Raw genomic sequence first — 144179 nt, 5'->3', positions numbered from 1 at the left:
GCTTAAAATACTCCCTGGTAGCCGAATCCGAAGGGCAGGAGAGCTGCAAGCACCTGGCCCATAAACAGCCCGAAGGTACAGCTGCAGCATCAGGGCCCGGTGTGAACTCCAGCAGAGAAGCACCAGAGAGGGCCTGCGCAGCCTACTACAGAGGGAAAGGGACGTACCATCGGTCCCAGCAGCAAAGAGGGCCATTGCTGGATTCAGAGAAGCAGGGTCCTATCATAACAAAGAAAAGCACAGGAGTAGGCCTCATACTCAGCTGGCCAGAAAGATCACCCCAAGTACTTCCAGGCCGACCGGATCCCCATCACCACCTGTGACGGTCTCCCAGGACTGGACTGTTCCTAAAGTAAAAGAGGAAAAGGTAAAGAGACTGTTGTTTGTGCCTGGTTCTTTCCTTGCCTGTCGGCCCTGCACCGTGTTAGCCACACAACACCATAGACTTTCACGAGCACTAACAGTGTTCCCGGGGTTCCGCTCCACCTGTGGAGAGCAGTACCACCATTGCTGCCATAACATCACCCCGGAGGCCTCACACAGCAGCGGCGGCTTAATAGCCGCAGACCATAGGTGGCGTCACGAACACAAACTTTATTCATCAAGCCACATATTCTACTGACACCCACCAGGGCCACGGAGCCGGGCTCAGCCACCACTGACTACCACCGGACTAGTCCGGCCCGGCACCGGGTGTCCCATAGCCCTGGGGTGGGCGAGTCATTTAGGGGGGAGCAGAACCTAAGGGCCACACACTTTTTCCCAGACCTCCCAAGAAAGGAACCCGTGAGGGTACCACATCCTGACGAACTCCAAGTGATGGACAGACATGTAAAGTGGACACATAAAACAGTGAGGAATGATTAAGAAATAAATAGTGAAGGTATCCTCAGTCCGGACTTTACACAGCCTGATAAAACTGATAGCGTATTCTATAGAGGTCCAGCTCTCAGCAGCTACTAATCAGATGTGTGAGGGGCTACACGACTCGGCCAGAGCTTTAGTCTCCACATCTTCATAGGCTGTCAGACTGGTAAACTCCATACTCTTCATGCATGTGACAATCTGTTATACCTTGTACCAAGCCAGTAATCAACCGAGGTGCCAAGAGCTGGACCCTCACTGACCTTATCCAGACGGCCTATCCTGAAAATAGGTTACCAATTTTAAAAAGCTGAATAATCCCCTTTTTATGCCACACGTTGTACCACTCTCCCCACTTTAAGTAAAGAGTGATTACAAGCCATCAGCCTGTAAATATAGAAAGCATTTATGGCCATCTCTAAAAATAAATGTAGTAGTTTTACAATTACAAACTTTACACAGAAAAATAATCCTCAGTTCTGATGTCAGAAAGCCTAAACTAATGACTGGCTCTACCACAGCAGACTGTCAAGGGGTTGTCCGGTCTAAATCCACAATCTACAGTCGCTCTATGCCACGTGGCTGTGAGGATGCAATATATAGACCCCGGCCAGAATCTGACTACAGGGGCTCGGCCTCACTCAATACACACGTATTTATCAGGGCCGCACCCATCTAGTCAGATTATGGTTTGGAGTCTGCATATCGCTTACTCGTGGCCACGTGACCACCGTTCCCGGCTCTGAAACAAGATATCCTCAGCGCACAGAGCACGCGATGTGAGGATTCATAAGTCTGCAGTCACATACAGTGACACAGAGGGACTGCATACTTATGGATTTCTAACTAGACACAAAGTATCACTGCACCCCCAGAGGAAACCCCGAGGAAACCCCAGAGGAGACCCCAGGGACAATGTAACTATTAGGAGTTAGCTGGAAATACAGAAGTACAGACACAACAATTTGGCCATAATTCATCAAAGTGCTCACACCAGAAATCTGGCATAAAACACTTTGAAAAGTCACAAAATATTTCTGTAACGGGAGAATGGTGTCTTTGGCAGCTGCACCAAAATGACTGACGTGACAGCGCCGGTCTTTTTTTTTTTTTAAATCAGGTTCATTTTTTATTTAACAGTAAAATTACACAACACATACAAAAAACTTTTTCCCCACAAAGACAACACAGAAAGGGAAAAAACCTTCAGTCAGTAACAAAAACCGCACAAAAGTTACATAGTAAACAATGCGCCTGTAGTCCACGCCTCACCTCAGTATAAGTCACAAAGTGCATATTATTTCCTATACGACTCATAATATAATTTACCCAATATCTTTAGCGACCATATGTGTCCAGCAATACTTATTTCCCCCGATTCCAGTAGGGAATCGGTTACGATAAGAAGGACCTGGTCCCCGCACTGTCCTGCAGCAACGCAGAGGAGGGAAGGCCCGGGATATCCAACCGCCCCCCAGATCTTAGCCAACTTTTTTAAGGTAAGCTCCCCTCTCCAGTCGAAGTATAGCGTTAACTAACAACGCCAGTCTTGACAAATCAAGGCCTTTGAGTATTAGACAACGCTGCCCCTCACAAGGATTATCTCATTTCTTTCTTTTTTCTCAAACTGTCCACATTCCCATCAATTTTATTTATAATTAAACCCCATTAGAGAAGGAATGAAATATGGGAACCACTGCAAATTCAGATATAAAAGCCATAAAATATCAACTTCCATCTTGTTTTTTTTTTTCCTTAATATCACATCAACCAAAAACCCACCCATGAATTTCTATATGTATCTGCACCCTAGATGCCACTCATGATGTCTACAATACAGTGGGCACCTGCCAAGCTCCACCATGGCCGGTGCCCACTGAGAATTCCATCCTGAGGTCATGTGACTGGCATGCGCTCAACTGCCGCTCACTTTCTAACTGTCGACGGCCTTGTGCAGAAGATAGTTCGGATTGCTCTGCGAGAGAATTTCAAAATGACGTCCAGTGGACAAGAAAACGAAGAGAGAATGAGAGAAGAAGGAGAGAAGATGAGAGAAGAGGAGAGAGGAAAAGCGAAGAGGAAGAGAGAAGACAGCCCCGAGGAAGACATCAAGAAGAAGAAGAGGATTATTGGACCCAACGCCAGAGAGTTGGAGGATGAAGAGCCAAGAGCAGGTAGGGGACACATTCACGTTTCATCTACAATGTGGTGGTAGTTCTAGATTTATAAATAATATGAGGAGGATTAGACAAGTCCCATGTGTCAGATGTTACTACAAGTATATGTGACTATAGATATGAATGCATTGCCCGGGTCATACATTGCAGTGAGGGCGAGGATTTCCTAGTGTGCTCCTTATACGTTTTATAGCTTTGTTAGTAACAGGATTGTACAAAGTGACAGTTTCCCCATCAGAACATTAACCTTCTACCTAATGTCTGAAATGCAGGAAAAATACAAAAAAAGTTTCTTGTTTTATTAATGAAGCTCGGACTCTATTCCATGGAATACTCCAATGAGGTTTTGATGCAAATTTGAAAAATGTTATAAAAATGTGTCAGCACTGTCTGATTATTTGGTGAAAGGGAAGGTGGTAATATATGTGACTGCTACTCAGCATGGTGCACTACATGTAACAGTGTGACCTGCACCTTATAAGTCTTACCTGTGTACAATTATAACACCACAATATTGTAACCTGCCCTGGTATCAGTAACTTCCCCCTTTCTTAAAGGCATTATGTCTATACAGGCCCTATGATAATATAGATGGAGCTAGAAGTGTAACATGTTCAGTGGTGCATTGAAACGTGTGTCAGGGGGTTACCAGTGGCACATTAAGTATAGCAACGTTTATTTATATGTATATTTGCCTGAGAATTTTTGTCCATTGTTCACTATGGAGCAGCATTATATGGCACTGGGGATAGGGTTTTTGTACTTACCTGTGACTTTTACCTTCCCGATTACTATTTACAGTTAGGTCCAGAAATATTTGGACAGTGACACAATTTTCCCGAGTTGGGCTCTGCATGCCACCACATTGGATTTGAAATGAAACCTCTACAACAGAATTCAAGTGCAGATTGTAACGTTTAATTTGAAGGTTTGAATAAAAATATCTGATAGAAATTGTAGGAATTGTACACATTTCTTTACAAACACTCCACATTTTAGGAGGTCAAAAGTAATTGGACAAATAAACCAAACCCAAAAAATTTTTTTTTATTTTCAATATTTTGTTGCAAATCCTTTGGAGGCAATCACTGCCTTAAGTCTGGAACCCATGGACATCACCAAACGCTGGGTTTCCTCCTTCTTAATGCTTTGCCAGGCCCTTACAGCCGCAGCCTTCAGGTCTTGCTTGTTTGTGGGTCTTTCCGTCTTAAGTCTGGATTTGAGCAAGTGAAATGCATGCTCAATTGGGTTAAGATCTGGTGATTGACTTGGCCATTGCAGAATGTTCCACTTTTTTGCACTCATGAACTCCTGGGTAGCTTTGGCTGTATGCTTGGGGTCATTGTCCATCTGTACTATGAAGCGCCGTCCGATCAACTTTGCGGCATTTGGCTGAATCTGGGCTGAAAGTATATCCCGGTACACTTCAGAATTCATCCGGCTACTCTTGTCTGCTGTTATGTCATCAATAAACACAAGTGACCCAGTGCCATTGAAAGCCATGCATGCCCATGCCATCACGTTGCCTCCACCATGTTTTACAGAGGATGTGGTGTGCCTTGGATCATGTGCCGTTCCCTTTCTTCACCAAACTTTTTTCTTCCCATCATTCTGGTACAGGTTGATCTTGGTCTCATCTGTCCATAGAATACTTTTCCAGAACTGAGCTGGCTTCATGAGGTGTTTTTCAGCAAATTTAACTCTGGCCTGTCTATTTTTGGAATTGATGAATGGTTTGCATCTAGATGTGAACCCTTTGTATTTACTTTCATGGAGTCTTCTCTTTACTGTTGACTTAGAGACAGATACACCTACTTCACTGAGAGTGTTCTGGACTTCAGTTGATGTTGTGAACGGGTTCTTCTTCACCAAAGAAAGTATGCGGCGATCATCCACCACTGTTGTCATCTGTGGACGCCCAGGTCTTTTTGAGTTCCCAAGCTCACCAGTCAATTCCTTTTTTCTCAGAATGTACCTGACTGTTGATTTTGCTACTCCAAGCATGTCTGCTATCTCTCTGATGGATTTTTTCTTTTTTTTCAGCCTCAGGATGTTCTGCTTCACCTCAATTGAGAGTTCCTTAGACCGCATGTTGTCTGGTCACAGCAACAGCTTCCAAATGCAAAACCACACACCTGTAATCAACCCCAGACCTTTTAACTACTTCATTGATTACAGGTTAATGAGGGAGACGCCTTCAGAGTTAATTGCAGCCCTTAGAGTCCCTTGTCCAATTACTTTTGGTCCCTTGAAAAAGAGGAGGCTATGCATTACACAGCTATGATTCCTAAACCCTTTCTCCAATTTGGATGTGAAAACTCTCATATTGCAGCTGGGAGTGTGCACTTTCAGCCCATATTATATATATAATTGTATTTCTGAACATGTTTTTGTAAACAGCTAAAATAACAAAACTTGTGTCACTGTCCAAATATTTCTGGACCTAACTGTAAGTATTGTTACACCCCTTCTTTCTATTGAGTGGCCCATTGAATGCTGCGGCCATGCGAACAGTAGCTACTTTACATTGTTATCAAACAGTTGGCATTTTATATTGCCATTTATTAGTCTTGCAATATATATCTTTTGAATGTTTCTGCACCTTGCTCTACTTTGCAGAGTTTGGAGGCTTTCTTTTTTTTACCACTGCTGTTTAGTGCATCTATCAAAGTGAAGTTGGGAATGTTAAATTTAGTTCTCCTTAATTCTGGAAAATACATTGGTGTACTATTACCGGGTCCATAGTATCCTGATTTCTATAACTGCTCTCCTATGTGTAGTCACATATGTAACAATTCTTGCAATATTCCTACTTGACATGCACATGTTTTGCATTATAAGCACTTGCACTTTAATTAAATATTTATACAGTGATTAAAACTAAATGATTAGTTTTTTAAATTTGCCTTTACACATAATTTGATTTTATACTAATGTGAGAGCAGTTGGCATTTGTACATTTTTTATATATATCATATATATCATATTATATATATATACACACACACAACCACACACACATATTTAATATTGTTGAATTGAGCATCAAAAAGTCCTATATTTATAAGTTTCAATTAAGTATTTTATTGGATTATTCTACATATACATAGTAAGTTTCATAACCTGATTTTCAGTGACATATTTGTAATACTTTTTTTCTTCTCAAATATTTGGTAAAAACCTCTGAAGTAAGATTATTCTACATATGTATTATATCACATTCATGCCATTGTCATATTGTTTTAATGGTTTTCTGGCAATTTTGTCACTTGCCCTGGTATTGTGTATCCTCATCCTTGTCTCCATGTAATTTTATTGTCAATTTGTGTGTTTGTCATCTAAATAAAGCTATTGTTTTATTCTCATTTTTGTGTGGAATCATACATTTTTGGATCGTGGTATTGGAATCCCTGTAGGTGTTTTTGAGAATTCAGTGAAGTTTCAAAGTTTGTGATCACTTCATAATTTTCCAGATTTCTGCAGAAATTTCACCTAAAGCTACATGAGATTTTCACACAAGTCCTTAAAGTAAATAAAAAGAACCAAAATAATATTAAAAAAATAATCGTTTTTGTAATTCTTAAAAAGAGCAAAATGATCCAATTATTAAATATGTGAGAGACGGGTGTATAATCCTCTACAGGTTTATTGATGATCTACAGCTTTTCTTGTGAGGGTCTCACACATCCCCTAATTCCCGCCATGATAAACTCCCACAGACGTGTGTTGTGATGATCAGGTTTTATCAGATCTCTTCTCCTTACATAAAACAGGCGCCCACTCACACCCGATTGTCGTCCCATTGACTAAAAACAACAAACTAACTTCATCTTCACATTATTTGCTATTTCTGAAGGTTCACATACTTTTGCCTCTCACAGACAAGTGAATTACATTATTAAAAATTACAATGTCCTATTATTTTTCACTCCTTTGTTTTTCTATCTACTTTTAGAACTTTTCAGAAATCTGATGTAATTTTAGATCAAATTTATGTAGAAATATGGAAAATTCTGAATGGTTCACAAACATGCAAACACCACTGTATAATGGCCATGATACAAGGGGCTGCTGATAAGTCTTTGGCTTTGTGATTTTTTTCTTTCTATGGTAACAAATGTTACATCACATAAAAGCCTTATGTGTCTAATATATGTTTTCAAAATTTTGTGCTTGTTGCTTATGGCAACAGTGTTCTACACACGCAGGAAAACAAAATGCCAGAATCTAATGTGATATTCACAGCAACTGAGAGCAGAGGAGTGATCGACGCATTTCAGCTAAAGTAATAGCAGACAACATGGGGATTTCCTCTGAACGTGTTTGTGTCATTATCCATGAACATTTAAATATGAGGAATCTATCTGCAAAGTGGGTCCCCAAATGTTTGACAACAGATCAGAGAAGCAAGTGAGTGACAACTTCCCGCTCCATTTGTCAGCATTTCCGGACTAATAAGAACTTCTTGGATCGACTGGTCACTATGGATGAGACCTGGATTTATTTGTATGACCCTGAAAACAAGCAGCAGTCAAAAGAGTGGAGGCACAGTGGTTCTCCTCATCCAAAAAAGTTCAGGGTGCAAAAATCAGTCACTAAGGTGATGGCGTCTGTGTTCTGGGATAAGGAGACCATGCTGTTAGTGGACTACCTTCAAAAGGGTTCCACCATCAATGCAAGGTATTACATTTTGGACCAAATGAAGACAGCTCTGAAGGCCAAAAGGCGTGGCAAGCTGTCCAAAGGAATCTTGTTCATGCAAGACAACGCCTCCGCTCACACTGCACAAGGAACCATGGCAAAACTGGCAGAGCTGGGCTTCCAGCTGGTTGACCAACCATCTTATTCACCAGGTCAAGGTACCTCTGACTATCATTTGTTTTGCTACTTCCAATAGGTGGCGCTGTGCTAGAGTTTGTCTCCTTTACTGGAGAGACAATTTGAATATCATTTGTTTTCAAACTTGAAGAAGTACCTCAAAGATACCAAATTTCACACCATTTCTGATGCCACTGCTGCTATTGATGTATGGTTTGAGGCACAACTGAAATCCTTTTTGCTAGGCTTACAGAACTTGGAATACCGATGTAAGAAATGTGTTGACATCAGTGGAGAGTATGTGGAATAAATGTAAAGTTTCATCATCCTATCTCGCTTCTTTTTGGGTAAAGCCAAAGACTCATCAGCAGCCCCTTGTATACTTTTCTTATACATTTATATGTGCTGCACTTCAGGTAAACATGAGTTCTGCAGCTTTCTATTCTCACAATCTCTACATGCTTCATTACAATTCTTCCAAACAAACTAATGTTATAGTCCTTATTTTATTCCTTTAGGACCCAGCACCGCTATAACACCAATATCTGACACCCAGCCTGACATCAATGATTACAAGTACCATCAGGTGCTGGGTGAAGGCAGCTTCGGCCAAGTAAGTATTACTCGAGGTAGATGCCAGCTATATTATAGCACAGGTATGATAGTGCGGGGTCAGCCAATGACAACTGACGCAGCCATGACTCTCTTCCTGTGAGAGCCGACACACAGGAGATATGCATTTCTGCTGATCAAAGCAATGCTGCTCTGATCAGTAGAAATGCACAGGCAAAAAATCCCCTAGGGAAACTAGTAAAACAAATTAAAAAAAGAAAAAAAAAAAAAGTTTAAAAAAAATATGAACAAAAACCTCTAAAAGTTCAAATTAGCCTCTTGTCGCCCCTTTGAAAATAAAAGTTACCGTATTTTTTGCTTTATAAGACGCACCTGATTATAAGACGCACCCCCAAATTTGGTGAAGGAAAAGAGAATTTTTTTTTTTAATGTTAAATGGGGTACATCTTATACTGCCAGTGTCCGTCTAACAAATCATATAGGGTATATGTCCCTCATAGCCCCCCATCCTAAAATTAGCCCCCTTAATCTGGATATGGCCCCCTTATATTGAATATAGCCCCCTTGTGATGGCACACGTTCCCCTGTGCTGCCTATGGCCCCCTTGTGATGGCACACGTTCACCTGTGCTGCCTATGGCCCCCTTGTGATGGCACACGTTCCCCTGTGCTGCCTACGGCCCCCTATGGATTGCACACATTCCCCTCTGTTAGATATCGCCCCCATGCTGCTGCCCATAGTAAAATAAAACACTCTTTCCTTACCTCCGCCAGCGCTGATCTCCCTCCTGTCTCCCTCCGTGCTTCTGTTCCTCCACTTCCTGGTTTTTGGTGCCCGTCATATGATCGGCACAGCAGAGTAAGATCATCGCTGCGTGCCTGCCTGATCACAGTGGAAGCAGGGACACCGGGAGACACGCTGGAGGGGGTAAGTAAAGCTTTTTTATTTTAGAATGAGCAGCAGCATGGGGGCCATGTCTAACACAGGGGGGGCATGTGCAATCACAGGGGGGCGCAGGCTCATATAATATGCACCGCTGCCCCAGCCTCTCACTGTGGTGTTGTTTCAGCACCACCGTGTACTGGACAGCGGCAGTGCATATTATATGAGCGGGAGCAGGAGATCAAAGGCTCCAGCCGCAGCGTTCACCTGCCCCCAGTAGCGCTCCAGAGCTGCTGCCCCCACCTCCCCTGGACCCTGCAGTGTATATATATATGTATATATATATATATATACACAGCCCCGTATATTCGGCTTATAAGACGCACCCCCTACTTTGGGGGAACAAAAGTGCATCTTATAAAGCGAAAAATACGGTAATTTAAAAAAAAACCAACACATATTTGGTACCACCGCATTCAGAAATGCCCGATCTTGTAAAAAATAAAATCAATTAATCTGATCAGTACAAGGCGTGGCGCCAAAAGATTCCAAACTCCAAAATTATGATTTTTGCTCGCCACATTTCTTTCAAATGTAAAAACAGGCGCTCAAAAAGGAACATCTGCACAAAACTGAGAACGCTACGAGTCTTGGAAAATGGTGACAAAAACCACTATTTATTGGGGGTACAAATGTCTGAATTTTTTCTCACTACTTAGGTTAAAGTATACATGCTTGGCATCTACGAACCCGTACCGACATGAGGCATCATACAGACACATCAGTTTTACCATATAGTGAATGTGGTAAATAAAACACCCCAAAAACAATCATGCAATTGCACTTTATTTGCAATTTCACCACACTTGGAATTTTTTTTCCTATTTTCCAGTACACTATATGGTAACACTAATGCTTTAATTCAAAAGTACAACTCGTCCGGCAAAAAATAAGCCACAAAAGGAAAGATAGAAAGAAAAATTAAAAAAGGGTTATGGCTCTCAGAAGAAGGGGGAGGAAAAAACGAAAATGAAAAATGGGAAAATCCCCTGAGGGTCAAGGAGCTACATCATCTAAAAGGTTTACAAAGGAGGTAAAAAAAAGTAAAAAAAAAAAAAATAAAAAAAAATTAAATAATTTTTAAAAATCCACATATTTGGTGTCGCTGTGATTATATTCAAGTTAAACTAGGCACTCATCAGGGTTTATTTTGAATGAAATTTTATTTCCAAAAAAATTATTTGTTGTGAACATGTGACGTTTCGGTCACGTGATGGCCTTCATCAGACAGCTCACATAAATGTAAATACTGGAGCAAATACACAAGCAGCAACGTCTGAGACTCTGCATAGCGGTGGATACCGCTACTCTATACCGCCATTCCATGCTGACACTGGCTCCTGTTACAAGGTGCATCTTTTTTTTGGCATAATATTGTCTAAACTGCTGATATTGCTATCTTCCTACTGACCCTGGTTTTTATATAAGTTGCAGACGCTGCTTTGATTTACTGTACCATACACGTTGCTTCTTGTGTATTTGCTCCAGTATTTACATTTATGTGAGTTGTCTGATGAAGGCCATGATGTGGCCGAAACGTCACATGTTTACAACATATAATTGTTTCGGAAATACATTTTTCATTGAAAATAAACCCTGAAGCGTGCCTTGTTTAACTTGAATGTATATGGTTTGGAAACCGACAAGTGCACCTCCGTTTCTAGTTTTGTGGCTGTGCCTTATCCTGCTACAACAGCTGTGATTCTATTGACCTGGAGACTTAGGATTCCATACAACAAACACAGAACAAACAAATCCAAAAGAATCAAGGGCAGAATATTTTAATTTTCTTTTACACAAATTTTACCCCATTTTAGAATTTATTTCCTTTTTTCAGTACATTGGATGGTAAAATGGATGGTGTCATTCAAAACGACAAATTATCCAGCAAAAAACAACTTCCTCGTACGGTCATGTCAGCGGAGAAATAAGAAGTTATACCTCTTGGAAGAAGGGGAGCGAAAAAAATGTGACTTCTTTAATGACCTTTTTCCCTGTGTTTCCTCAGGTGGTGCTGGCATCAGTCCGTGGCCAAAACATCTACAAGGCCATTAAGATCATTGACAAACAGGACAATGCCAAAGCCCTACGGCGAGAGGCGCGCATACTCCGGGCGGCCAGAGACTGCCCATTCGTGAGTCATCTGGATGCCGCTTTGCAGTCTCAGGTACAGAGGGGTCTCCGGGCTCCAGACATCTTTACCATGAAATCTATGTACTACATGCAGCTAGTGATAATATCTATATATTGTGCTTTATTTCCAGAGCGAAGCCTATTTCATCATGGAGTATTTGTCCGGTGGCAGCCTTGAGTCACTTATTGAAATGAGCGGCAAACTGAACATCGAGACCACACGGTGAGTATCTAACAATGAAAAATGGCAAAATATAGGGAACTATGGAAACATTCAGACAATGGCCGTCATTAGGGTATATTAGAGATTGTAATACGTTTTATCCTCAGGATGATTTCATGTCATTGATACTAAACAGTCTATTCTCTCATCAGGTTTATCACAGCAGAGTTAATTTGTGGCCTCCAGTTCCTCCACGGCCATGGCATCGCCCATCGGTAAGAGATGCATTTTTTACCATTCTCTTGTATCACCTTTCAGATGTGTCCTGTGGTTATAAAGACAAAGTAATACATTTTCTTTTTTCTTTGCAGAGACATCAAACCAGCCAACATCATGCTGGATAAAGATGGTCACGCCCGAATTATAGATCTTGGGGTGGCAAAAGACGGACTGACCGCGTCCAAAAAGATCTATGGACGGACGGGAACTTTCCGCTACATGGCCCCAGAAGTGCTCCTGGAGAAATCCTACACTGCAGCAGTAGACTGGTGGAGCCTGGGGATAGTGGTGTCCAAAATGTCATCTGGACGTTCCCCATTTTACAACGGCCCCCAGAAGCAAGCCGTCTACAAGTCAATTACCACCGAAAAGCCAAAATTTCCAACATGGCTAGACGTAGACGTGAAACATCTAATAAAGAAGCTGCTACGGAAGGATCCAGAGACGCGCCTGGGAGTGTCAGGGAACATCAGAGACCACCCATTTTTCGGCACCATCTGTTGGGAGGAACTGGAGCAGAGGAGAGCACGGCCCCCCTTTATACCTTTCCATGTAAGTGAAAACATATTACAAAAAGATTTTAGGATTTCCATGCTATGATGATCACAGCAGTTAGAAATGTGTAAATATTACCAGGAACTGCTGTTATTATATCTCTGTACATTTCTTTCTCTTGCAGCATGTTCTGGAGTGAACCATCTGGATTGGCCGGAAGATAAACCACCTCTTCACCCTGTGTCCGACTAGTCATTTTATCCACCCAGCTGGACACAGTAGGATGAACCCGAGCCACCTGCCCAGAACCCTGTGCCTCCTCCGCCCGCTGCTTGTGTGCCTGACCTTGGCTCGCTCCGGACAACGACCCTCTCTGCTGATTCAGTGCCGTGAATAACGTCATATTTCTACCTGTGTCTCTTGGCTCTGAATCCTCTGACCTCTGGCCCGACCTCGACATCTCAAGACATCGATTCCTTTGGCTGTGAAGAACGGATTCTACCCAGGACCAGCAATTCCAGGATGAAGACCAGCATGTTGTCTTGGAGCCAGATTTACATCTTCATTTGGTGGGAATGAGGTGAGTATCCGTCTGGGCATTTGATCCAGGAAGGATTGTTTTTCCCCTTATATTAGGACAAATTGGCAGATGTCATAAAGGGGTTTTTTCTCTCCTTCCTCTGGATCAACACCTCTGCCCCCACCATTCATCCACCTCCCGAATCAATAATACAATTATTTAGTGATCGATTCAGGGACTAGTCTGACTGCCATGCGTGGAGTCGGGAAGGAATTTTTCCTCAATTGAAGCTGAATTGGCCGATGGCTCAATGAGGTTTTTTCGCCTTCCCCTGGATTAATAAAATGTGTTTAATCGTTAATCCAGGGAACTAGTCTGACTTTCCTCAGTGAAGTTGGGAATGAGTTTTTTCCGTTCCCCTGAATCAACTGAAGTCATTGGATCTAATATATCCTTGACATTTATCAAAATTACCTGCTCCCCCGCCTCCCCCCATTAATAAAATTCTCTGATTTTCACCCCTATATCTTTGTCGGCTGCTTTATTTCCATTGAGTCTCCATCCTCTGTTGTATTTCTCAGGTTTTTTGGTCCCATAATAGAATTATAGTTAAGTTCTAGAAGTAAAAAGTCAAAATGAGACTTTATCATTAACCCCCTACCGACATTCAATGTACAAGTCGGTAGCGGGTTCATGGAGAGGGATCATGGGGTGAAGTCACCCCATGCCAGGGAAGTGACGGCTGTGTGTTACAGGCAGGAACAACCTCAGGTGGTGTGAAGCTCTGCCCCTGATTGTCAACCTGTTACATGCCACTGTCGAACTCTGACAGCGGCTTTAACAGCCGGACAATATGGGGACACATCAATATATGAGACAATTGGCGCACCACTGACATGATTGTAGGTCACTGATGGATTCTTATGACAGCTGGGAGACTATTAAAGACCCCATGCTTTTAACTATGAAGCTCATTTGAAGCCCTGCCTTTAGCCGAGCGTCAAAGCAGACTGTGATTCTTACTACATAGAGCAATGGTGTGTTACGGCTTTATATAGTACTAGGGATCAGACGATCACAGGTTCAAATCCTCTAAGGGAGTAATACAACAAAAAAGATAAAAAGGGTCCAAAATCACCCCCTCCCCCTTTTTCCCCATTAAAAATAAAGAATTTTTAAAAAAATAAACATCTGGCATTGCGGCTTTCAGAAAAGTCTGATAGATCAAAGTATAAAAATAATTAACCGGATTTGTGAACATAGTAACAAATTAAAAAACACCAATTTTTTTTTTTTTGTTCGCTGCCAGACTACACAAAATGCTGTAATAAGCGATCAAAACAGTATATCTATCCCAAAATAGTATCAATACAAGCGTCACCTTGCAAAGAAATAAGCCATCACGCGGCTACATTGACCGAAAAATTAAAATGTTACAAATCTCAAAAAATGGCAACACTCCAATATTATTTTTTTGTTAAAACTTCAGAGTTTTTTCCCAGAATAATAATAGTAATAATTAAAAAATGGCCATGTTTGCTGTTGTAATAGCACTGAGCAGGAGAATCCTATTGGAAGGTCATATTTTTTTACCACAGAGTATGTTGTAAAAGTAATTCACAAAAAACAAAAATGTCAGCGTTGCAGGATTTTTGTTTTTTTCACAATTTCACCATACATGAAAATGGGGGGGGGGAAATCTAGTACATTATGATTGGTGTCATTCAAAAGTGCAAGTCGCCCCGCAAAAAAACCAAACCCTCATATGTACAAGTAGAGAGAAAAATAGAAAAGAAAGAAAGAAGAGGAGGAAAATACAGCACAAAAATGGAAGTTGGCCCCGTCATGAAGGGAATAAGAAGATCAATATCCAATCCTTCTCTGTATTCAGGAAATTTAGATCTGAGGACGCAGCTCGACTAGGGGATCAGTAATTACATCCCAATTCCATGTCACATATGATATTGTTATAGCGCCCCTGAATACATCAGGGTGCTACAGGGAACTGCATCCCTACCCAGGGTGCAGGGCCTACCCCCCATGGTTCCAGGAACCTAGGAAACCAGTGTCACTTCCATCAGCACCACAAACCCCAACCAACACCTCACATCACGACCTGTCAGGCACACCAGTGGATTGCAATAGGATAAAGAGCTGCACACAAGTCACATTGTATATGGGAATGATGAAAAGCAGAACTGCTCTGGGAATACTAGACTGAGAAATACAATGAACTATCTGAAAAAGTGAAAAACATGAAAAAATGAAACATGCATAACTGCTATGAATAATAGGAATATAAGAGATGTTTAGCCATTGTATTGATCAATGCAAAAGAGCCCCAAACCAACGCCAAGGTAATCTCTATTTTTGGGGTCCCTAGCCTATATGTAACCTCACCTGCAGTTAATAAACTTTCTCTGTATGGGAAGCAAAGGACCAAGCTATATATGTGAATTGAAACAAGGGCCACCCACCTAGGGGGTCAGGCAGACTGGTGCGAGTGACCAAGTCAAACTAGTGACAGCTCTCAAAGTGAGAGGAGCTGAAGTGTAAGCCACCGGGGAGCTAGAAAGACCGAAGTTGGGTCGCAGACAATGGTCCGGGACCGGAGGAGTCAGTGACCGGGTTCAGGGACATTGGTCTGGGGTGCGACGGACGCAGTCTAGGAGGGACCGCAGGCACCAGAGAGGGACCAACACAGCTGATCGGTACCGAGCACGACTGGGTACAGGACCCTAGGTCAGGAGCTGATTCATCATCCTGGCAATTAACCTGCAGAGGAAGGGGGCCTTCAGGGACCTTCCCGGAGCTCAGAGACTGAGGGCATCAGCACAACGTGGGGGAGAGGGTTTTCCAGACAAAGCGATCCACTGAGGTCCCAAGTGCCAGCCCTTAGGAGCAAGACTTCACTTAAAAAACTGAAGAACTGGACCTTACAGCTTCAAGTTATAGAAACCCACACAGACACAAAACAGTGCACGGAGGCAGGCTCCGAATCACTAAGTGACACTGGTGGGACCGGGTACTTGGACGGGCTCCCCGCAGCGGCAGTGGCACTCAGAGACTTTGGTTTACCTACAGTGTGTGTGTCTACTTTCTAAACCTTATCCAACACCACCGCTACCTGCAGTGAGCACCCTGATCCCTGATCCTGATCGAGTACCCAAGTATAATGGAAGTCAATGGAGAACTCGAGCATTTTTCCATTAGATTTTCCAGACAAATGCTTGAATCTCCATTGACTTCCATTACACTCGGTACATGAGTTGAGCGCATCCGAGCGTCCGACTGCTGGTTATGAGCACCCGAGCATGGCAGTGCCCGCTCATCACTAATTGTGGTGGCTGCAGTTCCCTGTATAGTGGGAAACACACACACTCCTGTGCAAGGAAAACACTGAAGGAGACCAGATATTCAGGATCCAGAGGAAAAACAAGCTTTAGCCCCAATAATCCCAGTGACTGCAGATTCCTGTGATATACAGTCATGTAATGAGATGGGAAAACTCATTTGTACAGAGGAACCAATTCAGGATTTCTGGAAAAGAGGAGCCGCACATTGTATATTATAGTATTTGTGATCACACAGGGGCCACATTCATGGATAACCAAGACCTTATCATTTACCTACAATATCAATGTCAATGTCTATTACACTCTTCATAATGGAGACGTAAAGTACAAACTGGAAGGGAATAAATCTGCTGCCAGTCCTGAGCTGATGGCACTGCTGGACATCTCCAATGTCAGAGGGAAGTGTGATGTGTCTCATCTGCTGCACTAATTTTCTCTGGCTAATCTATTTGTCTATGGTTCTTCACTTTGTCCATTTCTAGGTGTCGGGTTCATGTGTGGCGCCCCTGAGGCTTCAGTCGCTACAGAGTATTGCACCTCATTTAAGGGTAATGCTGCACCCGGATCAAGAGGAGGTCGGTACCGGTTTCCCCACTTACACACTCAAATACACAACCAGGTTGCCCTCCATAATGGGGACCGGGCTATGGTGGGGTCTTAAGGTTGCCTTCAAACATGGGGGGCACCATCCACTAGTGACAGGAACCCAGGGAGGGACGGACACTTAGGGGGAGTTAGGAGCCAACACAACAGTTGAAGAGAGTTCTCCGGCAGGAGAGGAAAGGAGCAGACATGTCTCACAGGTGCTCTGGTGGGACACAGGAGTTCACGTGGTTGCCGAGGGGAGAGCTTCATTGCTTCCTCAGAACCGGCACCACGCAGGGTGCTGGACCCTAGTCAAGATCAGTCCTCAAATTGTTTTTTCAGAATCTGCCGGGACGGGGAGGTTTCACGCTTCCCCGGCCACAAAGGGCCCGAAAGCACAGTGCCAAGATAGGATCCGGGACCTTGGAAAACACCAGGCCCCAGTGTGAAGCCTAGGCACCTGCAAATAGGGAAAAGACTACTACTAAAGACAAACTGGGGTCCCCAAGTAGCTTTAAGCCACGGGGATCCAACACACACGGCGCTAGGAGGAAGGAACTCACTGACCACCACACCGGACTGACCTTTGAAAGCATTTGGGTTCGACGGCGCCAATCACAGCAGGTGACCAGTATTACCCAGGTGAGCGGCACTAAAGACTGAGTAAACCACCTGGAACCGCAGCAACTGGTTTGGACTCTTTCTTACCAGTGCCGCTGCCCCATGCACAACGCCATCAATAATTCTCTCATCATCCTCCCCGGGGCCCGCTCCACCTGTGGGGAGCGATATCATCTCTGGCTGCTACTATCATCTGCCCCGGAAGACAGCGACAGCAGCGGCGGCTAAATCACTGGACGCATACCACACGACATTTATCCTACTACTACCCCCCATCATCTACCTTCCTTATTGGGGTACACCTCGGGGCACGAAGCCGAGAAGGCCACCGTGACATCCTAGATCATCACACAGGCCCGGTGACAAGTAACGCAGGTACGTGACACTACCGTGCCCTTATGACTCCTGACCCCTGGGTGCCACACATGTTCTAATTTCTTGCCATAAATTTAGTAGGGAATTAATTCATCTGGTACGGTCACCTGCCAATTGTCTGTGCCTCCTCTTACCGGTATTGCTTTCAATAGCCACCTGGCATTGGAAACCATTGGGAGGTATTTGCCCTCAGTCCGTGTAACAAGGCTTTATTCTCCAGGTCAGTGGTCTCCTCAGGGGGGACATCATCAGTAGCGGCCACGTGTCTCCAATGTCAATGAGTCCTGGTAAAATCATACAGAATGCCACACATTAACAAAGAAAACAAACCATAGTGCACACCTAGACCCTGACATCTGAGCGCAGCATAATGTAGGAGGAGAGACCCTGATTCCAGTGGTGACAATTACTGGGCTGCTTCCTGTAGTTTTAATAAAATCACAATTTTATCAGCAGCAGATTATCAGTAGAGGACTAGTAAACCTGTAGCCACGTAGTCCTCCATATTCATGATCTCTGTGTAACCCCGCCCCCACCACTAATTGGCAGTTTTCTGCCTATGCACAGTGCACACAGAAACCTGTAAATCAGTGGTGTGGGCTAGGCAGGGCCGGCTCCTGGTTTTTGTGGGCCCCGGGCGGAAGAATCTCAGTGGGCCCCATCTACACGCAGACACACACATACACAGATACATACAGGCATATGTACATATAAATATATTTGAAGACAAACTCACAAAAATACTTATAAACAGACAAATCTATACAGAGTCATATCCAGTGACATACAGAGATACACATCGTACATACATACAGACACATTCCTGCTAGTCTCCATCCAGCTCCTCCTGGGCATGTGGCTGTGCTGCATGATGGTCGTCACTATCAGACATGGCCGCCTACAGTGCACACTGACACTGCTGTATATACACATCACAAGTGGGGCTGGGGGCTACAATATATACATCACAGGAGGGGCAGGGGGGCATAGACATTACTGGAGGGCATAGATGTTACTGGAGTAGCAAATAGCTCAGGGGGTATACACATTACTGGGGTGGGTTGCATAGTGCTCTCGGGGGCTGCACATACGGCTCGGGGGGGGGGGGCGCACAGATGGCTATGGGGTGCCACACTCTCACCTCTGCTCCATACATACACACTCACACAGCTCTGCTACACAGCCTGATAGCACTGTTGCACACATCTCTGCTGCATATGTACAGATACAAACACACACACACACACAGCTCTGCTGCATATATATATATATATATATATATATATATATATATATATATATATATTGTGAGACAGGGAATATAGCTCAGCTGGGATCTTTGCTTTGGTCCAAGCGAGTGGCTATGGATTCACAGATGACAGCGGTAAACTGGCAGGTTCCAAACAGATACGGCCACTGCCGTGTTTATTGTGTACACTTATCCCTCAGTGTTACACATGCAAAAACAGGAAAATAAACGTCTTAGGGCGGCTTTGCACACTACGACATCGCAGGTGCGATGTCGGTGGGGTCAAATCGAAAGTGACGCACATCCGGTGTCACTTGCGATGTCGTAGTGTGTAAATCCTAGATGATACGATGAACGAGCGCAAAAGCGGCATTATCGTATCATCGTTGCAGGCTCCGACATTTCCATAATGCCGGTGCCGCGACAGGTACGATGTTGTTCCTCGTTCCTGCGGCAGCGCACATCGCTGTGTGCAAAGCTGCAGGAGCGAGGAAAATCACCTTACCTGCCGCCGGCGGCTATGGAAGGAAGGAGGTGGGCGGGATGTTTACATCATGCTCATCTCCGCCCCTCCGCCGCTATTGGCCGCCTGCCGTGTGACGTCGCTATGACGCCGCACGACCCGCCCCCTTAGGAAGGAGGTGGGTCTCCGGCCAGAGCGACGGTCGCAGGGCAGGTGAGTGCATGTGAAGCTGGCGTAGCGATAATTTTCGCTACGCCAGCTATCACAAGATATCGTACCTGCGACGGGGGCGGGGACTGTCGCGTGCGACATCGCAGCATCGGCTTGCGATGTCGCAACGTGCAAAGCCTGCCTAAGGCCGTCTGGCCACTAACTAACAACATAATGCTAACTACAAAATAAACCTATGTAACAAACAAAACAGTATTCTCTTAGGCTAGTTTCACACTTGCGCTATTTTGACGCAAACGGAATCCGTCAGTAATGTCGTACAGTTCATTTATTTACATTGGAAGCGCGACACCATGTGGACACAAGCGGGTACTGCATGACACACACGCGCGGCATAGTAACGCGTTTCCACTGTAAATAAATTAACTGTACTACATTACTGACGGATTCCGTTTGCGTCAAAATAGCGCAAGTGTGAAACTAGCCTTACTGTGTGGGTTCCTCAGTACAGCCAGTGGAGGTATGGAGTCTCAGCCCCAGCAGCCATGAGCCTGCACCTCTCCTCAGCAGCCTCCCTGTTCTGAATGCCTCCTGATTATTTCAGCTGATCCAGTGAGGAATCAAAACCCTGGATTGAATGTGGAGAAGGGAGCAACCAGTCCTACTGCCATTCCTACTGATTGCTCCAGGAAAAACCGAGCCCAAAATTACAATGAAATAAACAGGCTTCAGTGACTAACTTATTGCTGAGCCAGATATAACTTTCCCAACTTTTCCCAGCCCATTTGCATGGGCCGACCGCTCCACAATCAATACATGGAGACATATGAAATGAACCGAGGGGAAACATACCTGTTCTCTAGTACTTCTCCCCTCGGCATCTCACAATATTATATATATATATATATATACACACACACACACACACACACATCTCTGCTGCACACATACACATCTCTGCTGCACACATACACATCTCTGCTGCACACATACACATCTCTGCTGCACACATACACATCTCTGCTGTCCAAAGACTATATATACACACAGCTTTGCTGCACACACATCTCTGCTGCACTGCCCTAACAGCACATATTTACAAAGCTCTGCTGTCCAGAGTCTATAACACACATCTCTGCTGCACACATACACACAGCTCTGCTGCAGACACACAAAGCTCTGCTGCACCCAGACACGCACTGGGCTCTGCTGCACCCAGACACGCACTCGACTCTCCTGCACCCAGACACGCACTCGGCTCTGCTGCAGACACACAAAGCTCTGCTGCACCCAGACACGCACTGGGCTCTGCTGCACCCAGACACGCACTCGGCTCTGCTGCACCCAGACACGAACTCGGCTCTGCTCCACACAGACTCGCACTCGGCTCTGCTCCACACAGACACGCACTCGGCTCTCCTGCACCCAGACACGCACTCGGCTCGGCTCCACACAGACTCACACTCGGCTCTGCTCCACACAGACATGCACTCGGCACTGCTCCACACAGACACGCACTCGGCTCTGCTCCACACAGACACGCACTCGGCTCTGCTCCACACAGACACGCACTCGGCTCTGCTCCACACAGACACGCACTTGGCTCTCCTGAACCCAGACACGCACTCGGCTCTGCTCCACACAGACTCGCACTCGGCTCTGCTCCACACAGACTCGCACTCGGCTCTGCTCCACACAGACTCGCACTCGGCTCTGCTCCACACAGACTCGCACTCGGCTCTGCTCCACACAGACTCGCACTCGGCTCTGCTCCACACAGACACGCACTCGGCTCTGCTCCACCCAGACACACACACACACACACACACACAGTTGTAGTTATCTCCATACAATGCAGGGGGTTGTAGCTTATGATGGGACATCTGAGAAATGTACACACGCAGCTCTGGGGGGCCCGAACACACAGCCACACAGCTCTGGGGCCCCCACACACGCGGCTCTGGGGGGCCCGAACACACAGCCACACAGCTCTGGGGCCCCCACACACGCGGCTATGGTGGCCCCGAACACACAGCCACACAGCTCTGGGGCCCCCACACACGCGGCTATGGGGGGCCCGAACACACAGCCACACAGCTCTGGGGCCCCCACACACGTGGCTCATGGGGGCCCGAACACACAGCCACACAGCTCTAGGGCCCCCACACACGTGGTTCTGGGGGGCCCAAACACACAGCAACACAGCTCTGGGGCCCCCACACACGTGGCTCAGGGGGGCCCGAACACACAGCCACACAGCTCTGGGGCCCCCACACACGTGGCTCAGGGGGGCCCGAACACACAGCCACACGGCTCTAGGGCCCCCACACACGCGGCTCTGGGGGGCCCGAACACACAGCCACACAGCTCTGGGGCCCCCATACACGTGGTTCTGGGGGGCCCAAACACACAGCAACACAGCTCTGGGGCCCCCACACACGTGGCTCAGGGGGGCCCGAACACACAGCCACACAGCTCTGGGGCCCCCACACACGTGGCTCAGGGGGGCCCGAACACACAGCCACACGGCTCTAGGGCCCCCACACACGCGGCTCTGGGGGGCCCGAACACACAGCCACACAGCTCTGGGGCCCCCACACACGCGGCTATGGTGGCCCCGATCACACAGCCACACAGCTCTGGGGCCCCCATACACGCGGCTATGGGGGGCCCGAACACACAGCCACACAGCTCTGGGGGCCAGGACATACCTCTCGGAGGGGGAGAAACCCATACAACTCACTGGGGTCCATAAAGTAGGGCGCGGGGACTCAGGGCACATACAGATCAGGTGGGGCGGAGGGGTGTAGAACATAGCGCTCAAAATTACTGGTGGAGAGGGGGCCCACACAGCGCCGGTGGGCAGTGCTGTGCTGGGGGTCGCTGGCTTGCACTGCACCTCCTTCATCTGTGCTGTGGGACTGGAGCAGGACGTTGCGCTGAAGCTACGCCCACACATGAAGTTCACACCAGGAGGATGCATCACCTTAGGCTGCTTTCACACATCCGTTTTTGCCTGTGCGGCACACTCCGGCGCTTTGCAGAAGAAACGCAACCTTTTTTTGCCGCCGGTTGCGTTTTTTTTGCATAGACTTACATTAGTGCCGTATTGTGCCGCATGGGCTTGCGTTCCGTCCGTTTTTTGCCGCATGCGGCAGATTTAGCCGATGCGGTGGCTGGATGGAATGTTGCCTGGCACGTTTTTTTTGGCAAAAAAAAACGCATCGCGCCGCGGCGTGATTTGCAATGCATGCCTATGGACGCTGCATGCGGTGTCCTGCGGCAAACACCACATCCGGCCGCCGCATGCGTTTTTTTCCACTGCGCATGCTCAGTAGCCTGCCGCAAGCGGCAAAAACCGGATGGGCCGCATGTAAAAAACGTATGCAAAGGATGCGGTTTAGTCGCCGCATCCGTTGCATAGGTTTTAGAGCCGGCTCTCCTAAAACCAGAGGTGTGAAAGCAGCCTTAAAGGGACAGCAGCCTCAGTTTCCTGCGGAGGACTGCGGTCCCCAGCACTCGCGAGTAGGTCCCCCCGGCTGTCCAGGGCCCCAGCATTTGCCCGGGTTTGCCGCGTGCTGACGCCGGCCCTGGGGCTAGGGGCATATACACATATCAGCAATCAGAGAACTGTTGGATTTGCAGCAGATAAAACTGTGATTTTATCAAACCTACAGCAAGCAGCCAGGAATCATACATCACTGGAATCAGGGTCTCTGCCCCTGCATAATGCTGCAGCAAAAAGTCTGATGCCAGATTCCCTTTAAAGGGCGTCTCTCACCAAAATGAAAATTAACCGCTTCAGGACCGCCGACAATAGATAAGATAGTCCGCTTCTGCTGAGCTTTGTGCAGATCCGACGTTTATCTACGGTCTGCAGTCAGGAGGGGATCGCGCCCCCTGCATGCTGCTGTCACCGGGTTTCCGGTGAAGAACTGTATTTGATCTGATTGGATCAGGTCCTGGTGATGTTAACCCTTTGCGATCATCTATCTGCTGTGATAAATAGTGATCACGGCACATAGAGGTTTCAGAGGTACAGCGAGCGGCTTCTCTTACCTCTCCCGGGTCTCCTGTGTCACCATCACGCAGGACCTAGAGTTGTCATGGCAACCGGAGGTCGCATGACTCCAAGTCTGCCATCTATGGTGGCCTGTGAGATCTGATGGGTGATCTGCCCCCTGACACTGCCAGTATAATGCATTATACCCGCGATCAGACTAGGAAAAGTGAAAGTCCCATATAGGGACCAGGTAAAAAAGTAAAGACGAGTAAAAAAAAACTTGCACTAAGACAAAAAAAAACAACAATATTTATTTATATAAAAATAAACAAAAAAAGTGCACATATTTAGTATCACCACGTCCGGCCCGGCCTGATCTATAAAACTGTCACACTATTTAACCCATTCAGTGAATTAGTTTTAAAAAAAACAAATAGCATCAAAAAATTATTTTTCATTATACTGCAGAAAAAAAGTGGAATAAAACGCAATAAAAAAAATTAACATAAACAATAATGGCATTACTGAAAACTACATTTTGTCCCGCAAAAAACGAGGCGCCACCCAGCTCCATCAGCGGAAAAAGAAAAAAGTTACAGCTCTGAGGATTCAGCAATGCAAAAATATCCTATTTTATAAAGAAATGTTTTTATTGCGTAAAAGCAGCAAAACATAAAAAAATTATATAAATGTGGTATCGGTGTAACCGTACTGACCCGAAGAAAAAAGCTGTGCTGTTACTTTTACCAAACAGTGAACGGCATAAATTAAAAAAAAAAAAAATCCTGAATTACTGTTTCATGTTAATTCTACATACTAAAAATGAGAATAAAAAACAATCCAAAAATGTTATGTGGTCGAAAATGGAACCAATAGAAACGTCAACTAGTCCCGCAAAAAACAAGACCTCACATGGATGGCTCCTCTCTGGTGCCCCTGAGGCCTCACTCGCCATAGGGGACTACATGTGTTAAGGTGTGGTACTGATCCAGGTAAGAAGAGGTTAACCACTGGTGTTTGGAGCTCACACAATCCCCAGCCCATGAGTCAGCTACGGTAGATATACAACACAGGAAGTCAGACCGCCTGGGGAATTCCCGCCACTAAGGGCTCATGCGCACGTACCTGCTGAATATTCTGCAGCGATTTGACAGCACATGTGCGCTTCAAATTGCTGCAGAAACACTGCATAATAGATGCAGTTTCTCTGTGGAAAAAAAGCCGAATTCATGCGCTATGGCTGCTGCCCCCACCATAGACAGAGCGGGAGCTGCATCCAGAACGCACAAATTAATTGCCATGCTGCTTTTATGAAAGCACGGATTTGGGTCAAAATTTTAGCACCTAAATCGCTGCGTTCATAAAAGCAACGTGCGCACGTATCATGCACAATCTTCATAGATTGTGCAGGGGACGCAGGACGCATGCATTTACGCTGCAGTGATAAACGCAGCGTAAATGCATGTAATTACGCAGCGTGCACACAGCCTAAAGGTCCCGTCACACACAACGAGATCGCTAACGAGAGTCACAGTTTCTGTGATGCAGCAACGATCTCGCCAGCGATCTCGTTATGTGTGTCGTTGCCGAATGGTCCGGACCATTTTTTTCAAAGGTGATGTTCTGCTGGGCAGGACGCATCGCTGTGTTTGACACCTACCAACAACTCCTAACACGGTCCCAACGCCCACCGAGATCGTTATACAGGTCGCTGATCGCTACTGCGTCGTTGGTAAGGTCTGACTGTGTGACATCTCACCAGCGACCTCCCAACGACTTACCAGCGATCCTTATCAGGTCGTATCATTGTCGGGATCGCTGGTAAGTCGTTGTGTGTGACTGGGCATTAACAGTCATTCCAAGAGTGGGGGCGTCAGACTAAATGAGCAAACACAAACAGTTTCTAATCAGATCAGTCTGACACGGAAAAGGAACAACAGGTCCCTGTGGGGTGTTCTGATCCAGTGCTTTAGAGCTATTCCGGGGGAAGGAGAGAGAGTACCAGAACAATATGGACTCGTAGTACCATGGCCACGGAAAGGAGTGCTTCAGAGCGCCTTCCGTGATAACCGGGCAGACTAGAAGAGACCGGGAGAACATGGAGAAGTAGGAGAACAACCTGGTGATGCTGCTGAGACAGAGGAGACATGGTAGCTGAGGTTAAACCTCACCGTTCCCACAGTGACAGCGCAGTCGGGGTGCAGAGCCCTCGGTTAGGGAAACCTTCACAGACCCTATCAATACTGCAGGGGAAGGGGATTCCAAGTCCCATCGTCCACTACCCATTTACCCGGAGCACAGTGACATATAGGATCCAAGACCCGCGTCACCTGCATACGGACACTTAACACAGTCGGCGGAGTCCCCAAATTGCTTCAGGCTACGGGGAACCCACATGTCAGCACAGAGGAGGAAGGTCTCACATGCTCCACAACAGCGGTGGTGACTTCTGGTTCATCCTGGGGACCAGTACGGCAGTGACCGCCGATACCCTGAGGGCAGCATCATGAGAACTGTGAGTAAAAAACCTAGACCCACAACTGTTGCCTCAGTCCCTTATTATCATCGCCATCGCTCTGTGCTCCGGCGCCAACTGCCCTTCTCCTCCGGTCGCCACCATTTCCTCCTGTGGCTTGCTCTGCCTGTGGGGAGCTGGGCTACCTGAGCTGCATCAACATCAGCCCCGGGGAAGAGCCACATCTCGCAGCGGTGGCTGAATTCCTGGCCGTGCACCACGGGTGGTGCTGAAAAAGCATCCCCCATTCCCATCCAACACCGCTCCTGGAAGAGGAAAATTCGTAGGAAGGGACCGCAGTGGAGAAGGCCAAGACCCCAGTCACCGTTGCAACCGGTGACGCTTTCCAGTGACCCTTCACCCTCCTTCCATCCCCCCTACACTGGACACCTTGCACTCGCCTGTTTGTCTTCATTATAGCCGACGGGGCCACGGAGCTGGGTCAGGCCAGTCACAGCAACCCCACATACCACTGGCCTGGTGACGAGTAACCCCTGAGGGCCGTGGGGCGCTGCACCCCAAACACAACATGGCGTCTGCTCTCTATTCTAGACAACTGTGCGCTCTAAAATTCAAATGGCGCTCCTTCCCTTCCGAGACCTGCTGTGTGCCCAAACAGTTGGTTTCCACCACATATGGGGTATTGACGTACTCAGGATAAATTGCACAATAAATTTTATTGTGCAATTTTTTCTGATACCCTTCTGAAAAAGAAAGCTACATGGTTAAAGTAACAATTTTGTGGTAAAAAATATTTTTTATATTTTCATGGTTCAATGTTCTAAACTTCTGTGAAGCCCCTGTGTGATAAAGGGGCTCACCAAACATCAATATAAATCCCTTGAGGGGTCTAGTTTCCAAAATGGGGCTCAAGCGATCTCGTTGGAGTCACGGAATTTGTGACGCTCATCCGGCCGCTTTTGTGATGTCGTTGCGTGTGACACCTATGAGCGATTTTGAATCGTAACAAAAACGTTAAAAATCGCTCATCAGTGACATGCCCATGTATTCTCGATTATCGCTGCTGCTGCTTGTACGATGTAGTTAGTCGCTCCTACGGCAGCATACATCGCTATGTGTGACACCGCAGGAACGAGGAACCTCACCTTACAAGCGTCCGCCCGCAATGAGGAAGGAAGGAGGTGGGCGGGATGTTACGTCTCGCACATCTCCGCCCCTCCACTTCTAATGGGCGATCGCTTAGTGACGTCGCTGTGACGCCGAACGAACCACCCCTTAATAAGGAGGAGGTTTGCCGGTCACAGCTACGTCGGTAGGCAGGTAAGTAGTGTGACGGGTCCGCGCGATGTTGTGCGCCACGGGCAGCGATTTGCCCATGTAGCACAACCGATGGGGGCGGGTACGCACGCTAGCGATATCGGTACCGATATCGCAGCGTGTAAAGCGGCCTTTAGCCTCACAAAGTCACTTCAAATGTGATGTGGTCCTAAAAAAGATAGTTTTGTAAATTTTGTTGGAAAAATGAGAAATTGTTGATGACCTTTGACCCCTTCTAACAGAAAAAAAAAAAATATGTTTAAGAATATGCGCTGATGTAAAGTAGACATGTGGGAAATGTTATTTAGTAACTATTTTTTGTAGCATAACTTTCTGGTTTAATGTCGTAAAAATTAAAAGTTTCAAATTTGCAAAATTTTTGCCAAATTTCCGATATTTTTTACAAATAAACGCAAAAGATATTGTCTTAATTTTATGCCTATCCTAAAGTACAACATTAGATGCATATCGAGAAAAATACTTTTACTTTCCCACCATAATACTTGTGGTGTCTTAACTTTAGATTATAAAATAAAAAAAAAAAACAGGAAACAGAGTATATTGTACCAATTATTTATTTTTTATTTTACAAAACTCAATAAAATGTATTTATTCAATACCCATTAAAAAGACCAAAAGAAAATCACTTGAAAAAACAAACAAACCAACCAACCAATAATGGAGGAATTTTGACCATTAACCTATTGATCAGACAGGTGAGGGGATACACTGCTCAAAATTATTAGATTTATAAAATATATTAAAATGTATAAATCGAGCAATACCCAAACACCCTCCCGTTGTGAATGTCAGTTATGCTTTTGCTGCTGTGAGGCTCCCTTTTGTGGCCAGGAATGATTTGGACAGAGACCAGGTGTGCTGGAGCAATGGGCATTTCCATTGCTAACTCTCTGCCTATTTAAGCTTTTGCTTCATGGCTGTCTGGGCTGGTTATCATTTGTTCTGCAGTTCCCCAGCCTTTTTATCTTGCTCCAGACCACAGCTACCGCAGATAAATGCTTGGTTCTTTCTTAAGTTGTTTTGTTCTTTTGTTCTTATCTGGGTTGTCAATTATTGTGGTTATTGTCAGCTTATTTGTATGCAGGAATCTTTCTTTCATCTCTGTTGCTTTGCTGGGTAGCTCCCTGCAGCTATGTTTGGAGTTTTTGCTCCTATGAGTCCATGTGTTTGTTGCTTCTCGAATTTTTAATTGTTCCTGTTTTCTGTTCATTGGTTTGACAAGGGCGCCCGATATAGGACGGAGTAAAGATCGTGCGATCTGAGGACCTTTTTGTACTATCAGGTATTTGGGTTTTTGTAGGGTTTTTCTCTGGCCACCATTAGCCTCTTTCCTATTTTTTCCTATTTAGTTAGTGGGGGCTCACCTTTGCTAATCCTATCATCCATCTGAGTATTGTATTTTCCTATATCACCGTAGTCTTTGAATGTGGGGGGCTTGCTATATCTTTTGCGGTCTATTTCTGAGGCAGAGAGTTATTCATCCTTCCTTCCTTCCTTCCTTTAGGATAGCTAGTTCTCCGGCTGGGTTTGCGGTGCATACGATGTTAGTTCATCCCTCAGCTACTTCTAGTGTTGATGGTTAGGAAGGGGATGGCGGCCAGATTAGTTGCCAATGCTCTTGTCACCTTTTTGCCAATGGTCTATTGTGATCTTCCATGGTTCCGGATCATAACACCCTCCCCAATAATTAAATAATTAAATAATTGAATCATAGGCCAGTCACAGTCCAAAGTGACTCCATCTGCCTAATTTCAGTGAATCTTCTATCAGTGGTAATGTCTGAATTACGTATTTACAGAGATTTTTACACTGGAACCCCAGTGTAAGTGCTCAGCATAGAGCGCAGGATAAATGTGAGCCGCACCTTACTGCAATCTTTGGAAGGCAGAATAGACAAACCAGCAGATTAAGAATTTATTTTTTACGCTGTTTATTTTTTGACACATTTTTTTTATATATATATATATATACAAATATTTTCATATTGCACATTATCCGTTAATTTAAAAGAGTACATTTTTTTATGGTGTTCACTGAAGGAGATAACTAGTGTGACATATCTATAGATCAGGTCATTTTGGAAGCGGCGATACCAAATATGTGATTTATATAAGCCTGGAACCCCTGAGGTCTATAATGCCAGGTAGAAAACTCGCTTGACTGCATTGTCCTTGGACACGTTCTTCACATTTATAAAGTCCACATCGAGGTATAAAATAATTTATTGTATATTTTTCTTCTTCTCTGCAGCATCACTTCTCAGGAGCAGAATCGTGTATGAATGTGTCCCGGATTGTGGGGAGCTGATGACAGACATTGGTGGAGTCGAAATAAAAGTTTAAATCATCATCTGAGAAATGTTTTATTTTCCAGGGTTAAAAGTCTAGTTTCATGAACAATTTTATAGTTTCAAGGTTAAAAGAAGACAAAACATTTAACCTGTAAAATAAGGGATTGATTCCGAGAGGCCCAAATGTAGCGCCCCTGAACCCATCAGGAGCTACAAGGTACTGCATCCTGTCAAAGATGCAGGGCCTGCCCCCAGGAACCCAGAAGACCAGTGCTGGTAACACCAAAACACATATATAATCCCTGTTTTTCCCTTCCCCAAGGACTGGTGACAGACTATAGTTGGACCCAATGGATGGCCATCTACTAATGGAGCCAATCCAGTCCAGTAGACGACAACCAGGGAGGAGGGGTCGGACAGTCAGTAAGTGGAAGTGAAAGGAGAAGGACGTAACCGCACTGACAGGAGTGAAACGGTGACCTGAGGGCCCAGGCGTGTGGTTGCCGGTGGAGTACTCCCGGAACCATAGCACCAACGGGGTACAGAATCCTAGGCCAGGCAAACGCTCCAGGCAGACCTGATAAAATCTGCACAGTGAGGGGACCATCCAGGACCTCATTGACCGTAAAGTCTGGGGGCATCAGCAGTGACGGTAGAACCAGAGACCGGAACAGAACACAGACAACCCTACAGGGTTCAAACTGCTGTCGTACAGACTAAAGACTGGGAGACTACCAGGAGGGGACCCCCAGACGCTCCAAGCCACGGGGACCCACCAACTAGAGAAAGGTGCAGGGGAAAGAAGCCACCAGGTTACCACACAAGCACTGGGACTAAGGGGACCAGTGGTTAGGACCAGTCTTCCTCGGCATAATAACGCTGTGAGTAAAGAAACCAGTTACACTGCAATCCCTTATGTGGCCTACCTTCTTTCCGCGCCTAACTCCATCACCTATCCCCTAAGTGTAAAGGCCGCTTTACACGCTGCGATATCGGGACTGATATCGCTAGTGTGGGTACCCGCCCCCATCTGTTGTGCGACACGGGCAAATCGCTGCCCGTGGCGCACAACATCGCCCAGACCTGTCACACTACTTACCTGCCCGGCGACGTCGCTGTGACCGGCGAACCGCCTCCTTTCTAAGGGGGCGGTTCGTTCAGTGTCACAGCGACGTCACAGCAGCGTCACTGAACCGCCGCCGAATAGAAGCGGAGGGGCGGAGATGAGCGGGACGTAACATCCCGCCCAACTCCTTCCTTCGCATTGTGGCCGGGAGGCAGGTAAGGAGAGGTTCCTCGTTCCTGCGGCGTCACACAGAGCGATGTGTGCTGCCGCAGGAACGAGGAACAACTTCGTTACTGCTGCAGTAATGATATTTGAGAATGGACCCCCATGTCACCAATGAGCGATTTTGCACGTTTCTGCGACGATGTAAAATCGCTCATAGGTGTCACACGCAACGGCATCGCTAATGCGGCCGGATGTGCGTCACAAAATCCGTGACCCCAACGACTTCGCATTAACGATATCGTAGCGTGTAAAGCACTCTTTAGCCTAAAGACTGCTTTACACGCAGCGACATCGCTAGCGAGGACGCTCTTGAAAGCACCCGCTCCCGTCGTTTGTGCGTCACGAGCAAATTGCTGCCTGTGGGGCACAATATCGCTAACACCCATCACACGTACTTATCTTCCTAGCGATGTCGCTGTGGGCGGCGAACAACCTCTTTGTTAAGGGGGAGGTTCGTGCGCCGTCACAGCGACGGGTGACCAATAGAAACGGAGGGGCGGAGACCAGCTGCATTACGTCACACCCACCTCGTTGCCGGAGGACTCAGGTAAGCTGTTGTTCATCGTTCCCGGGGTGTCACACAAAGCGATGTGTGCTGCCTCAGGAACGACGAACAACCTGCGTCTACAACAACCTATGAGATTTTGAAAATGAACGACGTGTCAACGATCAACGATTAGGTGAGTATTTTTGATCGTTAACACTCGCTCGGAGCTGTTACACGCAATGACGTCGCTAACGACGCCGGATATGCGTCACGAATTCCGTGACCCCGACGACATATCGTTAGATATGTCATTGCGTGTAAAGCCCCCCTTTACTTGCGGAGGGACTCGACACCCAGGCTGCCACTAACATCAGCCCCAGCGGTGAGAGACTGTGTAGCGGTGGTTCCATCTCCATAACCGCAATCCGCAAGTGGCGTCACAATACAAACTGTATAACTATTCAACTGTACATAACCCCCTTCAAGCGACCCCCAGGGTCACAGACCCAGGCAACGGCCACCCAGTGAACTGTCCCCGTAAAGATATAGCCCGGGACAGAGTACTCCATAGCCCTGGGGTGAGTCACAAACCTCATCAGGCAGATATTAAATGCCCCATACATTTCTCCCCAACTCCACATTTAGCAATCATTCTCGTTCCGCTCGATCAACGTCGTATCTCCAAAATCTAGTTCTCATAATCTATAATATTATATATATATATATTTTTTTTTTTAAAAAGACACCCAGTCCTCCGTCAACATTTTTAAGTCACTCGACCATTTCTACATCACGTGGCAGAGTCCCATAGTGTCACTGCTCATACAGCATAGAGCATGTACATAGATCTCCGTCCTCTGATATATTTGTACATTGTAATAATATCCCCCCTCAGCTGAATAACCCCCAAGTCTAATAACCTGTCTTGTATTGCAGCCCACCCATTCCCTTAATAACTCTGGTTGCTCTTCTCTGCACCCGCTCTAGTTCAGCTTTGTGCTTCTCATACACCAAAGCCAACAACTGTACCCAGTATTCTAAGGGGTACTTTACACGTTGCGACATCGCTACTGCGATCTCGTCGGGGTCAAATCGAAAGTGACACACATCCGGCGCCGGTAACGACATCGCAACGTGTAAAGTCTAGATACACCGATAAACGATCGCAAAAGCGTCAGAAATCGGTGATCTGTGTAGTGTCGGTCATTTCCATAATTTAGCTGCAGCGACAGGTACGATGTTGTTCCTCGTTCCTGCGGTAGCACACATCGCTGTGTATGAAGCCGCAGGAGCGAGGAACATCTCCTTACCTGCGTCCCGCCTGCAATGAGGAAATAAGGAGGTAGGTGCAATGTTTACGTCCCGCTCATCTCCACCCCTCCGCTTCTATTGGCCGCCTGCTGTGTGACGTCGCTGTGACGCCGCACGACCCGCCCCCTTAGGAAGGAGGCGGGTGGCCGGCCAGAGCAACGTCGCAGGGCAGGTAAGTGCATGTAAAGCTGCCGTAGCGATAATGTTCGCTACGGTAGCTATCACAAGAGATCGCATGTGCGACGGGGGCGGGGACTATCGCGCTCGGCATCGCTATCATCGGCTAGCGATGTCGCAGCATGCAAAGTACCCCTAAGTGTAGTCACAGTAGTGACTGTATAGAGGCTAAATTATATTCTCGTTAGGAGCATCTATGCTTTTTTATACGTAGTTCAATGATTTTTACTAGCACTGGTCACTAAAGTTGAGTTTTCTGTCCACCCACACACCCAAGTCTTTTCCATCCAGTAATTTACAATTTACTACATAATTATATATTTTATTGGCTCTAGTGCAGGATCTTACATTTACGGTATCTATGTTAAACTTTGCCATTTCTTGACCCAATACACACATTTTTAAAATCCATCTGTAGTATTAGATTATCCTCCTCTGTGCTGATTAGCTTGCAGAGCTTAGTATTGAATTTCTACTCTGCTTGCCTGAGGTTAATAAAAAATGTATTAAAAAAAGAGACCCCAGTACTGACCCCTGTGATATCATATCAATAAAAAGGAATATGTCAGCAGGTTTTTGTTATCTAATCTGTAAGCAGCATGGTGTATGGGGAAGAGATCCTGATTCCAGCTATGTGTCACTTCCTAGGCTGCATGTTGTTGTTTCAATAAAATCACTGTTTAATCAGCAGGAGATTATCACTAGAGGACTATTTGCCTTGTGCCATGTAGTCCTTCTGTTCTGTGTAACTATCCGATCACTGATTAGCAGCTTTCTGGCAATGTACAGTGTACAGAAAGCTGGTAGTCAGTGATGTGGGCGGGTTATACAGGGCTCAGCATACCGAAAACTGCTTGATCTACAGCAGACATAAAAACAGTGATTTCATCAAAACTTTAGCACAGTAAGGGACACATGGCTGAAATCTGGGTTTCCGCCCCTGCATTGTGCTGCTGTAAGATAAAATAAGAAATACCTGGTGACAGATTCCCGCTACCTGTGACCCCATCGGGTGTATTCCATGAATTACCATCCTTTGTTTCCTATCACTATGCCAGTTGGTAACTATATTGCACATATTTTCTCCTCGTCTCATTGTTCTCATGTTATACACCAATCTTTTATGTGACACAGTATCGAATGGCTTTGAAATATCCAAAAACATAACATCCATGACATTCCCCTAGTCCAGTCTGTAACGTAACTCATGCTGAGAAAATATTGAGGCTCTGACACATTCCAGCCGCTTCATCAGACGCTGTGTTACAGGCAATGCTTCCAAGATTCTATTGGGTCTAACCAGTAAGATGTAACAGGGTTCTGCACAGTACACTATATGGCGGTACTTTAGGCTCTGTAGTACAGTACCAGAGAGATGCCCAGGTACAGCCTACTGTGTACATAGAAACTGAGGGGGACTCTTAGAATACTGGAGGGAGGAGGCCAGACCATTGTTCACTTCCCCAAATTTCCAATGTCCAAGATTTCTTGAGAAGATAGAAGCCAGAGTGACAGGAGGCGAGGTAGATAAATACATGAAGAGTTCATCATCTGCCATAAAGAGGGTTTCCACCAATAATATTGATTAGATACTCCATCATTGTCTGATCTGTGGAGGGTACAACTCCGGAGATCCCCCCCAATCCCAAGAATGAGGGGACTTCATGGACAACCAAGCACTGTGATATACAACACAACACTCCCAGCCTGTGCATTCCCTACACAGTGCAAGATCAGGAGTGGGGAACCCGGACCACAAGCCGGACATTAGAGAATAAAGATCCCCCACTTCTTGAGAACAGAGAGGATTTAGAACCCCTTCATGACGGGGCCAATTGCATTTTCAATTTTTCCTCCCCTTCTTCCCAGAACCATAACTTTTTTATTTTTCGGTCCACATGGACATATGAGGGCTTATTTTCTGTAGAACGAGTTGTACTTTTGAATGACCAATTCATTCTACCACATAAAAAAATTCAAATGGGCAGAAATCGTGAAAGAAAGCTTCTGGGAACTGTTTTACGGTGTAGATTTTGCGGTAAAGCTCACCTCGCAGTAACATTCTCCTCATCAGTAGGATTACGGCATTACCAAATATGTCCAGGGTTTTTATTATTTAACTGGTAAAAAAAGTTAAAAGATTGCGAATAAAAAATTGTGGAGGGGGGGCCGTGTTGCCATTCTTATTTTTCGATTGATGGAGCCGCGTGATGACTTATTTTTTACAACATTTTTTGTTACAGCATTTTCTCACTTTGCAACAACCCCCCAAAAATGTAAAAAATGAAATTTTACCGTTATAGAATTTTTTTGTTTACTGTTGTAGTTAATTATTTTACCATCTCTATTTATGAAATGGGGCAAAAGGGGGATGATTTGGACCTTTTTTAAATAAAATGTAGGGCCGCCACTAGGAATTTCAGGGCCCCATACTGGCAAACTTTTCGGGGCCCCATGGGACTCCACCCAGCTCTACCCCAGCTCCGCCTCCACCCCCCAAACCTTCCACACTCTCTCTGTCACTCTTGGAAAAACGTGTGTGTGTATATGTATAATATACACATCTATATATATAATTGCCTTATTCTGTCTGTCTGTCTGTCTGTCTGTCTATCTGTCTGTCTATCTGTCTGTCTGTCATGCTCCGAAATTGTGTCCTTACGGTGACACAAAGCTGATTGGCCGCTGGGCTCGCCATGGCCCCGCCCCCCCACACGGATTGGCCTCTCGCCCCGGCTCTCTGCAGGCCCCGCCCCCCTCACGCAATGCACGCTCGCTCTGGCCCAACTGACAGGGAGCTCCGATTCCCAGGTGAGTACACACACATCAGATCACACTCACTCTCACACTCACTCTCACACACACCTCACACATCACAACATGCTGGGATATCGCTTGCTTCTACACCGGCTCCGTCAGGATCCCGGCAGCGCCAGACATAACCTTGCGATGCTGGGATCTTGACGGAGGCCGTGAAAGCTGGTAACCATTATAAACATCGGGTAACTAAGGTCCCTTAGTTACCCGATGTGTATCATAGTTACCAGTGTACACCGGCTCACACTCACTCTCACACACACCTCACACACACATCACATCGCATCCACACATCAAGGTCCTGCAGCTGCGGAACATACACACACATAACAGCACACACACACACACACACAAATCAGATCACACTCACACACACCTCACACATCACATCGCATCCACATACTCACAACATCCTGGGATATCGCTTGCTTCTCGGCGGCGATACTGTGCAGTTGTGAGCTTCCAGGACCTGCCGGGGGATCACATGGCCAGAAGCATGTGATATCCCCGGATGTTGTGAGTATCAGCGCGTATGTGCAATATCGTCAGTGTGTGTGTCTTTGTGTGTGAGTGTATGCGATCGGGTGTGTGTGAGTGGATGCGATCGGGTGTGTGTGAGTGGATGCGATCGGGTGTGTGTGAGTGGATGCGATCGGGTGTGTGTGAGTGGATGCGATCGGGTGGGTGTGTGTGGGTGTGTGTGAGTGGATGCGATCGGATCTGTGAGTGTCGGCAGAGGAGCACGGCGTGCTGGAGGAGGCTGAGAGGACAGAGGCTGATCCTGGGGAAGGCTGGGATGGGGAGGCTGATGCTGGAGACGGAGAGGCTGATGCTGGGGACAGAGAAGCTGATGCTGAGGACAGAGAGGCTGATGCTGGGGACAGAGAAGCTGATGCTGGGGACAGAGAGGCTGATGCTGCGGGAGGCTGATGCTGGGGACAGAGAGGCTGATGCTGGAGACAGAGAGGCTGATGCTGGGGACAGAGAAGCTGATGCTGGGGACAGAGAGGCTGATGCTGGGGACAGAGAGGCTGATGCTGGGGACAGAGAGGCTGATGCTGGAGACAGAGAGGCTGATGCTGGGGACAGAGAGGCTGATGCTGGGGACAGAGGCTGATGCTGGGGACAGAGAGGCTGATGCTGGGGACAGAGAGGCTGATGCTGGGGACAGAGAGGCTGATGCTAGGGACAGAGAGGCTGATGCTGGGGACAGAGAGGCTGATGCTGGGGACAGAGAGGCTGATGCTGGGGACAGAGAGGCTGATGCTGGGGACAGAGAGGCTGATGCTGGGGACAGAGAAGCTGATGCTGGGGACAGAGAAGCTGATGCTGGGGACAGAGAGGCTGATGCTGCGGGAGGCTAATGCTGGGGACAGAGAGGCTGATGCTGGAGACAGAGAGGCTGATGCTGGGGACAGAGAAGCTGATGCTGGGGACAGAGAGGCTGATGCTGGGGACAGAGAGGCTGATGCTGGGGACAGAGAGGCTGATGCTGGAGACAGAGAGGCTGATGCTGGGGACAGAGAGGCTGATGCTGGGGACAGAGGCTGATGCTGGGGACAGAGAGGCTGATGCTGGGGACAGAGAGGCTGATGCTGGGGACAGAGAGGCTGATGCTAGGGACAGAGAGGCTGATGCTGGGGACAGAGAGGCTGATGCTGGGGACAGAGAGGCTGATGCTGGGGACAGAGAGGCTGATGCTGGCGACAGAGAGGCTGATGCTGGGGACAGAGAGGCTGATGCTGGAGACAGAGAGGCTGATGCTGGAGACAGAGAGGCTGATGCTGGAGACAGAGAGGCTGATGCTGGAGACAGAGAGGCTGATGCTGGAGACAGAGAGGCTGATGCTGGAGACAGAGAGGCTGATGCTGGAGACAGAGAGGCTGATGCTGGGGACAGAGAGGCTGATGCTGGGAGGAGAGAGGCTGATGCTGCAGGTAGAGAGGCTGATGCTGGCGCAGCATGGCGGATGGAGCACCTTTGGGAGTGCGCAGCATGGCGGATGGAGCACGTTTGGGAGTGCGCAGCATGGCGGATGGAGCACGTTTGGGAGTGCGCAGCATGGCGGATGGAGCACGTTTGGGAGTGCGCAGCATGGCGGATGGAGCACGTTTGGGAGTGCGCAGCATGGCGGATGGAGCACGATTGGAAATGCGCAGCATGGCGGATGGAGCACGTTTGGGAGTGCGCAGCATGGGGGATGCAGCACGATGGGGAGTGCGGAGTATGGCGGATGGAGCACGTTTGGGAGTGCGCAGCATGGAGGATGCAGCACGATGGAGAGTGCGGAGTATGGCGGATGGAGCACGTTTGGGAGTGCGCAGCATGGCGGATGGACCACGTTTGGGAGTGCGCAGCATGGCGGATGGAGCACGTTTGGGAGTGCGCAGCATGGGAGATGGAGCACGATGGGGAGTGCGCAGCATGGCGGATGGAGCACGTTTGGGAGTGCGCAGCATGGGGGATGGAGCACGATGGGGAGTGCGCAGCATGGCAGATGGAGCACGTTTGGGAGTGCGCAGCATGGCGGATGGAGCACGTTTGGGAGTGCGCAGCATGGCGAATGGAGCACGTTTGGGAGTGCGCAGGATGGGAGATGGAGCACGATGGGGGGTGCGCAGCATAGGGGATGGAGCACGTTTGGGAGTGCGCAGCATGGCGGATGGAGCACGTTTGGGAGTGCGCAGCATGGGGGATAGAGCACGTTTGGGAGTGCGCAGCATGGCGGATGGAGCACGTTTGGGAGTGCGCAGCATGGGAGATGGAGCACGATGGGGAGTGCGCAGCATGGCGGATGGAGCACGTTTGGGAGTGCGCAGCATGGGGGATGGAGCACGATGGGGAGTGCGCTGCATGGCGGATGGAGCACGTTTGGGAGTGCGCAGCATGGCGGATGGAGCACGTTTGGGAGTGCGCAGGATGGGAGATGGAGCACGATGGGGGGTGCGCAGCATACGGGATGGAGCACGATGGGGAGTGCGCTGCATGGGGGATGGAGCACGATGGGAAGTGCACACCTCCCCCCAACACACACACATGCGCGCGCGCGCGCACTGCACAACACACCACACCACACACACACACTGGGAACCACAAACAACTGCCCTACACAGACACCCACACACACAGACAACGCTGCACACACAAATATACGCACATACCGCACAACACGCACATTGCACAAAACATACCTCCCCCCAAAACACACCACACACACACAAACTGCACAACACACACACAACGCTACAGACACACAGCGCTCCACAAACAACGCAACACACAAACAACACCGCTCTCACCCCCCATCACACCCAGACAACATCCAGAACATGTACAGCCCCTACACAAACACTTGGTAACTACACACAACAACATCTATATATATATATATATATATATATATATATATATATATATATATATATATGTATATATATATATATATATATATATATATATATATAACAAAAATCATACATGAACTACACAATACGTAAATTCTAGAATACCCGATGCGTAGAATCGGGCCACCCTCTAGTATATATATATATATATATATATATATATATATATATATACACACACACACATTGTATATTGCAATTATTATTTTTATTATTTATCCCTTTCCTGGACACATGTGGGTATGTATGCTACCAGCCTGGTTTCTGCCCCTCCTGGTGAATATGTCCTTCTTCCGGCATATATGTCCCATCCTGGGAGCTTTCTGGTATATGTATGTGTATACAGTCAGGGCCAGAAATATTTGGACAGTGACACAAGTTTTGTTATTTTAGCTGTTTACAAAAACATGTTCAGAAATACAATTATATATATAATATGAGCTGAAAGTGCACACTCCCAGCTGCAATATGAGAGTTTTCACATCCAAATCGGAGAAAGGGTTTAGGAATCATAGCTCTGTAATGCATAGCCTCCTCTTTTTAAAAGGGACCAAAAGTAATTGGACAAGGGACTCTAAGGGCTGCAATTAACCCTGAAGGCGTCTCCCTCGTTAACCTGTAATCAATGAAGTAGTTAAAAGGTCTGGGGTTGATTACAGGTGTGTGGTTTTGCATTTGGAAGCTGTTGCTGTGACCAGACAACATGCGGTCTAAGGAACTCTCAATTGAGGTGAAGCAGAACATCCTGAGGCTGAAAAAAAAGAAAAAATCCATCAGAGAGATAGCAGACATGCTTGGAGTAGCAAAATCAACAGTCGGGTACATTCTGAGAAAAAAGGAATTGACTGGTGAGCTTGGGAACTCAAAAAGGCCTGGGCGTCCACGGATGACAACAGTGGTGGATGATCGCCGCATACTTTCTTTGGTGAAGAAGAACCCGTTCACAACATCAACTGAAGTCCAGAACACTCTCAGTGAAGTAGGTGTATCTGTCTCTAAGTCAACAGTAAAGAGAAGACTCCATGAAAGTAAATACAAAGGGTTCACATCTAGATGCAAACCATTCATCAATTCCAAAAATAGACAGGCCAGAGTTAAATTTGCTGGAAAACACCTCATGAAGCCAGCTCAGTTCTGGAAAAGTATTCTATGGACAGATGAGACCAAGATCAACCTGTACCAGAATGATGGGAAGAAAAAAGTTTGGAGAAGAAAGGGAACGGCACATGATCCAAGGCACACCACATCCTCTGTAAAACATGGTGGAGGCAACGTGATGGCATGGGCATGCATGGCTTTCAATGGCACTGGGTCACTTGTGTTTATTGATGACATAACAGCAGACAAGAGTAGCCGGATGAATTCTGAAGTGTACCGGGATATACTTTCAGCCCAGATTCAGCCAAATGCCGCAAAGTTGATCGGACGGCGCTTCATAGTACAGATGGACAATGACCCCAAGCATACAGCCAAAGCTACCCAGGAGTTCATGAGTGCAAAAAAGTGGAACATTCTGCAATGGCCAAGTCAATCACCAGATCTTAACCCAATTGAGCATGCATTTCACTTGCTCAAATCCAGACTTAAGACGGAAAGACCCACAAACAAGCAAGACCTGAAGGCTGCGGCTGTAAAGGCCTGGCAAAGCATTAAGAAGGAGGAAACCCAGCGTTTGGTGATGTCCATGGGTTCCAGACTTAAGGCAGTGATTGCCTCCAAAGGATTCGCAACAAAATATTGAAAATAAAAATATTTTGTTTGGGTTTGGTTTATTTGTCCAATTTCTTTTGACCTCCTAAAATGTGGAGTGTTTGTAAAGAAATGTGTACAATTCCTACAATTTCTATCAGATATTTTTGTTCAAACCTTCAAATTAAACGTTACAATCTGCACTTGAATTCTGTTGTAGAGGTTTCATTTCAAATCCAATGTGGTGGCATGCAGAGCCCAACTCGCGAAAATTGTGTCACTGTCCAAATATTTCTGGACCTAACTGTATATATATATATATATATATATATATATATATATATATATATATATATATATATATACACACACACACCCCTGGGCACATGCGGGTATATATGTTCCCAGCCGGATTTCTGACCCTTTCCGGTATATATGTCAACAGATTGGTAAATCATATACATCATGTAGGAGACGCTGAAGGCACGTACATCACAGGAGGTACTGGGGGCATATATACACACATCACAGGAGGGGATTGGGGCATATATATACATCACAGGAGGTGCTGGGGACATATATATACACATCACAGGAGGGGCTCTGGACATATACACACATCACAGGAGGGGCTGTGGACATACACACACATCACAGGAGGGGCTGTGGACATACACACACATCACAGCAGGAGGGGCTGGGGACATGTATATACATCACAGGAGGGGCTGGGAACATATACACACATCACAGCAGAAGTGGCTGGGGACATGTATATACATCACAGGAGGGGCTGGGGACATGTATATACATCACAGGAGGGACTGGGGACATATACACACATCACAAACAGGACTGGAGGACATGAACAGGACTGGGGGGTGTGGCACACAGCACTGGAGGGAGGGTGGCTAACAGCAGCGGGAGGCAGGAGGCTCACAGCACCGGGAGGCAGGAGGCTCACAGCAGAGAGGCAGGAGGCTCACAGCAGAGAGGCAGGAGGCTCACAGCAGAGAGGCAGGAGGCTCACAGCAGAGAGGCAGGAGGCTCACAGCAGAGAGGCAGGAGGCTCACAGCAGGAGGGCATGAGACCACGAGCTGGAGGTTTCCCACCCCTGATCTAGCTGAAACAAGACAGGGGCAGGGGTCGGCAGGACTGCGGTCAGAGGGGTGGGGCCTGTGGTCGGCGGGTCTGCGGTCAGAGGGCCGGCGGGTCTACAGGCTTGCGGCCGGCGGGTCTGTGGTCGGCGGACCTGCGGTCGGCGGGCTTGCAGTCTGCGATCGGAGGGTCTGCAGTCGGCGGGTCTGCGGTCGGGGGGGCCTGTGGTCGGTGGGTCTGCGGGCTTGCGGGCGGCGGGTCTGTGGTCGGCGGGCTTGCAGCCGGCGGCTCTGCGGTCGGTGGGTCTGTGGTCGGCGGGTCTGCGGGCTTGCGACCGGCGGGTCTGCGGGTCTGCGGTCCAGCAGTCGGCGGGTCTGCGGTTGGCGGGTCTGTGGGCGGCCCCAGGCAGAGCTTAGCGGGCCCCCCTCGGGCTGTGAGCAGCGGGCGAGCCACCTCACCCCCCCGACGATCGTCTTCAGCTTACAGCGCTTACCTGTCCCCACCAGATGCCATGTTCTTGCCACCTCCATGTTGTTCGCAGCACTGTGATGAGGTGAAAAGTGATGACCTCATCACAGTGCTGTGTGATGACGCGCCGCCTCCCTGCTCTACTCGCTTCAGGCCACATGGCTAATTTGCATGCGATGTCCTAGAAGGGCTTCGCCTGCAATTTAGCCATGTGTACAGTGGCAGAAACGACACGACCGGGCCCCTCTGCTGCGCCTGTGACTGGGGCCCGGTGAAGAGAAGAGAGAACAAACCCAAGTAATTACCCCGAATCTGACCAGGCCCCCTCTCTTCATGGCACAGTAGTAATGCCCTGATGGCGACCCTGATAAAATGTAACACTTTTTTTTTTAATTTTTACTATTTTTAGTAGTTAGCTTAGGGGAATGGACGCTGCCATCGACTGTTTACTTGTGCCCTGTACATCAAAGCCGCAGCATTGCTATATATAGCAGAAATCACAGTCTCCTTTGAAGCCACAAGCAGAGTTTCAAAGAATCACTGCTATGACAAGCAGGGAGGTCTTCAGCGGACCCCTGCTGTCATTGCAGCACAATGATTGGCGCCCTGCGATCACGTCACCAATGAGAGCTTAAAATGACGCAACCCTATATCGGCACGTGTTAACTCCCACTGTCAGTGTTTGACAGCGAGATTTAACAGGTGAACAATTGTGGGCGGAGTCCTGCTGCACTCGCAATTGTTAGCGGCAGATCCTGTAACACACAGCCATTAATGCCGGGTATGGAGGGAGATCACCCCATGAGCCCCCCCGCTCCATACACCCACTCTCCACTTGCACCGCACATGTATGGCAGATGCCGTGAAAGGGTTGATAAGAGTACAGGCTGCTTTACACGCAGAGACATCGCTAGCGATGTCGCTCGTGAAAGCCCACGCCGCCGTCATTTGTGCGTCACGGGCAAATCTCTGCCCATGGCGCACAATATCGCTAACACCCGTCACACGTACTTACCTTCCTAGCGACGTCGCTGTGGGCTACGAACAACCTCTTCGTTAAGGGGGAGGTTTGTTCACCGTCACAGCAACGTCACACAGCAGCCGACCAATAGAAGCGGAGGGGCGGAGACCAGCCGCATTTACGACACGCCCACCTCGTTGCCGGAGGACGCAGGTACGGTATTGTTCGTCGTTCCCGGGGTGTCACACGTAGCGATGTGTGCTGCCTCAGGAACGACGAACAACCTGCGTCCACAACGACCAACGAGATTTTGAAAATGAACGACGTGTCAACGATCAACGATTAGGTGAGTATTTTTGATACGTAACACTCGCTCGTCGCTAACGAGGTCTGATGTGCGTCACGAATTCTGTGACCCCGACGACATTACGTTAGATATGTCGTTGTGGTTTTATGAGCATTTACAATTTTACACATTTTAGAAGATAAGACAACCCCACTAATCATTATATGAAAGGTTATTCCAGTTTTTAATAAACTACATTTTGAGGGGTTTTTTATTAAAAAAAAACCCCTCTTTTTCAGGTTTTTATTTAATGCAAGTAAAAGGAAAACATTTGGTTGTTAAAAGTCCTGATATAAAACAGCAGCACAAATCTCTTCTATCCTGGACGCCCCAAACGATTGCTTTAAGGGATTGTCCATTACTTTATAACCACTATTTAATCAATCCAGGAAATGAATAAAAACAAAAAAAAAAATACTTTTCTCCTCCTGCAGCAGCGTCGTTCCATTGATGTTGGCTCCGCTGTTCCTGTGGAGTGACGTGACCTGTGACTTGTGTGAATTGCAGCCTGTACACAATGAGAGGACGTCCAAGGTACAGTTCCTCCAAAGTGAGGAGCCCAAACCTATACTTCACAACACAGACACCTGCAGAGACATTTTGTCATGAAGACCTCTTTTTCTGCTGTGAACACTTCACTGTGGCGGTGGTTTGGACTTCTTTGCTAATCCTATTGTATAGCTAGTTTGGTGGAGCTTAATCCAAAGCAAGCAAACCATTCACTGCTCTGGTGGAAGATACGTCTACTCAATGTAAAGAGATTTGGGGGGGGGTTTAATGCCCGAGATCGTGCTCATGCTCTCCAGCCTAGTGCACTAAAAAAGTGACTAAAGGTGTCACAAAAAGTGCACTTTGATGCTGGTCTACTTGAAACCCTCTCCAACAGAAGGGTTCCTAAAACCATTCCCCATCCCTCCGAGCCAGAAGGTCACAGCGAGGGTCAGGGACTAGTAGCCTTCCCTAGCCGTAGCCATGGAAAGGCCAAATCTTAGGGGTACTTCTCACATAGCGAGATCGCTGCTAAGTCACAGATTTTGTAACGTACCAGTAACCTCATCAGCGATCTCGCTGTGTGTGACACTAAGCAGCGACCTGGCCCCTGCTGTGAAATCGCTGATCGTTACACACTGCTCTGGTTCATTTTTTGGTCTTTGCTCTCCCGCTGTGAAGCACACATCGCTGTGTTTGACAGCGAGAGAACAACGATCTGAATGTGCAGGGAGCAGGGAGCCGGCTTCTGCGGATGCTGGTAACCAAGGTACTCATCGGGTAACCAAGCAAAGGCTTTGCTTGGTTACCCGATATTTACCTTGGTTACCAGCATCCGCAGCTTCTAACAGCCGGCTCCCTGCTCCCTGCACACGTAGCCAAGGTACACATCGGGTAACTATAAGCAAAGTGCTATGCTTAGTAACCCGATGTGTACTATGGTTACCAAGCACAGCGTCATTACACGGGTCGCTGGTGGCTGATCTCTGATCGCTGTGGAGATCTTCCCGATTGAAAGCTTACCAGCGACCATGTAGCGACGCTCCAGTGATCCCTGCCAGGTCAGATCGCTGGTGGGATCGCTGGAGCGTCGCTTAAATGTGACAGTACCCTTACTCCCAACATCTGCCCTGGCTGTTACCCAAGGTGAGAACTGGGAGCCTCCAACTGTCGACTCCCCTCCCGAGAGAGGAGTCTGATGTTTACATGGGAGTGGAACCTAAGGGCCACATACTTTCTCCTAGACCTGCCATGAGAGGAACCCGTGAGGGGACCACATCCTGACAAACACATAAAACAGGGAGGAATGATTAAGAAATAAGTAGTGAAGGTTTCCTCAGGATAATGCTGTCCGGACTTTACACAGCCTGATATAACTGATAGCGTATTCTATAGAGGTCCAGCTCTCAGCAGCCCCTAATCAGATGTGTGAGGGGGCTACACGGCTCGGCCAGAGCTTCAGTCTCCACATCTTCATAGGCTGTCAGACTGGCAAACTCCATACTTTTCATGCATGTGACAATCTGTTATACCTTGTACCAAATCACTAATCAACCAAAGTGCCAAGAGATGGACCCTGATCTTATCCAGACGGCCTATCCTAAAAATAGGTTACCAGTTTTAAAAATCTGAATAATCCCCTTTTTACGCCACACGTTGTAACACTCTCCCCACTATAAGGGGTGCTTTACACACAGCGAGCTCGCTGCCGAGATCGCTGCTGAGTCACGCTTTTTGTGACGCAGCAGTGACCTCATTAGCGATCTCGCTGTGTGTGACACTGAGCAGCGATCTGGCCCCTGCTGTGAGATCGCTGCTCGTTACACACAGCCCTGGTTCGTTTTCTTCAAAGGCGCTCTCCCACTGTGACACACAGATCGCTGTGTGTGACAGCGAGAGAGCGACAAATGAAGCGAGCAGGGAGCAGGAGGCGGCGTCTGGCAGCTGCGGTAAGCTGTAACCAAGATAAACATCGGGTAACCAAGGTGGTTACCCGATATTTACCTTAGTTACCAGCCTCCGCAGCTCTCACGCTGCCTGTGCTGCCGGCTCCGGCTCTCTGCACATGTAGCTGCTGTACACATCGGGTTAATTAAACCGATGTGTACTGTAGCTAGGAGAGCAAGGAGCCAGCGCTAAGCAGTGTGCGCGGCTCCCTGCACATGTAGCTGCATTACACATCGGGTTAATTAACCCGATGTGTACTGTAGCTAGGAGAGCAAGGAGCCAGCGCTCATTGTGCGCGGCTCCCTGCACACACAGCTAAGCGGTGTGCGCTGGTAACTAATGTAAACATCGGGTAACCATACCCGATGTTTACCTTAGTTACCAGTGTCCGCAGCTTCGAGACGCCGGCTCCGTGCAAGCGCAGCGTCGCTTGCACGTCGCTGCTGGCTGGGGGCTGGTCACTGGTCGCTGGTGAGATCTGCCTGTTTGACAGCTCACCAGCGACCATGTAACGATGCAGCAGTGATCCTGACTAGGTCAGATCGCTGGTCGGATCGCTGCTGCATCGCTAAAGTGTGAAGGTACCCTAAGTAATGAGTGATTACAAGCCATCAGTCTGTAAATATAGAAAGCATTTATGGCCATCTCTAAAAGGAAATGTAGTAGTTTTAGTTTTACAATTACAAACTTTCCACAGAAAAATAATCCCCAGTTCTGATGCAGGAAAGCCTAAACTAATGACTGGCTATACCCCAGCAGACTGTCAAGGGGTTGCCCGGTCTAAATCTACAAGTCTACAGTGGCTCTATGCCACGTGGCTGTGAGCAGCGTCGGACTGGGGTGTCTGGGACCCACCAGAGGAATTGACTCCAGGGGCCCACCCTACAGCGATATGCAGATACCTGTTAGCCATTATCCCCGTTATTGTGCAGCGCTGACTTTAAAACACAGGCGGCTCCTGCACATCTCCTGTGCACACAATAACTGATGTACTGTTAAGGTAGTTTGCAGTAAGGGGGATCTTTGGTGAAAACAAGTGATCACCGATCCACAGGTTAGGTAGGTGATCACTTATTGAATGAATGGATCCGGGGACGAGTCGGACATCAGCTCCACTTTCAAGGGGCTAAAAGTTGCAGGATCGGTGCAAGTCTCAGCAATCGGTCCCCACAGATGAACATCTTATCACTTATACTTAGGCCACGTTCACACGGTCAGTATTTGGTCAGTTTGTTACATCAGTATTTCTAAGCCAAAACTAGGAGTGGGATAAAAATGCAGAGGTGTTTCTATTATACTCTTCCTCTGATTTTACCACTCCTGGTTTTGGCTACAAATACTGAGGTAAAATACTGACCAAATACCCAACATGGGCACATGGCCTTAGAATAGGCGATTACTTAGCATATTTGCTACAGTGTAATAGTCACAGGACAAGGAGGGGTTAAACGTTCACGTATTTCATCTCTACTGGAAATAATCTTCCCTTTATTGATAGAGAAAAAAAAAATGTCCTCCAGACACAACAAAATCCACTCTACCAAGACTAATAGTACCACATACAAGGGAGAAATACCGCAACACCGTGACCAATAACATATTACCACCACATAGTAACCAAATACAACAACATAAAAGAGAGTAATACTGCCACACCATAATCAGAGCACAAAGTAAACGAAGATTATCACATACAAGGGAGAAATACCTCAACACTATGACCAGATCACTTAAATGACCAAATAATACCACATACAACAAAGAAATACCACCACACTGTGACCAGACCACATATTAACACCACACAATGCCCGAATAATACTACAATAATGATCATGAAGAAAAACCACAATACTAATAACACCAATATTACCATCAGTGCCATTATACACAGGAACTCTGTATATAGTGTCAGTGTACAGGTAATACAGTGATCACCAGTGACATAAATTAGTGACATTATACACAGGAGCTGTGTATACAGTATATAGTGTGTGTGAGCTGTGTATACAGTACAGTACAGTGTGTGTGTACATGTAATACACTGACTTACCAGTGATGTCTCTAGCTGAGGTTATTCATCTTCGCTTTTCCTCTTCATCCGGCAATGCCTGCCATCACTTTTTCCTGCCATGAAGCGACTCTGCATAAACAGTTACCTATAGCTGATCACTCCCAGAGCACATTCCACACTTTTCCCCCAATTTCTACACCATGGGTGGCACAGCACTGGGTTGGTGGCACACAGTACTAGGGGCGTACACAGCGGCAGGAGGATCACAGCAGCGGGAGCCTCACAGCAGCGGGAGACAGGAGGGTAACAGCAGCGGGAGGCAGGAGGCTAACAGCAGCGGGAGGCAGGAGGCTAACAGCAGCGGGAGGCAGGAGGCTCACAGCAGCAGGAGGCAGGAGGCTCACAGCAGCGGGAGGCAGGAGGCTCACAGCAGCAGGAGGCTCACTGCAGGGGGAGGCTCACTGCAAGGGGAGGCAGGAGGCTCTCTGCAGTGGGAGGCTCCCTGCAGCAGGAGGTTCACAGCAGCGGGAGACAGTAGTCTCACAGCAGGGGGTGGCTCACTGCAGGGGAGGCTGACAGCAAAAGGAGGCCCTCAGCAAGATGAGGCTCACTGCAAGGGGAGGCAGAAGGCTCACAGTAGGGGGAGGCTCACTGCAGGGCACTCCAGTCTGCCCGCTAAACACCCCTGCCCAGCCCGCAGTAACAAGTCTGCGACACCCCGCACAATATAAAGCATGGGGGCCCACTGGGGCCCCGGGGTCCACCTGAGGATTCTCCGGTGCTCCACTTGCCAGTCCGACGCTGGCTGTGAGGATGCAATATATAGACTCCGGGCCAGAATCTGACTACAGGGGCTCGGCCTCACTCAATACACTTGCATTTATCAGGGCCGCACCCATCTAGTCAGATTATGGTTGGGAGTTTGCATATCGCTTACTCGCAGCTACGTGCCCACCATTCCCGCCTCTGAAACAAGCAAATCCTCAGCGCACGTAGCACGCGATGTGAGGAGTCATAAGTCTGCAGTCACATACAGTGACACAGAGGGACTGTAGACTTATGGATTTCTAACTAGACGCAAAGTATCACTGCACCCCCAGAGGAAACCCCCGAGGAAATCCCAGAGGAGACCCAAGTGACAATGTAACTATTAGAGGTTAGCTGGAAATACAGAAGTACAGACACAACAATTTGGCTATAATTCATCACAGTGCTCTCACCAGAAATCTGATGTAAAAAACACTTTGAAAAGTCAAAAATATTTCTTTAACGGGAGAATTTAACAGGAAAATTACACAACACATATAAAAATTTGTTTCCCCACAAAAACATCACAGAAAGGGGAAAAACCTTTAGTCAGTAACAAAAACAGTACACAAGTTACATAGTAAACAATGCGCCTGTAGTCCACGCCTCACCTCAGTATGGGTCACAAAGTACATATTATTTCCCAATATAATACCCATAATATAATTTACCCAACATCTTTAGCGACCATATGTGTCCAGCAATACTCATTACACCCGATTCCAGTAGATTTATCAACCAGTTACAAGAAGAAGGACCTGGTCCCCGCACTGTCCTGCAGTAACGCCGAGGAGGGAAGGCCCGGGGTACCCAACCGCCCCCCAGATCTTATACAACTTCTTTTAGTTATACTACCCTCTCCAATCGAAGTATAGAGTTAACTAACAACCCTGTTCTTTATAAATCAAGGCCTTTGAGTATTAGACAACGCTGCCCCTCACAAGGATTATCTCATTTCTGTTTTTTCTCAAACTGTCCACATTCCCATCAGTTTTATCTATAATTAAACCCCATTAGAGAAGGAATGAAATATGGGAACCACTGAAAATTCAGATATAAAAGCCATAAAATATCAACTTCCATCTTGGTTTTTGTTTTTTCTTAATATCACATCAACCAAAAACCCACCCATGAATTTCTATATGTATCTGCACCCTAGATGCCACTCATGATGTCTACAATACAGTGGGCACTTGCCAAGCTCTAACATGGCCGGTGCCCACTGAGAATTCCATCCTGAGGTCATGTGACTGGCATGCGCACAACTGCCGCTCACTTTCTAACTGTCGATGGCCTTGTGCAGAAGATAGTTCGGATTGCTCTGCGAGAGAATTTCAAAATGACGTCCAATGGACAAGAAAGCGATGAGAAAATGAGAGAAGAGAAGATGAGAGAAGAGGAGAGAGGACAAGAGAAGAGGAAGAGAGAAGACAGCCCCGAGGAAGACATCAAGAAGAAGAAGAGGATTATTGGACCCAACGCCAGAGAGTTGGAGGATGAAGAGCCAAGAGCAGGTAGGAGACACATTCACGTCTCATCTACAATGTGGTGGTAGTTCTAGATTTATAACCAATATGAGGAGGATTAGACAAGTCCCATGTGTCAGATGTTACTACAAGTATATGTGACTATAGATATTAATGCATTGCCCGGGTCATACATTGCAGTGAGGATGAGGATTTCCTAGTGCAGTCCTTATATGTTTTATTGTGTTGTTAGTAACAGGATTGTACAAAGTGACACTTTCCGGTCAGAACTTTAGGTAGAAGGTTAATGTCTGAAATGTGGGAAAAATGAATAAAAGTTTCTTGTTTTATTAATGAAGCTCGGACTCTATTCCATGGAATACTCCAATGTGGTTTTGATGTAAATTTGATAAATGTTATAAAATGTGTCAGTGCTGTCTGATTATTTGGTAAAAGGGCAGGTCATAATATATCTGACTGTTACTTAGTATGGTGCATTACATGTACCAGTGTGACCTGCACCTTATAAGTCTTAACTGTGTACAATTATGATACCACAATATTGTAACCTGCCCTTGTATCAGTAGGTCCAGCCTTTCTCCATGATATTATGTGTGTACAAGCCCTATGATAATATAGATGGAGCTAGAGGTGTAACATGTTCAGTGGTGCAACGAAACATGCGTCAGGGGGTTCCCAGTGGCAGACTAACTATAGCAATGTTTATTTCCATGAATATTTGCCTGTGAATATTTATCCATTATTCACTATGGAGCAGCATTTTATGGCACGGGGGATAGGGTTTTTGTACTTGTGACTTTTACCTTCCCCATTACTATTTAAGTATGGTTACACCCCTTCTTTCTATTGAGTGGCCCATTGAATGCTGTGGCCATGCGAGCAGTAGTTACTTTACATTGTTATCAAACAGTTGGCATTTTATATTGGCATTTATTAGTCTTGCGATATATATCTTTTGAATTGGTATGCACATTGCTCTACTTTGCAGAATAGAATTTGGAGGTTTTCTTTTTTTACCACTGCTGTTTAGTGCATCTATCAAAGTGAAGTTGGGACTATTAAATTTAGTTCTCCTTAAGGCCCCTTTCACACGTCAGTGATTCTGGTACGTTTGTGCTTTTTTTAAAACGTACCAGAATCACTGACATACGCAGACCCATTATAATGAATGGGTCTGCTCACACGTCAGTGATTTTTCACTGCACGTGTCTCCGTGCGGCGTACCCGCGTGTGCGTGATTGCCGCACGGAGACATGTCCATTTTTTTCTGGCATCACTGATGTTCCACGGACCATACAGTGGTGTGGTCCGTGAAACACGTGCCAGAAAAAAACGTGCTTTTAAAATAAAAATAATTTTTACTCACCCAGCGTCCAGCGATGTCCTCTGCAGCCCGTTCTCCCTGCTGCTTCTGAGCCGGCTCATTATTGTCGCGCATATTCATTATGCGCGACACAGCCGACCCGGAAGCAGCTGCTGCGGGGGTCACCGCCGGCCGGATGCTGCACCGCGGGAGCGATCAGCACCATGGACAGCGGGAGCGGGCGCAGGTGAGTTGTTTTCTAAGTGCAATCACGGGCCACGGAGAACGGAGCCCGGATTGCACTTAGACAACCCACGTGTGCCGTGAATCACGGCACACGCAGGGACATGTGCATGTTTTACACGCCAGTGAAAAACGTCACTGTTTTTCACTGACTTGTGAAACGGGCCTAATTCTGGAAAAAACATTGGTGTACGATTACCGGGTCCATAGGATCCTGATTTCTATAACTGCTCTCCTATGTGTAGTCACATATGTAAAAATTCTTGCAATATTCCTACTTGACATGCACATGTTTTGCATTATAAGCACTTGCACTTTAATTAAATATTTATACAGTGATTTATGATTCATTATTTTTTAAAATTTGCCTTTACAAATAATTTGATTTTATACGAGTTGGCGATTGTACATTTTTATATATATATATATACTGTATATACACATAATTAATATTGTTGAATTGAGCATCAAAAAGTCCTACATTTATAAATTTCAATTAAGTATTTCATTTTATTATTCTACATATACATAGTAAGTTTCATGACTTGATTTTCAGTGATATATGTGTAATACTTTTTTTCTTCTCAAATATTTGGTAAAAACCTCTGAAGTAATATTATTCTACATATGTATTATATCACATTCATGCCATTGTCATATTGTTTTAATGGTTTTCTGGCAATTTTGTCACTTGCTCTGGTATTGTGTATCCTCATCCTTGTCTCAAAGTAATTTTATTGTCAATTTGTGTGTTTGTCATCTAAATAAAGCTATTGTTTTATTCTCATTTTTGTGTGGAATCATACATTTTTGGATCGTGGTATTGGAATCCCTGAGAATTTTGTAGGTGTTTCTGAGAATTCAGTGCTGTTTCAAAGTTTGTGATCCCTTCATAATTTTCCATATTTCTGCATAAATGTGACCTAAAGTTACATCAGATTTTCACACAAGTCCTTAAAGTAAATAAAAAGAACCAAAATAATATTAAAAAAATAATAGTTTTTGTAATTTTTAAAAAGAGCAAAATGATCCAATTATTAAATATGTGAGAGACGGGTGTATAATCCTCTACAGGTTTATTGATGATCTACAGCTTTTCTTGTGAGGGTCTCACACATCCCCTAATTCCCGCCATGATAAACTCCCACAGACGTGTGTTGTGATGATTAGGTTTTATTAGATCTCTTCTCCTTACATAAAACAGGCGCCCACTCACACCCGATTGTCGTCCCATTGACTGAAAACACCAAACTAATTTCACCTTCACATTATTTGCTATTTCTGAAGGTTCACATACTTTTGCCTCTCACAGACAAGTGAATTACGTTATTAAAAATTACAATGTCCTATTATTTTTCACTCCTTTGTTTTTCTATCTAGTTTTAGAACTTTTCAGAAATCTGATGTAATTTTAGATCAAATTTATGTAGAAATACGGAAAATTCTGAATGGTTCACAAACATGCAAACACCACTGTATAATGGCCATGATACAACGGGCTGCTGATAAGTCTTTGGCTTTGTGATTTTTTTCTTTCTATGGTAACGAATGTTACATCACATAAAAGCCTTATGTGTCTAATATGTTTTCAAAATTTTGTATTTGTTGCTTATGGCAACAGTGTTCTACGCTCGCGAGAAAACAAAATGCCAGAGTCTAATGCGATATTCACAGCAACTGAGAGCAGAGGAGTGATCGACGCATTTCAGCTAAAGTAATAGCAGACAACATGGGGATTTCCTCTGAACGTGTTTGTGTCATTATCCATGAACATTTGAATATGAAGAATCTATCTGCAAAGTGGGTCCCCAAATGTTTGACAACAGATCAGAGGAGCAAGTGAGTGACAACTTCCCGCTCCAGTTGTCAGCATTTCCGGACTAATAGGAACTTCTTGGATTGACTAGTCACTATGGATGAGACCTGGATTTATTTGTATGACCCTGAAAACAAGCAGCAGTCAAAAGAGTGGAGGCATAGTGATTCTCCTCGTCCAAAGAAGTTCAGGGTGCAAAAATCAGTCACTAAGGTGATGGCGTCTGTGTTCTGGGATAAGGAGGCCATGCTGTTAGTGGACTACCTTCAAAAGGGTTCCACCATCAATGCAAGGTATTACATTTTGGACCAAATGAAGACAGCTCTGAAGGCCAAAAGGCGTGGCAAGCTGTCCAAAGGAATCTTGTTCCTGCAAGACAACACCTCCGCTCACACTGCACAAGCAACCACGGCAAAACTGGCAGAGCTGGGCTTCCAGCTGGTTGACCAACCATCTTATTCACCAGATCAAGGTACCTCTGACTATCATTTGTTTTCAAACTTGAAGAAGCACCTCAAAGATACCAAATTTCACACCATTTTTGATGCCACTGCTGCTATTGATGTATGGTTTGAGGCCCAACTGAAATCCTTTTTGCTAGGCTTACAGAACTTGGAATAACGATGTAAGAAATGTGTTGACATCAGTGGAGAGTATGTGGAATAAATGTAAAGTTTCATCATCCTATCTCGCTTGTTTTTGGGTAAAGCCAAAAACTCATCAGCAGCCCATCATATACTTTTCATATACATTTATATGTGCTGCACTTCAGGTAAACATGAGTTCTGCAGCTTTCTATTCTCACAATCTCTACATGCTTCATTACAATTCTTCCAAACAAACTAATGTTATAGTCCTTATTTTATTCCTTTAGGACCCAGCACCGCTATAACACCAATATCTGACACCCAGCCTGACATCAATGATTACAAGTACCATCAGGTGCTGGGTGAAGGCAGCTTCGGCCAAGTAAGTATTACTCGAGGTAGATGCCAGCTATATTATAGCACCGGTATGATAGTGCGGGGTCAGCCAATGACAACTGACGCAGCCACGACTCTCTTCATGTGAGAACCGACACACACAGGAGATATGCATTTCTGCTGATCAGAGCAATGCTGCTCTGATCAGTAGAAATGCACAGGCATAAAATCCCCTAGGGAAACTAGTAAAACAAATTAAAAAAAGAAAAAAAAAGTTTCAAAGAAATAAGAATAAAAACCCCTAAAAGTTCAAATTAGCCTCTTGTCGCCCCTTTGAAAATAATAGTTACCGCATTTTTCGCTTTATAAGACGCACCTGATTATAAGACGCACCCCCAAATTTGGTGAAGGAAAAGAGAATTTTTTTTATTATTGTTAAATGGGGTCCATCTTATAATGCCAATGTCCGTCTAACAAATCATATAGGGTATATGTCCCTCATAGCCCCCCCATCCTAAAATTAGCCCCCTTAATCTGGATATGGCCCCCTTATGATGGCACACGTTCCCCTGTGCTGCCTATGGCCCCCTATTGGTTGCATACGTTCCCCTGTGCTGCCTATGGCCCCCTATGGATTGCACACATTCCCCTGTGCTGCCTATGGCCCACTATGGATTGCATACGTTCCCATGTGCTGCCTATGGCCCCCTATGGATTGCATACGTTCCCTGTGCTGCCTATGGCCCCCTATGGATTGCATACGTATCCCTGTGCTGCCTATGGCCCCCTATGGATTGCATACGTATCCCTGTGCTGCCTTTGGCCCCCTATGGATTGCACACATTCCCCTCTGTTAGATATCGCCCCCATGCTGCTGCTCATAGTAAAATAAAAAACTCTTTCCTTACCTCCTCCAGCGCTGATCTCCCTCCTGTCTCCCTCCGTGCTTCTGTTCCTCCACTTCCTGGTTCTTGGTGCCAGTCATGTGATCGGCACAGCAGAGTAAGATCATCGCTGCGTACCTGCCTGATCACAGTGGAAGCAGGGACACCGGGAGACACGCTGGAGGGGGTAAGTAAAGCTTTTTTATTTTAGAATGAGCAGCAGCATGGGGGCCATATCTAACACAGGGGGGTCATGTGCGATCACAGGGGGGCGCAGGCTCATATAATATGCACCGCTGCCCCAGCCCCTCACTGCGGTGCTGTTTCAGGACCACCGTGTTGCTGGACAGCGGCAGTGCATATTATATGAGCGGGAGCAGGAGATCAAAGGCTGCAGCCGCAGCATTCACCTGCCCCCAGCAGCGCTCCAGAGCTGCTGCCCCCACCTCCCCTGGACCCTGCAGTGGATATATATATGTATATATATATACATCCCCCCCCGTATATTCGGCTTATAAGACGCACCCTCTACTTTGCCCCAAAATTTGGTGGAACAAAAGTGCGTCTTATAAAGCGAAAAATACAGTAATTTAAAAAAAAAAAAACAATACATATTTGGTACCACCGCATTCAGAAATGCCCGATCTTGTAAAAAATAAAATCAATTAATTTGATCAGTACAAGGCGTGGCGACAAAAGATTCCAAACTCCAAAATTATGATTTTTGCTCGCCAGATTTCTTTCAAATGTAAAAACAGGCGCTCAAAAAGGAACATCTGCACAAAACTGAGAACTCTACGAGTCTTGGAAAATGGTTACAAAAATCACTATTTATTGGGGGGACAAATGTCTGAATTTTTTCTCACTACTTAGGTAAAAGTATACATGCTTGGCATCTACGAACCCGTACCGACATGAGGCATCATACAGACACATCAGTTTTACCATATAGTGAATGTGTTAAAGAAAACACCCCAAAAACAATCATGCAATTGCACTTTAGTTGCAATTTCACCACACTTGGAATTTTTTTTCTTATTTTCCAGTACACTATATGGTAACACTAATGCTTTAATTCAAAAGTAGAACTCGTCCCGCAAAAAATAAGCCACAAAAGGAAAGATAGAAAGAAAAATTAAAAAAAGGTTATGGCTCTCAGAAGAAGGGGGAGGAAAAAACGAAAATGAAAAATGGGAAAATCCCCTGAGGGTCAAGGAGCTACATCATCTAAGAGGTTTACAAAGGAGGTAAAAAAATAAAAAAAAATAAAATAAAAAAAATTTAAATAATTTTTAAAAATCCACACATCTGATGTTGCTGTGATTATATTCAAGTTAAACTAGGCACTCATCAGGGTTTATTTTGAATGAAATTTTATTTCCAAAAAAATTATTTGTTGTGAACATGTGACGTATCGGCCATGTGATGGCCTTCATTAGATAACTCACATAAATGTAAATACTGGAGCAAATACACAAACAGCAGCGTCTGAGACACTGCATAGCGGTGGATACCGCTGCTCTATACCGCCATTCCATGCTGACACTGGCTCCTGTTACAAGGTGCATCTCTTTTTTGGCATAATATTGTCTAAACTGCTGATATTGCTATCTTCCTACTGACCCTGGTTTTTATATAAGTTGCAGACGCTGCTTTGATTTACTGTACCATACACGTTGCTTCTTGTGTATTTGCTCCAGTATTTACATTTATGTGAGTTGTCTGATGAAGGCCATCACGTGGCCGAAACGTTACATGTTCACAACATATAATTGTTTCAGAAATACAGTTTTCATTGAAAATAAACCCTGAAGCGTGCCTTGTTTAACTTGAATGTATATGGTTTGGAAACCGACAAGTGCACCTCCGTTTCTAGTTTTGTGGCTGTGCCTTATCCTGCTACAACAGCTGTGATTATATTGACCTGGAGACTTAGGTTTCCATACAACAAACACAGAACAAACAAATCCAAAAGAATTAAGGGCAGAATATTTTAATTTTCTTTTAAGCAAATTTTACCCCATTTTAGAATTTATTTCCTTTTTTCAGTACATTGGATGGTAAAATGGATGGTGTCATTCAAAACGACAAATTATCCAGCAAAAAACAACTTCCTCGTACGGTTATGTCAATGGAGAAATAAGAAGTTATACCTCTTGGAAGAAGGGGAGGGAAAAAAATGTGACCTCTTTAATGGCTTTTTTCCCTGTGTTTTCCTCAGGTGGTGCTGGCATCAGTCCGTGGCCAAAACATCTACAAGGCCATTAAGATCATTGAGAAACAGGACAATGCCAAAGCCCTACGGCGAGAGGCGCGCATACTCCGGGCGGCCAGAGACTGCCCATTCGTGAGTCATCTGGATGCCGCTTTGCAATCTCAGGTACAGAGGGGTCTCCGGGCTCCAGACATCTTTACCATGAAATCTATGTACTACATGCAGCTAGTGATAATATCTATATATTGTGCTTTATTTCCAGAGCGAAGCCTATTTCATCATGGAGTATTTGTCCGGTGGCAGCCTTGGGTCACTTATTGAAATGAGCGGCAAACTGAACATCGAGACCACACGGTGAGTATCTAACAATGAAAAATAGCAAAATATAGGGAAATATGGAAACATTCGGACAATGGCCGTCATTAGGGTATATTAGAGATTGTAATAAGTTTTATCCTCAGGATGATTTCATGTCATTGATACTAAACAGTCTATTCTCTCGTCAGGTTTATCACAGCAGAGTTAATTTGTGGCCTCCAGTTCCTCCACGGCCATGGCATCGCCCATCGGTAAGAGATGCATTTTTTACCATTCTCTTGTATCACCTTTCAGATGTGTCCTGTGGTTATAAAGACAAAGTAATACATTTTCTTTTTTCTTTGCAGAGACATCAAACCAGCCAACATCATGCTGGATAAAGATGGTCACGCCCGAATTATAGATCTTGGGGTGGCAAAAGACGGACTGACCGCGTCCAAAAAGATCTATGGACGGACGGGAACTTTCCGCTACATGGCCCCAGAAGTGCTCCTGGAGAAATCCTACACTGCAGCAGTAGACTGGTGGAGCCTGGGGATAGTGGTGTCCAAAATGTCATCTGGACGTTCCCCATTTTACAACGGCCCCCAGAAGCAAGCCGTCTACAAGTCAATTACCACCGAAAAGCCAAAATTTCCAACATGGCTAGACGTAGACGTGAAACATCTAATAAAGAAGCTGCTACGGAAGGATCCAGAGACGCGCCTGGGAGTGTCAGGGAACATCAGAGACCACCCATTTTTCGGCACCATCTGTTGGGAGGAACTGGAGCAGAGGAGAGCACGGCCCCCCTTTATACCTTTCCATGTAAGTGAAAACATATTACAAAAAGATTTTAGGATTCCCATGCTTTGATGATAACAGCAGTTAGAAATGTGAGAATATTACCAGGAACTGCTGTTATTATATCTCTGTACATTTCTTTCTCTTGCAGCATGTTCTGGAGTGAACCATCTGGATTGGCCGGAAGATAAACCACCTCTTCACCCTGTGTCCGACTAGTCATTTTATCCACCCAGCTGGACACAGTAGGATGAACCCGAGCCACCTGCCCAGAACCCTGTGCCTCCTCCGCCCGCTGCTTGTGTGCCTGACCTTGGCTCGCTCCGGACAACGACCCTCTCTGCTGATTCAGTGCCGTGAATAACATCATTTCTACCTGTGTCTCTTGGCTCTGAATCCTCTGACCTCTGGCCCGACCTCGACATCTCAAGACATCGATTCCTTTGGCTGTGAAGAACGGATTCTACCCAAGACCAGCAATTCCAGGATGAAGACCAGCATGTTGTCTTGGAGCCAGATTTACATCTTCATTTGGTGGGAATGAGGTGAGTATCCGTCTGGGCACTTGATCCAGGAAGGATTGTTTTTCCCCTTATATTAGGACAAATTGGCAGATGTCATAAAGGGGTTTTTTCTCTCCTTCCTCTGGATCAACACCTCTGCCCCCACCATTCATCCACCTCCCGAATCAATAATACAATTATTTAGTGATTGATTCAGGGACTAGTCTGACTGCCATGCGTGGAGTCGGGAAGGAATTTTTCCTCAATTGAAGCTGAATTGGCCGATGGCTCAATGAGGTTTTTTCGCCTTCCCCTGGATTAATAAAATGTGTTTAATCATTAATCCAGGGAACTAGTCTGACTTTCCTAAGTGGAGTTGGGAATGAGTTTTTTCCGTTCCCCTGAATCAACTGAAGTCATTGGATCTAATATATCCTTGACATTTATCAAAATTACCTGCTCCCCCGCCTCCTCCCATTAATAAAATTATTTGATTTTCACCCCTATATCTTTGTCGGCTGCTTTATTTCCATTGAGTCTCCATCCTCTGTTGTATTTCTCGGGTTTTTTGGTCCCATAATAGAATTACAGTTAAGTTCTAGAAGTAAAAAGTCAAAATGAGACTTTATCATTAACCCCTTACCAACATTCAATGTACAAATCGGTAGCGGGTTCATGGAGAGGGATCATGGGGTGAAGTCACCCATGCCAGGGAAGTGACGGCTGTGTGTTACAGGCAGGAACAACCTCAGGTGGTGTGAAGCTCTGCCCCTGATTGTCAACCTGTTACATGCCACTGTCGAACTCTGACAGCGGCTTTAACAGCCGGACAATATGGGGACACGTCAATATATGAGACAATTGGCGCACCCCTGACATGATTGTAGGTCACTGATGGATTCTTATGAAAGCTGGGAGACTATTAAAGACCTCATGCTTTTAACTATGAAGCTCATTTGAAGCCCTGCCTTTAGCCGAGCGTCAAAGCAGACTGTGATTCTTACTACATAGAGCAATGGTGTGTTACGGCTTTATATAGTACTAGGGATCAGACGATCACAGGTTCAAATCCTCTAAGGGAGTAATACAACAAAAAAGATAAAAAGGGTCCTAAATCACCCCCTCCCCCTTTTTCCCCATTAAAAATAAAGAATTTTTAAAAAAATAAACATCTGGCATTGCGGCTTTCAGAAAAGTCTGATAGATCAAAGTATAAAAATAATTAACCGGATTTGTGAACATAGTAACAAATTAAAAAACACCAATTTTATTTTCTTTTGTTCGCTGCCAGACTACACAAAATGCTGTAATAAGCGATCAAAACAGTATATCTATCCCAAAATAGTATCAATACAAGCGTCACCTTGCAAAAAAATAAGCCATCACACGGCTACATTGACCGAAAAATTTAAATGTTACAAATCTCATAAAATGGAACACCCCAATATTTTTTTTTTTTGTTAAAACTTCAGAGTTTTTTCCCAGAATAATAATAGTAATAATTAAAAAATGGCCATGTTTGCTGTTGTTGTAATAGCACTGAGCAGGAGAATCCTATTGGGAGGTCATATTTTTTACCAAAGAGTATGTTGTTAAAGTAATTCCCAAAAAACAAAAATGTCAGCGTTGCAGGATTTTCTTTTGTTTTTTTCACAATTTCACCATACATGAAAATGGGGGATAAAAAAAAATCTAGTACATTATGATTGGTGTCATTCAAAAGTGCAAGTCGCCCCGCAAAAAAACCAAACCCTCATATGTACAAGTAGAGAGAAAAATAGAAAAGAAAGAAAGAAGAGGAGGAAAATACAGCACAAAAATGGAAGTTGGCCCCGTCATGAAGGGAATAAGGAGATAAATATCCAATCCTTCTCTGTATTCAGGAAATTTAGATCTGAGGACGCAGCTCGACTAGGGGATCAGTAATTACATCCCAATTCCATGTCACATATGATATTGTCGTAGCGCCCCTGAATACATCAGGGTACTACAGGGAACTGCATCCCTACCCAGGGTGCAGGGCCTAACCCCCATGGTTCCAGGAACCTAGGAAACCAGTGTCACTTTCATCAGCACCACAAACCCCAACCAACACCTCACATCACGACCTGTCAGGCACACCAGTGGATTGCAATAGGATAAAGAGCTGCACACAAGTCACACTGTATATGGGAATGATGAAAAGCAAAACTGCTCTGGGAATACTAGACTGAGAAATACAATGAACTATCTGAAAAAGTGAAAAACATGAAAAAATGAAACATGCATAACTGCTATGAATAATAGGAATATAAGAGATGTTTAGCCATTGTATTGATCAATGCAAAAGAGCCCCAAAACCAAGGCCAAGGTAATCTCTATTTTTGGGGTCCCTATCCTATATGTAACCTCACCTGCAGTTAAAAAACTTTCTCTGTATGGGAAGCAAAAGACCAAGCTATATATGTGAATTGAAACAGGGGCCACCCACCTAGGGGTCAGGCAGACTGGTGCGAGAGACCAAGTCAGACTAGTGACAGCTCTCAAAGTGAGAGGAGCTGAAGTGTAAGCTACCGGGGAGCTAGAAAGATCGAAGTTGGGTCGCAGACAGTGGTCCGGGACCGGAGGAGTCAGTGACCGGGTTCAGGGACGTCAGTCTGGGGTGCGACAGACGCAGTCTAGGAGGGACCAACACAGCTGATCGGTACTGAGCACGACTGGGTATAGGACCCTAGGTCAGGAGCTGATTCATCATCCTGCAGAGGAAAGGGGCCTTCAGGGACCTTCCCGGAGCTCAGAGACTGAGGGCATCAGCACAACGCGGGGGACAGGGCGACCCACTGAGGTCCCAAGTGTCAGCCCTTAGGAGCAAGACTTCACTTAAAAAACTGAAGAACTGGACCTTACAGCTTCAAGCTATAGAGACCCACACAGACACAAAACAGTGCACGGAGGCAGGCTCCGAATCACTAAGTGACACTGGTGGGACCGGGTACTTGGACAGGCTCCCCGCAGCGGCAGTGGCACTCAGAGACTTCGGTTTACCTACAGTGTGTGTGTCTACTTTCTAAACCTTATCCAACACCACCACTACCCGCAGTGAGTATCCTGATCCCTGCACCCTGTCCTCCCAAATCCACCATACCCCAGAGTCTGGGGCCTTCCCTACCTGAGGAGGGACTGGCACCTTGCTGCTTCACACCCTCTGCCCTGGTACAACCTCCAGCAGCGGCGGTACTCCCATTACTGCTACCCACAGGTGGTGTCACAAACTTTTCCCCTGTAAATAACCCCCTTTTACGGATCAAAGTGTCCGCCAAGCTGGGTCCAGACCCCCTCTCGAGCCATGATCCCGGATCTGAGCATGCTCGGGGGCTCGGTGCTCGTAACCAGCAGTTGGACACTCAATGGGTGCAACTCAAGCAACTAAGTATAATGGAAGTCAATGGAGAACTCGAGCATTTTTCCATTAGATTTTCCAGACAAATGCTTGAATCTCCATTGACTTCCATTACACTCGGTACATGAGTTGAGCCCATCCGAGCGTCCGACTGCTGGTTATGAGCACCCGAGCACCCGAGCATGGCAGTGCCCGCTCATCACTAATTGTGGTGGCTGCAGTTCCCTGTATAGTGGGAGACACACACACTCCTGTGCAAGGAAAACACTGAAGGAGACTAGATATTCAGGATCCAGAGGAAAAACAAGCTTTGTCCCCAATAATCCCAGTGACTGCAGATTCCTGTGATATACAGTCTCGTAGTGAGATGGGAAAACCCATTTGTACAGAGGAACCAATTCAGGATTTCTGGAAAAGAGGAGCCGCGCATTGTATATTATAGTATTTGTGATCACACAGGGGCCACATTCATGGACAACAAGACCTTATCATTTACCTACAATATCAATGTCAATGTCTATTACACTCTTCATAATGGAGATGTAAAGTACAAACTGGAAGGGAATAAATCTGCTGCCAGTCCTGAGCTGATGGCACTGCTGGATATCTCCAATGTCAGAGGGAAGTGTGATGTGTGCCATCTGCTGCACTAATTTTCTCTGGCTAATCTATTTGTCTACGTTTCTTCACTTTGTCCATTTCTTGGTGTCGGGTTCATGTGTGGCGCCCCTGAGGCTTCAGTCGCTACAGAGTATTGCACCTGATTTAAGGGTAATGCTGCACCCGGATCCAGAGGAGGTCGGTACCGGTTTCACCACTTACACAAATACACAACCAGGTTGCCCTCCCCAATGGTGACCGGGCTAGGGTGGGGTCTTAAGGTTGCCTTCAAACATGGGGGGCACCACCCACTAGAGATAGGAACCCAGGGAGGGACGGCCACTTAAGGGGAGTTAGGAGCCAACACAACAGTTAGAGAGAGTTCTCCGGCAGGAGAGGAAAGGAGCAGACATGTCTCACAGGTGCTCTGGTGGGACACAGGAGTTCATGTGGTTGCCGAGGGGAGAGCTTCATTGCTCCCTCAGAACCGGCACCATGCAGGGTGCTGGACCCTAGTCAAGATCAGTCATCAAGTTGGTTTTCCAGAATCTGCCGGGACGGGGAGGTTTCACGCTTCCCCGGCCACAAAGAGTCCGAAAGCACAGTGCCAAGATAGGATCGGGGACCTTGGAAAGCACCCGGCCCCAGCGTGAAGCCGCAGCACCTGCAAATAGGGAAAAGACTACTACTAAAGACAAACTGGGGTCCCCAAGTAGTTTTAAGCCTCGGGGATCCAACACACACGGCGCCAGGAGAAAGGAACTCACTGAGCACCACACCGGACTGACCTCTGAAAGCATTTGGGTTCCACGGAGCCCAGCACAGCAGGTGACCGGTATTACTCAGGTGAGCGGCACTAAAGACTGAGTAAACCACCTGGAACCGCAGCAACTGGTTTGGACTCTTTCTTACCAGTGCCGCCGCCCCATGCACAACACCATCACTAATTCTCTCATCATCCTCCCCGGGGCCCGATCCACCTATGGGGAGCGATATCATCTCTGGCTGCTACTATCATCTGCCCCGGAAGACAGCGACAGCAGCGGCGGCTAAATCACTGGACGCATACCACACGACATTTATCCTACTACTACCAACATCAACTACCTTCCTTATTGGGGTACACCTCGGGGCACGAAGCCGAGAAGGCCACCGTGACATCCCAGATCATCACACCGGCCCGGTGACGAGTAACGCAGGTACGTGACACTACCGTGCCCTTATGACCCCTGACCCCTGTGTGCCACACATGTTCTAATTTCTTGCCAAAAATTTAGTAGGGAATGAATTAATCTGGTACGGTCACCTGCCAATTGTCTGTGCCTCCTCTTACCGGTATTGATTTCAATAGCCACCTGGCATTGGAAACCATTGGGAGGTATTTGCCCTTAGTCCGTGTAACAAGGCTTTATTCTCCAGGTCAGTGGTCTCCTCAGGGGGGACATCATCAGTAGCGGCCACGTGCCTCCAATGTCAATGAGTCCTGGTAAAATCATACAGAATGCCACACATTAACATAAAGAAAACAAACCATAGTGCACACCTAGACCCTGACATCTGAGAGCAGCATAATGTAGGAGGAGAGACCCTGATTCCAGTGGTGTCAATTACTGGGCTGCTTCCTGTAGTTTTAAAAAAATCACAATTTTATCAGCAACAGATTATCAGTAGAGGACTAGTAAACCTGTAGCCATGTAGTCCTCCATATTCATGATCTCTGTGTAACGCCGCCCCCACCATTTGGCAGTTTTCTGCCTATGCACAGTGCATACAGAAACCTGTCAATCAGTGGTGTGGGCTAGGCAGGGCCGGCTCCAGGTTTTTGTGGGCCCCGGGCGGAAGAGTCTCAGTGGGCCCCATCCACAAGCAGACACACACATACACAGATACATACAGGCATACAGTCAGGGCCAGAAATATTTGGACAGTGACACAAGTTTTGTTATTTTAGCTGTTTACAAAAACATGTTCAGAAATACAATTATATATATAATATGGGCTGAAAGTGCACACTCCCAGTTGCAATATGAGAGTTTTCACATCCAAATCGGAGAAAGGGTTTAGGAATCATAGCTCTGTAAAGCATAGCCTCCTCTTTTTCAAGGGACCAAAAGTAATTGGACAAGGGACTCTAAGGGCTGCAATTAACTCTGAAGGCGTCTCCCTCGTTAACCTGTAATCAATGAAGTAGTTAAAAGGTCTGGGGTTGATTACAGGTGTGTGGTTTTGCATTTGGAAGCTGTTGCTGTGACCAGACAACATGCGGTCTAAGGAACTCTCAATTGAGGTGAAGCAGAACATCCTGAGGCTGAAAAAAAAGAAAAAATCCATCAGAGAGATAGCAGACATGCTTGGAGTAGCAAAATCAACAGTCGGGTACATTCTGAGAAAAAAGGAATTGACTGGTGAGCTTGGGAACTCAAAAAGGCCTGGGCGTCCACGGATGACAACAGTGGTGGATGATCGCCGCATACTTTCTTTGCTGAAGAAGAACCCGTTCACAACATCAACTGAAGTCCAGAACACTCTCAGTGAAGTAGGTGTATCTGTCTCTAAGTCAACAGTAAAGAGAAGACTCCATGAAAGTAAATACAAAGGGTTCACATCTAGATGCAAACCATTCATCAATTCCAAAAATAGACAGGCCAGAGTTAAATTTGCTGAAAAACACCTCATGAAGCCAGCTCAGTTCTGGAAAAGTATTCTATGGACAGATGAGACAAAGATCAACCTGTACCAGAATGATGGGAAGAAAAAAGTTTGGAGAAAAAAGGGAACGGCACATGATCCAAGGCACACCACATCCTCTGTAAAACATGGTGGAGGCAACGTGATGGCATGGGCATGCATGGCTTTCAATGGCACTGGGTCACTTGTGTTTATTGATGACATAGCAGACAAGAGTAGCCGGATGAATTCTGAAGTGTACCGGGATATACTTTCAGCCCAGATTCAGCCAAATGCCGTAAAGTTGATCGGACGGCGCTTCATAGTACAGATGGACAATGACCCCAAGCATACAGCCAAAGCTACCCAGGAATTCATGAGTGCAAAAAAGTGGAAGATTCTGCAATGGCCAAGTCAATCACCAGATCTTAACCCAATTGAGCATGCATTTCACTTGCTCAAATCCAGACTTAAGACGGAAAGACCCACAAACAAGCAAGACCTGAAGGCTGCGGCTATAAAGGCCTGGCAAAGCATTAAGAAGGAGGAAACCCAGCGTTTGGTGATGTCCATGGGTTCCAGACTTAAGGCAGTGATTGTCTCCAAAGGATTCGCAACAAAATATTGAAAATAAAAATATTTTGTTTGGGTTTGGTTTATTTGTCCAATTACTTTTGACCTCCTAAAATGTGGAGTGTTTGTAAAGAAATGTGTACAATTCCTACAATTTCTATCAGATATTTTTGTTCAAACCTTCAAATTAAACGTTACAATCTGCACTTGAATTCTGTTGTAGAGATTTCATTTCAAATCCAATGTGGTGGCATGCAGAGCCCAACTAGCGAAAATTGTGTCACTGTCCAAATATTTCTGGACCTAACTGTATGTACATATATATATATATATATTTGAAGACAAACTCACAAAAATACTTATAAACAGACAAATCTATACAGAGTCATATCCAGTGACATACAGAGATACACATCGTACATACATACAGACACATTCCTGCTAGTCTCCATACAGCTCCTCCTGGGCATGTGGCTGTTCTGCATGATGGTCGTCACTATCAGACATGGCAGCTTACAGTGCACACTGACACTGCTGTATATACACATCACAAGTGGGGCTGGGGGCTACAATACATACATCACAGGAGGGGCAGGGGGGCATAGACATTACTGGAGGGCATAGATGTTACTGGAGTAGCAAACAGCTCTGGGGGTATACACATTACTGGGGTGGGTTGCATACTGCTCTTGGGGGCTGCACATACGGCTCGGGGGGGGGGCGCACAGATGGCTATGGGGTGCCACACTCACAGTTCTGCTCCATACATACACACTCACACAGCTCTGCTACACAGATACACACACAGCCTGATAGCACTGTTGCACACATCTCTGCTGCATATGTACAGATACAAACACACACACACAGCTCTGCTGCATATATATATATATATATATATATGTATATATATATACAGACACACACACACATACAGCTCTACTGCACACATACAGATCTCTGCTGTCCAAAGTCTATATATACACACAGCTTTGCTGCACACACATCTCTGCTGCACTGCCCTAACTGCACATATTTGCAAAGCTCTGCTGTCCAGAGTATATATCACACATCTCTGCTACACACATACACACAGCTCTGCTTCAGACACACAAAGCTCTGCTGCACCCAGACACGCACTTGGCTATGCTGCACCCAGACACGCACTGGGCTCTGCTGCACCCAGACACGCACTCGGCTCTGCTGCACCCAGACACGCACTCGGCTCTGCTGCACCCAGACACGCACTCGGCTCTGCTCCACACAGACACGCACTCGGCTCTCCTGCACCCAGACATGCACCCGGCTCTCCTGCACCCAGACACGCACTCGGCTCTCCTGCACCCAGACACACACTCGGCTCTGCTCCACACAGACACGCACTCAGCTCTGCTCCACACAGCCACGCACTCGGCTCTGCTCCACACAGACACGCACTCGGCTCTGCTCCACACAGACACGCACTCGGCTCTGCTCCACACAGACACGCACTCAGCTCTGCTCCACACAGCCACGCACTCAGCTCTGCTCCACACAGACACGCACTCGGCTCTGCTCCACACAGACACGCACTTGGCTCTGCTCCACACAGACACGCACTCGGCTCTGCTCCACACAGACACGCACTCGGCTCTGCTCCACACAGACACGCACTCGGCTCTGCTCCACACAGACACGCACTCGGCTCTGCTCCACACAGACACGCACTCGGCTCTGCTCCACACAGACACGCACTCGGCTCTGCTCCACACAGACACGCACTCGGCTCTGCTCCACACAGACACGCACTCGGCTCTGCTTCACACAGACACGCACTTGGCTCTGAGCAACACAGACACGCACTCGGCTCTGCTCCACCCAGACACACACACACACACAGTTGTAGTTATCTCCATACAATGCAGGGGGTTGTAGCTTATGATGGGACATCTGAGAAATGTACACACGCAGCTCTGGGGGGCCCGAACACACAGCCACACAGCTCTGGGGCCCCCACACACGCGGCTCTGGGGGGCCCGAACACACAGCCACACAGCTCTGGGGCCCCCACACACGCGGCTCTGGGGGGCTTGAACACACAGCCACACAGCTCTGGGGGCCCCACACACGCGGCTCTGGGGGGGCTTGAACACACAGCCACACAGCTCTGGGGCCCCCACACACGCGGCTCTGGGGGGCCCGAACACACAGCCACACAGCTCTGGGGCCCCAACACACGTGGCTCTGGGGGGCTTGAACACAGAGCCACACAGCTCTGGGGCCCCCACACACGCGGCTATGGGGGGCCCGAACACACAGCCACACAGCTCTGGGGCCCAGGACATACCTCTCGGAGGGGGAGAAACCCATACAACTCACTGGGGTCCATAAAGTAGGGGGCGGGGACTCAGGGCACATACAGATCAGGTGGGGCGGAGGGGTGTAGAACATATCGCTCAAAATTACTGGTGGAGAGGGGGCCCACACAGCGCCGGTGGGCAGTGCTGTGCTGGGGGTCGCTGGCTTGTACTGCACCTCCTTCATCTGTGCTGTGGGACTGGAGCAGGACGTTGCGCTGAAGCTCCGCCCACACATGAAGTTCACACCAGGAGGATGCATCACCTTAGGCTGCTTTCACACATCCGTTTTTGCCTGTGCGGCACACTCCGGCGCTTTGCAGAAGAAACGCAACCTTTTTTTTTGCCGCCGGTTGCGTTTTTTTTGCATAGACTTACATTAGTGCCGTATTGTGCCGCATGGGCTTGCGTTCCGTCCGTTTTTTGCCGCATGCGGCAGATTTAGCCGATGCGGTGGCTGGATGGAACGTTGCCTGGCACGTTTTTTTGGCAAAAAAAAACGCATCGCGCCGCATCTAGCAGATGCGGCGTGATTTGCAATGCATGCCTATGGACGCCACATGCGGCGTCCTGCGGCAAACACCACATCCGGCCGCCGTATGCGTTTTTTTCCACTGCGCATGCTCAGTAGCCTGCCGCAAGCGGCAAAAACCGGATGGGCCGCATGTAAAAAACGTATGCAAAGGATGCGGTTTAGTCGCCGCATCCGTTGCATAGGTTTTAGAGCCGGCTCTCCTAAAACCAGAGGTGTGAAAGCAGCCTTAAAGGGACAGCAGCCTCAGTTTCCTGCGGAGGACTGCGGTCCCCAGCACTCGCGAGTAGGTCCCCCCGGCTGTCCAGTGCCCCAGCATTTGCCCGGGTTTGCCGCGTGCTGACGCCGGCCCTGGGGCTAGGGGCATATACACATATCAGCAATCAAAGAACTGTTGGATTTGCAGCAGATAAAACTGTGATTTTATCAAACCTGCAGCAAGCAGCCAGGAATCATACATCACTGGAATCAGGGTCTCTGCCCCTGCATAATGCAAAAAGTCTGATGCCAGATTCCCTTTAAAGGGCGTCTCTCACCAAAATGAAAATGAACCGCTTCAGGACCGCCGACAATAGATAAGATAGTTCGCTTCTGCTGGGCTTTGTGCAGATCCGACGTTTATCTACGGTCTGCAGTCAGGAGGGGATTGCGCCCCCTGCATGCCGCCATCACCCAGTTTCCGGTGCAGAACTGTATTTGATCTGATTGGATCAGGTCCTGGTGATGTTAACCCTTTGCGATCATCTATCTGCTGTGATAAATAGTGATCACGGCACATAGAGGTCTCAGAGGTACAGCGAGCGGCTTCTCTTACCTCTCCCGGGTCTCCTGCGTCACCATCACGCAGGACCTAGAGTTGTCATGGCAACCGGAGGTCACATGACTCCAAGTCTGCCATCTATGGTGGCCTGTGAGATCTGATGGGTGATCTGCCCCCTGACACTGCCAGTATAATGCATTATACCCGCGATCAGACTAGGAAAAGTGAAAGTCCCATATAGGGACCAGGTAAGAAAGAAAAGACGAGTAAAAAAAAAACTTGCACTAAGACAAAAAAAAACAATACATTTATTTATATAAAAATAAACAAAAAAAATGCACATATTTAGTATCACCACGTCCGGCCCGGCCTGATCTATAAAACTGTCACACTATTTAACCCATTCAGTGAATTAGTTTTAAAAAAAACAAATAGCATCAAAAAATTATTTTTCATTATACTGCAGAAAAAAAGTGGAATAAAACGCAATAAAAAAAATTAACATAAACAATAATGGCATTACTGAAAACTACATTTTGTCCCGCAAAAAACGAGGCGCCACCCAGCTCCATCAGCGGAAAAAGAAAAAAGTTACAGCTCTGAGGATTCAGCAATGCAAAAATATCCTATTTTATAAAGAAATGTTTTTATTGCGTAAAAGCAGCAAAACATAAAAAAATTATATAAATGTGGTATCGGTGTAACCGTACTGACCCGAAGAAAAAAGCTGTGCTGTTACTTTTACCAAACAGTGAACGGCATAAATTAAAAAAAAAAAAAAAAATCCTGAATTACTGTTTCATGTTAATTCTACATACTAAAAATGAAAATAAAAAACAATCCAAAAATGTTATGTGGTCGAAAATGGAACCAATAGAAACGTCAACTAGTCCCGCAAAAAACAAGACCTCACATGGATGGCTCCTCTGTGGCGCCCCTGAGGCCTCACTCGCCATAGGGGACTACATCTGTGTTAAGGTGTGGTACTGATCCAGGTAAGAAGAGGTTAACCACTGGTGTTTGGAGCTCACACAATCCCCAGCCCATGAGTCAGCTACGGTAGATATACAACACAGGAAGTCAGACCGCCTGGGGAATTCCCACCACTAAGGGCTCATGCGCACGTACCTGCTGAATATTCTGCAGCGATTTGACAGCACATGCGCGCTTCAAATTGCTGCAGAAACACTGCATAATAGATGCAGTTTTTCTGTGGAAAAAAAGCCGAATTCATGCGCTATGGCTGCTGCCCCCACCATAGACAGAGCGGGAGCTGCATCCAGAACGCACAAATTAATTGCCGTGCTGCATTTATGAAAGCACGGATTTGGGTCAAAATTTTAGCACCTAAATCGCTGCGTTCATAAAAGCAACGTGCGCACGTATCATGCACAATCTTCATAGATTGTGCAGGGGACGCAGGACACATGCATTTACGCTGCAGTGATAAACGCAGCGTAAATGCATGTAATTACGCAGCGTGCACACACAGCCTAAAGGTCCCGTCACACACAACGAGATCGCTAACGAGAGTCACAGTTTCTGTGATGCAGCAATGATCTCGCCAGCGATCTCGTTATGTGTGTCGTTGCCGAATGGTCCGGACCATTTTTTTCAAAGGTGATGTCCTGCTGGGCAGGAGGCATCGCTGTGTTTGACACCTACCAACAACTCCTAACACGGTCCCAACGCCCGCCGAGATCGTTATACAGGTCGCTGATCGCTACTGCGTCGTTGGTAAGGTCTGACTGTGTGACATCTCACCAGCGACCTCCCAACGACTTACCAGCGATCCTTATCAGGTCGTATCATTGTCGGGATCGCTGGTAAGTCGTTGTGTGTGACTGGGCATTAACAGTCATTCCAAGAGTGGGGGCGTCAGACTAAATGAGCAAACACAAACAGTTTCTAATCAGGTCAGTCTGACACGGAGAAGGAACAACAGGTCCCTGCGGGGTGTGCTGATCCAGTGCTTTAGAGCTATTCCGGGGGAAGGAGAGAGAGTACCAGAACAATATGGACTCGTAGTACCATGGCCACGGAAAGGAGTGCTTCAGAGCGCCTTCCGTGATAACCGGGCAGACTAGAAGAGACCGGGAGAACATGGAGAAGTAGGAGAACAACCTGGTGATGCTGCTGAGACAGAGGAGACATGGTAGCTGAGGTTAAACCTCACCGTTCCCACAGTGACAGCGCAGTCGGGGTGCAGAGCCCTCGGTTAGGGAAACCTTCACAGACTCTATCAATACTGCAGGGGAAGCGGATTCCAAGTCCCATCGTCCACTACCCATTTACCCGTAGCACAGTGACATATAGGATCCAAGACCCGCGTCACCTACATACGGGACAGGACACTTAACACAGTCGGCGGAGTCCCCAAATTGCTTCAGGCTACGGGGAACCCACATGTCAGCACAGAGGAGGAAGGTCTCACACGCTCCACAACAGCGGTGGTGACGTCTGGTTCATCCTGGGGACCAGTACGGCAGTGACCGCCGATACCCTGAGGGCAGCATCATGAGAACTGTGAGTAAAAAACCTAGACCCACAACTGTTGCCTCAGTCCCTTATTATCATCGCCGTCGCTCTGTGCTTCGGCGCCAACGGCCCTTCTCCTCCTGTCGCCACCATTTCCTCCTGTGGCTTGCTCTGCCTGTGGGGAGCTGGGCTACCTGAGCTGCATCAACATCAGCCCCGGGGAAGAGCCACATCTCGCAGTGGTGGCTGAATTCCTGGCCGTGCACCACGGGTGGTGCTGAAAAACCATCCCCCATTCCCATCCAACACCGCTCCTGGAAGAGGAAAATTCGTAGGAAGGGACCGCAGTGGAGAAGGCCAAGACCCCAGTCACCGTTGCAACCGGTGACGCTTTCCAGTGACCATTCACCCTCCTTCCATCCCCCCTACACTGGACACCTTGCACTCGCCTGTTTGTCTTCATTATAGCCGACGGGGCCACGGAGCTGGGTCAGGCCAGTCACAGCAACCCCACATACCACTGGCCTGGTGACGAGTAACCCCTGAGGGCCGTGGGGCGCTGCACCCCAAACACAACATGGCGTCTGCTCTCTATTCTAGACAACTGTGCGCTCTAAAATTCAAATGGCGCGCCTTCCCTTCCGAGACCTGCTGTGTGCCCAAACAGTTGGTTTCCACCACATATGGGGTATTGACGTACTCAGGATAAATTGCACAATAAATTTTATTGTGCAATTTTTTCTGATACCCTTCTGAAAAAGAAAGCTACATGGTTAAATTAACAATTTTGTGGTAAAAAATATTTTTTATATTTTCATGGTTTAATGTTCTAAACTTCTGTGAAGCCCCTGTGTGTTAAAGGGGCTCACCAAACATCAATATAAATCCCTTGAGGGGTCTAGTTTCCAAAATGGGGCTCAAGCGATCTCGTTGGAGTCACGGAATTTGTGACGCTCATCCGGCCGCTTTTGCGATGTCGTTGCGTGTGACACCTATGAGCGATTTTGAATCGTCACAAAAACGTTAAAAATCGCTCATCAGTGACATGCCCACGTATTCTCGATTATCGCTGCTGCTTGTACGATGTAGTTAGTCGCTCCTACAGCAGCACACATCGCTATGTGTGACACCGCAGGAACGAGGAACCTCACCTTACAAGCGTCCGCCCGCAATGAGGAAGGAAGGAGGTGGGCGGGATGTTACGTCTCGCACATCTCCGCCCCTCCACTTCTATTGGGCGGTCGCTTAGTGACGTCGCTGTGACGCCGAACGAACTGCCCCTTAATAAGGAGGAGGTTCGCCGGTCACAGCTACGTCGGTAGGCAGGTAAGTAGTGTGACGGGTCCGCGCGATGTTGTGCGCCACGGGCAGCGATTTGCCCGTGTAGCACAACCGATGGGGGCGGGTACGCACGCTAGCGATATCAGTACCGATATCGCAGCGTGTAAAGCGGCCTTTAGCCTCACAAAGTCACTTCAAATGTGATGTGGTCCTAAAAAAGATAATATTTCTGGTGTCTTAACTCAAGAGATTATAAAATAAAAAAAAACCCAGGAAACAGAGTATATTGTACCAATTATTTATTTTTTATTTTACAAAACTCAATAAAATTTATTTATTCAATACCCATTAAAAAGACCAAAAGAAAATCACTTGAAAAAACAAACAAACCAACCAACCAATAATGGAGGAATTTTGACCATTAACCTATTGATCAGACAGGTGAGGGGATACACTGCTCAAAATTATTAGATTTATAAAATATATTAAAATGTATAAATCGAGCAATACCCAAACACCCTCCCGTTGTGAATGTCAGTTATGCTTTTGCTGCTGTGAGGCTCCCTCTTGTGGCCAGGAATGATTTGGACAGAGACCAGGTGTGCTGGAGCAATGGGCGTTTCCATTGCTAACTCTCTGCCTATTTAAGCTTTTGCTTCATGGCTGTCTGGGCTTGTTATCATTTGTTCTGTAGTTCCCCAGCCTTTTTATCTTGCTCCAGACCACAGCTACCGCAGATAAATGCTTGGTTCTTTCTTAAGTTGTTTTGTTCTTTTGTTCTTATCTGGGTTGTCAATTATTGTGGTTATTGTCAGCTTATTTGTATGCAGGAATCTTTCTTCCCTCTCTGTTGCTTTGCTGGGTAGCTCCCTGCAGCTATGTTTGGAGTTTTTGCTCCTATGAGTCCATGTGTTTGTTGCTTCTCGAATTTTTAATTGTTCCTGTTTTCTGTTCATTGGTTTGACAAGGGCGCCCGATATAGGACGGAGTAAAGATCGTGCGATCTGAGGACCTTTTTGTACTATCAGGTATTTGGGTTTTTGTAGGGTTTTTCTCTGGCCACCATTAGCCTCTTTCCTATTTTTTCCTATTTAGTTAGTGGGTGCTCACCTTTGCTAATCCTATCATCCATCTGAGTATTGTATTTTCCTATATCACCGTAGTCTTTGAATGTGGGGGGCTTGCTATATCTTTTGCGGTCTATTTCTGAGGCAGAGAGTTATTCATCCTTCCTTCCTTCCTTCCTTTAGGATAGCTAGTTCTCCGGCTGGGTTTGCGGTGCATACGATGTTAGTTCAGCCCTCAGCTACTTCTAGTGTTGATGGTTAGGAAGGGGATGGCGGCCAGATTAGTTGCCAATGCTCTTGTCACCTTTTTGCCAATGGTCTATTGTGATCTTCCATGGTTCTGGATCATAACACCCTCCCCAATAATTAAATAATTAAATAATTGAATCATAGGCCAGTCACAGTCCAAAGTGACTCCATCTGCCTAATTTCAGTGAATCTTCTATCAGTGGTAATGTCTGAATTACGTATTTACAGAGATTTTTACACTGGAACCCCAGTGTAAGTGCTCAGCATAGAGCGCAGGATAAATGTGAGCCGCACCTTACTGCAATCTTTGGAAGGCAGAATAGACAAACCAGCAGATCAAGAATTTATTTTTTACGCTGTTTATTTTTTGACACATTTTTTTTATATATATATATATATATATATATACAAATATTTTCATAGTGCACATTGTCCGTTAATTTAAAAGAGTACATTTTTTTATGATGTTCACTGAAGGAGATAACTAGTGTGACATATCTATAGACCAGTTCATTTTGGAAGCGGCGATACCAAATATGTGATTTATATAAGCCTGGAACCCCTGAGGTCTATAATGCCAGGTAGAAAACTCGTATGACTGCATTGTCCTTGGACACGTTCTTCACATTTATAAAGTCCACATCGAGGTATAAAATAATTTATTGTATATTTTTCTTCTTCTCTGCAGCATCACTTCTCAGGAGCAGAATCGTGTATGAATGTGTCCCGGATTGTGGGGAGCTGATGACAGACATTGGTGGAGTCGAAATAAAAGTTTAAATCATCATCTGAGAAATGTTTTATTTTCCAGGGTTAAAAGTCTAGTTTCATGAACAATTTTATAGTTTCAAGGTTAAAAGAAGACAAAACATTTAACCTGTAAAATAAGGGATTGATTCCGAGAGGCCCAAATGTAGCGCCCCTGAACCCATCAGGAGCTACAAGGTACTGCATCCTGTCAAAGATGCAGGGCCTGCCCCCAGGAACCCAGAAGACCAGTGCTGGTAACACCAAAACACATATATAATCCCTGTTTTTCCCTTCCCCAAGGACTGGTGACAGACTATAGTTGGACCCAATGGATGGCCATCTACTGATGGAGCCAATCCAGTCCAGTAGACGACAACCAGGGAGGAGGGGTCGGACAGTCAGTAAGTGGAAGTGAGAGGAGAAGGACGTAACCGCACTGACAGGAGAGTGAAATGGTGACCTGAGGGCCCAGGCGTGTGGTTGCCGGTGGAGTACTCCCGGAACCATAGCACCAACGGGGTACAGAATCCTAGGCCAGGCAAACGCTCCAGGCAGACCTGATAAAATCTGCACAGTGAGGGGACCATCCAGGACCTCATTGACCGTAAAGTCTGGGGGCATCAGCAGTGACGGTAGAACCAGAGACCGGAACAGAACACAGACAACCCTACAGGGTTCAAACAGCTGTCGTACAGACTAAAGACTGGGAGACTACCAGGAGGGGACCCCCAGACGCTCCAAGCCACGGGGACCCACCAACTAGAGAAAGGTGCAGGGGAAAAAAGCCACCAGGTTACCACACAAGCACTGGGACTAAGGGGACCAGTGGTTAGAACCAGTCTTCCTCGGCATAATAACGCTGTGAGTAAAGAAACCAGTTACACTGCAATCCCTTATGTGGCCTACCTTCTTTCCGCGCTTAACTCCATCACCTATCCCCTAAGTGTAAAGGCCGCTTTACACGCTGCGATATCGGGACCGATATCGCTAGTGTGGGTACCCGCCCCCATCTGTTGTGCGACACGGGCAAATCGCTCCCCGTGGCGCACAACATCGCCCAGACCTGTCACACTACTTACCTGCCCGACGACGTCGCTATGACCGGCGAACCGCCTCCTTTCTAAGGGGGCGGTTCGTTCAGTGTCACAGCGACGTCACAGCAGCGTCACTGAACCGCCGCCGAATAGAAGCCGAGGGGCGGAGATGAGCGGGACGTAACATCCCGCCCACCTCCTTCCTTCGCATTGTGGCCGGGAGGCAGGTAAGGAGAGGTTCCTCGTTCCTGCGGCGTCACACAGAGTGATGTGTGCTGCCGCAGGAACGAGGAACAACTTCGTTACTGCTGCAGTAATGATATTTGAGAATGAACCCCCATGTCACCGATGAGCGATTTTGCACGTTTCTGCGACGATGTAAAATCGCTCATAGGTGTCACACGCAACGGCATCGCTAATGCGGCCGGATGTGCGTCACAAAATCCGTGACCCCAACGACTTCGCATTAACGATATCGTAGCGTGTAAAGCCCCCTTTAGCCTAAAGACTGCTTTACACGCAGCGACCTCGCTAGCGAGGTCGCTCTTGAAAGCACCCGCTCCCGTCGTTTGTGCGTCACGGGCAAATTGCTGCCTGTGGGGCACAATATCGCTAACACCCATCACACGTACTTATCTTCCTAGCGATGTCGCTGTGGGCGGCGAACAACCTCTTTGTTAAGGGGGAGGTTCGTGCGCCGTCACAGCGACGGGTGACCAATAGAAACGGAGGGGCGGAGACCAGCTGCATTACGTCACACCCACCTCGTTGCCGGAGGACTCGGGTAAGCTGTTGTTCATCGTTCCCGGGGTGTCACACGTAGCGATGAATACCCATAATATAATTTACCCAACATCTTTAGCGACCATATGTGTCCAGCAATACTCATTACACCCGATTCCAGTAGATTTATCAACCACTTACAAGAAGAAGGACCTGGTCCCCACACTGTCCTGCAGTAACGCCGAGGAGGGAAGGCCCGGGGTACCCAACCGCCCCCCAGATCTTATACAACTTCTTTTAGTTGTACTACCCTCTCCATTCGAAGTATAGAGTTAACTAACAACCCTGTTCTTTATAAATCAAGGCCTTTGAGTATTAGACAACGCTGCCCCTCACAAGGATTATCTCATTTCTGTTTTTTCTCAAACTGTCCACATTCCCATCAGTTTTATCTATAATTAAACCCCATTAGAGAAGGAATGAAATATGGGAACCACTGAAAATTCAGATATAAAAGCCATAAAATATCAACTTCCATCTTGGTTTTTGTTTTTTCTTAATATCACATTAACCAAAAACCCACCCATGAATTTCTATATGTATCTGCACCCTAGATGCCACTCATGATGTCTACAATACAGTGGGCACTTGCCAAGCTCCAACATGGCCGGTGCCCACTGAGAATTCCATCCAGAGGTCATGTGACTGGCATGCGCTCAACTGCCGCTCACTTTCTAACTGTCGACGGCCTTGTGCAGAAGATAGTTCGGATTGCTCTGCGAGAGAATTTCAAAATGACGTCCAATGGACAAGAAAGCGATGCGAAAATGAGAGAAGAAGAAGAGAAGATGAGAGAAGAGGAGAGAAGAGGAGAGAGGACAAGAGAAGAGGAAGAGAGAAGACAGCCCCGAGGAAGACATCAAGAAGAAGAAGAGGATTATTGGACCCAATGCCAGAGAGTTGGAGGATGAAGAGCCAAGAGCAGGTAGGAGACACATTCACGTCTCATCTACAATGTGGTGGTAGTTCTAGATTTATAACCAATATGAGGAGGATTAGACAAGTCCCATGTGTCAGATGTTACTACAAGTATATGTGACTATAGATATTAATGCATTGCCCGGGTCATACATTGCAGTGAGGTTGAGGATTTCCTAGTGCAGTCCATATATGTTTTATTGTGTTGTTAGTAACAGGATTGTACAAAGTTTCCGGTCAGAACTTTAGGTAGAAGGTTAATGTCTGAAATGTGGGAAAAATGAATAAAAGTTTCTTGTTTTATTAATGAAGCTCGGACTCTATTCCATGGAATACTCCAATGTGGTTTTGATGTAAATTTGAAAAATGTTATAAAATGTGTCAGCGCTGTCTGATTATTTGGTAAAAGGGCAGGTCATAATATATCTGACTGTTACTTAGTATGGTGCATTACATGTACCAGTGTGACCTGCACCTTATAAGTCTTACCTGTGTACAATTATGATACCACAATATTGTAACCTGCCCTTGTATCAGTAGGTCCAGCCTTTCTCCATGATATTATGTGTGTACAAGTCCTATGATAATATAGATGGAGCTAGAGGTGTAACATGTTCAGTGGTGCAACGAAACATGTGTCAGGGGGTTCCCAGTGGCAGACTAACTATAGCAATGTTTATTTACATGAATATTTGCCTGTGAATATTTATCCATTATTCAGTATGGAGCAGCATTATATGGCACGGGGGATAGGGTTTTTGTACTTGTGACTTTTACCTTCCCCATTACTATTTAAGTATGGTTACACCCCTTCTTTCTATTGAGTGGCCCATTGAATGCTGTGGCCATGCGAGCAGTAGTTACTTTACATTGTTATCAAACAGTTGGCATTTTATATTGGCATTTATTAGTCTTGCGATATATATCTTTTGAATTGGTATGCACATTGCTCTACTTTGCAGAATAGAATTTGGAGGTTTTCTTTTTTTACCACTGCTGTTTAGTGCATCTATCAAAGTGTAGTTGGGACTATTAAATTTAGTTCTCCTTAAGGCCCCTTTCACACGTCAGTGATTCTGGTACGTTTGTGCTTTTTTTAAAACGTACCAGAATCACTGACATACGCAGACCCATTATAATGAATGGGTCTGCTCACACGTCAGTGATTTTTCACTGCACGTGTCTCCGTGCGGCGTACCCGCGTGTGCGTGATTGCCGCACGGAGACATGTCCATTTTTTTCTGGCATCACTGATGTTCCACGGACCACGCAGTGGTGTGGTCCGTGAAACACGTGCCACAAAAAAACGTGCTTTTAAAACAAAAATCATTTTTACTCACCCGGCGTCCAGCGATGTCCTCTGCAGCCCGTTCTCCCTGCTGCTTCTGAGCCGGCTCATTATTGTCGCGCATATTCATTATGCGCGACACAGCCGACCCGGAAGCAGCTGCTGCGGGGGTCACCGCCGGCCGGATGCTGCACCGCGGGAGCGATCAGCACCATGGACAGCGGGAGCGCGCACAGGTGAGTTGTTTTCTAAGTGCAATCACGGGCCACGGAGAACGGAGCCCGGATTGCACTTAGACAACCCACGTGTGCCGTGAATCACGGCACACGCAGGGACATGTGCATGTTTTACACGCCAGTGAAAAACGTCACTGTTTTTCACTGACTTGTGAAACGGGCCTAATTCTGGAAAAAACATTGGTGTACGATTACCGGGTCCATAGGATCCTGATTTCTATAACTGCTCTCCTATGTGTAGTCACATATGTAAAAATTCTTGCAATATTCCTACTTGACATGCACATGTTTTGCATTATAAGCATTTGCACTTTAATTAAATATTTATACAGTGATTTATGATTCATTATTTTTTAAAATTTGCCTTTACAAATAATTTGATTTTATACGAGTTGGCGATTATATATATATATATATATATATATATATATACTGTATATACACATAATTAATATTGTTGAATTGAGCATCAAAAAGTCCTACATTTATAAATTTCAATTAAGTATTTCATTTTATTATTCTACATATACATAGTAAGTTTCATGACCTGATTTTCAGTGATATATGTGTAATACTTTTTTTCTTCTCAAATATTTGGTAAAAACCTCTGAAGTAATATTATTCTACATATGTATTATATCACATTCATGCCATTGTCATATTGTTTTAATGGTTTTCTGGCAATTTTGTCACTTGCTCTGGTATTGTGTATCCTCATCCTTGTCTCAAAGTAATTTTATTGTCAATTTGTGTGTTTGTCATCTAAATAAAGCTATTGTTTTATTCTCATTTTTGTGTGGAGTCATACATTTTTGGATCGTGGTATTGGAATCCCTGAGAATTTTGTAGGTGTTTCTGAGAATTCAGTGCTGTTTCAAAGTTTGTGATCCCTTCATAATTTTCCATATTTCTGCATAAATGTGACCTAAAGTTACATCAGATTTTCACACAAGTCCTTAAAGTAAATAAAAAGAACCAAAATAATATTAAAAAAATAATAGTTTTTGTAATTTTTAAAAAGAGCAAAATGATCCAATTATTAAATATGTGAGAGACGGGTGTATAATCCTCTACAGGTTTATTGATGATCTACAGCTTTTCTTGTGAGGGTCTCACACATCCCCTAATTCCCGCCATGATAAACTCCCACAGACGTGTGTTGTGATGATTAGGTTTTATTAGATCTCTTCTCCTTACATAAAACAGGCGCCCACTCACACCCGATTGTCGTCCCATTGACTGAAAACACCAAACTAATTTCACCTTCACATTATTTGCTATTTCTGAAGGTTCACATACTTTTGCCTCTCACAGACAAGTGAATTACGTTATTAAAAATTACAATGTCCTATTATTTTTCACTCCTTTGTTTTTCTATCTAGTTTTAGAACTTTTCAGAAATCTGATGTAATTTTAGATCAAATTTATGTAGAAATACGGAAAATTCTGAATGGTTCACAAACATGCAAACACCACTGTATAATGGCCATGATACAACGGGCTGCTGATAAGTCTTTGGCTTTGTGATTTTTTTCTTTCTATGGTAACGAATGTTACATCACATAAAAGCCTTATGTGTCTAATATGTTTTCAAAATTTTGTATTTGTTGCTTATGGCAACAGTGTTCTACGCTCGCGAGAAAACAAAATGCCAGAGTCTAATGCGATATTCACAGCAACTGAGAGGAGTGATCGACGCATTTCAGCTAAAGTAATAGCAGACAACATGGGGATTTCCTCTGAACGTGTTTGTGTCATTATCCATGAACATTTGAATATGAAGAATCTATCTGCAAAGTGGGTCCCCAAATGTTTGACAACAGATCAGAGGAGCAAGTGAGTGACAACTTCCCGCTCCAGTTGTCAGCATTTCCGGACTAATAGGAACTTCTTGGATTGACTAGTCACTATGGATGAGACCTGGATTTATTTGTATGACCCTGAAAACAAGCAGCAGTCAAAAGAGTGGAGGCATAGTGATTCTCCTCGTCCAAAGAAGTTCAGGGTGCAAAAATCAGTCACTAAGGTGATGGCGTCTGTGTTCTGGGATAAGGAGGCCATGCTGTTAGTGGACTACCTTCAAAAGGGTTCCACCATCAATGCAAGGTATTACATTTTGGACCAAATGAAGACAGCTCTGAAGGCCAAAAGGCGTGGCAAGCTGTCCAAAGGAATCTTGTTCCTGCAAGACAACACCTCCGCTCACACTGCACAAGCAACCACGGCAAAACTGGCAGAGCTGGGCTTCCAGCTGGTTGACCAACCATCTTATTCACCAGATCAAGGTACCTCTGACTATCATTTGTTTTCAAACTTGAAGAAGCACCTCAAAGATACCAAATTTCACACCATTTTTGATGCCACTGCTGCTATTGATGTATGGTTTGAGGCCCAACTGAAATCCTTTTTGCTAGGCTTACAGAACTTGGAATAACGATGTAAGAAATGTGTTGACATCAGTGGAGAGTATGTGGAATAAATGTAAAGTTTCATCATCCTATCTCGCTTGTTTTTGGGTAAAGCCAAAAACTCATCAGCAGCCCCTCATATACTTTTCATATACATTTATATGTGCTGCACTTCAGGTAAACATGAGTTCTGCAGCTTTCTATTCTCACAATCTCTACATGCTTCATTACAATTCTTCCAAACAAACTAATGTTATAGTCCTTATTTTATTCCTTTAGGACCCAGCACCGCTATAACACCAATATCTGACACCCAGCCTGACATCAATGATTACAAGTACCATCAGGTGCTGGGTGAAGGCAGCTTCGGCCAAGTAAGTATTACTCGAGGTAGATGCCAGCTATATTATAGCACCGGTATGATAGTGCGGGGTCAGCCAATGACAACTGACGCAGCCACGACTCTCTTCATGTGAGAACCGACACACACAGGAGATATGCATTTCTGCTGATCAGAGCAATGCTGCTCTGATCAGTAGAAATGCACAGGCATAAAATCCCCTAGGGAAACTAGTAAAACAAATTAAAAAAAGAAAAAAAAAGTTTCAAAGAAATAAGAATAAAAACCCCTAAAAGTTCAAATTAGCCTCTTGTCGCCCCTTTGAAAATAATAGTTACCGCATTTTTCGCTTTATAAGACGCACCTGATTATAAGACGCACCCCCAAATTTGGTGAAGGAAAAGAGAATTTTTTTTATTATTGTTAAATGGGGTCCATCTTATAATGCCAATGTCCGTCTAACAAATCATATAGGGTTTATGTCCCTCATAGCCCCCCCATCCTAAAATTAGCCCCCTTAATCTGGATATGGCCCCCTTATGATGGCACACGTTCCCCTGTGCTGCCTATGGCCCCCTATTGGTTGCATACGTTCCCCTGTGCTGCCTATGGCCCCCTATGGATTGCACACATTCCCCTGTGCTGCCTATGGCCCACTATGGATTGCATACGTTCCCATGTGCTGCCTATGGCCCCCTATGGATTGCATACGTTCCCTGTGCTGCCTATGGCCCCCTATGGATTGCATACGTATCCCTGTGCTGCCTATGGCCCCCTATGGATTGCATACGTATCCCTGTGCTGCCTTTGGCCCCCTATGGATTGCACACATTCCCCTCTGTTAGATATCGCCCCCATGCTGCTGCTCATAGTAAAATAAAAAACTCTTTCCTTACCTCCTCCAGCGCTGATCTCCCTCCTGTCTCCCTCCGTGCTTCTGTTCCTCCACTTCCTGGTTCTTGGTGCCAGTCATGTGATCGGCACAGCAGAGTAAGATCATCGCTGCGTACCTGCCTGATCACAGTGGAAGCAGGGACACCGGGAGACACGCTGGAGGGGGTAAGTAAAGCTTTTTTATTTTAGAATGAGCAGCAGCATGGGGGCCATATCTAACACAGGGGGGTCATGTGCGATCACAGGGGGGCGCAGGCTCATATAATATGCACCGCTGCCCCAGCCCCTCACTGCGGTGCTGTTTCAGGACCACCGTGTTGCTGGACAGCGGCAGTGCATATTATATGAGCGGGAGCAGGAGATCAAAGGCTGCAGCCGCAGCATTCACCTGCCCCCAGCAGCGCTCCAGAGCTGCTGCCCCACCTCCCCTGGACCCTGCAGTGGATATATATATGTATATATATATACATCCCCCCCCCGTATATTCGGCTTATAAGACGCACCCTCTACTTTGCCCCAAAATTTGGTGGAACAAAAGTGCGTCTTATAAAGCGAAAAATACAGTAATTTAAAAAAAAACAAAACAATACATATTTGGTACCACCGCATTCAGAAATGCCCGATCTTGTAAAAAATAAAATCAATTAATTTGATCAGTACAAGGCGTGGCGACAAAAGATTCCAAACTCCAAAATTATGATTTTTGCTCGCCAGATTTCTTTCAAATGTAAAAACAGGCGCTCAAAAAGGAACATCTGCACAAAACTGAGAACTCTACGAGTCTTGGAAAATGGTTACAAAAATCACTATTTATTGGGGGGACAAATGTCTGAATTTTTTCTCACTACTTAGGTAAAAGTATACATGCTTGGCATCTACGAACCCGTACCGACATGAGGCATCATACAGACACATCAGTTTTACCATATAGTGAATGTGTTAAAGAAAACACCCCAAAAACAATCATGCAATTGCACTTTAGTTGCAATTTCACCACACTTGGAATTTTTTTTCTTATTTTCCAGTACACTATATGGTAACACTAATGCTTTAATTCAAAAGTAGAACTCGTCCCGCAAAAAATAAGCCACAAAAGGAAAGATAGAAAGAAAAATTAAAAAAAGGTTATGGCTCTCAGAAGAAGGGGGAGGAAAAAACGAAAATGAAAAATGGGAAAATCCCCTGAGGGTCAAGGAGCTACATCATCTAAGAGGTTTACAAAGGAGGTAAAAAAATAAAAAAAATAAAATAAAAAAAATTTAAATAATTTTTAAAAATCCACACATCTGATGTTGCTGTGATTATATTCAAGTTAAACTAGGCACTCATCAGGGTTTATTTTGAATGAAATTTTATTTCCAAAAAAATTATTTGTTGTGAACATGTGACGTATCGGCCATGTGATGGCCTTCATTAGATAACTCACATAAATGTAAATACTGGAGCAAATACACAAACAGCAGCGTCTGAGACACTGCATAGCGGTGGATACCGCTGCTCTATACCGCCATTCCATGCTGACACTGGCTCCTGTTACAAGGTGCATCTCTTTTTTGGCATAATATTGTCTAAACTGCTGATATTGCTATCTTCCTACTGACCCTGGTTTTTATATAAGTTGCAGACGCTGCTTTGATTTACTGTACCATACACGTTGCTTCTTGTGTATTTGCTCCAGTATTTACATTTATGTGAGTTGTCTGATGAAGGCCATCACGTGGCCGAAACGTTACATGTTCACAACATATAATTGTTTCAGAAATACAGTTTTCATTGAAAATAAACCCTGAAGCGTGCCTTGTTTAACTTGAATGTATATGGTTTGGAAACCGACAAGTGCACCTCCGTTTCTAGTTTTGTGGCTGTGCCTTATCCTGCTACAACAGCTGTGATTATATTGACCTGGAGACTTAGGTTTCCATACAACAAACACAGAACAAACAAATCCAAAAGAATTAAGGGCAGAATATTTTAATTTTCTTTTAAGCAAATTTTACCCCATTTTAGAATTTATTTCCTTTTTTCAGTACATTGGATGGTAAAATGGATGGTGTCATTCAAAACGACAAATTATCCAGCAAAAAACAACTTCCTTGTACGGTTATGTCAATGGAGAAATAAGAAGTTATACCTCTTGGAAGAAGGGGAGGGAAAAAAATGTGGCCTCTTTAATGGCTTTTTTCCCTGTGTTTTCCTCAGGTGGTGCTGGCATCAGTCCGTGGCCAAAACATCTACAAGGCCATTAAGATCATTGAGAAACAGGACAATGCCAAAGCCCTACGGCGAGAGGCGCGCATACTCCGGGCGGCCAGAGACTGCCCATTCGTGAGTCATCTGGATGCCGCTTTGCAATCTCAGGTACAGAGGGGTCTCCGGGCTCCAGACATCTTTACCATGAAATCTATGTACTACATGCAGCTAGTGATAATATCTATATATTGTGCTTTATTTCCAGAGCGAAGCCTATTTCATCATGGAGTATTTGTCCGGTGGCAGCCTTGGGTCACTTATTGAAATGAGCGGCAAACTGAACATCGAGACCACACGGTGAGTATCTAACAATGAAAAATAGCAAAATATAGGGAAATATGGAAACATTCGGACAATGGCCGTCATTAGGGTATATTAGAGATTGTAATAAGTTTTATCCTTAGGATGATTTCATGTCATTGATACTAAACAGTCTATTCTCTCGTCAGGTTTATCACAGCAGAGTTAATTTGTGGCCTCCAGTTCCTCCACGGCCATGGCATCGCCCATCGGTAAGAGATGCATTTTTTACCATTCTCTTGTATCACCTTTCAGATGTGTCCTGTGGTTATAAAGACAAAGTAATACATTTTCTTTTTTCTTTGCAGAGACATCAAACCAGCCAACATCATGCTGGATAAAGATGGTCACGCCCGAATTATAGATCTTGGGGTGGCAAAAGACGGACTGACCGCGTCCAAAAAGATCTATGGACGGACGGGAACTTTCCGCTACATGGCCCCAGAAGTGCTCCTGGAGAAATCCTACACTGCAGCAGTAGACTGGTGGAGCCTGGGGATAGTGGTGTCCAAAATGTCATCTGGACGTTCCCCATTTTACAACGGCCCCCAGAAGCAAGCCGTCTACAAGTCAATTACCACCGAAAAGCCAAAATTTCCAACATGGCTAGACGTAGACGTGAAACATCTAATAAAGAAGCTGCTACGGAAGGATCCAGAGACGCGCCTGGGAGTGTCAGGGAACATCAGAGACCACCCATTTTTCGGCACCATCTGTTGGGAGGAACTGGAGCAGAGGAGAGCACGGCCCCCCTTTATACCTTTCCATGTAAGTGAAAACATATTACAAAAAGATTTTAGGATTCCCATGCTTTGATGATAACAGCAGTTAGAAATGTGAGAATATTACCAGGAACTGCTGTTATTATATCTCTGTACATTTCTTTCTCTTGCAGCATGTTCTGGAGTGAACCATCTGGATTGGCCGGAAGATAAACCACCTCTTCACCCTGTGTCCGACTAGTCATTTTATCCACCCAGCTGGACACAGTAGGATGAACCCGAGCCACCTGCCCAGAACCCTGTGCCTCCTCCGCCCGCTGCTTGTGTGCCTGACCTTGGCTCGCTCCGGACAACGACCCTCTCTGCTGATTCAGTGCCGTGAATAACATCATTTCTACCTGTGTCTCTTGGCTCTGAATCCTCTGACCTCTGGCCCGACCTCGACATCTCAAGACATCGATTCCTTTGGCTGTGAAGAACGGATTCTACCCAAGACCAGCAATTCCAGGATGAAGACCAGCATGTTGTCTTGGAGCCAGATTTACATCTTCATTTGGTGGGAATGAGGTGAGTATCCGTCTGGGCACTTGATCCAGGAAGGATTGTTTTTCCCCTTATATTAGGACAAATTGGCAGATGTCATAAAGGGGTTTTTTCTCTCCTTCCTCTGGATCAACACCTCTGCCCCCACCATTCATCCACCTCCCGAATCAATAATACAATTATTTAGTGATTGATTCAGGGACTAGTCTGACTGCCATGCGTGGAGTCGGGAAGGAATTTTTCCTCAATTGAAGCTGAATTGGCCGATGGCTCAATGAGGTTTTTTCGCCTTCCCCTGGATTAATAAAATGTGTTTAATCGTTAATCCAGGGAACTAGTCTGACTTTCCTAAGTGGAGTTGGGAATGAGTTTTTTCCGTTCCCCTGAATCAACTGAAGTCATTGGATCTAATATATCCTTGACATTTATCAAAATTACCTGCTCCCCCGCCTCCTCCCATTAATAAAATTATTTGATTTTCACCCCTATATCTTTGTCGGCTGCTTTATTTCCATTGAGTCTCCATCCTCTGTTGTATTTCTCGGGTTTTTTGGTCCCATAATAGAATTACAGTTAAGTTCTAGAAGTAAAAAGTCAAAATGAGACTTTATCATTAACCCCTTACCAACATTCAATGTACAAATCGGTAGCGGGTTCATGGAGAGGGATCATGGGGTGAAGTCACCCATGCCAGGGAAGTGACGGCTGTGTGTTACAGGCAGGAACAACCTCAGGTGGTGTGAAGCTCTGCCCCTGATTGTCAACCTGTTACATGCCACTGTCGAACTCTGACAGCGGCTTTAACAGCCGGACAATATGGGGACACGTCAATATATGAGACAATTGGCGCACCCCTGACATGATTGTAGGTCACTGATGGATTCTTATGAAAGCTGGGAGACTATTAAAGACCTCATGCTTTTAACTATGAAGCTCATTTGAAGCCCTGCCTTTAGCCGAGCGTCAAAGCAGACTGTGATTCTTACTACATAGAGCAATGGTGTGTTACGGCTTTATATAGTACTAGGGATCAGACGATCACAGGTTCAAATCCTCTAAGGGAGTAATACAACAAAAAAGATAAAAAGGGTCCTAAATCACCCCCTCCCCCTTTTTCCCCATTAAAAATAAAGAATTTTTAAAAAAATAAACATCTGGCATTGCGGCTTTCAGAAAAGTCTGATAGATCAAAGTATAAAAATAATTAACCGGATTTGTGAACATAGTAACAAATTAAAAAACACCAATTTTATTTTCTTTTGTTCGCTGCCAGACTACACAAAATGCTGTAATAAGCGATCAAAACAGTATATCTATCCCAAAATAGTATCAATACAAGCGTCACCTTGCAAAAAAATAAGCCATCACACGGCTACATTGACCGAAAAATTTAAATGTTACAAATCTCATAAAATGGAACACCCCAATATTTTTTTTTTTTGTTAAAACTTCAGAGTTTTTTCCCAGAATAATAATAGTAATAATTAAAAAATGGCCATGTTTGCTGTTGTTGTAATAGCACTGAGCAGGAGAATCCTATTGGGAGGTCATATTTTTTACCAAAGAGTATGTTGTTAAAGTAATTCCCAAAAAACAAAAATGTCAGCGTTGCAGGATTTTCTTTTGTTTTTTTCACAATTTCACCATACATGAAAATGGGGGATAAAAAAAAATCTAGTACATTATGATTGGTGTCATTCAAAAGTGCAAGTCGCCCCGCAAAAAAACCAAACCCTCATATGTACAAGTAGAGAGAAAAATAGAAAAGAAAGAAAGAAGAGGAGGAAAATACAGCACAAAAATGGAAGTTGGCCCCGTCATGAAGGGAATAAGAAGATCAATATCCAATCCTTCTCTGTATTCAGGAAATTTAGATCTGAGGACGCAGCTCGACTAGGGGATCAGTAATTATATCCCAATTCCATGTCACATATGATATTGTCGTAGCGCCCCTGAATACATCAGGGTGCTACAGTGAACTGCATCCCTACCCAGGGTGCAGGGCCTACCCCCCATGGTTCCAGGAACCTAGGAAACCAGTGTCACTTCCATCAGCACCACAAACCCCAACCAACACCTCACATCACGACCTGTCAGACACACCAGTGTAACCTGCAGTTAAAAAACTTTCTTTGTATGGGAAGCAAAGGACCAAGCTATATATGTGAATTGAAACAGGGGCCACCCACCTAGGGGGTCAGGCAGACTGGTGCGAGAGACCAAGTCAGACTAGTGACAGCTCTCAAAGTGAGAGGAGCTGAAGTGTAAGCTACCGGGGAGCTAGAAAGATCGAAGTTGGGTCGCAGACAGTGGTCCGGGACCGGAGGAGTCAGTGACCGGGTTCAGGGACGTCAGTCTGGGGTGCGACGGACGCAGTCTAGGAGGGACTGCAGTCACCAGGGAGGGACCAACACAGCTGATCGGTACCGAGCACGACTGGGTACAGGACCCTAGGTCAGGAGCTGATTTATCATCCTGCAGAGGAAAGGGGCCTTCAGGGACCTTCCCGGAGCTCAGAGACTGAGGGCATCAGCACAACGCGGGGGACAGGGTTTTCCAGACAAAGCGACCCACTGAGGTCCCAAGTGTCAGCCCTTAGGAGCAAGACTTCACTTAAAAAACTGAAGAACTGGACCTTACAGCTTCAAGCTATAGAGACCCACACAGACACAAAACAGTGCACGGAGGCAGGCTCCGAATCACTAAGTGACACTGGTGGGACCGGGTACTTGGACGGGCTCCCTGCAGCGGCAGTGGCACTCAGAGACTTTGGTTTACCTACAGTGTGTGTGTCTACTTTCTAAACCTTATCCAACACCACCACTACCCGCAGTGAGTATCCTGATCCCTGTACCCTGTCCTCCCAAATCCACCATACCCCAGAGTCTGGGGCCTTCCCTACCTGAGGAGGGACTGGCACCTTGCTGCTTCACACCCTCTTCCCTGGTACTCCCTTCAGCAGCGGCGGTACTCCCATTACTGCTACCCGCAGGTGGCATCACAAAGCATTTTTCCATTAGATTTTCCAGACAAATGCTTGAGTCTCCATTGACTTCCATTACACTCGGTACATGAGTTGAGCCCATCCGAGCGTCCGACTGCTGGTTATGAGCACCCGAACACCCGAGCATGGCAGTGCCCGCTCATCACTAATTGTGGTGGCTGCAGTTCCCTGTATAGTGGGAGACACACACACTCCTGTGCAAGGAAAACACTGAAGGAGACCAGATATTCAGGATCCATAGGAAAAACAAGCTTTGTCCCCAATAATCCCAGTGACTGCAGATTCCTGTGATATACAGTCTCGTAGTGAGATGGGAAAACCCATTTGTACAGAGGAACCAATTCAGGATTTCTGGAAAAGAGGAGCCGCGCATTGTATATTATAGTATTTGTGATCACACAGGGGCCACATTCATGGACAACAAGACCTTATCATTTACCTACAATATCAATGTCAATGTCTCTTACACTCTTCATAATGGAGACGCAAAGTACAAACTGGAAGGGAATAAATCTGCTGCCAGTCCTGAGCTGATGGCACTCCTGGATATCTGCAGTGTCAGAGGGAAGTGTGATGTGTCTCATCTGCTGCACTAATTTTCTCTGGCTAATCTATTTGTCTATGTTTCTTCACTTTGTCCATTTCTTGGTGTCGGGTTCATGTGTGGCGCCCCTGAGGCTTCAGTCGCTACAGAGTATTGCACCTGATTTAAGGGTAATGCTGCACCCGGATCCAGAGGAGGTCGGTACCGGTTTCACCACTTACACACTCAAATACACAACAAGGTTGCCCTCCCCAATGGGGACCGGGCTAGGGTGGGGTCTTAAGGTTGCCTTCAAACATGGGGGGCACCACCCACTAGAGATAGGAACCCAGGGAGGGACGGCCACTTAGGGGGAGTTAGGAGCCAACACAACAGTTGAAGAGAGTTCTCCGGCAGGAGAGGAAAGGAGCAGACATGTCTCACAGGTGCTCTGGTGGGACACAGGAGTTCACGTGGTTGCCGAGGGGAGAGCTTCATTGCTCCCTCAGAACCGGCACCACGCAGGGTGCTGGACCCTAGTGAAGATCAGTCCTCAAGTTGGTTTTCCAGAATCTGCCGGGACGGGGAGGTTTCACGCTTCCCCGGCCACAAAGGGCCCGAAAGCACAGTACCAAGATAGGATCGGGGACCTTGGAAAGCAACAGGCCCCAGCGTGAAGCCGCGGCACCTGCAAATAGGGAAAAGACTACTACTAAAGACAAACTGGGGTCCCCAAGTAGCTTTAAGCCACGGGGATCCAACACACACGGCGCCAGAAGGAAGGAACTCACTGACCACCACACCGGACTGACCTCTGAAAGCATTTGGGTTCCATGGAGCCCATCACAGCAGGTGACCGGTATTACCCAGGTGAGCGGCACTAAAGGCTGAGTAAACCACCTGGAACCGCAGCAACTGGTTTGGACTCTTTCTTACCAGTGCCGCTGCCCCATGCAAAACGCCATCACTAATTCTCTCATCATCCTCCCCGGGGCCCGATCCACCTATGGGGAGCGATATCATCTCTGGCTGCTACTATCATCTGCCCCGGAAGACAGCGACAGCAGCGGCGGCTAAATCACTGGACGCATACCACACGACATTTATCCTACTACTACCAACATCAACTACCTTCCTTATTGGGGTACACCTCGGGGCACGAAGCAGAGAAGGCCACCGTGACATCCCAGATCATCACACCGGCCCGGTGACGAGTAACGCAGGTACGTGACACTACCGTGCCCTTATGACTCCTGACCCCTGGGTGCCACACATGTTCTAATTTCTTGCCATAAATTTAGTAGGGAATGAATTCCTCTGGTACGGTCACCTGCCAATTGTCTGTGCCTCCTCTTACCGGTATTGATTTCAATAGCCACCTGGCATTGGAAACCATTGGGAGGTATTTGCCCTCAGTCCGTGTAACAAGGCTTTATTCTCCAGGTCAGTGGTCTTCTCAGGGGGGACATCATCAGTAGCGGCCACGTGTCTCCAATGTCAATGAGTCCTGGTAAAATCATACAGAATGCCACACATTAACATAAAGAAAACAAACCATAGTGTACACCTAGACCCTGACATCTGAGAGCAGCATCATGTAGGAGGAGACACCCTGATTCCAGTGGTGTCAATTACTGGGCTGCTTCCTGTAGTTTTAATAAAATCACAATTTTATCAGCAACAGATTATCAGTAGAGGACTAGTAAACCTGTAGCCATGTAGTCCTCCATATTCATGATCTCTGTGTAACCCCGCCCCCACCACTATTTGGCAGTTTTCTGCCTATGCACAGTGCACACAGAAACCTGTCAATCAGTGGTGTGGGCAAGGCAGGGCCGGCTCCAGGTTTTTGTGGGCCCCGGGCAGAAGAGTCTCAGTGGGCCCCATCCACACGCAGACACACACATACACAGATACATACAGGCATATGTACATACATATATATTTGAAGACAAACTCACAAAAATACTTATAAACAGACAAATCTATACAGAGTCATATCCAGTGACATACAGAGATACACATCGTACATACATACAGACACATTCCTGCTAGTCTCCATCCAGCTCCTCCTGGGCATGTGGCTGTGCTGCATGATGGTCGTCACTATCAGACATGGCCGCCTACACTGCACACTGACACTGCTGTATATACACATCACAAGTGGGGCTGGGGGCTACAATATATACATCACAGGAGGGGCAGGGGGGCATAGACATTACTGGAGGGCATAGATGTTACTGGAGTAGCAAACAGCTCTGGGGGTATACACATTACTGGGGTGGGTTGCATACTGCTCTTGGGGGCTGCACATACGGCTCGGGGGGGGGGGGGGGCGCACAGATGGCTATGGGGTGCCACACTCACAGCTCTGCTCCATACATACACACTCACACAGCTCTGCTACACAGATACACACACAGCCTGATAGCACTGTTGCACACATCTCTGCTGCATATGTACAGATACAAACACACACACACAGCTCTGCTGCATATGTATTATATATATTATATATATATATATATATATATATATATATATATATATATATATATATATATATACACACACACAGCTCTGCTCCATACATAAACACTCACACAGTTCTGCTACACAGATACACACACAGCCTGACAGCCTTATATATATATATTTATTGTGAGACAGGGAATATAGCTCAGCTGGGATCTTTGCTTTGGTCCAAGCGAGTGGCTATGGATTCACAGATGACAGCGGTAGACTGGCAGGTTCCAAACAGATACGGCCACTGCCGTGTTTATTGTGTACACTTATCCCTCAGTGTTACACATGCAAAAACAGGAAAATAAACGTCCTAGGGCGGCTTTGCACACTACGACATCGCAGGTGCGATGTCGGTGGGGTCAAATCGAGAGTGACGCACATCCGGCGTCACTTGCGATGTCGTAGTGTGTAAATCCTAGATGATACGATGAATGAGCGCAAAAGCGTCGTTATCGTATCATCGTTGCAGGCTCCGACATTTCCATAATGCCGGTGCCGCGACAGGTACGATGTTGTTCCTCGTTCCTGCGGCAGCACACATCGCAGTGTGTAAAGCTGCAGGAGCGAGGAAAATCACCTTACGTGCCGCCGGCGGCTATGGAAGGAAGGAGGTGGGCGGGATGTTTACATCCTGCTCATCTCCGCCCCTCCGCCGCTATTGGCCGCCTGCCATGTGACGACGCTATGACGCCGCATGACCAGCCCCCTTAGGAAGGAGGCGGGTCTCCGGCCAGAGCGACGGTCGCAGGGCAGGTGAGTGCATGTGAAGCTAGCGTAGCGATAATTTTCGCTACGCCAGCTATCACAAGATATCGTACCTGCGACGGGGGCGGGGACTGTCGCGTGCGACATCGCAGCATCGGCTTGCGATGTCACAACGTGCAAAGCCTGCCTAAGGCCGTCTGGCCACTAACTAACAACAGAATGCTAACTACAAAATAAACCTATGTAACAAACAAAACAGTATTCTCTTAGGCTAGTTTCACACTTGCACTATTTGGACGCAAACGGAATCCGTCAGTAATGTCGTACAGTTCATTTATTTACAGTGGAAGCGCGACACCATGTGGACACAAGCGGGTACTGCATGACACACACGCGTGGCATAGTAACGCGTTTCCACTGTAAATAAATGAACTGTACTACATTACTGACGGATTCCGTTTGCGTCAAAATAGCGCAAGTGTGAACTAGCCTAACTGTGTGGGTTCCTCAGTACAGCCAGTGGAGGTATGGAGTCTCAGCCCCAGCAGCCATGAGCCTGCACCTCTCCTCAGCAGCCTCCCTGTTCTGAATGCCTCCTGATTATTTCAGCTGATCCAGTGAGGAATCAAAACCCTGGATTGAATGTGGAGAAGGGAGCAACCAGTCCCACTGCCATTCCTACTGATTGCTCCAGGAAAAACCGAGCCCAAAATTACACTGAAATAAACAGGCTTCAGTGACTAACTTATTGCTGAGCCAGATATAACTTTCCCAACTTTTCCCAGCCCATTTGCATGGGCCAAACCGCTCCACAATCAATACATGGAGACATATGAAATGAACCGAGGGGAAACATAACATGTTCTTGTGTCGCCAGGGGTTAAGGGGATACCCAGAACCGGGCCAAGGGGTTGCTTCTGGAAAGGGGATCACGGTGTCGTGACCCGGTCCGTGCTCCCTGGTTCCACAATAAAAAGGGGGGTTATGTTCGTGACGCCACCCGTGGAATGTGATCAGAGATGACCACCGCTGCTGCAGAACCTCCGGGGGTGATGGAAAGCAGCTTGAGATGGGACGGCTCCCCACGGGTAGAGCCTTTTCCCCGGGGCAGTGTGATAGTAGTCTAAGGGGTGAGTGCAGGACACGAGCACAATAAACAGGCAGACTCACGGTTTTGCAGTTTCTTTGTCCTTTACTGATGATGGTATTCAGCAGAGTACTGTCCACGGAGTCTGTGAGGGGTTCAGGGCTTCTCCCACCCAGCCGGGCCGTTTTGGCTTCCTTGCCTGCACTGTGTATCTGTGGCCCTGCCGCTGTGTGAACTATGCAGCCGGCTGTGCTCTGCTCTGCTCCTAGGTACCGACCTGACAGGCAACTCGAGTCCTTCCTAGTATGTTCCTGAACTCTGCGCTTGTTGCTTGTGTCTGTGGTACAGATAGAGAATGTGGAATCCTCACTTCTCTGGTGTTCACTGTGCAGTATGTAACCTGCAGTCTCGGATCCAGCATCCGTTCTGTGTGCTCCACTGGGATGAGCTAAGCAATGCTCTGCCTCCCAGGAATGTTCCTCTGTGTACGCTTTCTCCTTTCCTCAGACCCTCAGCTAGGCCTGGAATTGGTCAGTGGATCCTGAGGTGAGCTAAAGCCAGCTTCCAACCTGCAGAGATCCTGTCTCCTCAGTGCTCTGCACTGAACTTCCAAACTGAAACTACTGACCATTTCCTCCCCCCAGCAGAATGTACAGGGAAGCATCTTGGTCTCCCCCTTCTGGCCAGGAGGTCTTGGTGTTGTGTGTGGGGAGTTAACCCTTTGTGTTGTTACTGTGGCAACCCTGGGGTGCCACATTCCCCCTTAGTGAAGAACAGTACTCCGGGACTGTGAAACAAACAAACAAGTTATCACAACAATTATGTATATACAGAGTCTCAAAAGGAAAAAATACAAAAACCTTAAAGCTCAAAAAGAGTCCAAGATGTTCAAAAATATATAAGTGTTCATACAGTATAGTCTCTGTAGGTACTGGGCTTTTGGTCTTAACGTTGCAATTATATAAACATTTCAATCAACAAACACTTCTTAAAGGTGTCTCTACTCTGGTCATAAGTGCAGTAGGCCTCACGGCCCTCGGGCCACCAACAATGTGATCAAGTTGTAACTCTCCGTGCTGCCACCTTACACCACTCTTCTCTCACCTTTTCTGTACACTAAACTGTTACGGTTTTTCATATAAACATTATAACATATGTACATTTTATATGCAATTCCACATTAGTCTTTATATCTTGCTGGTATCTGACCCTGAGTACTACGCTGTGACCTGCGTACTGCTGGTGTACTGGGTGTACTTAGCATAATGGTGTGGGTGGAAGTGTACCTATTTGGTGTTTCTGGTACTTGTGAGGATGGTGGACTGACTGTAGGACTGGCAAGCTCACTGGGACCAGGAATCTGTTCTTCCTCTACGGTTTCAACTTCCAGTTCTTCTTGTCTTGAGACTTCTTGTGGTATGGGTTCTGATGTTGGTTCCACCACTTGAGGGAAGGCGATCATTGGGACTACTACTGCTCCATGGTAATTTGGCCATGTTTTTGGGAAATCTCCTAAGACTGTATGGAATACATCTTCTTCCTTCTTGACAGGTTGTACCTGTATGGGTAAGGTGACTTCTGGTGTCTTCAGGGTTTCAGGACACGGTTTGAGTTGATCTCTTGACACGACAGCTGATGTCCTTCCTTCATCCTTACTGATTAGACACACTTTGGGATTATCCATACTGGATGGTAAGACTGTATATGGGGTGGTTTCCCACTGATTATCCAATTTGTTTGTGCGCCGTTTCCTCTTGAGAACTTGGTCACCAGGTTGCAATGGGGTTGCTAGAGCATGCTGGTTGAAGTTTCTCTCCTGTCTTCCCCTAGCTTGTTGGAGACTTTTCTCTACGCACTCTTGTACTTGGCGATACTGTTGCTGACGTAGGGTATCCCAATTGGATTCTTGAACTTCTGCATCTGGCTTCACAATTCCCATATCTAAATCAATTGGCAGTTTACCGGGCCTTGCACGCATAAGGTAAGCGGGGGTGCAGTTTGTAGAACTCACCGGGACATGATTGTACAAGTCCACCAAGTCTGGCAATTTCTCTGGCCATTGATTTCTTTCTGACTCTGGTAAGGTCTTCAACAGGTCAATCACAATATGGTTCATCTTCTCACATAAGCCATTTGTTTGGGGATGGTATGCTGTTGTGCGGATCTTTTTACAGCCATACATGTTGCAGAATTCTTGGAAGATCTGTGATTCGAAAGCTGGACCTTGATCTGCAAGGACTTGTTCTGGGTAACCATGGGGTCTGCAAAAGTACGTCTGGAATGCTTTAGCTGCTGTTCTAGCTGTAAGGTCTTTCACGGGTACCACCACTAAGAAGCGTGAGTAATGGTCCACGATGGTTAAGGCATAGACATAGCCGGACCGGCTTGGTGACAACTTGACGTGGTCTAATGCGACTAGCTCGAGTGGTTGCTTGGTTACTATGGGCTGGAGTGGAGCTCTCTGGTTCTGTTGATCCTTTCTTCTGAGGTTGCACGGTCCGCATTTTCTACACCAATCTTCAATTGATTTTCTCATGCCAACCCAGTAGAATCTTTCTCTTAAGAGCACTTCCAACTTTTTCCAACCAAAATGACCAGCACCGTCGTGGTAAGCTTCCAGAACCATCTTGACGTCTCTCTTGGGCACGATGATCTGCCAGACCAACTCATGTGTTTTTGGATTGGTGTGCCTTCTACAGAGCTTCCCTTGGTACAGGAACAATTTACCTCTCTCTTTCCAGAGATGTTGTGTCTCAGCTGGGGCATTCTGATTAGGGTATGCACCTTGTTGTGTAAGCAGTTCTTTCACTAGCTTCACAGCTGGATCACTGTCTTGTGTGTCAGCCCATCCGTGGTGTGCTAATGGGTTGAGAGTTGCCTGCTGTTGTTTTTGGTAGACACTCGGTTGATACTGTCCCATCTTAGGACGGTGAAAGGCCGGCAGCTCAATTTCTTCCAGTCCCTCCGGTTCCTCTTCCACGTTCCCCGAGTGTGGCATCCGGGATAAGGCATCTGCATTCCCATTCTTGTGGCCTGCCCTGTACTTGATGACAAAGTTGTAGTTTGACAGTCGGGCTATCCATCGCTGTTCCAGCGCACCTAATTTTGCAGAGTCCAGGTGGGTCAACGGATTGTTGTCAGTAAAGATGGTAAATTCTGCAGCTGCCAGGTAGTGTTTGAAACGCTCTGTTACAGCCCAAACTACTGCCAGTAGTTCTAACTTGAAGGAGCTGTAATTCTCTGGGTTTCTTTCTGTAGGCCGGAGCTTCCTGCTTGCAAAGGCAATAACTTTCTCCTTGCCTTCCTGCTTTTGAGACAATACTGCTCCCAGTCCTACGTTGCTGGCATCCGTGTACAAAATGAAGGGTTGATGGTAATCTGGATATGCCAGGATATCTTCTCCTGTCAGTGCCCACTTCAACTTCTTAAAGGACTCTTCTCTCTCATCACTCCACTGGAAAGGAGGATTTCGGGCTGCAGACTTCTTTGACTGTCCTACCAGGATGTCTTGTAGGGGAGCAGCTAGCTTCGTGAACCCTTTTATAAATCTTCTATAGTAGCCTACCAGTCCCAGGAATTGCCTCACCTCTTTCACGCTGGTGGGTCTTGGCCAATCTCTGATCACGGTAACTTTTTCAGGATCTGGTGCTACCCCTTCTGAGCTCACGACATGTCCCAGGTACTGTACCCTTGGCTTTAGAAGGTGACACTTGGATGGCTTGATTTTCATGCCGTATCCGGATAAGGCTTCAAACACTTCCGCCAGGTCTTGTAGATGCTGTTCATAGGTCTTGGAGTAGACTATGACGTCATCCAGGTACAGGAGGACAGTTTCAAAGTTCTTATGTCCTAGGCAGCACTCCATCATTCGCTGTAAGGTACCAGGCGCGTTGCAGAGTCCAAACGGCATACAATTGAACTCACAGAGGCCCATCGGCGTGGTGAACGCTGTCTTCTCCTTATCAGCCTCTGCCACAGGAACTTGCCAATACCCACTAGTCAGATCTAGGGTGGAAAAGTAAGTAGCGGATTTTAATGCAGCCAATGACTCTTCTATCCTAGGTAATGGGTATGCATCCTTGTGTGTAATGCGGTTGATCCGTCTGTAGTCTACGCACATCCTCATGGTCCCATCTTTTTTCTTAACTAGCACTAGTGGGGCTGCCCAGGGGCTACAACTGTCTCTTATTACCCCTGCTCCTTTCATTTCTTTGAGCATGTCTTTGGCGCATTGGTAGTGAGCCGGTGGTACTGGTCTATACCTCTCCTTTATGGGTGGATGGTTACCTGTGGGTATAGTGTGCTCTACCCCTTTGATCTGCCCAAAGTCTAATGGGTGTTTGCTGAATATTTGTTCATATTCTTTCACTACCCTGTATACTCCATGCTTTTGATGGGAGGGTGTAGAATCGGTGCCTACATGTAGCTTTTGGCACCAATCCTCCAGCTTTCCCTCTGAGCCATTGTCTTCCGCCTGATTTGACGGCTTCAAGGGCTCAACGGTGGTGATGGCGTTGTTATCAACCGTATATAGCTTAGCCATGGTAGCATACTTTGGTAGGGTGACCTCATCTTCCCCACAATTTAGAAGGCGTATTGGCACTCTTCCCCTGTGTACCTCAACTATTCCTCTGGCCGTCAATACAGTGGGCCTACTGTCTGAGTACACGGGTTCTACCAGGGCCTGATAGTCTCGCCCTCTGATGCCTATTGCGGCTCTACACCAGACCAGCATTTCAGTTTTGGGAGGAATTACAATAGGTATTGGGTCACTTACCCTTGCACTGCCAATTTCACCTCCTGACATTTCTACCTGCTGCTTCAGCATCAAGGCTTTAATTTCCTTCTGCAGGAGTCTCTGTTGCCCAGGTTTGGCAGTCTCGACGATCTGCTGCAAGACAGTAATTACCTCTGCAAAACAATTTTCAATTACATTCATTCCTAGCAGCATAGTTGGTTCACGTTCTCGTCGGTCAACATCAACAATGATAATACCCTGATTCTGCAATTCTACTCTCCCAATCTTAATGGTCATTTCTCTGAAACCAACCTGTGGTACTAATTCACCATTGCTAGCCCATATATTCAATGCAACATTAGATGGACCACTGCTAACGTCTGAATCAGCCCAGTACCTCTTATAAAGGACATGCGGAATTGATGATATTTGGGAACCAGTGTCCAGCAAGGCGTTGAGCGGAATGCCATCCAGCACTATGGGGATGACTGGACGTCCCCCCACATACTTGTCGTGCCAGGGTGAAGGACCTTGAGAGTTCATTCCTGAGGAGCGGCCCGCCTCCCCAGGGGATCCCCATTTAAAGCACATTCACGGGCAAAGTGACCTGGCTCATTGCAACGGCGGCAAATGGGCTGTCCATCCGGCTGGTAGCGGTCGCTGGGTCGTCCTCTCGTCGCTTGGTATCTCCTAGGCCTCATCCATGGGACATCCTCCTTGCTGGTCGCCAGCTCAATCTTGGGTGCAGACTTGGATCCACGCAGCTCCTGGACGATTCTAGCCATGGAAGCAACAGTGTCTGTAAGGGCTTCAAGCTTTTGATGGAGAGCCTCATTAGTGATCGGCTCCAGGTGGTTAGCAGCAGCCGCTGACATGGCCGATGTCACCGGCACTACTGGCTGCTGGGGTGCCACTGTAAGGTGTTGAACAGAGTCTATATCCTGCGGCTCCTCCACCTGCTGGAGGCGGATGGCTCTATCCTTTAGCTGGGCAAATGTTAGTCCCGGATCCTGGATCACCATCATGCTCAGTTGTCCCCGGTGGGAAGGGGATGAGAGTCCATCCAGGAATTGGTCTATCAGCAGCTTATCTGCTCCAGGGGCTAAGGCAGGTTCTGCTAATTTAAGTGCTCTGAGCGCCTCCTGTAAGTTTAAGGCAAAGTCTCTTGCGCTCTCTCTAGGTTTTTGCTTGCATCCAAAGAACCTCATTTTAGCCCGGCTGCCAGCAGTGGATTCAAAAGCTGCTTTTAGTCCAGCTATTATATGCTCTACAGTGTCTTTTGCATCGTCCGGCCAGGATGTAGCCTCCCGCTGGGCATTGCCGGTTAACTGTCCCATAAGCATACCAACACGCTGAGCTTCAGTCAGGGGGTACATGCTGTAGTAGATTTTTAGCTTTCCGATAAAGTCATTAAGTGTGTTGGGCTCACCTGAGTACTGCGGCAGCCACACTGCACCCGGGGTGTACGGCATCAGGAACGGCATGATAGGTGCCGCTGCACCGCCGGGTACAACAGCGTCTCCCTGCTGCGACATCTTTGCGCCCCCTTAGTTAATTTCACCAGTCTTCTTGACAGTAAGCCTGGGACACTTTTCTGCGTTTTCGTTTGAGTCGCAGCACCGAGCGCACTTCCTCTGCAAGCAGTGGGCGGAGTCTTAGTTTAGGCGCGATGTTTTCCCGCGCGTAGCAGCTAATGGCGCGATTAAAGATGGCGCCTGGAAAATTTTACCAATGATGTTTTTGGATTTTTCCAGGTATCTTTGCAAAGTTTAAAGTCCGTTCTTTGTTGCAACAATTCACAGTGCAAGTCTTTTATGCTATGCAATAAGTCTTTACAGGCACACGTCACCCGGGTTGCAGCCGGGTCCAGTCCGCATCCTGTTCGTGACGCCAAAGTTGTGTCGCCAGGGGTTAAGGGGATACCCAGAACCGGGCCAAGGGGTTGCTTCTGGAAAGGGGATCACGGTGTCGTGACCCGGTCCGTGCTCCCTGGTTCCACAATAAAAAGGGGGGTTATGTTCGTGACGCCACCCGTGGAATGTGATCAGAGATGACCACCGCTGCTGCAGAACCTCCGGGGGTGATGGAAAGCAGCTTGAGATGGGACGGCTCCCCACGGGTAGAGCCTTTTCCCCGGGGCAGTGTGATAGTAGTCTAAGGCTATGTCCGCACGTTGCTTTTTACCTGCTTTTTACCTGCTTTTTTGCTGCTTTTTCAACTGCAGCGTTTAATGCCAAAATGGTTGTGTTCTGCTTTTCAAGCAAAGTCTATGGGAATTTGGGTTTCTTGTCCGCACTATGCAGTTCAAACTGCAGCCTTTTTGTTGCAGAACTTTGGTCAAAAACTCAGCTTTGCAGTGCAAAACCCAAATGGCAAAAACAATTGACATGTCAATTGTTTTTGCCATTTGGGTTTTGCACTGCAAAGCTGAGTTTTTGACCAAAGTTCTGCAACAAAAAGGCTGCAGTTTGAACTGCATAGTGCGGACAAGAAACCCAAATTCCCATAGACTTTGCTTGAAAAGCAGAACACAACCATTTTGGCATTAAACGCTGCAGTTGAAAAAGCAGCAAAAAAGCAGGTAAAAAGCAGGTAAAAAGCAACGTGCGGACATAGCCTAAGGGGTGAGTGCAGGACACGAGCACAATAAACAGGCAGACTCACGGTTTTGCAGTTTCTTTGTCCTTTACTGATGATGGTATTCAGCAGAGTACTGTCCACGGAGTCTGTGAGGGGTTCAGGGCTTCTCCCACCCAGCCGGGCCGTTTTGGCTTCCTTGCCTGCACTGTGTATCTGTGGCCCTGCCGCTGTGTGAACTATGCAGCCGGCTGTGCTCTGCTCTGCTCCTAGGTACCGACCTGACAGGCAACTCGAGTCCTTCCTAGTATGTTCCTGAACTCTGCGCTTGTTGCTTGTGTCTGTGGTACAGATAGAGAATGTGGAATCCTCACTTCTCTGGTGTTCACTGTGCAGTATGTAACCTGCAGTCTCGGATCCAGCATCCGTTCTGTGTGCTCCACTGGGATGAGCTAAGCAATGCTCTGTCTCCCAGGAATGTTCCTCTGTGTACGCTTTCTCCTTTCCTCAGACCCTCAGCTAGGCCTGGAATTGGTCAGTGGATCCTGAGGTGAGCTAAAGCCAGCTTCCAACCTGCAGAGATCCTGTCTCCTCAGTGCTCTGCACTGAACTTCCAAACTGAAACTACTGACCATTTCCTCCCCCCAGCAGAATGTACAGGGAAGCATCTTGGTCTCCCCCTTCTGGCCAGGAGGTCTTGGTGTTGTGTGTGGGGAGTTAACCCTTTGTGTTGTTACTGTGGCAACCCTGGGGTGCCACATTCTCTAGTACTTCTCCCCTCGGCATCTCACAATATATATATACACACACACATACACATCTCTGCTGCGCACATACACATCTCTGCTGCGCACATACTCATCTCTGCTGCGCACATACACATCTCTGCTGTCCAAAGACTATATATACACACAGCTTTGCTGAACACACATCTCTGCTGCACTGCCCTAACTGCACATATTTACAAAGCTCTGCTGTCCAGAGTCTATAACACACATCTCTGCTGCACACATACACACAGCTCTGCTACAGACACACAAAGCTCTGCTGCACCCAGACACGCACTCGGCTCTGCTGCACCCAGACATGCACTGGAATCTGCTGCACCCAGACACGCACTCGGCTCTGCTGCACCCAGACACGCACTCGGCTCTGCTGCACACAGACATGCACTCGGCTCTGCTCCACACAGACACGCACTCGGCTCTCCTGCACCCAGACATGCACTTGGCTCTGCTGCACCCAGACACGCACTCGGTTCTGCTCCATCCAGACACGCACCCGGCTCTGCTCCACACAGACACGCACTCGGCTCTCCTGCACCCAGACACGCACTCGGATCTCCTGCACCCAGACACGCACTTGGCTCTCCTGCACCCAGACACGCACTCGGCTCTCCTGCACCCAGACATGCACTCGGCTCTGCTCCACACAGACTCGCACTCGGCTCTGCTCCACACAGACTCGCACTCGGCTCTGCTCCACACAGACACGCACTTGGCTCTGCTCCACTCAGACACACACACACACACAGTTGTATGATGGGACATCTGAGAAATGTGCACACGCAGCTCTGGGGGGCCCGAACACACAGCCACACAGCTCTAGGGCCCCCACACACGCGGCTCAGGGGGGCCCGAACACACAGCCACACAGCTCTGGGGCCCCCACACACGTGGCTATGGGGGGCCCAAACACACAGCTCTAGGGGCCAGGACATACCTCTCGGAGGGGGGAAAAACCCATACAACTCACTGGGGTCCATAAAGTAGGGGGCGGGGACTCAGGGCACATACAGATCGGGTGGGGCGGAGGGGTGTAGAACATACCGCTCAAAATTACTGGTGGAGAGGGGGCCCACACAGCGCCGGTGGGCAGTGCTGTGCTGGGGGTCGCTGGCTTGCACTGCACCTCCTTCATCTGTGCTGTGGGACTGGAGCAGGACGTTGCGCTGAAGCTACGCCCACACATGAAGTTCACACCAGGAGGATGCATCACCTTAGGCTGCTTTCACACATCGGTTTTTGCCTGTGCGGCACACTCCGGCGCTTTGCAGAAGAAACGCAACCTTTTTTTTGCCGCCGGTTGCGTTTTTTTGCATAGACTTACATTAGTGCCGTACTGTGCCGTATGGGCTTGCGTTCCGTCCGTTTTTTGCCGCATGCGGCAGATTTAGCAGATGCGGTGGCTGGATGGAACGTTGCCTGGCACGTTTTTTTGGCAAAAAAAAACTCATCGCGCCGCATCTAGCAGATGCGGCGTGATTTGCAATGCATGCCTATGGACGCCGCATGCGGCGTCCTGCGGCAAACACCACATCCGGCCGCCGCATGCGTTTTTTTCCACTGCGCATGCTCAGTAGCCTGCTGCAAGCGGGAAACAACGGATGGGCCGCATGTAAAAAACGTATGCAAAGGATGCGGTTTAGTCGCCGCATCCGTTGCATAGGTTTTAGAGTCGGCTCTCCTAAAACCAGAGGTGTGAAAGCAGCCTTAAAGGGACAGCAGCCTCAGTTTCCTGCGGAGGACTGCGGTCCCCAGCACTCGCGAGTAGGTCCCCCCGGCTGTCCAGGGCCCCAGCATTTGCCCGGGTTTGCCGCGTGCTGACGCCGGCCCTGGGGCTAGGGGCATATACACATATCAGCAATCAGAGAACTGTTGGATTTGCAGCAGATAAAACTGTGATTTTATCAAACCTGCAACAAGCAGCCAGGAATCATACATCACTGGAATCAGGGTCTCTGCCCCTGCATAATGCTGCAGCAAAAAGTCTGATGCCAGATTCCCTTTAAAGGGTGTCTCTCACCAAAATGAAAATTAACCGCTTCAGGACCGCCGACAATAGATAAGATAGTCCGCTTCTGCTGGGCTTTGTGCAGATTCGACGTTTATCTACGGTCTGCAGTCAGGAGGGGATCGCGCCCCCTGCATGCCGCCATCACCGGGTTTCCGGTGCAGAACTGTATTTGATCTGATTGGATCAGGTCCTGGTGATGTTAACCCTTTGCGATCATCTATCTGCTGTGATAAATAGTGATCACGGCACATAGAGGTTTCAGAGGTACAGCGAGCGGCTTCTCTTACCTCTCCCGGGTAACTGGAGGTCACATGACTCCAAGTCTGCCATCTATGGTGGCCTGAGAGATCTGATGGGTGATCTGCCCCCTGACACTGCCAGTATAATGCATTATACCCGCGATCAGACTAGGAAAAGTGAAAGTCCCATATAGGGACCAGGTAAGAAAGTAAAGACGAGTAAAAAAAAACTTGCACTAAGACAAAAAAACCCAATACATTTATTTATATAAAAACAAAAATAAAAATAAACAAAAAAATTGCACATATTTAGTATCACCACGTCCGGCCCGGCCTGATCTATAAAACTGTCACACTATTTAACCCATTCAGTGAATAGTTTAAAAAAAAAACAAATAGCATCAAAAAATTATTTTTCATTATACTGCAGAAAAAAAGTGGAATAAAACGCAATAAAAAAATTAACATAAACAATAATGGCATTACTGAAAACTACATTTTGTCCCGCAAAAAACGAGGCGCCACCCAGCTCCATCAGCGGAAAAAGAAAAAAGTTACAGCTCTGAGGATTCAGCAATGCAAAAATATCCTATTTTATAAAAAACTGTTTTTATTGCGTAAAAGCAGCAAAACATAAAAAAATTATATAAATGTGGTATCGGTGTAACCGTACTGACCCGAAGAATAAAGCTGTGCTGTTACTTTTACCAAACAGTGAACGGCATAAATAAAAAAAATAAATAAATCACAAAAAAAAAACAATTCCTGAATTACTGTTTCATTTTAATTCTACATACTAAAAATGAGAATAAAAAACAATCCAAAAATGTTATGTGGTCGAAAATGGAACCAATAGAAACGTCAACTAGTCCCGCAAAAAACAAGACCTCACATGGATGGCTCCTCTGTGGCGCCCCTGAGGCCTCACTCGCCATAGGGGACTACATCTGTGTTAAGGTGTGGTACTGATCCAGGTAAGAAGAGGTTAACCACTGGTGTTTGGAGCTCACACAATCCCCAGCCCATGAGTCAGCTACGGTAGATATACAACACAGGAAGTCAGACCGCCTGGGGAATTCCCGCCACTAAGGGCTCATGCGCACGTACCTGCTGAATATTCTGCAGCGATTTGACAACACATGTGCGCTTCAAATTGCTGCAGAAACACTGCATAATGGATGCAGTTTTTCTGTAGAAAAAAAGCCGAATTCATGCGCTATGGCTGCTGCCCCCACCATAAACAGAGTGAGAGCTGCATCCAGAACGCACAAATTAATTGCCATGCTGCTTTTATGAAAGCACGGATTTGGGTCAAAATTTTAGCACCTAAATCGCTGCGTTCATAAAAGCAACGTGCGCACGTATCATGCACAATCTTCATAGATTGTGCAGGGGACGCAGGACGCATGCATTTACGCTGCAGTGATAAACGCAGCGTAAATGCATGTAATTACGCAGCGTGCACACACAGCCTAAAGGTCCCGTCACACACAACGAGATCGCTAACGAGAGTCACAGTTTCTGTGATGCAGCAACGATCTCGCCAGCGATCTCGTTATGTGTGTCGTTGCCGAATGGTCCGGACCATTTTTTTCAAAGGTGATGTCCTGCTGGGCAGGAGGCATCGCTGTGTTTGACACCTACCAACAACTCCTAACACGGTCCCAACGCCCGCCGAGATCGTTATACAGGTCGCTGATCGCTACTGCGTCGTTGGTAAGGTCTGACTGTGTGACATCTCACCAGCGACCTCCCAACGACTTACCAGCGATCCTTATCAGGTCGTATCATTGTCGGGATCGCTGGGAAGTCGTTGTGTGTGACTGGGCATTAACAGTCATTCCAAGAGTGGGGGCGTCAGACTAAATGAGCAAACACAAACACAGTTTCTAATCAGATCAGTCTGACACGGAGAAGGAACAACAGGTCCCTGCGGGGTGTGCTGATCCAGTGCTTTAGAGCTATTCCGGGGGAAGGAGAGAGAGTACCAGAACAATATGGACTTGTAGTACCATGGCCACGGAAAGGAGGGCTTCAGAGCGCCTTCCGTGGTAACCGGGCAGACTAGAAGAGACCGGGAGAACATGGAGAAGTAGGAGAACAACCTGGTGATGCTGCTGAGACAGAGGAGACATGGTAGCTGAGGTTAAACCTCACCGTTCCCACAGTGCCAGCGCAGTCGGGGTGCAGAGCCCTCGGTTAGGGAAACCTTCACAGACTATCAATACTGCAGGGGAAGGGGATTCCAAGTCCCATCGTCCACTACCCATTTACCCGGAGCACAGTGACATATAGGATCCAAGACCCGCGTCACCTGCATACGGGACAGGACACTTAACACAGTCGGCGGAGTCCCCAAATTGCTTCAGGCTACGGGGAACCCACATGTCAGCACAGAGGAGGAAGGTCTCACACGCTCCACAACAGCGGTGGTGACTTCTGGTTCATCCTGGGGACCAGTACGGCAGTGACCGCCGATACCCTGAGGGCAGCATCATGAGAACTGTGAGTAAAAAACCTAGACCCACAACTGTTGCCTCAGTCCCTTATTATCATCGCCGTCGCTCTGTGCTTCGGCGCCAATGGCCCTTCTCCTCCGGTCGCCACCATTTCCTCCTGTGGCTTGCTCTGCCTGTGGGGAGCTGGACTACCTGAGCTGCATCAACATCAGCCCCGGGGAAGAGCCACATCTCGCAGCGGTGGCTGAATTCCTGGCCGTGCACCACGGGGTGCAAAGCATCCCCCATTCCCATCCAACACCGCTCCTGGAAGAGGAAAATTCGTAGGAAGGGACCGCAGTGGAGAAGGCCAAGACCCCAGTCACCGTTGCAACCGGTGATGCTTTCCAGTGACCCTTCACCCTCCTTCCATCCCCCCTACACTGGACACTTTGCACTCGCCTGTTTGTCTTCATTATAGCCGACGGGGCCACGGAGCTGGGTCAGGCCAGTCACAGCAACCCCACATACCACTGGCCTGGTGACGAGTAACCCCTGAGGGCCGTGGGGCGCTGCACCCCAAACACAACATGGCGTCTGCTCTCTATTCTAGACAACTGTGCGCTCTAAAATTCAAATGGCGCTCCTTCCCTTCCGAGACCTGCTGTGTGCCCAAACAGTTGGTTTCCACCACATATGGGGTATTGACGTACTCAAGAAAAATTGCACAATACATTTTATTGTGCAATTTTTTCTGATACCCTTCTGAAAAAGAAAGCTACATGGTTAAAGTAACAATTTTGTGGTAAAAAATATTTTTTATATTTTCATGGTTTAATGTTCTAAACTTCTGTGAAGCCCCTGTGTGTTAAAGGGGCTCACCAAACATCTATATAAATCCCTTGAGGGGTCTAGTTTCCAAAATGGGGCTCAAGCGATCTCGTTGGAGTCACGGAATTTGTGACGCTCATCCGGCCGCTTTTGCGATGTCGTTGCGTGTGACACCTATGAGCGATTTTGAATCGTCACAAAAACGTTAAAAATCGCTCATCAGTGACATGCCCACGTATTCTCGATTATCGCTGCTGCTGCTTGTACGATGTAGTTAGTCACTCCTACGGCAGCACACATCGCTATGTGTGACACCGCAGGAACGAGGAACCTCACTTTACAAGCGTCCGCCCGCAATGAGGAAGGAAGGAGGTGGGCGGGATGTTACGTCTCGCATATCTCCGCCCCTCCACTTCTATTGGGCGGTCGCTTAGTGACGTCGCTGTGACGCTGAACGAACCGCCCCTTAATAAGGAGGAGGTTCGCCGGTCACAGCTACATCGGTAGGCAGGTAAGTAGTGTAACGGGTCCGCGCGATGTTGTGCGCCACGGGCAGCGATTTGCCCGTGTAGCACAACCGATGGGGGCGGGTACGCACGCTAGCGATCTCGGTACCGATATCGCAGCGTGTAAAGCGGCCTTTAGCCTCACAAAGTCACTTCAAATGTGATGTGGTCCTAAAAAAGATAGTTTTGTAAATTTTGTTGGAAAAATGAGAAATTGATGATGACCTTTGACCCCTTCTAACAGAAAAAAAAATATGTTTAAGAATATGCACTGATGTAAAGTAGACATGTGGGAAATGTTATTTAGTAACTATTTTTTGTAGCATAACTTTCTGGTTTAATGTCATAAAAATTAAAAGTTTCAAATTTGCAAAATGTTCGCCAAATTTCCGATATTTTTTACAAATAAACGCAAAAGATATTGTCTTAATTTTATGCCTATCCTAAAGTACAATATTAGATGCATATCGAGAAAAATACTTTTACTTTCCCACCATAATATTTGTGGTGTCTTAACTCAAGAGATTATAAAATAAAAAAAAAACAGGAAACAGAGTATATTATACCAATTATTTATTTTTTTTTTTTAAACTCGTTTTATTGAAAGTTAAGTAAAGCATTACAAACAAGAATAAATCAGCAAATTGTTCAATGAGACAGTGTACAAGTAAACTGGTTGTATATCAGAATAATAAAGTAACAACAATCAAATCTACGTCCATTATTTTCAGCATATCCAAATAGCATCAAACCTAGCAAAGGTATTAGTTCGCGAGACACATCCAACTCAAGGCAAGAGAACCCATATCGTCCAGGAGAGAGCAACCCAAGCTTCGGGAAACTCGTGGTATCCCTCATATATTGCATCACGGATCACATGTGTCTCCTTTCTGCATCACAGGGCACTACTGGCTATTGCAATAATACCGATTGTAGGTTATCAGCAAGAGAACCAGGAGATCCGCCAGTCAAGGGCGACCTCATCCATCTACCCCAGATTTTGTCAAATTTAATTGGGGAGCCTCTTGACTTGTAAACAAATTGCTCTGACGGGATTATTGCGTTTACCAATGCAATCCAAGAGGCTCTAGTTGGGGAATGAGTGCTCATCCAATTTAGTATAATGCCTTTCCGGGCCAGAAAAAGAACCTTCTTTATTAATAGACTCTCATCTTGGGACCAGGAGCGTGCATCTACCACCCCAAATAGACATAGGACTGGGCACATAGCAACCGCTTTTTGAAATATGGCGGAAAGAGTCATTATGATCTCGCTCCAATAGGAGAGGATAACCCGGCAATCCCATATCATGTGCCAGAAATCAGCACCGTCTCTCCCGCATCTCGGACAGCCCATCCCCACCGAATTATTCAGCTTTTTCATTTTGTTCAGTCTCTGGGGAGTAATATAACTTTGGTGTATTATATATAATTGGATCAGTCTATTGTTAACAGCAGGAGAGACCAATGTGTGGGATTCGACAATGTCATCCCACACTACATCATCAATTTCAGGGATCCTGGCACTCCACCTCTCACGGACAGAAAGAGGATTATTCATGGCCTTGGCCCGAATGAGAGAGGAGTATAGTTTAGAGATAAGACCACCAGGGCCCTGTGATCTAATAATTCCAATAACTGGGAAGGAAGAGAATCTAACCCCACGACCAGAGAACTGAGCTCGAAAGGCATGCCTAATCTGGAGATACTGAAACCCATGAGATTCCGGCAAGTCAAATTCTGTCCGCAGTTGCGCAAAGGGGCGGAGTTCACCATCCCGGACCAGTGATCCCAGGGAGATTATTCCGCGATTCCTCCATTCACCAAACCCCGGCAACCCACAAAAATGTGGAAGGTCCAAGTTATCCCACAAGGGCGTCTCAGTTGGTACATCACAAAATCCAAATATGGCTTTAGCTTCTTTCCAGATCCTGGCCCCCAATTTGTGTATCGGGAGGACACGACCCTCAGGGGACCTCCTGTGATCCGTCAGTAACGGCCACAGGAGCTCCACACCTGTGAACTCTGCCAGGAGTCCCTCCGGAGAACCCCCAACTCGAGGAAGGGTCCATGGACCCAAATATTTCACTTGTCCGGCCAGATAGTAAATATAAAGATCAGGAAGTGCCATACCCCCCATATCCTTGGGTCTTTGTAATTTGTCCAGTTGGACCCTTGACCTGGACGAGCCCCAGACAAAGGTAATCATTAGAGATTCCAGGGACCGGAAGAAAGAACGAGGAATCTGCACGAATACATGCTGGGTAATATAGAGACACTTTGGTTGCACTATCATTTTGAGGAGGTTAATCCTTCCCGCCACTGACAGTGGGAGTTGGCTCCATCTATTAAATTTCTCCCCGAAGTACGCTAGTAAGGGGGCTATATTTCTCGCTATCATCTCCGCAGGGCTTCCCGCCAGTATAATTCCGAGATATTTAAAATGATCCACCACCGGAACCCTGCATATGTGGTCGTACACCAGGTCCTCTCTGTTCCGAGACAGAAAGAGGAGGTACGATTTTGACCAATTTATTGACAAACCTGAGAACTCCCCAAATCGATCAATCAAGTGCACAGCTCTGGGAATGGAGGAATCCGGATCAGATGCAAACAGTAACAAATCGTCTGCGTACAAAGATAAACGTTCATCTCCCTTACTATGTCTCACCCCCCGATAGACTGGGTCCGCCCGGATGCGCAACGCAAGCGGTTCCATGGCAAGAGCGAACAGGAGAGGGGATAGGGGACATCCCTGTCTGGTTCCCCTCCCCAAAGAGAAAGTTTCCGACACACCACCGCCCACCTGAATATTAGCAGATGGGGCTTTATATATGATCTCAATCCATCTGATAAATTCGTTGCCGAAACCAAATGCCCGCAGCACCTCCAGCAGGTATGGCCATTCTATGGAGTCGAAGGCTTTGGCTGCATCCAGAGAGACCAAAGCCCAATCCTCCTCTAACTTGGTGCCCATCTGTAAGATCACCTGCGCCCTCCTCAGATTATCCGAGGTACTCCTACCCGGGATGAAACCTGACTGATCCTCATGTACTATAGTGGAGATCACCTTTTTGAGTCTATTTGCTAGAATTTTGGTGAGAATTTTGTAATCGGAGTTCAACAAAGAGATCGGTCTGTACGAACCACAATCCAATGGATCTTTATCTGGTTTCAATAGCAGGACAATGGTTGCCTCATAGAAGGAACCAGGCAACCATCCCCTGCTGAACGAGGCTTCAACCGTTTCCAGGAGGGCTGGGGCCAGCTCCCCCTGATATTTGTCAAAGATCTCAATCGGGAGTCCGTCTGGCCCAGACGCCTTACCCCTACTGAGGGTCTTCATTGCCTCGACCATTTCTTCCATTTTGATGGGCTCATCCAGGGCCAATCTCTGAGTCAAAGTCAATCTGGGAAACTCCAGATCTCGAAGGTACTCAGCAATCTCCTCCCTTGACACGGTCAGCCTGGACTCATACAAGTTCCTATAGAAGTCCAAAAATACCTCCAATATACCATTAACGGAAGTAACTGTTCCTCCACGAGAGTCTCTTATCCGGAGGACCGCAGGTGAGCTAGTGGATTGACGCACCAGGAACGCCAGTAAGCTACTGGACTGGTTCCCTTGCTCAAAATACCTCTGGCTCGTGAAGAATACATGTCTCTTAGCCTTGTCTTGCAAATACAAGAGATATTTCCTCCCAGCCTGAAGCCAATTAAATCTATTTTCCTCAGATGGGTCTGAGGTGAATCTATGTTCAAGCACTCTATTTTGGGTGGCCAATTCCTCCTCCTCTCTGGCCGCCTGTTTCTTAAGATAGGAAATAGAGGAGTGACAGCATCCCCTCAGATACGCCTTAAGCGCATCCCAATAAGCCGAGTGATTCTCTTCCACGGAGTTCATTTCCGTGTATGCCCCAAGCTGATCAGGAATCCTGTCATTAGTTCCAAAGAGTGATAGCCAACAAGGGTTAATTTTCCTTGACAATTTATGAGATTTACATCCTTCCCATTTAATGCCTACAACCACCGGAGAATGGTCTGATACTGATCTGGGCAAATGACATACCGATTGTATATGGGCACAGACTCTTTCATTTCCACAAATATAATCAATTCGAGATAACGAGTTTTTCCCCGGAGTGTAACATGTATATTCTCTTAGTGCTGGGTTAAAGAACCGCCACATATCGTACCATCCCACCTCCTGTAAGAATATACTCAGTCTAGTTTGTATCGTGGGGGAGATCGGGACCTGTCGAGTGCTGAATCTATCCAGTCCCGTGTTATTAATCAAATTGAAGTCCCCCATGCAGAGCACTAAGGCTTGTGGGAATTGTGATGCGAACTTAGCCGCCTCATATAGAATCGAGATTCCCGTTGCCGGGGGAATGTATATGGCCAAGACCACTATCATGACCCCATCGATGTGAGCCTGGATAAACACATACCTCCCATCAGTGTCTTTTAAAATTTTACCCGGGTCCCACCGCAGAGCTCTGTGGACCAGCACCGATACTCCCCTAGAATATGATGAGTGAACAGAGTGAGCTGACCATTGAACCCAAGGCTTTTGAAGCACTCTAGTGGTTTCCAACAACAAATGGGTCTCTTGTAGGCATACAATCTGAGCTTTGGATCTTTTGATGTGAGCAAATACTGCCGCCCTTTTCCTGGATGTGCCCAGTCCCCTAACATTCCATGTCATCACACTTAAAGCCATTGAGAGATGCCACTTGCTGAATTGCTAAAAGATTATCAAAAACTTAACCTACAGTAGAACTTGGGTAAACGTACCCTTAAATACAAAATGTCGATTGCGCACGCACAATCGACAAGAACTGGTCCAGTAGTGCGACCAGAAAAGATTTTCCCCAGCAACGACTAGGGTAAACCAACGTGGCTAGATGGTGTACTTGGTACGGGGGTGTCCTCAAACAAGGACTTGAGCTTCTCCTACAGTCCAATAAATGAATTACCCTGCAGCATAGCCTTTAATCGTGCAAAGGTGAGAGGGTCAAGAATAGACAGGAAGGAACTGAGGGAGGGAAAGAGAAGAAGAGGATAGGGAGAGAGAGGCAAAGAAGGGATAGAAAGGAGATATAAGAAGGGAGAGAAAGAGAGGAGAGAGAGAAGAAAGGCAAGAAGAGAAAAAAAAAAAAAAAAAAAAAGAAAGGAAAAGGGGAGGGGGGGGAAGAGACGGCAAAGAGGGGAAAGAGAAACAAGGCAGAATAGAGAACGAAAAGGGGAGAGATTAGAATAGAAGATAAAGCGGGGACAAGGGAAGAGCACAAAGATAAGAGAGGTAGAAAAAGTGAGGGGTTGAAGGGAGAGGAGAAAGGAACAATGAAGAAGTAAGGGGCGAGGGGAAGAGGGATGAGGAATATGTTAATAGGGGGATAGAGGGGGAGAAGAGGTGGGAGTGTAAATAAGATACAAAAAGGAGTGGCAGGGAATCTTAGACTATATAATATTATGACATATGGTAACCTCAGGTCTTAATATAGCACTAATAGAGCAAAATATAACATTATGAACTAAAGTGCGTCGCCCAATACTGCGAGCCCAAAGTAGAGTTCCAATTTGGATCCAAAACGGTATAGGATAACACAAGATCGCATGAAGGAGTTCAGAGCGTCGCAACAGCGGTCCGACCCATGTCCCAACTGGTGTCACCAGGGTCCGGTCCCATCACCGACGAGTAATCCAGATCGTAGGCTGGGCCAAACAAAGATCCCGGAGAACGCAGCAGCCGACCCATACGCAGGCGCGGCCCCAGGCCTCCCGCCTACAACGAGGGCCAGCCCCGGAGACCGGTTCAGTGGGAGACCAATATTGGACGCATCCGGAAACTCCCATGCCTCCAGGAAGGCCGCAGACGCACCAGCGCCTCCAGATGGGATCTCTAGCACCTCAGCCGGCAGGGACCGGAACAGGATCAGATTAGGGTCAGGACACTAACGCAATTGCGGTCCCGCTCCACTCACACACCAGGAGGGGTGAAACAAACATGAATCTTTCGCGCCTTCAGAGTTGAGGGACGCCGAGTACCTGTATAGGATGATCCTGAAGCAATCTCATCAGTGATTTCAAACACAGCGTCCCAAGGATTGGAGTCGCATCACCGACCTTGCTCCAAAAAGAATGAAATAGATGAATCAGAGCCGCGACGCCATCACAACCGCGACCCATCAGGCCGCGCCCAAGACCGTGGCGCATCAGCGTTTCCTCTTCAATGTGTTGAGCCAGTCATCCGCTTCCGCAGGAGAGGTGAAGAATAGGGATCGCTCCTGATGAACCACTCTAAGCCGGGCTGGGAAGATCATGGAGTAAGCAATTTGATGCTCTCTGAGACGTTTCTTCACCTGGATGAAGGAGGCCCTCGTTTTCTGGAGCGACGCAGAGAAATCAGGGAAGATCAGTATGGTAGCGTTGTTATGTAGGATCGGGCCTCTGCGCCGCGCCGCACCAAGGATCGCATCTCTATCCCTGCTGCTCAACAGTCGGGCCAGGAGAGGTCTAGGCTGCGCTCCCGGAGGAGGAGGTCTGGCCGGTACCCGGTGAGCTCTTTCGATAGCGAATGCCGCTGACAGCGTCGCATCAGGGAAAGTTTCGGAGAGCCACTTTTCCATGAACTTACATGGGTCACTCCCTTCTGCTCTCTCCGGCATCCCCAGAATTCTCAGATTATTGCGACGCAGGCGATTTTCTAGGTCATCTGCCCTCTGCGCCCAGTTATGTGCCGCACTTTCCAGAGAGGCCAGTCTGCCCGGCGTCGCTCTTGCGTCGTCTTCCAGCGTGGAGATCCGTTGCTCGGTCTCCTTTACCCGCTCTCTCAGATTTTGCAAGTCCAGCCGGAGGAGACCCACATCAATCTTAACCTCCTCAATTTTACCCGTCAACGACACCTTTGAATCCTGGATCGCTGCAAGTAACTGCGACGTAACCTGCTGTAAGGTTAGCTCCTGCGATTCCTTGGATCCGGCCTCCATGCTCTCCTCCTCCTCCGCCTCGCTGGATTCCCGCTCTGCCTGCTTGCCGGCGCCATCTTGCTGGGAGTCCCGGGCAAACTTCTTCAGCTTCTCAGCCGCTGCTGCACTGCGACCCCTGCTCATGGTACCGATCCAAATGCTCACCGCACCACAGGTAATCCAGAGGTGTATTTAGGCACCAATTTCGGCAGGATTAATAACGTATATTAGCTTTGGACTGCGGAGCTGCTCTCAGATGCGACCGCTCATGCTGCCTGCTGGCCACGCCCCCCACCAATTATTTATTTTTATTTTACAAAACTCAATAAAATGTATTTATTCAATACCCATTAAAAAGACCAAAAGAAAATCACTTGAAAAAACAAATAAACCAACCAACCAATAATGGAGGAATTTTGACCATTAACCTATTGATCAGACAGGTGAGGGGATACACTGCTCAAAATTATTAGATTTATAAAATATATTAAAATGTATAAATCGAGCAATACCCAAACACCCTCCCGTTGTGAATGTCAGTTATGCTTTTGCTGCTGTGAGGCTCCCTCTTGTGGCCAGGAATGATTTGGACAGAGACCAGGTGTGCTGGAGCAATGGGCGTTTCCATTGCTAACTCTCTGCCTATTTAAGCTTTTGCTTCATGGCTGTCTGGGCTGGTTATCATTTGTTCTGTAGTTCCCCAGCCTCTTTATCTTGCTCCAGACCACAGCTACCCCAGATAAATGCTTGGTTCTTTCTTAAGTTGTTTTGTTCTTTTGTTCTTATCTGGGTTGTCAATTATTGTGGTTATTGTCAGCTTATTTATATGCAGGAATCTTTCTTCCCTCTCTGTTGCTTTGCTGGGTAGCTCCCTGCAGCTATGTTTGGAGTTTTTGCTCCTATGAGTCCATGTGTTTGTTGCTTCTCGAATTTTTAATTGTTCCTGTTTTCTGTTCATTGGTTTGACAAGGGCGCCCGATATAGGACGGAGTAAAGATCGTGCGATCTGAGGACCTTTTTGTACTATCAGGTATTTGGGTTTTTGTAGGGTTTTTCTCTGGCCACCATTAGCCTTTTTCCTATTTTTTCCTATTTAGTTAGTAGGGGCTCACCTTTGCTAATCCTATCATCCATCTGAGTATTGTATTTTCCTATATCACCGTAGTCTTTGAATGTGGGGGGCTTGCTATATCTTTTGCGGTCTATTTCTGAGGCAGAGAGTTATTCATCCTTCCTTCCTTCCTTCCTTTAGGATAGCTAGTTCTCCGGCTGGGTTTGCGGTGCATACGATGTTAGTAAATCCCTCAGCTACTTCTAGTGTTGATGGTTAGTAAGGGGATGGCGGCCAGATTAGTTGCCAATGCTCTTGTCACCTTTTTGCCAATGGTCTATTGTGATCTTCCATGGTTCCGGATCATAACACCCTCCCCAATAATTAAATAATTAAATAATTGAATCATAGGCCAGTCAAAGTCCAAAGTGACTCCATCTGCCTAATTTCAGTGAATCTTCTATCAGTGGTAATGTCTGAATTACGTATTTACAGAGATTTTTACACTGGAACCCCAGTGTAAGTGCTCAGCATAGAGCGCAGGATATCTTTGGAAGGCAGAATAGACAAACCAGCAGATCAAGAATTTATTTTTTACGCTGTTTATTTTTTGTCACTTTTTTTATATATATATATATACAAATATTTTCATATTTCACATTGTCCGTTAATTTAAAAGAGTACATTTTTTTATGGTGTTCACTGAAGGAGATAACTAGTGTGACATATCTATAGATCAGGTCATTTTGGAAGCGGCGATACCAAATATGTGATTTATATAAGCCTGGAACCCCTGAGGTCTATAATGCCAGGTAGAAAACTCGCTTGACTGCATTGTTCTTGGACACGTTCTTCACATTTATAAACTCCACATCGAGGTATAAAATAATTTATTGTATATTTTTCTTCTTCTCTGCAGCATCACTTCTCAGGAGCAGAATCGTGTATGAATGTGTCCCGGATTGTGGGGAGCTGATGACAGACATTGGTGGAGTCACAATAACATCAATGAAATAAAAGTTTAAATCATCATCTTAGAAATGTTTTATTTTCCAGGGTTAAAAGTCTAGTTTCATGAACAATTTTATAGTTTCAAGGTTAAAAGAAGACAAAACATTTAACCTGTAAAATAAGGGTTTGATTCAGAGAGGCACAAATGTAGCGCCCCTGAACCCATCAGGAGCTACAAGGTACTGCATACTGTCAAAGATGCAGGGCCTGCCCCCAGGAACCCAGAAGACCAGTGCTGGTAACACCAAAACACATATATAATCCCTGTTTTTCCCTTCCCCAAGGACTGGTGACAGACTAGAGTTGGACCCAATGGATGGCCATCTACTGGTGGAGCCAATCCAGTCCAGTAGACGACAACCAGGGAGGAGGGGTCGGACAGTCAGTAAGTGGAAGTGAGAGGAAAAAAACGTAACCGCACTGACAGGAGAGTGAAACGGTGACCTGAGGGCCCAGGCGTGTGGTTGCCGGTGGAGTACTCCCGGAACCATAGCACCAACGGGGTACAGAATCCTAGGCCAGGCAAACGCTCCAGGCAGACCTGATTAAATCTGCACAGTGAGGGGACCATCCAGGACCTCATTGACCGTAAAGTCTGGGGGCATCAGCAGTGACGGTAGAACCAGAGACCAGAACAGAACACAGACAACCCTACAGGGTTCAAACTGCTGTCGTACGGACTAAAGACTGGGAGACTACCAGGAGGGGACCCCCAGACGCTCCAAGCCACGGGGACCCACCAACTAGAGAAAGGTGCAGGGGAAAGAAGCCACCAGGTTACCACACAGGCACTGGGACTAAGGGGACCAGTGGATAGGACCAGTCTTCCTCGGCATAATAACGCTGTGAGTAAAGAAACCAGTTACACTGCAATCCCTTATGTGGCCTACCTTCTTTCCGCGCCTAACTCCATCACCTATCCCCTAAGTGTAAAGGCCGCTTTACACGCTGCGATATCGGGACCGATATCGCTAGCGTTGGTACCCGCCCCCATCTGTTGTGCGACACGGGCAAATCGCTGCCCGTGGCGCACAACATCGCCCAGACCTGTCACACTACTTACCTGCCCGGCGACGTCGCTGTGACCGGCGAACCGCCTCCTTTCTAAGGGGGCGGTTCGTTCAGTGTCACAGCGACGTCACAGCAGCGTCACTGAACCGCCGCCGAATAGAAGCGGAGGGGCGGAGATGAGCGGGACGTAACATCCCGCCCACCTCCTTCCTTCGCATTGTGGCCGGGAGGCAGGTAAGGAGAGGTTCCTCGTTCCTGCGGCGTCACACAGAGCGATGTGTGCTGCCGCAGGAACGAGGAACAACTTCGTTACTGCTGCAGTAACGATATTTGAGAATGGACCCCCATGTCACCGATGAGCGATTTTGCACGTTTTTGCGACGATGTAAAATCGCTCATAGGTGTCACACGCAACGGCATCGCTAATGCGGCCGGATGTGCGTCACAAAATCCGTGACCCCAACGACTTCGCATTAGCGATATCGTAGCGTATAAAGCCCCCTTTAGCCTAAAGACTGCTTTACACGCAGCGACATCGCTAGCGAGGTCGCTCTTGAAAGCACCCGCTCCCGTCGTTTGTGTGTCACGGGCAAATTGCTGCCTGTGGCGCACAATATCGCTAACACCCATCACACGTACTTATCTTCCTAGCGATGTCGCTGTGGGCGGTGAACAACCTCTTTGTTAAGGGGGAGGTTCGTGCGCCGTCACAGCGACGGGCGACCAATAGAAACGGAGGGGCGGAGACCAGCTGCATTACGTCACACCCACCTCGTTGCCGGAGGACTCAGGTAAGCTGTTGTTCATCGTTCCCGGGGTGTCACACAAAGCGATGTGTGCTGCCTCAGGAATGACGAACAACCTGCATCTACAACGACCTATGAGATTTTGAAAATGAACGACGTGTCAACGATCAATGATTAGATGAGTATTTTTGATCGTTAACACTCGCTCGGAGCTGTTACACGCAATGACGTCGCTAACGACGCCGGATATGCGTCACGAATTCCGTGACCCCGACGACATATCGTTAGATATGTCATTGCGTGTAAAGCCCCCACTCCACTCCACATTTAGCAATCATTCTCGTTCCGCTCGATCAACGTCGTATCTCCAAAATCTAGTTCTCATAATCTATAATATTATATATATATATTTTTTTTTATTTTTTAAAAAAAAAGACACCCAGTCCTCCGTCAACATTTTTAAGTCACTCGACCATTTCTACATCACGTGGCAGAGTCCCATAGTGTCACTGCTCATACAGCATAGAGCATTTTACATAGATCTCTGTCCTCTGATATATTTGTACATTGTAATAATATCCCCCCTCAGCTGAATAACCCCCAAGTCTAATAACCTGTCTTGTATTGCAGCCCACCCATTCCCTTAATAACCCTGGTTGCTCTTCTCTGCACCCGCTCTAGTTCAGCTTTGTGCTTCTCATACACTAAAGCTAACAACTGTACCCAGTATTCTAAGAGGTACTTTACACGTTGCGACATCGCTACTGCGATCTCGTCGGGGTCAAATCGAAAGTGACACACATCCGACGCCGGTAACGACATCGCAACGTGTAAAGTCTAGATGCACCGATAAACGATCGCAAAAGCGTCAGAAATCGGTGATCTGTGTAGTGTCGGTCATTTCCATAATTTAGCTGCAGCGACAGGTATGATGTTGTTCCTCGTTCCTGCGGTAGCACACATCGCTGTGTATGAAGCCGCAGGAGCGAGGAACATCTCCTTACCTGTGTCCCGCCTGCAATGAGGAAAGAAGGAGGTAGGCGCGATGTTTACGTCCCGCTCATCTCCACCCCTCCGCTTCTACTGGCTGCCTGCCGTGTGATGTCGCTGTGACGCTGCACGACCCGCCCCATAAGGAAGGAGGTGGGTGGCCGGCCAGAGCAACGTCGCAGGGCAGGTAAGAGCGTGTGAAGCTGCCGTAGCGATAATGTTCGCTACGGTAGCTATCACAAGAGATCGCATGTGCGACGGGGGCGGGGACTATCGCGCTCGGCATCGCTATCATCGGCTAGCGATGTCGCAGCATGCAAAGTACCCCTAAGTGTAGTCACAGTAGTGACTGTATAGAGGCTAAATTATATTCTCGTTAGGAGCATCTATGCTTTTTTATACGTAGTTCAATGATTTTTACTAGCACTGGTCACTAAAGTTGAGCTTTCTGTCCACCCACACACCCAAGTCTTTTCCATCCAGTAATTTACAATTTACTACATAATTATATATTTTATTGGCTCTAGTGCAGGATCTTACATTTACGGTATCTATGTTAAACTTTGCCATTTCTTGACCCAATACACAAATTTTTAAAATCCTTCTGTAGTATTAGATTATCCTCCTCTGTGCTGATTACCTTGCAGAGCTTAGTATTGAATTTCTACTCTGCTTGCCTGAGGTTAATAAAAAATGTATTAAAAAAAGAGACCCCAGTACTGACCCCTGTGATATCATATCAATAAAAGGAATATGTCAGCAGGTTTTTGTTATCTAATCTGTAAGCAGCATGGTGTATGGGGAAGAGATCCTGATTCCAGCTATGTGTCACTTCCTAGGCTGCATGTTGTTGTTTCAATAAAACCACTGTTTAATCAGCAGGAGATTATCACTAGAGGACTAGTTGCCTTGTGCCATGTAGTCCTTCTGTTCTGTGTAACTATCCGATCACTGATTAGCAGCTTTCTGGCAAGTACAGTGTACAGAAAGCTGGTAGTCAGTGATGTGGGCGGGTTATACAGGGCTCAGCATACCGAAAACTGCTTGATCTACAGCAGACATAAAAACAGTGATTTAATCAAAACTTTAGCACAGTAAGGGACACATGGCTGAAATCTGATAAAACTGATAGCGTATTCTATAGAGGTCCAGCTCTCAGCAGCCCCTAATCAGATGTGTGAGGGGGCTACACGGCTCGGCCAGAGCTTCAGTCTCCACATCTTCATAAGCTGTCAGACTGGCAAACTCCATACTTTTCATGCATGTGACAATCTGTTATACCATGTACCATATCACTAATCAACCAAAGTGCCAAGAGATGGACCCTGATCTTATCCAGACGGCCTATCCTAAAAATAGGTTACCAGTTTTAAAAATCTGAATAATCCCCTTTTTACGCCACACGTTGTAACACTCTCTCACCACTATAAGTAATGAGTGATTACAGCCATCAGCCTGTAAATATAGAAAGCATTTATGGCCATCTCTAAAGGGAAATGTAGTAGTTTTAGTTTTACAATTACAAACTTTACACAGAAAAATAATCCCCAGTTCTGATGCAGGAAAGCCTAAACTAATGACTGGCTATACCCCAGCAGACTGTCAAGGGGTTGTCCGGTCTAAATCCACAAGTCTACAGTGGCTCTATGCCACGTGGCTGTGAGCAGCGTCGGACTGGGGTGTCTGGGACCCACCAGAGGAATTGACTCCAGGGGCCCACCCTACAGCGATATGCAGATACCTGTTAGCCATTATCCCCGTTATTGTGCAGCGCTGACTGTAAAACACAGGCGGCTCCTGCACATCTCCTGTGCACACAATAACTGATGTACTGTTAAGGTAGTTTTGCAGTAAGGGGGATCTTTGGTGAAAACAAGTGATCACCGATCCACAGGTTAGGTAGGTGATCACTTATTGAATGAATGGATCCGGGGACGAGTCGGACATCAGCTCCACTTTCAAGGGGCTAAAAGTTGCAGGATCGGTGTAGGTCTCAGCAATCGGTCCCCACAGATGAACATCTTATCACTTACACTTAGGCCACGTTCACACGGTCAGTATTTGGTCAGTTTGTTACATCAGTATTTCTAAGCCAAAACTAGGAGTGGGATAAAAATGCAGAGGTGTTTCTATTATACTTTTCCTCTGATTTTACCACTCCTGGTTTTGGCTACAAATACTGAGGTAAAATACTGACCAAATACCCAACATGGGCACATGGCCTTAGAATAGGCGATTACTTAGCATATTTGCTACAGTGTAATAGTCACAGGACAGGGAGGGGTTAAACGTTCACGTATTTCATCTCTACTGGAAATAATCTTCCCTTTATTGATAGAGAAAAAAAAAATGTCCTCCAGACACAACAAAATCCACTCTACCAAGACTAATAGTACCACATACAAGGGAGAAATACCGCAACACCGTGACCAATAACATATTACCACCACATAGTAACCAAATACAACAACATACAAGAGAGTAATACTGCCACACCATAATCAGAGCACAAAGTAAACGAAGATTATCACATACAAGGGAGAAATACCTCAACACTATGACCAGATCACTTAAATGACCAAATAATACCACATACAACAAAGAAATACAACCACACTGTGACCAGACCACATATTACCACCACACAATGCCCGAATAATACTACAATAATGATCATGAAGAAAAACCACAATACTAATAACACCAATATTACCATCAGTGCCATTATACACAGGAACTCTGTATATAGTGTCAGTGTACAGGTAATACAGTGATCGCCAGTGACATAAATTAGTGACATTATACACAGGAGCTGGGTATACAGTATATAGTGTGTGTGAGCTGTGTATACAGTACAGTACAGTGTGTGTGTACATGTAATACACTGACTTACCAGTGATGTCTCTAGCTGAGGTTATTCATCTTCGCTTTTCCTCTTCATCCGGCAATGCCTGCCATCACTTTTTCCTGCCATGACGCGACTCTGCATAAACAGTTACCTATAGCTGATCACTCCCAGAGCACATTCCACACTTTTCCCCCAATTTCTACACCATGGGTGGCACAGCACTGGGTTGGTGGCACACAGTACTAGGGGCGTACACAGCGGCAGGAGGCTCACAGCAGCGGGAGCCTCACAGCAGCGGGAGGCAGGAGGCTAACAGCAGCGGGAGGCAGGAGGCTAACAGCAGCGGGAGGCAGGAGGCTAACAGCAGCGGGAGGCAGGAGGCTCACAGCAGCGGGAGGCAGGAGGCTCACAGCAGCGGGAGGCAGGAGGCTCACAGCAGCGGGAGGCTCACTGCAGGGGGAGTCAGGAGGCTCACAGCAGGGGAAAGCTCATTGAAAAGGGAGGGAGGAGGCTCACTGCAGGGGGAGGTTCACTGAAGGGGGAGGCAGGAGGTTCACTGCAGGGGGAGGCTCACTGCAAGGGGAGGCAGGAGGCTCTCTGCAGTGGGAGGCTCCCTGCAGCAGGAGGTTCACAGCAGTGGGAGACAGTAGTCTCACAGCAGGGGGTGGCTCACTGCAGGGGAGGCTGACAGCAAAAGGAGGCCCTCAGCAAGATGAGGCTCACTGCAAGGGGAGGCAGAAGGCTCACAGTAGGGGGAGGCTCACTGCAGGGGGAGGCTCACTGCATAGGGAAGCTCACAGCAAGGGGAGGCTAACAGCAAGGGGAGGCTCACTGCGAGGGCAGGTTCACTGCGAGGGGAAGCTCACTGCGAGGGGAGGCAGGATCCTCACAGCAGGGGGAGGCTCATGGTAAGCGAAGGCTCACAGAAAGCAGAGGCTCACAAAAGCAGAGGCTCACTGCAAGGGAAGTCTCACTGCAAAGGGAGGTTCACAGCAGGGGGAGGCTCACAGCAGGTGGAGGCTCACAGCAGGTGGAGGCTCACAGCAGGGGGAGGCAGAGCGCTTACCTGGTGCCTGCACATCCTCGGTGATGACAGTATGTCGGTGCGGTGCTTGGGAACTCTTCACCCTCAGTCCTGGCAACGCAGCATTCAAATGTACGCGCACCTGAAAGATGCACGTACATTTGAATATGAGAGGGGAACTCTGCAGGTCCTGCACGCACCTCATTTTCTGCAGGCCTGAGGACTCCCGCACTGCAAGAACTTTTGGTGAGTCACATGACTGTGATGTAACCACAGGTCCTGCTACAACCGCGAAAACTCAGAGATCGCACAGATTATTCTGTGCGATCACTGCAGTTTATGATGGAAAGGCTGAGGGCCCATCAGAGCATGGGGGCCCAGTCTGCCCGCTAAACACCCCTGCCCAGCCCGCAGTAACAAGCCTGCGATACCCCGCACAATATAAAGCATGGGGGCCCACTGGGGCCCCGGGGTCCACCGGAGGATTCTCCGGTGCTCCACTTGCCAGTCCGACGCTGGCTGTGAGGATGCAATATATAGACTCCGGGCCAGAATCTGACTACAGGGGCTCGGCCTCACTCAATACACTTGCATTTATCAGGGCCGCACCCATCTAATCAGATTATGGTTGGGAGTTTGCATATCGCTTACTCGCAGCTACGTGCCCACCATTCCTGCCTCTGAAACAAGCAAATCCTCAGCGCACGTAGCACGCGATGTGAGGAGTCATAAGTCTGCAGTCACATACAGTGACACAGAGGGACTGTAGACTTATGGATTTCTAACTAGACACAAGGTATCACTGCACCCCCAGAGGAAACCCCCGAGGAAATCCCAGAGGAAACCCAAGTGACAATGTAACTATTAGAGGTTAGCTGGAAATACAGAAGTACAGACACAACAATTTGGCTATACTTCATCACAGTGCTCTCACCAGAAATCTGATGTAAAAAACACTTTGAAAAGTCAAAAATATTTCTTTAACGGGAGAATTTAACAGGAAAATTACACAACACATATAAAAATTTGTTTCCCCACAAAAACATCACAGAAAGGGGAAAAACCTTTAGTCAGTAACAAAAACAGTACACAAGTTACATAGTAAACAATGCGCCTGTAGTCCACGCCTCACCTCAGAATGGGTCACAAAGTACATATTATTTCCCAATATAATACCCATAATATAATTTACCCAACATCTTTAGCGACCATATGTGTCCAGCAATACTCATTACACCCGATTCCAGTAGATTTATCAACCAGTTACAAGAAGAAGGACCTGGTCCCCGCACTGTCCTGCAGTAACGCCGAGGAGGGAAGGCCCGGGGTACCCAACCGCCCCCCAGATCTTATTCAACTCCTTTTAGTTATACTACCCTCTCCAATCGAAGTATAGAGTTAACTAACAACCCTGTTCTTTATAAATCAAGGCCTTTGAGTATTAGACAACGCTGCCCCTCACAAGGATTATCTCATTTCTGTTTTTTCTCAAACTGTCCACATTCCCATCAGTTTTATCTATAATTAAACCCCATTAGAGAAGAAATGAAATATGGGAACCACTGAAAATTCAGATATAAAAGCCATAAAATATCAACTTCCATCTTGTTTTTTCTTAATATCACATCAACCAAAAACCCACCCATGAATTTCTATATGTATCTGCACCCTAGATGCCACTCATGATGTCTACAATACAGTGGGCACTTGCCAAGCTCCAACATGGCCGGTGCCTACTGAGAATTCCATCCTGAGGTCATGTGACTGGCATGCGCTCAACTGCCGCTCACTTTCTAACTGTCGATGGCCTTGTGCAGAAGATAGTTCGGATTGCTCTGCGAGAGATTTTCAAAATGACGTCCAATGGACAAGAAAACGATGAGAAAATGAGAGAAGAAGAGAAGATGAGAGAAGAGGAGAGAGGACAAGAGAAGAGGAAGAGAGAAGACAGCCTGGATGAAAACATCAAGAAGAAGAAGAGGATTATTGGACCCAACGCCAGAGAGTTGGAGGATGAAGAGCCAAGAGCAGGTAGAGAACACATTCATGTCTCATCTACAATGTGGTGGTAGTTCTAGATTTATTAATAATATGAGGAGGATTAGACAAGTCCCATGTGTCAGATGTTACTACAAGTATATGTGACTATAGATATGAATGCATTGCCCGGGTCATACATTGCAGTGAGGGCGAGGATTTCCTAGTGCAGTCCTTATATGTTTTATTGTGTTGTTAGTAACAGGATTGTACAAAGTGACAGTTTCCGGTCAGAACTTTAGGTAGAAGGTTAATGTCTGAAATGTTGGAAAAATGAATCAAAGTTTCTTGTTTTATTAATGAAGCTCGGACTCTATTCCATGGAATACTCCAATGTGGTTTTGATGTAAATTTGAAAAATGTTATAAAATGTGTCAGCGCTGTCTGATTATTTGGTAAAAGGGCAGGTCATAATATATCTGACTGTTACTTAGTATGGTGCATTACATGTACCAGTGTGACCTGCACCTTATAAGCCTTACCTGTGTACAATTATGATACCACAATATTGTAACCTGCCCTTGTATCAGTGGGTCCAGCCTTTCTCCATGATATTATGTGTGTACAAGCCCTATGATAATATAGATGGAGCTAGAGGTGTAACATGTTCAGTGGTGCAACGAAACATGTGTCAGGGGGTTCCCAGTGGCAGACTAACTATAGCAATGTTTATTTACATGAATATTTGCCTGTGAATATTTATCCATTATTCACTATGGAGCAGCATTATATGGCACGGGGGATAGGGTTTTTGTACTTGTGACTTTTACCTTCCCCATTACTATTTAAGTATGGTTACACCCCTTCTTTCTATTGAGTGGCCCATTGAATGCTGTGGCCATGCGAGCAGTAGTTACTTTACATTGTTATCAAACAGTTGGCATTTTATATTGGCATTTATTAGTCTTGCGATATATATCTTTTGAATTGGTATGCACCTTGCTCTACTTTGCAGAATAGAATTTGGAGGTTTTCTTTTTTTACCACTGCTGTTTAGTGCATCTATCAAAGTGAAGTTGGGACTATTAAATTTAGTTCTCCTTAAGGCCCCTTTCACACGTCAGTGATTCTGGTACGTTTGTGCTTTTTTTAAACGTACCAGAATCACTGACATACGCAGACCCATTATAATGAATGGGTCTGCTCACACGTCAGTGATTTTTCACTGCACGTGTCTCCGTGCGGCGTACCCGCGTGTGCGTGATTGCCGCACGGAGACATGTCCATTTTTTTCTGGCATCACTGATGTCCCACGGACCACGCAGTGGTGTGGTCCGTGAAACACGTGCCAAAAAAAAACGTGCTTTTAAAATAAAAATCATTTTTACTCACCCGGCGTCCAGCGATGTCCTCTGCAGCCCGTTCTCCCTGCTGCTTCTGAGCCGGCTCATTATTGTCGCGCATATTCATTATGCGCGACACAGGCGACCCAGAAGCAGCTGCTGCGGGGGTCACCGCCGGCCGGATGCTGCACTGCGGGAGCGATCAGCACCATGGACAGCGGGAACGCGCGCAGGTGAGTTGTTTTCTAAGTGCAATCACGGGCCACGGAGAACGGAGCCCGGATTGCACTAAGACAACCCACGTGTGCCGTGAATCACGGCACACGCAGGGACATGTGCATGTTTTACACGCCAGTGAAAAACGTCACTGTTTTTCACTGACGTGTGAAACGGGCCTAATTCTGGAAAAAACATTGGTGTACTATTACCGGGTGCATAGGATCCTGATTTCTATAACTGCTCTCCTATGTGTAGTCACATATGTAAAAATTCTTGCAATATTCCTACTTGACATGCACATGTTTTGCATTATAAGCACTTGCACTTTAATTAAATATTTATACAGTGATTTATGAATGATTATTTTTTAAAATTTGCCTTTACAAATAATTTGATTTTATACAAGTTGGCGATTGTACATTTTTTTATATATATATATATATATATATATATATATATATATATATATATATATATATATATATATATATTATATACTGTATATACACATAATTAATATTGTTGAATTGGGCATCAAAAAGTCCTACATTTATAAGTTTCAATTAAGTATTTCATTTATTATTCTACATATACATAGTAAGTTTCATGACCTGATTTTCAGTGATATATGTGTAATACTTTTTTTCTTCTCAAATATTTGGTAAAAACCTCTGAAGTAAGATTATTCTACATATGTATTATATCACATTCATGCCATTGTCATATTGTTTTAATGGTTTTCTGGCAATTTTGTCACTTGCTCTGGTATTGTGTATCCTCATCCTTGTCTCCATGTAATTTTATTGTCAATTTGTGTGTTTGTCATCTAAATAAAGCTATTATTTTATTCTCATTTTTGTGTGGAATCATACATTTTTGGATCGTGGTATTGGAATCCCTGTAGGTGTTTCTGAGAATTCAGTGCTGTTTCAAAGTTTGTGATCCCTTCATAATTTTCCATATTTCTGCATAAATGTGACCTAAAGTTACATCAGATTTTCACACAAGTCCTTAAAGTAAATAAAAAGAACCAAAATAATATTAAAAAAATAATAGTTTTTGTAATTTTTAAAAAGAGCAAAATGATCCAATTATTAAATATGTGAGAGACGGGTGTATAATCCTCTACAGGTTTATTGATGATCTACAGCTTTTCTTGTAAGGGTCTCACACATCCCCTAATTCCCGCCATGATAAACTCCCACAGACGTGTGTTGTGATGATTAGGTTTTATTAGATCTCTTCTCCTTACATAAAACAGGCACCCACTCACACCCGATTGTCGTCCCATTGACTGAAAACACCAAACTAATTTCACCTTCACATTATTTGCTATTTCTGAAGGTTCACATACTTTTGCCTCTCACAGACAAGTGAATTACGTTATTAAAAATTACAATGTCCTATTATTTTTCACTCCTTTGTTTTTCTATCTAGTTTTAGAACTTTTCAGAAATCTGATGTAATTTTAGATCAAATTTATGTAGAAATACGGAAAATTCTGAATGGTTCACAAACATGCAAACACCACTGTATAATGGCCATGATATAAGGGGCTGCTGATAAGTCTTTGGCTCTGTAATTTCTTTCTTTCTATGGTAACGAATGTTACATCACATAAAAGCCTTATGTGTCTAATATGTTTTCAAAATTTTGTATTTGTTGCTTATGGCAACAGTGTTCTACGCTCGCGAGAAAACAAAATGCCAGAGTCTAATGCGATATTCACAGCAACTGAGCGCAGAGGAGTGATCGACGCATTTCAGCTAAAGTAATAGCAGACAACATGGGGATTTCCTCTGAACGTGTTTGTGTGATTATCCATGAATATTTGAATATGAAGAAACTATCCGCAAAGTGGGTCCCCAAATGTTTGACAACAGATCAGAGGAGCAAGTGAGTGACAACTTCCCGCTCCAGTTGTCAGCATTTCCGGACTAATAGGAACTTCTTGGATTGACTAGTCACTATGGATGAGACCTGGATTTATTTGTATGACCCTGAAAACAAGCAGCAGTCAAAAGAGTGGAGGCATAGTGATTCTCCTCGTCCAAAGAAGTTCAGGGTGCAAAAATCAGTCACTAAGGTAATGGCGTCTGTGTTCTGGGATAAGGAGGCCATGCTGTTAGTGGACTACCTTCAAAAGGGTTCCACCATCAATGCAAGGTATTACATTTTGGACCAAATAAAGACAGCTCTGAAGGCCAAAAGGCGCGGCAAGCTGTCCAAAGGAATCTTGTTCCTGCAAGACAACACCTCCGCTCACACTGCACAAGCAACCACGGCAAAACTGGCAGAGCTGGGCTTCCAGCTGGTTGACCAACCATCTTATTCACCAGATCAAGGTACCTCTGACTATCATTTGTTTTCAAACTTGAAGAAGCGCCTCAAAGATACCAAATTTCACACCATTTCTGATGCCACTGCTGCTATTGATGTATGGTTTGAGGCACAACTGAAATCCTTTTTGCTAGGCTTACAGAACTTGGAATACCGATGTAAGAAATGTGTTGACATCAGTGGAGAGTATGTGGAATAAATGTAAAGTTTCATCATCCTATCTCGCTTGTTTTTGGGTAAAGCCAAAGACTCATCAGCAGCCCCTCATATACTTTTCATATACATTTATATGTGCTGCACTTCAGGTAAACATGAGTTCTGCAGCTTTCTATTCTCACAATCTCTACATGCTTCATTACAATTCTTCCAAACAAACTAATGTTATAGTCCTTATTTTATTCCTTTAGGACCCAGCACCGCTATAACACCAATATCTGACACCCAGCCTGACATCAATGATTACAAGTACCATCAGGTGCTGGGTGAAGGCAGCTTCGGCCAAGTAAGTATTACTCGAGGTAGATGCCAGCTATATTATAGCACCGGTATGATAGTGCGGGGTCAGCCAATGACAACTGACGCAGCCACGACTCTCTTCATGTGAGAGCTGACACACACAGGAGATATGCATTTCTGCTGATCAGAGCAATGCTGCTCTGATCAGTAGAAATGCACAGGCATACAATCCCCTAGAGAAACTAGTAAAACAAATTAAAAAAAGAAAAAAAAAAGTTTCAAAGAAATAAGAATAAAAACCCCTAAAAGTTCAAATTAGCCTCTTGTCGCCCCTTTGAAAATAATAGTTACCGCATTTTTCGCTTTATAAGACGCACCTGATTATAAGACGCACCCCCAAAGTTGGTGAAGGAAAAGAGAATTTTTTTTATTATTGTTAAATGGGGTCCATCTTATAATGCCAATGTCCGTCTAACAAATCATATAGGGTATATGTCCCTCATAGCCCCCCCATCCTAAAATTAGCCCCCTTAATTTGGATATGGCCCCCTTATGATGGCACACATTCCCCTGTGCTGCCTATGGCCCCCTATGGATTGCATACATTCCCCTGTGCGGCCTATGGCCCCCTATGGCTTGCACACATTCCCCTGTGCTGCCTATGGCCCCCTATGGATTGCACACATTCCCATGTGCTGCCTATGGCCCCCTATGGATTGCATACGTTCCCTGTGCTGCCTATGGCCCCCTATGGATTGTATACGTATCCCTGTGCTGCCTATGGCCCCCTTGTGATGGCACACGTTCCCCTGTGCTGCCTTTGGCCCCCTATGGATTGCACACATTCCCCTCTGCTAGATATCGCCCCCATGCTGCTGCTCATAGTAAAATAAAACACTCTTTCCTTACCTCCTCCAGCGCTGATCTCCCTCCTGTCCCCCTCCGTGCTTCTGTTCCTCCACTTCCTGGTTCTTGGTGCCAGTCATGTGATCGGCACAGCAGAGTAAGATCATCGCTGCGTGCCTGCCTGATCACAGTGGAAGCAGGGACACCGGGAGACACGCTGGAGGGGGTAAGTAAAGCTTTTTTATTTTAGAATGAGCAGCAGCATGGGGGCCATATCTAACACAGGGGGGTCATGTGCGATCACAGGGGGGCGCAGGCTCATATAATATGCACCGCTGCCCTAGCCCCTCACTGCGGTGCTGTTTCAGGACCACCGTGTTGCTGGACAGCGGCAGTGCATATTATATGAGCGGGAGCAGGAGATCAAAGGCTGCAGCCGCAGCATTCACCTGCCCCCAGCAGCGCTCCAGAGCTGCTGCCCCCACCTCCCCTGGACCCTGCAGTGGATATATATATATATATATATATATATATATATACACCCCCCCCCCCGTATATTCGGCTTATAAGACGCACCCTCCACTTTCCCCCAAAATTTGGTGGAACAAAAGTGCGTCTTATAAAGCGAAAAATACAGTAATTTAAAAAAAAAAAAACAACACATATTTGGTACCACCGCATTCAGAAATGCCCGAGCTTGTAAAAAATAAAATCAATTAATTTGATCAGTACAAGGCGTGGCGACAAAAGATTCCAAACTCCAAAATTATGATTTTTGCTCGCCACATTTCTTTCAAATGTAAAAACAGGCGCTCAAAAAGGAACATCTGCACAAAACTGAGAACGCTACGAGTCTTGGAAAATGGTGACAAAAATCACTATTTATTGGGGGGACAAATGTCTGAATTTTTTCTCACTACTTAGGTAAAAGTATACATGCTTGGCATCTACGAACCCGTACCAACATGAGGCATCATACAGACACATCAGTTTTACCATATAGTGAATGTGTTAAAGAAAACACCCCAAAAACAATCATGCAATTGCACTTTATTTGCAATTTCACCACACTTGGAATTTTTTTTCTTATTTTCCAGTACACTATATGGTAACACTAATGCTTTAATTCAAAAGTAGAACTCGTCCCGCAAAAAATAAGCCACAAAAGGAAAGATAGAAAGACAAGTTAAAAAAAGGTTATGGCTCTCAGAAGAAGGGGGAGGAAAAAACGAAAATGAAAAATGGGAAAATCCCCTGAGGGTCAAGGAGCTACATCATCTAAGAGGTTTACAAAGGAGGTAAAAAAAATAAAAAAAATAAAATAAAAAAATTTAAAATAATTTTTAAAAATCCACACATCTGATGTTGCTGTGATTATATTCAAGTTAAACTAGGCACTCATCAGGGTTTATTTTGAATGAAATTTTATTTCCAAAAAAATTATTTGTTGTGAACATGTGACGTATCGGCCATGTGATGGCCTTCATTAGATAACTCACATAAATGTAAATACTGGAGCAAATACACAAGCAGCAACGTCTGAGACACTGCATAGCGGTGGATACCGCTGCTCTATACCGCCATTCCATGCTGATACTGGCTCCTGTTACAAGGTGCATCTCTTTTTTGGCATAATATTGTCTAAACTGCTGATATTGCCATCTTCCTACTGACCCTGGTTTTTATATAAGTTGCAGACGCTGCTTTGATTTACTGTACCATACACGTTGCTTCTTGTGTATTTGCTCCAGTATTTACATTTATGTGAGTTGTCTGATGAAGGCCATGATGTGGCCGAAACGTCACATGTTCACAACATATAATTGTTTCAGAAATACAGTTTTCATTGAAAATAAACCCTGAAGCGTGCCTAGTTTAACTTGAATGTATATGGTTTGGAAACCGACAAGTGCACCTCCGTTTCTAGTTTTGTGGCTGTGCCTTATCCTGCTACAACAGCTGTGATTCTATTGACCTGGAGACTTAGGTTTCCATACAACAAACACAGAACAAACAAATCCAAAAGAATCAAGGGCAGAATATTTTAATTTTCTTTTACGCAAATTTTACCCCATTTTAGAATTTATTTCCTTTTTTTCAGTACATTGGATGGTAAAATGGATGGTGTCATTCAAAACTACAAATTATCCAGCAAAAAACAACTTCCTCGTACGGTTATGTCAATGGAGAAATAAGAAGTTATACCTCTTGGAAGAAGGGGAGGGAAAAAAATGTGACTTCTTTAAAGAAAAGCCCGGACGCCTGCCCTGAAAGGGCTCAAGGGAGGGCAACATGACTGAGGAGGGATGCTAGGCCTGAGGGTTAGCAAGGGGTTAAGGTACAGGGTATTTTGTGCGGGAAAAGTGGGAGGTGGAGTTATAGGGCTGTGGGGCCATGTAATTGGTCAGGGGGTTGCTAGTGTAGGGGAGTATATACAGGGCTAGATTAGGAGGTGGGAGGTCATTCACTACCTGGAAGACGTCTTGAATTGTTGCTGATTCGCTTGGATCCTGAAAATTGAGGGCTTCGGGGTACAGATGAAGAGGAGGTGGAGCAGCTGCAGCGATGGCCCGGCGAAGTCGGCGGCTCTGCAGATGGGGACCCCCCCTGCCTCCGAAGCGGCAGTGAAGACCGCGGTTTCCTTAGCGCCTCAGCCCGGAGACGCCGCCGAGGACCCGACGGCGGAGAAGGAGCCCCAGCAGAAGACCCACGGCAGCGGCGGCAGATTAAAGAAGCGGGACAAAGCGGGGCCTGGGCCGGAAGTCGGGCCACGGGCATCAAGGCAGCGGGGCGGTGAGTGACATGGCCGGCCTCCCCTCCACTTCCGGTTCGCGGGGCGCAGTGTGATGCGCGCGTCGCGGCTGCGTGGCCCGCCGCGCTCACTTGCTCGCCGAGCTCGCCTGACCCGCCGCGCTCGCCTGACCCGCCGCGCTCGCCTAACCCGCCGCGGTCACGTGGGTAGGCGGTGTCACGTGGGTCGGCAGTGTCACGTGGGTCGGCGGTGACACGCGGGCAGGCGGCGCGGTTACGTGGGCCGGCGGCGCGGTCACTTGCGGTCCCAGTGGAAGACGTCGCAGTGACCTGCATCAGACGTCGGCAGCGGGGCAGTGTGACGTGACCGGCCTCTCCTCCACTTCCGGGTTGCGGCGCGCACTGGTGACGCGCGCGTCGCGGCCACGTGACCCGACGCGGTCACGTGGTCTGGCGATGCGGTCACGTGCTTCGGCGCTGGTGTCAGCTGACCCGGAAGTGTCGGCGATGAATCCTGCAGCGATCGGCGGCGGCTGCAGAGCAGGATGCGGGGAGGATTTCGCAGACCCAGACGACCGTCCAGCAGCGGTGCGGGCAGTGGTAAGTGACATCACTGGCCCTGACAGCCTCAGATCAGTACGGTGCGGGGGTCAGCGTGATACCTGGGCGGCGCGGCCACGTGACCCATGGCGCGGTGCGGGGTCTGGCGGCGCAGTCACATGCCCCTGGCATCTCGGTCGGCTACTACTGCCAGGGATCTAGGTGGAACAGCCTGATATGCCAGGAGTGCGGCCTGCGCGGCCGCGTAGGGTCTGGTCAGCGGCTGGGTGGCAGCACGGGTTCCAGCTGGCGGATGTGCGGCTGGAGCGCACCACCCCCCCCTAAGTTGTGGCTCCGAGCCGGTGACTACTTGACAAGCGTCCCCGGCTGGCCGGCCAGTCCGGCCGGTTGCGTTGCGGCCCTGGAGGGCTGCAACCTGCGTTTACCCGTGGAGAAGATGGCGGTGCTCGACGCGGAGGACATGTGACGGCTGTTCCGTGGGATCCCATGGAGTCAGCCTAGTAAGTTGCGGCTCACTTAAAACCTTGTATTAATGCTTGAATTATGGTGGGTGGTAAGGGTGTCGATAGGTATGATTTTGGGTGCATTAGGGCGGTAGTTGGTTTGTCAGCAAGTTTCGGCAGGAGGTTGGGGACCCTGAGTACGGCGTTGAATTTTGTGTGTGAGTGGTGGCTACGTGGTCCCGGGTGCCTTGCTATGCTAGGGTGTCTATTAATAGGTGACGACTTTGTTATTCTAGATGGCGTAATGGCGCTTGCATTCTCTGGGTGATTGAGGCAGGGATACGAATACTTACAAATGGGTTGTGGATAGCCATGGTCACGGCAATTCCATGGTTTCTGGAATGGTCATGGGGGTCTTTTAGCTAGAGGATTATCTCGGTTCATAATATGTGATAAGAGTTTGATGGTAGTCCACTGACATGGTGGCCCGGCATGCGGGGGCGCATTTACATTCGGCGTCTTACTCTGGAGCGTTGCATGGGGTGTGTGCTATTTGAGAGGTGAAGGGGGAGGTGGTTGTGTTTTAAGAGGGGTGCTTTAAGTTTTATGGGCATCGGGCTAGCCCGGTTCTCCAACTGGTGTTGTGTGAGTACTGGGGGTATTTTGCTGGTCCACTGGGGCGCGGCATGTTTTGTTGCGGCCAGATGTTAAGGTCGAGATGATGGGGATAGCAGTTTTTGGATATCTGTTCTTCCTTGCGGCGGTGGACGACACCTTTCTGGGGGTCTTGAAGTTGACAAGTCACCTGTATGCGGTGCCCAGGCTAGCCGGCTATTGCCAGGAGTAAGAGGCGATAAATAATAAACAAAAAAAAAAAGTCATGATTTTGTTGCCTTTGCCTGTAATCGGTTTTCAGTGTTTGTTTCCGATATCTTTCGTACATGTATTGTGTGGAGCTGGATGTTTTATGGTTGCGCAATGCCGGTTATTGGGGTCTATGGTTCGGGTTCGTTCCCATAGTTGGGTATTATTCCAATATTCGGGATGGTTGAGTGCTTATTTTCTGTTTCTGGGACAACCTGGGCTTGCTAAGCTGTTTCTTCATGCCCAGAGTGTATTTGCAGAGTTAGAATGTGTGGGATAAATCGGTGTGTGTGGTTTGTATAGGTGGGGCCCTATGTTTGAGGTACAGTTACGGGCCATTATCAGGTTCCCGTGTATATCATGCTACTGTTTTGTGGTCCAGTTTGGCTTCTTGAATTCGTGGGTTCACGTGCCGTTTGGGGGTTCATGGGGAGATTACGGGAGTCTGCCGGCAGTGCCTGCACGGGGGCAGTTTTAACAAGTTTTATACACGCGGATTGGTATGCGGTTCTTAGTAGGGTTGCCGGCTTAACGTTGGCAGTCCGTATTGGGCGGCATTCGTTATGGCGGTTGATAGTAGCTCCACAGGAGTTTATAATAAGAGTAGGTGGTTCTCGTTTACGATGGGTTTGGGGTGTTTCTTTTGGGTACAGCTGACTTGGCTTTGCCTTATGGGTATATGGTTCGTCTTGGTGTGTTTCTTCCTGGTGCCCCCCGGGTAGGGGGCTCGGGTAATGTGTCGGTGCAAGGAATAAGTGACATTTGCGTTGGGTGATCCAGTGTGTGGCTTATTGGTGTTGGGGGGGGCCTCCTATTGGCGACTTGCGGGAGTTTCCAGCCAGGTAGTGCTGCTGGCGGGTGTTGCTCCATTTGTTGATTATGTGGACAGACTGTGGGGCCTGTTGTGGGTTTCGCGGGCTGTCACGCGGTGGTGCAGCCCCTCCCGGCAGTACATTGCCGGGCGGTTCCTTTGGTCTTACGTATTGGTCGGGACCGGCAGGTATCACGGGTGCACAGTGGTGCGGCGCAGCTGCGGGTGAGGTATTTGAAGTAGTGTGTGAGTAGGTCGCAACTATGCCATTACCTCCCGCAATGTTGGGCTGGATGGGTGGGGTAGCCAGTGCGGTATGCACTGGCTCTTATGGTTTAAGGACGTGGTAATTGTCTGGGGCGGTGCCCCGTTTGGGGGTTGTTTTGCGGCGCTTTGGGGCTGTATGGCGAGGAGGCACCAGACACTCGTGGGTGCAACGTTGACGGTTGGCCCTGGATTATGGTGTCTGCAATTTCGGAGAAATATGGCGTTTGAGTTTCCCTGGATTACGGGTCGAGGGGGAGTTTCTGTTCTCTCATTTTGTGAGTTGTATTGAGTCTGCAGTTTAGCGGAGATGGGGGTGTGGTGTGCAGTTGGCTTTTGGTGAGAGGGTGGCAACGGTAGGGTTGTGCTTCCAGGTTCAAAGCACACGGAGATACCAATGATTAACTGTGCTTATGTTTCCCCCCCCCCCCCCCCTTTTACGGGGCTTTGAGCATGATGCGGTGGTCAGAAGGGTGTATGCTGACTTAATTAGGGAAATCATCTGGTGGTGGGAGTATGGTTACACAGTGGGATATAGTTAAGGTCTTTTCGTCAGGCCGGTGGTCGGCTTGACTGTCTTTGGTCCCGTGTTGTTGTGTCTTTGGGGTGGAATGGTTTTGGCTATTGGACTGGGTGGTAATTCCTAGGATCGGTGTGATAATACACAGTTTACGGGAACAGCAGCGTTTTGGTACCGCACGTGGGTGGAGGAGACGTGGTCGCTGGGGGGGCATCCGGGGTGCTTGATCCGTGACATCGGGCTTGATTGCCCTGGGCCATTTCTTCCTGCCTGGGTGGCGTGCTCGTGTTGTTGTTCGCAGGGGCATGACTGTCTAGCGGTTCATTATCTGGTATGTCTTAGGATCTGCCAGATGTTGGGGAACAGGAGAGGTTGTTTTGTTTCCAACTATAAAGGTTGGCTTTGCTTAATTACCAGCTGATATGTATTTGGAGGCGCCTGCAGTGTAGCTGTCTCAACGAGGCCGAGCTTGCCCCCTTATTCCTTGGAGATGGGGGCGGCGGCTCAGGTGGCTCGTTGGGGACTGGTCGCGCAGGCGGTGCATAGGATCGGACAGCGGGGTTGGCTAGTTTCTGGTCTTGGGGCGGCTGCCCTTGTAGTACTGGTACACCAATAATGGTTGGCTTTGTTTAATTATCAGTGGATGTGTAAATTTCAGCGGCGCCTGCAGTGCAGCTGTCTCAACGAGGCCAAGCTTGCCCCCCTATTCCGTAGAGATGGGGGCGGCGGCTCTGGTGGCTCGTTGGGGACTGGTCGCGCAGGCGGTGCATAGGATCGGACAGCGTGGTTGGCTAGTTGCTGGTTTTGGGGCGGCTGCCCTTGTTGTACTGGTACACCAATAATGGTTGGCTTTGTTTGATTATCAGTGGATGTGTAAATTTCAGCGGCGCCTGCAGGGTAGCTGTCTCAACGAGGCCAAGCTTGCCCCCTATTCCGGGGAGATGGGGGCGGCGGCTCTGGTGGCTCGTTGGGGACTGGTCGCGCAGGCGGTACATAGGATCGGACGATGTGGTCGGCTAGTTGCAGGTCTTGGGTCGGCTGACCTTGTTGTATTGGTGGTTTGGTGCAGGTTGACATCGTAAAGTCTATTGGGGGGTCATTTTGCTTGATTGACATTGGTCCCGCAGTATTGGTTGCTCGACCCGAGGAGTCGGCTCGGGTCGGGTTTTGGTGGTGGGGCTCGCACGTACAAGGTGTCATACGTGCTCGCTGTGGCGGAAAGGAGGGGGGTATTTGAAGTCGGTGGATTGCACAAAGAGCGGGGGGGAACCCAGTGCAGGAGCGGGTTACCCCTGGTGTGCAATGGTATGGTTGGTGGGACCCTGCTGTGCTGGGTCACAGCAGGGCATGTTAATGTGCTGGGTGTCCTCGAGCCGGTGTGGTGCGGCTGAGGGCACATGGTGGAGCAACACTCGGCTGGGTGTCCTCGAGTCGGTGTGGTGCGGCTGAGGGCACATGGTGGAGCTGGTGTTGCAATCATGGACAAAGGGACTCTTCACTTACCCCCCCTCCTTTGCTGGTGGTTATGCTTATGGAGTTATTTACTATATTTATGAATAAAATGTTATTGATTATTTTGGTGTTAATAAACGAGGCTGCTGTGGCCTTTACATCCAATGTCACGCAGTCTGTGTCTTAATTTAGTGGAAAAGTGGTGAAAGGTGGATAACTGGTTTGGGTCAGAACGGCAAGTTAGGGCCGTCAGTCAGACGTTCCTAAGTCAAGAAAAGCCCGGACGCCTGCCCTGAAAGGGCTCAAGGGAGGGCAACATGACTGAGGAGGGATGCTAGGCCTGAGGGTTAGCAAGGGGTTAAGTTACAGGGTATTTTGTGCGGGAAAAGTGGGAGGTGGAGTTATAGGGCTGTGGGGCCATGTAATTGGTCAGGGGGTTGCTAGTGTAGGGGAGTATATACAGGGCTAGATTAGGAGGTGGGAGGTCATTCACTACCTGGAAGACGTCTTGAATTGTCCCGCCCACCCGCCCTATTTTTGGATTCCTGGCGATCATCATGGAGAGACGAGGAGGATCGACCTTGTCGCAGCAGTCGGCGGAAAGGAGGGGGGTATTTGAAGTCGGTGGATTGCACAAAGAGCGGGGGGGAACCCAGTGCAGGAGCGGGTTACCCCTGGTGTGCAATGGTATGGTTGGTGGGTCCCTGCTGTGCTCGGTCACAGCGGGACATGTTAACGTGGGACCCTGCTGTGCTGGGTCACAGCAGGGCATGTTAATGTGCTGGGTGTCCTCGAGCCGGTGTGGTGCGGCTGAGGGCACATGGTGGAGCAACACTCGGCTGGGTGTCCTCGAGTCGGTGTGGTGCGGCTGAGGGCACATGGTGGAGCTGGTGTTGCAATCATGGACAAAGGGACTCTTCACTTACCCCCCCTCCTTTGCTGGTGGTTATGCTTATGGAGTTATTTACTATATTTATGAATAAAATGTTATTGATTATTTTGGTGTTAATAAACGAGGCTGCTGTGGCCTTTACATCCAATGTCACGCAGTCTGTGTCTTAATTTAGTGGAAAAGTGGTGAAAGGTGGATAACTGGTTTGGGTCAGAACGGCAAGTTAGGGCCGTCAGTCAGACGTTCCTAAGTCATGACCTTTTTCCCTGTGTTTTCCTCAGGTGGTGCTGGCATCAGTCCGTGGCCAAAACATCTACAAGGCCATTAAGATCATTGACAAACAGGACAATGCCAAAGCCCTACGGCGAGAGGCGCGCATACTCCGGGCGGCCAGAGACTGCCCATTCGTGAGTCATCTGGATGCCGCTTTGCAGTCTCAGGTACAGAGGGGTCTCCGGGCTCCAGACATCTTTACCATGAAATCTATGTACTACATGCAGCTAGTGATAATATCTATATATTGTGCTTTATTTCCAGAGCGAAGCCTATTTCATCATGGAGTATTTGTCCGGTGGCAGCCTTGAGTCACTTATTGAAATGAGCGGCAAACTGAACATCGAGACCACACGGTGAGTATCTAACAATGAAAAATAGCAAAATATAGGGAAATATGGAAACATTCAGACAATGGCCGTCATTAGGGTATATTAGAGATTGTAATAAGTTTTATCCTCAGGATGATTTATTGTCATTGATACTAAACAGTCTATTCTCTCGTCAGGTTTATCACAGCAGAGTTAATCTGTGGCCTCCAGTTCCTCCACGGCCATGGCATCGCCCATCGGTAAGAGATGCATTTTTTACCATTCTCTTGTATCACCTTTCAGATGTGTCCTGTGGTTATAAAGACAAAGTAATACATTTTCTTTTTTCTTTGCAGAGACATCAAACCAGCCAACATCATGCTGGATAAAGATGGTCACGCCCGAATTATAGATCTTGGGGTGGCAAAAGACGGACTGACCGCGTCCAAAAAGATCTATGGACGGACGGGAACTTTCCGCTACATGGCCCCAGAAGTGCTCCTGGAGAAATCCTACACTGCAGCAGTAGACTGGTGGAGCCTGGGGATAGTGGTGTCCAAAATGTCATCTGGACGTTCCCCATTTTACAACGGCCCTGTGACAATGTGGGCCCCAAGTGTATGTGGGCCACACATCAGGTAGCGGGATTAAAGCACGCCAGAATAATTGGTCTCTTTAACAGACCATCTGGTTTATTAACAGGTCCATAAACCATATCAGGTCACATAACATAAAGATGCCGTTCGTTGGCTTTCTCCTCAAAGACCAACACATAATATAAAGTCCACACACTTTTGGACTGCCACCCATGTGTCACTGACCCTTGTCAGTATCCAGACCCCAGGTCCAATCCCAGTTACCTTCCTCTTAAGGTGGCTAGTGTCCTTTCCAGGTTCCCCCTGGCTCCAGCCACATGGCTTTACACATGGACCTAAAAGCCCCTTGCTTCAAAAGAAGGTCTCCGGAGGAGTGCAAAACACCCTGCTTCTGCTCTCTCCATCTCCAGCACACACACTGGAAGTCTAGAGCCAGTCTCTCCCTAGACTGCCCTCGACACTCTCCACCCAGGTTCAGAGATAGGATTGCTTTAACCCCTGGAGCCACACCCACAGGTGGTAAGGAGTGTGTAATCAGCATCACACACCCTTCCATGGCTCTGCATGAATGCAATCCTGTGGAACCACAGGTCCCAGCCAGTTTCACATTGCAGAGCACCCACGCTTCTGCAAAACATACCGGCCTTTTGTAATACAGCCGGTTGATACCTCACATACCCTCCCCCTCTGTTCAAACCCGTAGGGGAGAACACTTGCCAATGACCTGGGGCCGCGAGACAGGGCATCCCCGCTGCCATGCCCCACCAGTCGAGAGGGCCGTCCAAGAGCAGTAGTCCCTGAGGCATCGCCCGACACTGTCACCAAACCCTGTCTGGTCAACCTAGGGTTAAAGGACGTCCCATTTCCAGACCGTTCTCTCCCTGACCCCCTCCCAGGGTCACCGTAGTAGAGAGACATGTCCCCAGTCAAACCTACAGTCTTGTCCGAACCTAGGCTTTCTCGAGTACCCCCAAGGCTACAGTCGGGAACTCTAAGCTCATAGCGGCCACTATCTACCGTACATCGTAGGTTACCACTCTGTCGGCGATTCCTTTTATCGCGCGTCTGAACTACTGGACCGACACGCCATCTTCCACTTCTTTCCCCTGAACAACGGGTGGAAGACGGCTGCTGTCCCCCACACAGTTGGCGAAGCTGCTCCTTAATTTTCAGGTTTTCTTGCCACAACCGCTCCATGTCACGTACATGGTGTACCCGATATTCAATAAGGCTTCGAATGGTTCCAAGACTCTCTACAGTCCCGACACAGACAAACGGAACCATACCAGCTTCCCTGGGTATCTTGCTCTCATTAGCAGCAGGGATTCTTAATCTCACCAATCCCGACTTATTCACCATGTCTTGCATGACTCGTCCGGTTTTTCCAATGACTCTCCCCACCAGAGCCCGGGGTACTTGGACAATATCTTCCGCCAGACTCTGCGCTTTCCTTTTATACTCTAGCTGTCTAGTGGCTTCTTCCTTTTGCAGTTGGGCCTGCCACTTCATACGAACACATCTGAAGTGCATGTCCTTTAGAATAGCCACCCGCTGCCCAGTAATTTTACTGGTAGACAA

Source organism: Anomaloglossus baeobatrachus, chromosome 9 (assembly GCF_048569485.1).
Source record: "Anomaloglossus baeobatrachus isolate aAnoBae1 chromosome 9, aAnoBae1.hap1, whole genome shotgun sequence".
Classification (NCBI taxonomy): Eukaryota; Metazoa; Chordata; class Amphibia; order Anura; family Aromobatidae; genus Anomaloglossus; species Anomaloglossus baeobatrachus.
Note: the sequence above shows the minus strand (reverse complement) of the source record.